At 40.3% G+C, this 144,179-nt stretch overlaps 3 protein-coding genes and 1 non-coding gene across 13 annotated transcripts in view; all 4 read right to left on the reverse strand.

The window, feature by feature from the left end:
• Positions 1-47,642: 47,642 nt before the first annotated feature.
• Positions 47,643-92,870, reverse strand: LOC100767015 (basic helix-loop-helix family member b9). Of its 4 annotated transcripts, XM_027432965.2 has the most exons (8): positions 92,733-92,870; positions 88,504-88,602; positions 88,225-88,302; positions 51,537-51,624; positions 51,115-51,215; positions 50,647-50,748; positions 50,242-50,326; positions 47,643-49,925 (listed from the first exon to the last, which is right to left on the reverse strand). In XM_027432965.2, the coding sequence occupies exon 8, from the start codon at positions 49,674-49,676 to the stop codon at positions 48,066-48,068; it is 1,611 nt and encodes a 536-aa protein (XP_027288766.1). In that variant the 5' UTR covers positions 49,677-49,925; positions 50,242-50,326; positions 50,647-50,748; positions 51,115-51,215; positions 51,537-51,624; positions 88,225-88,302; positions 88,504-88,602; positions 92,733-92,870; the 3' UTR covers positions 47,643-48,065. The 4 variants fall into 4 exon arrangements, with proteins under 4 accessions (XP_027288766.1, XP_027288764.1, XP_027288767.1 ...); XM_027432963.2 differs by lacking the exon at positions 50,647-50,748; XM_027432966.2 differs by lacking the exons at positions 50,647-50,748; positions 88,225-88,302; positions 88,504-88,602; positions 92,733-92,870 and adding an exon at positions 52,254-52,277.
• On the reverse strand, positions 50,855-50,984 carry LOC113837721. Its single transcript, XR_003488444.1, has one exon. It is a non-coding gene; the product is annotated as a small nucleolar RNA SNORA30/SNORA37 family (small nucleolar RNA).
• Positions 88,674-92,733, reverse strand: Gprasp2 (G protein-coupled receptor associated sorting protein 2). Its single transcript, XM_027432961.2, is given in 4 exon segments — positions 88,674-90,934; positions 90,936-91,103; positions 91,105-91,975; positions 91,978-92,733. Coding segments are annotated over 4 exon segments (2,493 nt in total). The 5' UTR covers positions 92,567-92,733; the 3' UTR covers positions 88,674-90,069.
• A 48,296-nt stretch (positions 92,871-141,166) lies between the features above and the next one.
• Positions 141,167-144,179, reverse strand: part of Gprasp1 (G protein-coupled receptor associated sorting protein 1) — a 6,018-nt gene continuing 3,005 nt past the window's right edge. For all 7 annotated transcript variants that reach the window (XM_027432959.2, XM_035450199.1, XM_035450198.1 and 4 more), the window contains one exon: positions 141,167-144,179. This exon is cut by the window's right edge. In XM_027432959.2, the coding sequence (XP_027288760.1) occupies positions 141,537-144,179 (2,643 nt within the window). In that variant the 3' untranslated portion in view covers positions 141,167-141,536.

The following is a 144,179-nucleotide window of genomic DNA, read 5'->3' on the forward strand; positions in this document are numbered from 1 at the left end:
ATACTCAGATATGTTTGGTGACCCACTTGTGCTACTGTGAGACTGAACCTGAGCTAACATTCCACTGGTCATCTCATCCCCATCTATAACCTACTCGAATCACTGAAAATTTACCATTAGCCAGTGGCCCCTCAAAGGCTTGAGTATTCCAGCTCCTTATGCTACCCCCATATAAGTCCATACGTCTTTATTGATGACATAAAATTTGACAGTAAGCCAGGATTCCCTCCTTGAGGAAATGTGTGTCAGTAAATTAGCTCAACATGGGAATTAAGTGAGGAACCATGGTTCCCTTGTATTAAGGTTAATTGTTTTTAAACCTGACATAAATGTGTGTGTGTTTTATTATCTTCGAAGATTATGTTCTAAGACCTCCCCCCATCCCACAGAAGATTGGAACCCTAAAACTACAGAGAGTGATGAATCAATACAATGTGTTTCCCCTTTTAATTCTCTGCAATATTGCCACATGATATTAGATTTCATCTGCTTTTCTGTGTTTTAGGGCCGGCTGTTCCCTTTGCCTTCCTACCTTTATGCTCTGGTACCATTATTAAGTGCTGCAAGTATTTCAATAGTCAGCTAATAAACTGGATGAATGGGCAGGTAACACATACAATGTGGATATAATAGACATAGGGTTATTCATATTCTGCAGGACAAAGTAAGGTTGATTGTCTGTTTCTGTTTTTTATTTAATATTCAGATTACAGTTGACTACAGATAACTAAAACTTTAGAAACCAAAACTATGGTTAGAAGAGGACTTCTGTATCACTCCCTCCAATAATCATCCCTAAAGGGCTTAGAATTTAAGTTATGTTGGAATTTGGCCAGTTACTGGTTATCTTCTGTTTGAATTTCAGAAATCACAACAAAGAAAGGCAATAGAGTATTTGTAGTCTAAACACTGCCCATTTCATGATCTAGAAATTACTAATGTTTTAGTTCTAGTTCAAAAGGACGAAAAAAAAAACAAAAAATCCCTACCTTCCATCTTTAAAGTACTCAAGTGAGAGTAGGTCGCTCTCAGGCAGTATGTGTAACAGTTTCTTCGAATCAGGTCTTCAGTTGTTTGGATGTGGAGAATAATTGCCTTTACACATGCTAAAGATTCAAATGTTAACTCACCCCATAGCAAATTCACAAAACCCCACATGTCTATAATCTTAACATGAAAGCAGTTGAGGTGGGAGCATAGGCCAACTATGAAATATTTTGTCCGAAAAAAACAAAACCATAAAACCCCTTAGAACAATTTCCTGAACTGATAAAAATAAGTTCATGTAATCATTGCCTCAGAAATGTTTTTAAAATATGTTATGTCTTGAGGATGAAAGCACTTGGAGCAACAGTTACAAAACCTGAGTAATCCCAAAACCAGACAAAATCCCAGCATGAAGAGAGACACTGGGCACACAATCCCACCCCTGGCTTCGAGAGCTGTTAGCAATCGTTGGCTGCTGCAAGGAGAGACAGTTTGTTTGTTTTGTTTTTCTGTGATTGTAGCCCTTGGTAAGCAGACTGACTACTCTCCAGAGGAAGACCACACACCCGAGAATATTTGGCCATTAGAAACTGGTTTTGAAGGCTAATTTTTTTTAAAGAACACAATGTTGGGTGGTTAGGGAAGGGGGTGTGGATCTTGGAAGAGTTGGAAGGACGATGAATATGATCAACACACATTGTATGAAACCCTCAAAGGACTAATAAAATAAGACCAGCAAAAAACTAAAAACAAAAGTTATTCAGGGCCTGGAGAAATGACTTGTAGGTATAGTGCTTGCTGTGTAAGCACAAAGATCTGAGTTTGAGTCACAGGTACAGTGGCATTTGCATATAATCCCAGCAGCACATAGGATGTCCCTGGGTTCTACCGCTGAATAGTCAATTGGTGAGCTCCAGTTTCACTGAGAGATACTGTCTCTATGAATAATGTAGAAAGCAACAAAGGAATAACCCAACATGGGACTCTGCCTTCTATAGACACACATGGGCACTCATGTGCATGCATGTACACACACACACACACACACACACACACACACACACACACACACATTTTTCCTAACCATCTTGAATGTGTGGTATTTCTGTTTTGAAATTCTTCACTATAATTATTCATATACTAAGTGGTATAGCTCTCTGCTCAGTTCAATAAGAACTTAACTCCCTCTCCTAAAACCAGAAGATTCTAGGCCAGCATAACTATATCAGGAATACCACTAGAACGTGGAGATTTTTTTAAATAAAACCTTTTTCTATACAATGGAGTCTATGTACCACCATCACTCCCCACAAACATATCCTTGCCAAATCTCACTGATAGCCATTACTGTAATTGTGGCTCTGGTCACTAGGTGGCATCTAGAACTGATTTTCAACGGGTTATTTTCTCATAACTAAAAGGCATGCTTTTTATAAAGGGAGAATTTTTCCTCAAAACCAATTATGAAGAAGCAACTACATGACTCAACTGTGTTTACAAAAGCTTCATATAAGGCAAATGGATGGGACTAGAAAACAATCATCCAGAGTGAGATAACCCAGACCAGGAAAGACAAACCTGGTATGTACTCATTCATAAGTGGATATTGGATGTAAAATAAAGGATAATCATGCTACAATCCACAGACCTAGAGAGACTAGGTGACAAGAGGGTTCATGGGGAGACACTCAGATCTCCCTGGGTGAAATTAAAAGAGATTTCACAAGTAGATTGAAGGCTGGTTTGAATAGGAACATGACTGAGCAGGTTGCAGGAGGTGGGTGCTGAAAAAGACTATTGGAAAGGTGGGGAGGAGTGCATTTTGGGGTCAGGTAAAAATCTGGCATGAGGGAATCTACAAGGAAGACCCCAGCTTAGATGCCTAGCTACAGCAGATATGTAGCCTCAACTGGCCATCTGTGACCAGATTGGTACCTAGCCCAATTTCAGAGGAGGGGCTTCATCCAGCAACTTTTGGAAACAGATGAAGACCCACAGCCAAACAAACCCACAGCCAAACAAACCCACAGGCAAACATTAGGTGGATCTTGGGTAATCCTGCTGAAGAAAGGAAACATTGTAGGAGCCAGAGGGGTCAGGACATCACAAGAAAACACACAGAATCAACTAACCTGGGTTCATAGGGGCTCACAGATACTGAACTGACAACCAGGGAGCCTGCATGGGACTGACCTAGGCACTCTGCATATATGTGGGACAGTCTTTTTGTTGGACACCTAACAGTGGGAGAAGGGCTGCCTCTGACTCTTTTACTGGCTTTGGGGACCCTACTCCTCACACTGGGTCACTTTGCCCAGCCTTAATACATGGGGAGGTGCTTAGTCTTACTGCAACTTGATATGCCATGTTTTGTTGATACTCATGAGACACATGCCCTTTCCTAAACAGAAATGGAGGAGGAGTGGATTGGAGAATAGGAACAGAGGAGGAATGGGGGGTTAGGACTGGAAGGAGAAGAGGTAGAGAAAACTATGGCCAGGTTGTAAAACAAACAAACAAATGAATGAATGAATAAATAAATATTTTTTAAGAAAGAGCTTCATATAGTTGTAAAAAGATTGAAAGGACAGATATATTCTCTCAATTCCTGCTAATTCCTAAATATACATGTCATTACTGTATTAATATATGTTATATGTTTACTGGGTGCCAGGTGCTGTCAGTCCAATTCCATACTGGCACCACATACCTTTAATCTTTCTACCTTTAGATCTCCAAAAATAATAATAATAAATAAAATAAGAAGAAAGAAAGGAAGAAAGAAATGCAGACAAGTACAACATGGATCTAAAGGCCCATACATAATAATTGAATCATGTACATTCCAATCCACCCATATTGAGCTGTGATTTCCTCCTGGGCACTGCTAATAAAACCATGATCCCTCTTAAGTAGATAGATGTTGCTGTTATACTTTGTGAAATTGAGGTACTTTCTTCTCAGAACCTTCATCCTATTGCACAAGCTATACTATTCCTTCATTACCAAAGAGACCCACAAGGCAACCCTTGTGTGGTCTTAGTCTTGCTTCTTTTCATTTTCAAGAAGTAGAGACTTGTTTTATTTGACTTTTCATGAGTCAGAACAGTAGTTTTAGAAATTTTTAGTCTGTCTTACCACTAGGAAGGATTAATCAGATTAATCACTAATCATTTAGTGTTCTGGGGTGACATGGAGTTTCTGCTTAATGAATGACAGAAGAGGAACAGAAAATAGAGCTCTAAAAGGCAGCCCAGGTCTGGGACTCCAGATGGAAATCGATCCATATTCATTTTGTTAAACTCTTTCATAGATTTTCCACATACTGTTCATCTTTCCTTTGCATTCTTCTTAGAGAGTTTGTGAAAAAAGACGTGGCAGTGTTCACTAAGTTCAATATACACCTATACTGTGACTCAGAAATGTAATTTTTGGTACAATCCTGCATTAGTCTGTTTTGTTACGACAAACAAATTAATACCTCAGGCAAGGCAACTTTACAAACAGAAAAAAAGATAGTTTGCTCACAACTCTGGATGTTCAAGTCCAAGTTTAAGGAATGGGAAGTGAAGCACTGGTCTGGTTTCTCATGAGGGTTGAGGTGCAGATGATGCCACAATGACACCAGGGGGGAGGAAGAGATCACATCTGGAAATGAAAGCGAAGGAGAAATTCAGGGGTGCTGTTTGCTCTTAGAGCAATGCACTCTCTCAAGAACTCAGGAGTCCCTTAAGAGCTACTTTAATCCTCTCCCACTTATTAAAATATTTTCAACTAAACCCCACATGTTAAAAGTCCCAGTGATTTTGAATACTGACACACTAAATAACAAGAAAGAACCCCTGCATGACAAACAGTATCCACATCATTAGTAATCACTAGGGGGATGAAACAAATGGTCACCCTAAATATGTGTACAAGAATGTTCATAACATGGTTATTCATAAATCCAAATATGAAAAATAATGTACATTTTTGTAATGCATTAACATACTTTGAACTAAACACACACTCTAGTACTAAACACCAATGAGAATGCATCCTACAACTATAGAAACATAACTCATATATACATAATACTGATTGAAAAGGACCAGGCATAAAAGAACATTTTTGTATGACCCCAGCCACACACAGAAACAAGACTAAGGCCATGTCTGACAATCAACTGAGTAAGAAACAGGAGCTATACTTGGGCCACAGTGTCATCCTTAAGCCACTTATCTAGTTGACCTTGGGTAAATTTCCAGACTTCATCTGCCTCACATCAGCAGGAGGTCAGACCACATTTGTATCCCCACCAACCAAGCCTAGAGCATTGAGTAGTGTGATACCCATTTGAAAAAGCACCATCAGCCATAAAAAGGAATAAAATTCACCACAGAACATCAAAAATGATCTTAGCTGCTAAGTTGTCCAATGTACAGAAACATGATTATTAGCATTTAAATAGTTATCATTTAATTATTATTCCTTGTAGTGATTGGAATGCATACCCCCATAGGTCTTGGACATTTGAATACTTGGTCCATAGTTGGTGGAACTATTTTGGAGGATTAGGAGATATGGCCTTGTTGAAGGAGGTGTTTCACTTGGGGGTGGGCTTTGGGGTTTCAAAAGACTCCTACCATTCCCAGTGTGGTCTCTTTCCCCCTATTTGAGATTTGAGATGTGAGCTCTCAACTGTTCCCACTGCCATGCCTTTGCTCTGCCATCATAGAATCTACTTTGAAACTGTAAATAAATGTTTAGTTAATAAATTTCTTTGTCATAATGTTTTATCAAAGCAGCAGAAACCCTAAAATATCCTTTTAAAATGATAATAGTTGACCTTTTATTTTTCTTAAGTAAATCCCATTTAGTTCATGACAAACAGACTGATAAGTAGTTTCCAGCAAAAGATATATGGCCTTGTTTAATCACCAACATCTGACTGAGTTCAACAAATGTCTTTTTCTTTGTCCTCTCTAACAAAGTACGCTGTAAACTAAATTGGTAGAATTAATACTGTGAAAATGACAGTTTGAAAGAAAGCAATTACATAATCAAGTGTAATCCTAGTCACAATCCTCACAAGATTCTTCACAGAAATAGAAAAAAAAATCCTAAAATTTATATGGAACCACCAAAGGCTCTGAATAACAAAAAAAGAAAAGAAACAATAAATACAAATAAAAAACAATGCAGGGGGGAACATTACAGACTTCAAGACATATTACAGAGCCTTAATAATAAAAATAGATAGATACTGGTACAAAACAGACACGAAGAACAATGAAACAAATCTGAAGACCCAAACATAAGTACAGATAACTTCAGTCATTTAATATTTGGCAAAGATGCCAGAAACTTACACTGGAGAAAAGGAAGACTCTTCATTAAATGGGAAAACTGGATTTCCACATCCGGAGAATGGGATTAGATGCTTATCTATCACATTACACAAAACTAAATGGATCTAAAAAGACCTAAATGTGAAACCTGAAACTTCTAGAAGAAAACATAAAAGCAACACCCCACAGAAGAGAGACACACAGAGAGTTTAAATAAAGTTATGACACTTTGTATATATAATGCTCCCCGAAGAGCTATAGACTCTGTGACAAAAACACCAGTGCCACGCATAATAAACATTCTTTCAAGTTCAAAAAACCTCAAATAATATGAGCTATTGATGTTCTCCTTGGTTGCCTCTCAGAATTTGAAGGTGAATCCCTATTGCTGAAGACAACATTTTAGACATAGGACTCAGAGGATCCAAGCTGCATTTGATCCAAAAACATCCTCCTGGAGAACTAACTTTCATAGTTCCAGAAGGTTCTATGCAAGCTGACAAGGGAGAAAAGCAAGCAATTGTCTTACCCAGCTGGTAATGCCTATGAACAGAAATTATCAGCATGGCAAGATGTTTCCAAAAGTATAATAGTGTCACTTATATCTTGGTGATAACCAACAGTTTACTAATCAGATTTAAGGAATATTCAATAAGAGGGAAATTATGCCTGGTACTGGAACCTAGCCACCTATTTGGGGCTAGTAAGCTCATGGATCTTAGAGTAGAACCTACTACCACAACTTTATTAGACAAGCATAATTCCTCACTGCATTCTAAAACATCCCCACAGATAAGCAAGTCTCATCAATGAAGCTCTTCTTTTGAACAGATGGAAATCATTACTGAAAGCTACAACTGTTCTAAATGCAGAAAACAACTGTTTTAGTTAGGGTTCACATTGCTGTGACGATTCACCATGACTACAACAACTCTTAGAAAAGAAAACATTTAATTGTGGCTGGCTTACAGTTCAGGGATTTAGTCCATTGCCATCATTGCAGGAAGCACGGCTACATGCAGGCAGACATGGTACTGGAGACATAGCCCAGAGTTCTACATTTGGATCAGCAGGCATCAGGAAGAGATAGACACACTGGATAGACTTGAGCATCTGAGACCTCAATACTCACCCCAGTAACAAACTTCCTCCAACAATGCCACACCTCCTAATAGTGCCATTCCCTGTGGGACTATGGGGGCCATTTTATTCAAACCACAACAACTGACCATGTCACGCCCAGCAATAATTGATACATCTACAATATAACCCTATACCTAAGGCTCAAGGAGAAGAAAGATTGTAAGAGCTAGAGGACCAGGTTGTATATTCTATACAAGGCAGAGATATTGCACACATGAAATCTAAACAATATATTTCCTTAAACAAGAACTGCACAATGACAGCACCAACTGATAGCCCAACATAGATGGAGGGAAATAGCACAAGTCTCCTATCTCTAGATTAAGAACTACAGATAACTACTAAGAGTAGGAAAAATTGTCTTCCCCAGGGATTAGTCTTCCAATGTCAAGTAGCCAACCCTAAAAATGCATACATAAAAACAATATTGAACAGACTCAGCAGGTTTTATTTATATGTTATGCATTTATGTGATGGTTTGAACTTTATATAATGAATATAGTGCACTATAGTCCAATAATGTTTAAATGATTAACTAGTATATAAACACTGAAAAATTTTTAAAGCTTTAATAGTAAATCCTATGATATATTAAATATGGATGAAACTTTGGAATAATATATGAAATAAGCATGTCACAAAAGACAAATACTGCATTATTCCACATATGTGACATACATATCATGTACAAATATGTAGAAGCAAAAAGTTTAATGGTGGCTACTATGAAGTTACAGGAGGAGGGTAAAAGGCAAATTGTTTTATTTGTAAAAAGTTCAATTTTGCAAGATGAAAAATTTCTGAAAATATATTGCCTCATACGCTGTCTAGAGTAAATGCTATTACACTCTATGTCTCCAAAGTGTTCAGTTGATAAATTTTAAGTGTTTTTACCATTATAAAAGTCAATGAGAAGCAGCACTCCAATAGGTAACTGGGTAAAAATTTTGAAAATATGCTATATAAAAAAGGTATACAAATGCCAGGTAAACACACAATTAGTCATCAGGAAAATGTGAATGAAAATATAGAGAAATCTTCTCTGCCCTCTCTTGACAATGGTCACAAGTAAAAAGAGTGACCAAAATAGAGGTAGGCAAGGTTATAGAAGACACAACTCTCATACACTGACAATGGGCAATGAAAATTTATAGTCACTTGGGAAAATATTTTGGAAATTTCTTATAATGTCTATATTTTAGCTACATATGACCATGCTTTTGCACTCCTAAGTATTTATCACATAGGAATAAAACATGCGTCCATAGAAAGATATATAGCCAAATGTTCATAGCAGCTTTATTTACAAGAACCATAAATTGAAAATAAGGCAAAATTTCCTCAACAGATGGATGGGTAGAATAAATTGTAGTAGAGTTGACACTCCATATGTCCAGGTTCCACATCTGTGAATTCAACAAACTGTGAACCAAACCTATTTTTATAGATATGCCATCTGTGCTGAACATGCACTGGCTTTTCTTGTCACTATTCACTAAACAAGAAAATATAGCAATTATTAGCATAGCATTGACATTATGACAGATAGAATAAGTAATCTGGAGTTGATTTAAAGTATATGGGAAAATCTAAACATGTTATATGCAAATAGCATACTATTTTTATGAGGCATATGAGCAACCACAGATTTTACCATCAACAACAGCTCTAGATTCAGTCTCCTTCAGCTACTGAGAGACAACAGTTTATGAACTTGCTGGAAAACAAGTTGCCATAAAAAGAATGAACAACTGATGCTTGCAAATATTTAGATGCCTAAAATTCCATGGGCGGAAGAAAAGAAGACTGGCCAGTTAAAAAGTCACTCAGAATAGTGACTGTTAAACAGTCATCCCTAAATGGGACATCTATATCATATATAACAAAGAATCCAGGGAACATTATGGAAGAGGCAGAAAAAAATATAAGGTCCAGAAATGGGGAAAAGGATTATGAAATATTACCATCTAAATTATGGCACCATCACTGCAATCAGGAATATACAGCAACAGTTGATTGATAGATACCTGTAGAAGACTAGGCCTTTCAACATTCCATCATAAGTAGAGGAAGTATCCACAAGGCCCCGCCACTTCCTGATGAGTTCATTACTATTAATGGCTGTGCAAGATGGAGTGTCCCTTTCTCACAATCCCTAAAGAACTAGTTGGGAAGAAGTTCAGAGGGAAAGGGAAACGGTTGATACGGGATAATGGGAAGTGAGTAGAATCCCAATAAATTGTATATATGTATAAAATTTTAAGTTGTATAAACTTTTAAAAATGTTTCTCATAGAAAAAATTCAGCCTCTGTGTTTCCACTTATATAGAACTCTTTAAAATGAACAGTAATTTGTAATCATGGACTAGTGACTTCCTGGAGTCAAGCTGAGAAGGACAACAATGGGGAATCTATGAACACAGAACTTAAAATGTTTTATTTGGAGAAAATAAACTTAATGCTATTTACAGAAACCTGGCTGTTTGTCTGTATTTCCCACTGATCACTGTAAAGAGAAGCTTCTCTGATCAAGGCTGAAGGTAGGATTTATCTATAGATATAAACATAGATGTTTATAGGCAGTTTGACACCACGGCAATTTAGGCAAACAACAGTAATAAGTTCTTCCTTAGGGCCTGTGGTTTCGCCAACTATGGGGTTTTGACTAGATTTAAAGTACCAGGCTTGAAAGCCCTCCTGCTGAGCTTGCCTCAAACCCAATCATTACAGATGTGCTACTGTCACAGCAGTGGGCTTTTTGCCTAGCAAGTTGGTATTGTAGCTCTGAAGGTAGGTTAGAGTGATGATTTAGTTTCTCTCCTAGCAGCCTGTGTAGCACCTTCCATCATAATGAAAGCTAGCAAACAGAAAGGATGCTGTCAGTTCAATTCTAGCTTGCTTTGTCTGTATCTTGTAAGCAAAGCATGTCGTCTGTTCAGCAATGGGGTTTTATCATCTATTTCTGGTGGCAACCAAGAAGAATTGCAAGAGGCAGCCTCTGCTGCCTCCCTGGCCAACAACTCATAAAGAGGTATCCCCCACTTGGCAACGGGATTTTTGTTTAATAACCCGTGGTTTTTAGGAACAGCATTATCCAGCCTTGAAGGATCTCCCTTTTCCTTTATTTTTAACTTTTTTTTCAGTTAGTTTATAAAACAGTAGGTTTCCATATGGCTTTTCATATGCTGTTCTTGTTGGTTATCCCTCCTCTTCCCTTCAACCATACCCCTGCTTAAACCTAGTCACCCCCATTATCTTCCCCTGCTTTCATATAACTTATGTTTTGATATCCTTCTTCCACACCTTAAATCAAACCCACCCCAATGGCTCTTTTCTTCTTTCCTGGCGTCTAAAGGATTTCCAAGTTGAGTACACAAATCTAAAGCTTTAAAAGGATCCACATATGGGAAAGAACATGCCGTATTTGTTTTTAGGGGTCTGTGTTTTCATACTCAGTACAATTTTTTATTTAATTCCATCCATTTACTTGCAATTCACTTTCTAACCACTGAATAAAATTCCATTGTGTATGTGGACCATATTTTCATTGTCCATTCATTATTTTATGAGCATCTAGGCAGATGCCATTTTGTAGCTGTATAAATGTGTTTGAACAAATATCACTGTAGTAGAATACCAAGTCCTTTGAGCATATGTCAAGGAGTGGAATAACTGAGTCATACAGTCTAATTTTTGAGCAATCCCCACACTGATTTTCATACTGGCTGTATTAGTTACTTTTCTATTGCATGGATAAAACATCCTGACCAAGCAACTTATAGAAGGAAGCTTTTAATTGGGTCTTACAGTTCCAAAGGGATAGGAGTCCGCCACCACCATGGCGTGGGAGCATGACAGCAGGCAGGGAGGTATGGTGCTGGGGCTGCAGCTGAGAGCTCACAGTTAGACCCTCAAACAGGAAGTTGGGAGCACACTGAGAATGACACTCAGTCTTTTGAAAGCTCAAACCCAGTCCTAGTGACACATCTCTCCAACAATGGTTCACCTCCTAATCCTTCACAATCAGTTTCAACAACTGGGAGACAAGTAAACAAGCATAAGAGGCTATGGGGGGTATTCTCATTCAAACCACTCCTGTGGCTGTTCCTGTTTATACGCCCACCAACAAGGAATAAGGGTTCCCCCTTTTCCACATATTTACAGCCTGCCACACCACATCCAGTAGATTCTGTGTGACAAGTTCTATAGACTGAGGCGATAACTTCAAAAGAAGGAGGTCTCCTGGAAACGGTTGTGGGGCTCTCAGCTGAAGAAAAATATTGAGCTGTGATTCTCGTGGAAATTTCTGTTTGTTCTTCTATTCCTTTTTTTTCCACATTAATGAAATGTTCCTAAAAGCCTATGCTGACATTTCAAACAAAAGAAATAGATAAGAAACCATCCCCTGAGATGGGGTTACTAGCCATGACCTCACCTCAGGAAAAACCAGGGCTTTCCAAATCATTCACATCATTCACATAAGTACAAATAGTAAAAACTTTCCCATCAATAAAATTTCATATGGCTATACATGTGTCATCAAAAGTGGGCTTGAGTTTCTGGTAATGAAAGCTTTTAATAACAAAGAGTTAAAATAGTTCAATACTTCAAAAACTCACAAGAACTAGGCAATAGATGTTAAACAATAACTGACCATAAAATATATTAATTTGATTTAAGAAATATGTGGTTAGCCTTGGATGATACCATGTTAATCAAGGATGGTTTTATGTTTAGTCTAATCAAAGACAAATTTTATGTTTTGATTAACTCTGGATGATTCTGTGTTTTGGATTTCTGCGTCACTGTGCCAATTAACAATAATGTCATATGTTTGGGTTTGTTTAACAAAAACATCCCCTGAGAAAATATCTCTATAAAATACCTTGTTTGAGAACTGCAAAATTCACTCAGATCCAAACTGCCTCTGTGTTTGTTTCTGTTTGTCACTGCTGAATCCTTACCCACCTATTCTTTGAGGACCTTCATCCCAGGGACTCCCATACCCGACTGGGGTGGTCCGTGGCAGCCGCCATTTTCTATTATTTGATTTCCTGATAATAGCCAGTCTGATTAGTGTGGCATAGAACCTAAATGTGGTTTTGATCTGCCTTTTCCTGATGGCTGATGACGTTAGACTAATTTTAGACAAGGCTGCCAAGAACACAATTGAGAATAAATTGCCTCCTCGCTAAATGTTGCTCAGAAAATTGGATAGCTGCATACAAAAAAAAAATGAAATTGGATTCTTAAATCACTCCCTAATCTTTCAAGACAGATTTAAGTACTAGGGCACATATTTCAATGGTAGGATGCTTGTTTAGCATGTAGAAGGCATCACAAAACAGAAACACAAAACATAAAGAAGACTTCAACTTAATGACTGATAATTTAAAACTCATAATTTAAACAATTAATACATGATAATTTAAAACACTGGCAAAAACAAATAGGACTATAACAATGAAAAATTTCTACACCAAAGATAACAACCAATAAAATAAAAAATGAACCTTTAAAATGAGAAAATATACTTGCAAATATATATTTGATAATATATATTTGATAATATACATTTAAATATTTGATAGATGGTTAATATTATGATATATATAATTCATGTCATACAAAAATAACAAAAGCCAAACAATCTGATTTCAAAATAGGTAAACAAAGAATGTTAAGAGACATTTTTTCGAAAGGAATATAGAGTTGGCCAGCAAACATGTGAAAAATCATGCATCATCACTAGGAACCAAGAAAATGCTAATCAAAATCAAAGCATGATAACATTTCTCATCTGTTATTATGGCTAATATCAAGAATGATACATAAAAAATGTTTGCAAGGATGTGGTGAAAACAGAACCTTTCCACACTATTGATGGAAATACAAATTGGAACTGACAGTATGTAAAACAATATAGAGCTTATAGCTTCTATGAGGTCCAGCCTCAAGCACCTCAGGGTTTGAGGGGGAGCCAGTGGAATCAGCAGACTATTACTCAAATTGACTTTTCTATTTGAGGGAGTAAAACTTAATTCTCTGGGGCTGGTGAAAAATTGAAACACACACACACACACACACACACACACACACACACACACACACACACACACACACATCTCCAACATGTCAGTATCTCACCTAAGGTGTTGATGAGTGGCAAGCCTTCTGCACATCAGAAACTGAAGAGGAGATGCAGATCAGGTGAACTACTAGACAGACAAACAGACACATGAGGACTTTTCTGATGGCCAAATCTTATTTCTTCATTTTATTATTCTTACTGTTGCTTGTTCTACCCTATTCCCTTTCTGTTCTGTCTTTCTACCCTTATGTTTTCCTTCTAGCTGACTTTATTTTTCCCCTTAGAACATATATATACAAGAAAAATCTCTCAAGCAATATAAAAATTACAACGTGGTTGCATTCTATTTTTCAGGTGAATGATTATAATGAATATATGTAAAAAAACATGTCACCCATTTCCCTTACGTAATTGAACATCCCACATACTATAGATGAAAAAAATCCAAGAACCCACATACATTCATATCCAAGCAATTTGTTGCAGATTAACAGAGTGTAAGCAAGTAAGGTATTTTTCTTAACCAGCTCTTTTACTGGCAGGCTGCAGTTACAAAGAAAGGACCAATTATGTTATTAGTTATCTCAAAAGGTAATCCTATAAGAAATCTTAGAAGAATCACCAATCTAACTTTTACATATGAAAAACAATCTCTATATTAAATCCTCAGGGTGCACACCCAATCGCCAACAGTTTTTTTTTATATCAGGAAGCTGAGGGCAGAATTGGGTACAAGGGATCATCATCTTTGATCTCCAACCTATACTAACAAGAAAGAACAAGAAAGGCACATCAGCCTATAATAATTGGGCTGCTTTGTTCTTGTTCCTTGACCTTAATGAGTTCCTCACTCAACTATGTGCCTTTCTAAACTTTAGATTGTTTCCCAATGTTTTTCACCTCAAGGCTATTAACAAAACATCTTAATCTAATCTTAAGTCATGTTTTAAAGCTGTGTCTCAGCAATGCTGCAAATGTGAACACCTATCTCACCATTAAGATTAATGGTGAACTTGAGCTAGCTGGGCTTCTGGGACTCAATTGTTTTTCTTCATCACTAACCTAAGCCACAGTGTATATAGCTCCTTAAGAGAAACTAGCTGTATGACATTTTCTTGTTCTATTTTTTTCTATCCTCTGCAGCCCCTGTTTTTATCAGGAGTGGGGGACAACACTTTAAACAGTACGGCTTAAGAGGAAATCATGTTCATAATAATACACAGGTAAGAATGCCCAGTGGAATGGGATATTTCCATGAGAAAAATCACACCACATTAAAGGTAGTAGGGATCTTCCCACACCCATTCACACCATGCCAAATACCAAAGAAAAATGACAGTGGCAAACTTGTAAAAAATCAGTAGCAGTAAGAGACATTCTCGGGGCTGAAACCCTCAGGTTTGCCTATCTGAGATTCACGAATTGTGCCTTGCATGCTGGTAGGCTGATCCCCTGAAGTCAATTGCCATCTGCTGCTCTCTGGCATGGCCACCAGCAAGAGATCAACACATAATTAAAAATAGAATTAGCAGCGATCTGATTTTTCTACTGTGCCTTTACTCAAAAGACATAACATCACTAAAGCAAAGGAAATGTCTGCACTCCTATGTTTATTATAGTGCTATCCCCAATACCTAAGGCACTAAAGGGGCCTAATTGTCTGTTGACAGACAAATGGATGAACTGTGGTATGTGTACAATGAAACATTACTCAGCTTTGAGGGAAATTCTGCTGTTTGTGTCAAACACAGATGGATGCTGTGGATATTGTGCTAAGTGGATGCTGTGGATATTGACTAATATATATATTAGTCAAAAATCAATAAACTTTGAGAGGATGTTACAGGGTTGGTAGCAGGGAAAGGTAACTAAAGAGTCCAAAACCACAGTTACACAAGATAACATATAATTTATAAAATAATTCTAATATAATTAGTAATGAGGTATAATTCATCCAGGCATGGTGGCACATACCTTTAAGAGGCAGAGGCAGGTGGATCTCCATTAGTTCAAGGCCAGCCTGGTCTACATAGAGAATTCCATGACAGTTAGAGGTATATATCAAGATCCCGTTTCAAAAAAATCTTTAATTTAAAATGTAGTATAGTTTGGAAATTTGGTCAGAGTATATTTCAACTGTTCTGACAAAAACAAAGACATGTGTGAGGAGATAAATGTTACCTTGCTTCAGTTTATTAATCATTTCTGTCTTATAAGGTATATAAATTTTTGTGTATGCATACACGTATCTTTTGTTTTATAAACATCCATTACCTTATTTTTAAATATTGTAATCAGGAAAATATATAAAGTGATAATTTAAAGAATAAATGTGTGGATTTGTGATAATGGCACACAGATACACTTACTATTTTTGCAACGATATATGTACAAACCTACTTTGTGCCACCATAGTGTCAGCTGATATGTCCACACTACAGACATGGTCCCTTCTAGGAAGATCTCTACCAATACAACAAAATAGCATCCTTCTTAAGGCTTCCCACACATCCTCCCCATCCACTCTCTGATATCCTGTTGTCCAGGATGCAGATGCTTATAGCACTTTCCATGAATCATGCCCTGAGCTCAGAGGCAGGCTGTCACATAGCAACAGTGGCTCTGAGCCAAACGAACCCCTTGAAAGAACAATGACCCCATGTGATGTAAGTGCTATTAGAAAAATTGATAAAATCATCCTTCCAAGTCAGCCCCCAAAGCAGCCCATTTCCTCTTCTCACCAAGGCTCCCTGTTCCATGCACTCAACCCTGTGTTCTTAGAACACTGTACTGGGGGGAAGTGCACCATTTGCTGATCCCTACACACATTTTCTAACAACCTCTGGGTTTCCTTCACAGAAAATGGTAGATTTGGACAGGACTCCCCACTGAACTCCATGTTGTCTGTCTATCAGGCTTCAGCCACTGAGCTTGTCCTCTGAGTCATAGCCCCCACACTGGAGGGACACTGACAAAGTGGTCTATTCCTTCCTGGCTCCATCTTGCTATTTGGTAACTATCTCGAATGCCATTTCCAAGAAAGAATTATGTTGTCAACCCTACTGATCCTGCTTGCTTTTTACTGCTTTTTTTTTCTCAAAGCATAGGGGGAATTAAACCACTTGAAATACAGATGAAAACAGGATGAGAAAGCACATTAAACACCAGGGATGGAATGGTGGTGTCTTGCCTATATAGACTTGTATAAATGAGAAGCTAGATAATAACTTTTGTCCTCTTCCTCAGATCATCCCATAACTTACTATACCTAGACATGACACTGCAAATACATAATAGAAATATGGACTTATTCTTGCTTTCTTTTACCTGTTCATGTATTCTTTCTATAGGTTAGGATATCACGTTAATGTCAGAGGCATCATACTTATAGAGTTAAGGAGGAAGAGTAGGACTGATAAATTAATATTTTTTAGGAGCCTACTATAAGTCACACACTAAATTTTTATTTGTAGAATTTTTTATTATTATTCAAGTCCTCAAAGGGTACTATAAGATAGCCATCTTTGCTTCCTTTCTACAGGTGAGCAAATGATCAGGCTCAGACTGATAGGAAATTCTAAGTAGATATCCAATGTATTCCAAGGCCACCTTGAATCACATGTTCACTAGCCAGTTTGGGAGAAATATTTGTAACTACACACACACACACACACAAATTTTTATTTACATTTATTCTTAATTTTTCTTTCTGAGATTGTATTTGAATTCCAATATTTCTCCATTCCCTTTTCTTTCTTCTAGTAATTGTTATTGTGTGCTTATATGTATTTGTATATACATAAATATTCCCAAATATAACTTGTTGAGCACATACACTGTTGCTTGTATGTATGTATTCAGGGCTATTTGGCATTGAAAATGTATATTTTATAGCAGGTAAGCTCTTGTATAAAATGTCATTCTCTGAATCATACTGATATGAAAAGAAGAATAATTATAAATAAATTAGGAAGAAAGGAAATTTCTACCCTATATTCAAATAGCAAAGAAAGGAAAGCTTAACAGAATTTTAAAAGGCACTGGAAAACTATAATATGTAATTCCCAATGCAGGCAAGAAACAGAAATGGATGCTCATTCTGTACCAAATCCCATAGCAGAGTAACCATGGCAACGATGTTAGTGAAGAAAGGCTAGGATAAAGGAACAATTACTCTTTATTTCTTTTATAATATGTGCTAGCCACTACAACAATTTGAATTGACCACAGTAAATAATCTCAAGTAATTCAAGTATTCCTCAGAAATATACATTCTTGGAAGCTTCATAATATACATATACTTACTGTACACACACACACACACACACACACACACACACACCACTCAACCGAACACATTTGCCACAAACAAGGTATAAGAGTTTATATTCTACAACCTTCAAAAGGCTTCCTATGAACAGTCTTTCTAAATCAGCCATGTTTATGAAGACATAGTGATAACTTGTATTTCCTGCCCCTCATCTAAGATCCTAGGAATTCATTGAAATCAACTGTAGGGGAAGCCTGTTAGAGGCTGGCTACAGGTATGCCTGACCACGCCTGTCAGGGCGTGTTCAAAGTGAGGTCAGGATGACATGGGATAGGTTCTTAAGCAGCGGCGAGCACATGGGAGGCCCCTTCTCTCTGGCCTCGATGCTCCGCTGCCCTGGGCACGCTCTGGCTTGCGTTTGGCTGATATTTATCTGAATAAAGTTATCTTGACCTTATGAACTACAGATCATCTTCGTTCTAGTTATAATCAACTGTTGAAAGTCTGCCAATAAAGAAAATTTCCATAATTCAACATATTCAGTTGTGGTTACATTTAATTTTTTCATTTGTCTTTATCTTTCTCTCATGAAATACATCTGGACCACAGCCTTCCCTCCCTCCCAGACTCACAGCTTCCCCCACCCTAGATTCACTATCCCTCCGTTTCCCTTCAGAAAAGAGCAGGCCCCCCAGTGATATCCACTGAACATGACATAATAAGATACAATAAGACTAGGCACAAACCCTCATGTCAAGGCTGGACAAGGCAACCCAGTAGAAGGAAAGGGTCCCAAGAGTAGACTAAAGAGGCAGAGACACCCCCTATACCACTGTTAGGAATCCCACAAAAACCTCAAGCCAAACAACCATAGCATATGTGCACAGGACCTAGCGCAGTCCAATGAGAGGTCCATGGTTACCACTTTAGTCTCTATGAGACTTTATGAACCCTGTTTAGTTGATTATGGGGGCCGTGTCTTCAACCCCTCTGGGACCCATGATTCTTCCTTCCTCTTCTGTGGGGTTCCAGAGCTCTGCCTAATGTCTGGTTGTGGGTCTGTCTGTCTTTTCCCATCAGCTGGTGGAGAAAGCCTCTCTGATGATGATTGGGCTAGGGTCCAATCAATGAGTATAGCAAAACATCATTAGGAATCATGTGATTGACTTTTTTTTCTTGTTATGTTGTTTTGTTTTTGTCAGTCATATTTGATTCTACCTTAGGTCTCTGAGACATCCATCCAGCTTTCAGATCCTGGCCATCCAGGCAGTGTCAGGCCTGGCCTCCCTTAGACCAGCCTTTGTTTGGCCACTCCTACAAGCTCCAAGCTACCATTGCCCCAGCTCATCTTGCAGGCAGGACAGGTTGTGGGTCACAGGTTTCATGGCTAGGTTGGTATCCCAGTCCCACCAGTACATGCCTAGGCCAGGTACAGAAGATGGACAGTTTAGGCTCCATATCCTCCATTACTAGTGAAGGACCAAAATTTAAAATTAATAAAAGTTTAAAAACTTAGGCCCTGAAACGGGAACATCTAATGGAAAAGGAAAATTTAACACCTTAAATCAGGAGTGCCATGGCTGGCGCCTGATCCCCTGCTCTCAGAGAAAGAGAGGTTAACTGTCCACCACTCCTGTTAACATTCCTTTGCTAACTGGTGGTCATAAAGATCCCCCAGCCCAGGGGATAACTGACTGACCCTGTGACCCTGTAACCCTGCAAGCCCATGCCCTGTCCTTATCTCAGTCAAATGTATCTCCCTTAAAATGTATAGTTACTGACTAACTCTGTACTTTGTATGACCTTAAGTAACCATGGAAACTCTGTAATTTGTGGCCTTCAACCTTATGGTCTTCCCCTTTAAAAGCTTCTCTTTTTGGCTGGTTGGCATCTCATTTGCCCACCATGCAGTGAGATCCTAGCTGGCCAGCTTGAAATAAAAAGAAACCTTTTGCTTTTGCATCAGAGTGTCGAGTCCTTGGGTTAGTCTCTGGGCTCCGAGAACCTGGCACAACATTTTGGTTCCCTGACCAGGAAACCCAAGACCCTCCCAGGACTCACAACTCTGAAGGTTACAATCCCAATTAGTTGGGTGAGTAAATGTTTTATGTTTGTCTGTTAAGTGCATGTTCCTCTAATCTAGGTGTGCTAACGAAACAGGTAATGTGGGTAACAGGCCAAGAGCTTGGCAGAAGTGCCTACAAGGCCAGGCCTGGGGAACCGAGAAGACATCCTGGACTTCAACAGAGAGTTGGATCAAACCTGCAATCTAGGTAAAATAGGGGTCCAATTGAAGATTTCCATTGGTAAAATAGGGGGTCCAATTGAGGACTTCCATTGGTAAAATAGGGGGTCCAATTGAGGACTTCCATTGGTAAAATAGGGAGTCCAATTGAGCACTTCCATAGGTAAATCTAGGAATCTAAGTAAGGGCCCTTTCTTCTTTGTTTCAGCGCTGTGTTTGTTTGTTTGTGTGTTTGTCTTGTCTTGACAGACGATGACACAGGACAGACCCCTTCCTTCCCTTTGAAAAACAGACTTTCCTGCAGCAGTGGCTCCAGGCAGGAAGTTACAGCCTGGTGGAGGACAGTACCCTCTGGCTCCTTGCGGGCCCCAAGACCAGCCTGCTGGCCTCCTGAAGGAGGCTCCTAGGGCTAGACAAAAGCCTGCAAAATGGCTGGTACTCAGAGACGGCTGGTCCGGGGTCTTGGCGCAGGAGCTGGCACAGAGCAAGAGTTGCCCCAACCCTCCCTCCCTGCAGGTGGACAGTGACCTGCCGGGATGCACAGGGTGCAAGCATCCTTCACTGAGGCATCTGCCCATGGCGGGTGCTTCCAAGTCTATGTGTGCCCAGCTGGCCTTCCGTTCCTGGGAAGCTGAGGTCCCAGCAGGTCTATGGGCTAGCGGGGCCCAGGTGGTCGCAGGGGAGCTGTTACTGCTGGAGGGAGGGGCGCCATCAGTGTTGCTGATCCACCCAGGGAATGTTGCCCAGTGTTGCCCCTGCACTATTGCCCAGTGGAGTGCAGAGAGCAGGACTTCAGCAGGGGTGGCACTTCTCAGCTAGTGGGGACTAAAGGGCATGTGTGAACCTTTAGAAACCTTGCTACTGTGCCAATTTGTTCAAGGGTAATTCCCACTTTCTCTTCTAGAAGATTCAGTGTGGCTGGATTTATGCTGAGATCTTTGATCCATTTGCACTTAAGTTTTGTGCATGGTGACAGGTATGGATCTATCTGCAATTTTCTGCATGTCTGAATCCAATTGTACCAGCACCATTTGTTGAAGATGCTATGTTTTTTCCATTGTATAGATTTAACACCTTTGTCAAAAATAAGGTATCCATAGGTGCGTGGGTCAATATCAGGGTTTTCAATTCGATTCCATTGGTCTATCAGTCTATTTTTGTGCCAATACCAAGCTGTTTTCAGAACTATGGCTCTATAGTAGAGCTTGAAGTCGGGGATGGTGATGCCTCCAGAAGATCCTTTATTGTAAAGAGTTGTTTTGGCTATCCTGGGCTTTTTATTTTTCCATATAAAGTTGAGTATTGTTCTTTCAATGTCTGTGAAAAACTGTGTTGGGATTTTGATGGGGATTGCATTGAATCTGTAGATTGCTTTTGGCAGGATTGCCATTTTTACTATGTTAATTCTACCTATCCAAGAGCATGGGAGATCTTTCCATTTTCTGGTATCTTCTTTAATTTCTTTCTTTAAAGTCTCAAAGTTCTTATTGTACAGATCTTTCACTTTTTTGGTTAGTGTTACCCCAAGATATTTTATGTTGCTTGTGGATATTGTGAAAGGTGATGTTTCCCTGATTTCTTTCTCATTGGATTTATCATCTGTATATAGTAGGGCTACTGATTTTTTTGAGTTAATTTTGTATCCTGCTACCTTGCTGAAGGTGTTTATCAGCCGTAGGAGTTCCCTGGTAGAGTTTTTAGGGTCTTGAACATTACACTAGTAGCACAGACACTGAGGTCTGCAATTAATAAATGGGACCTCCTGAAACTGAGAAGCTTCTGCAAGGCAAAGGAAACAGTCAGTAGGACAAAACGACCACCCACAGAATGGGAAAAGATCTTCACCAATCCCACATCTGACAGAGGACTGATTTCCAAAATATATAAGGAGCTCAAGAAGCTAGCCACCAAAACACCAAACAATGAAATTAAAAAGTGGGGTGCAGAACTAAATAGGGAATTCTCAACAGAGGAATCTGAAATGGCTGAAAGACACTTAAGAAAGTGCTCAAAATCCTTGGCCATCAGAGAAATGCAACTCAAAACAACTCTGAGATACCACCTCACGCTTGTCAGAATGGCTAAAATAAAAAATACCAATGACAATCTATGCTGGAGAGGATGTGGAGAAAAAGGAACACTCCTCCATTGCTGGTGGGAGAGTGAACCTGTAAGACCACTCTGGAAATCAGTATGGCGGTTGCTCAGAAAAATGGGAATCAGTCTACCTCAAGATCCAGCCATTCTTCTCTTGAGTATATACCCAAATAGGGCATGTACATACAACAAGGATATATGTTCAACCATGTTCATAGCAGCATTGTTTGTAATAGCCAGAACCTGGAAGTAACCTAGATGCCCCTCTACTGAAGAATGGATTGAGAAAATGTGGCACATCTATACAATGGAGTACTACTCAGCAGAAAAAAGCAATGGAATCTTGAAATTCGCAGGCAAATGGATGGAACTAGAGGAAACCATCCTGAGTGAGGTAACCCAGTCACAAAAAGACAAATATGGTATATACTCACTGATATATGAATTTTAGACATAGAGCAAAGGATTACCAGTCTATAATGCTCTTCACCAAAGAAACTAGGAAACATGAAGGACTCTAAGGGATAAATGGTCCCCGGGAATGGAAGTGGCATGAACTCCCTAACTAATTGGGGGCATGAGGGTAGGGGGGGAAGGAGCTGCTACAATAAGAGCAAGAGAAGAGGAGTAGAGGAGAGGAAATGGAGGGGCAGAAACATTGAGTTGGGGGAAGAATAGAGGAAAGAGAGCAGGATGAGAGATACCATATCAGAGGGAGCCACTATAGGTCCGAGAAGAGATCTGGAACCAGGGAGATCTCCAGAGACCTACAAGGATGACATGATCTGACAATCCAGGCAATGGTGGAAAGGATAACCTAAAAGCCCTTCCCCTACAATGAGATTGATGACTTCTCTTTATGCCATACTAGAGCCCTCACCCAGTGGCTGAAGGAAGCAGAGACAGACATCCACAGATATACACTGAGCCGAAATCGGGAATTTAGTTGAAGAGAGGGAGGAATGAAGAACGAAGGGGTCTGTACCAGGTTGGAGAAACCCACAGGAACAGTTGGCCTGAACAAGGGAGAGCACATCGACCCCAGATGCTGTCTGGGAGGCCAGTACAAGACTGATCCAGACCCCTGAACATGGATGTCAATAAGGAGGCCTCTGCACTCCAGGGAGCCTCTGGTGGTGGATTAGTATTTTTCCCTGGTGCAAGAAGGGACTTTGAGAGCCCATCCCACGTGAAGGGTTACACTCTGGCCCTGGACACATGGGGAAGGGCCCAGGACCAGCATAGGAAGACTTGGTGGACTTTGCAGAGCCCCCATTGAGGGCCCTACCCTGCCTGGGGAGTGGTGGGTGGATGGGGTGGGGGGTAGGTTGGGGGTGGGGGAGGAGGGTTGGGGGTGAGGGGAGAGAGAGGGAGAAGGGACTTGAAATAAGCTTGTTCCCTAACTAGAACTAATAAAATAAAAAATAAAAAAAAGAAACCTTGCTACTCTTAAGAAAGCCATGGTCCCCCAAAGTTGACACTCACTGCCTCACTAGCCCATCGAGGCTCCCTCCCATGCTAGCAGATGGGATTCCTGTACCCTGACTTTAAAGTTGCCCACTCCTAGCCAAACAGGCTTGGCTTTGTGGTGTGAAGTTCCAGCCTGTGGGTGCTAAGGTCCTGTTATGACACTGTAGCCAGACTTCCCTCCACTAGGGCTGCTCTGGTCATTCAGATTCAAGGGTTGGTTACAAATTATTATTGGTTAGGATAATAAATTTTTTTCAAAAACACTAGCAGCCAAGGACACTTTGTGCCCACCAGCGTTGCCTCCCTTTCTCCCTAAGCCAAATTATGTTAAATTATGCCATTCTGTAAATTTTGGAAGCTTTGACGTTAAAATAAAAGTCAAACATACATTATGTTTAAAAAAAATGATGCTTTTGTTTCACAGGAAAAATATATATGGGTTTCAGTTATCTAAACCTAATGGGCTACATTTATTTGTCATCATTTTAAAAATTGGCACATATTATTATTAAGAAAAAGGGGGGAATTTGGATAAAGGTTTTTATGTCAACTAAAAATAATAATAGTGATTAGCAGAGTGGCACAGCGGAAGCGTGCTGGGCCTGTAACCCAGAGGTCGATAGATAGAAACCATCCTCTGCTAAAGTGGTTCATCGCCGGGCATTGGTAGCACACACCTTTAATCCCAGCCTTTGGGAGGCAGAGGCAGGCGGATTTCCATGAGTTTGAGGCCAGCCTGGTCTACAGAGTGAGTGCCAGGACAGGCACGGTAGAAAGCCTGACTTGCAAAACTGAGAGAGAGAGAGAGAGAGAGAGAGAGAGAGAGAGAGAGAGAGAGAGAGAGAGAGAAACACTATGTAATATATATGCATATATATGTATATATGTATATATATGTAATATAAGGTATTTATATTGGGCTGCAGAGATGCTCAGTAGTTAAGAGCACTGGCTGCTCTTTCAGAGGACCCAGGTTCAATTCCCAGCACCTACATGGCAGCTCACAACCATCTATAACTCCAGTTCCAGGGGATCTAGCACCTTCACATGAAAGTAAAACACCAAATGCACATAAATAATAATAATAATAATAATAATAATAATAATAATAATAATAATAGTTGTATAAAGTTTTTCTGTCAGGGGCAGGGAATGAAGTGCCTGCACTATGGTTCCTGCGGAGGATTGAGGTGGAGAAATAAGGCTAAAAAATGGATGGTGTATAGATATGATGGCTATGTGCAAACTTGGTATGATCAGTCTGATGCAAAGAAGACCAAATGTGGTAAAATAGTGGGTATAGGAGAAGTCAAATAGGGGTGCAAATTCAGATGACCACAGAATACACCAAAGCATCACGAAGAGCATCGGAAAGAGCTTCAGGTGTCGAGAGTACAACTCTGCTTCTTTGGGCAATAAAAGGTGAAACAGGAGAGTTGTAAGGAGGTAAAAAATTTATTAAGTTATTAAAAACATAAAAGGAGAGCTGGTAAAACCCACGTAAACAATAAAAGTGAACAAACACTTGAGAGAGCAGAGGGTGCAGACAGGCTCAGGGGAAGTTACACTCAGGATTTAGACGAAAATAAGATAAAGCATTCACTTCAGCCATGCATCCCTAAGTGAGGATCACTGATAAGAGGGAAAAAGAAAGAGACAAAGAGAAAAGGAGAGGTTTGTCTAAGATGGGGATGTCTGAGGGAATCAGAGAAAGAGTATAAGGTAAGATAAAGTCAAAAAAATAGAGAGGGTCAAAGAAAATTCCTAAAAATGTCAGAAGAAGATATAAACTGTTTGCTGTGGGCTCTCATATCTACAAATACTAATTTTAAAAAATGGTAATATGGGTTAAAAATTTTGACCATACCAGGTTAATTCTGTTTAAAAGTTTTGTTTATTTTTCAAAAGAAAATTATGCATACTTGTTTAAAAAGTTCTGTGTTTTCTGGTATGAACATAAGTTTTGTTACAAGCATAGATCTAAAACAAAAATGGCTTAAATATTTTTGCTGTCTAATGCTAACAGCAAGCCGTCATTTAAGGACATAGCTCAAAATCTATCTTTGAGCTCTGGTCATTAAATTTAAGTTACCAAGAATTCAGATGTCTTTTTAATGTAGACTGCACTAAAACTGTTTATGGTTAAATCTGTCAAAAATTAAAACTAGTTAAAAAGTTAAAACTAGTAACACTGGGAATTGATAACATAAATTGAATAGTCACCCAGGTGATAATGATTTTAAACACATCCAGGGTGCTTTATCTTTGATATTACAAAAGACATTAAAAGTTTTTTTAATTGTTTAAATTTATAAGGTTATAAGATATTTATGCTTGTGTTATATTGTTATTGTTTGTGCTTAAATCAAAGAGCTAAAATTTAAGATCACAGCCATAAGCTCCATATGCTAACAAAAATTGAGCTGTTTATTTCTTATGGTACAGTAGGACAATGACCTAAGTTTAACAAAGGGCTTAAAACAACTTCTAAGACCATGGGTCTTTGGAGGTTTAAAAAAAAAAAACCTTTATAAAGGTAGCCTAGGACCACCTGTATGTGATGTTTACATTGATAACAACAGAAAAAATTGTAATAGAGATTAAAGCATTACATTTTTAAAGGTAAACCTGACAGTATAAAGTCTTAGTTTTATAAAAGCTGCTAACCTATTGTAAGATGTTAAGAAGTACAAATTACTAGCCATCCTTATAAATAAACAAGTTCGTTGGTGATAGTCAAGCTAAGTACTAATGATTAATAACAGGGATAAACCTGACTCAGTCCCCTGCATATGTTTTCAAAGGTTAAGCTTAATACAAGTAACTGAAAACAAAGTTGTCAGATTTACCTAGTCAGATTTCTAATACTACAGAGATCTACAGAATATGGTATTTAAAATGTTAACTATAAAGCTTATAATATCAGACAGAGAATTCCAGATCCTGACAGTGACCCAAGGTCTCTAAAGAAGATTATGGGGTACCATGGATTGTGACGATGCTGACCAGTGAGCATGATGCTCAGATGCTACACCTGCTGGCAGGCAGGACCGGACTCAGACTGTGGACAGGCGGCAGGACACTGGAGAATTGATTGCACCACCTTTGCCTAGACAAAATAAGGTCAGTCTTTTCCATGTCCCTCTTCCACAGAGAGAAAAAAACTCTCATTTTATGGACCTGGTGAAGATTTACTTCAGTCCAAAACACTATGGAGTCTTGGGTATGGCTATCTGTATATGGACTGGACCCTATCATTTTTTAATAGATTCAAAAGTTATACAGAATTTATTCTTCTCAGATCTCTGATAGTTTTGATGGTTAAACTAGCTATAACTTTGTCAGCTTGGCAACATCAGTCAGCCCTGATACAGCCCCTAAATAAGGATCTGAGGAGATACAGACATATAAGTCTTAAGGATATAAAAATAATTTAAAATATAAAAGTTCAGAGCTTAATATTTAATAAAGTTTTGATAAGCTGGTAGAGCAGTGGCTAACAACTGTTCAGTCACAAGCTCAAGGTTTTAAGATTATTTTGGTTGCCATCTAAGTATAAATGTAAAGGGCTTTTCATCAGGCCTAAGGCACCCCTGTCCAATCTCTACCTGGATCTCCCAGGACAGAAGAAAAACATACAAGCTTCTAACTCAAATCTGCAGTTCTTGCTAGAACTCAAAGGTATAAGCATATTCCTGCTGTTTAAAAGATACCCAATATCTGCTTTTTCTGCAATGTGGATTTTGGTACAGATTGATAATGATAAAATATCTAAAACTTTTATGTCCTATTATATAATATAATAGTCTTCAAAGGATCAAAAGTCATAAAGCTTGGATCCACTTCTCACAGGTAAAAAGGACTCCAGATAAGTACAACTTTTGTTATCCCACTTGTCTGTTCCTGAGGATGGGATTTTCTCCCTTGTCTTGGAACTCCTGTCCTTCTTGATCACTAAAATTATGGGCCTAAGAGTTGCAATAAGATATATAAGTTTTAACTTCTGTTCCCAGTTTAAACATGTCTCAACAGATTTCCACTCCTGGCAGACAAATATCAGTTGCTGACTACAGCCTGCTCCTAAAGACTCCGAGCCCTGGACTTGCTGTGGATGTGAACCAGTCCAGCCAATGTGAACACTCCCTGCATCTTCAACAGAGTCTGCCAACTAGATGCCTCCTATAAATGTCCCATTTCCTAAATCCCCCTTTTTACTTTTAACTAGCATTTTAGCCTTCTCGGGGCCCCAGACAACAACACCCCAAAAATCAGCAGGAAGTAACACAGGAAAGAATACTTCGATCCTTTTCCCTGGTTGAGATGCTAAGTCAAAAGGAAACTCCTGTACATAGGGGATAAGAAGACAACAGATACAAATTTACTAACCTTTAGTTTAGTACCCCAAACTTCCCCAGAGTTTTTTTTTTTTAATTGTCCACTAGTAACCCAAGAATGGGTTACCTATATAAGAAAAGGGGGAAATGAGGGACAAAAATTTAAAATTAATAAAAGTTTAAAAACTTAGGCCCTGAAAAGGGAACGCCTAATAGAAAAGGAAATTTAACTCCTTAAATCAGGAGTGCCATGGCTGGCACCTGATCAATCCCCTGCTCTCAGAGAAGGGGAGGTAACTGTCCACCACTCCTGTTAACATTCCTTTGCTAATTGGTGGTCATAAAGATCCCCCAACTCAGGGGATAACTGACAGACCCTGTGGCTCTGTAACCCTGCAAGTCCATGCCCTGTCTTACCTAGGTCAAATGTATCTCCCTTAAAATGTATAGTTACTGACTAACTGTGTACTTTGTATGAACTTAAGTAACCATGGAAACTGTAATTTGTGGCCTTCAACCTTATGGTCTGCCCCTTGAAAGCTTCTCTTTTTGGCTGGTTGGCATCTCCTTTGCCCACTATGCAGTGAGATCATAGCTGGCCAGCTTGCAATAAAAGAAACCTTTTGCTTTTGCATTAGAGTATTGACTTGAGTCAGTCTTGGGGCTCCCCGAACCTGGCACAACACTAGGAGTCCTTTCTAGAGTTGCCCTCATAGATTCCACGAAGTTTCCACTGTACTAGGTTTCTATATCGTTCCATAAATGCCCACCTATTTCACTCACTTCTCTCCATACTCTCTCCCTCAATCCCTCCTTCTCCTACCTGATCCCCCCTTTCCTATCTCCATCTGCCCACTATCCACCCAGAAAATCCATTCTATTACCCCTCTCCAGGGAGGCCCAGGTGTCCTCCCTTGGGTCCTCCTGGTTAACTAGCCTCTCTGTGACTGTGGATTACAACATGATTGTCTTTATTTAAAGATGATATCCACTTATAAGTGAGTAGGTATCATGTTTATCTTTCTGGATCTAGGTTGGCTCACTCAGAATGATTTTTTTCTAGTTCCATCAACTTACCTGCAAATTTTATGATGTCACTTTTTTTAAACACAAGTAATACTCCATTGTGTAAATGTACCACATTTTCTTTATCTGTTCTTTGGTTGAGGAGCATCTAGGTTCTTTCCAGTTTCTGGTTGTTATGAATAGAGCTGCTATGAACATAGTTGAGTAAATATCTTTGTTGTAGGGTGGGGCTTCTTTGGGGTATATGCCCAAAGAATGGTATAGCTGGATCTTGAGGTAAATCAATAACCAATTTTCTGAGAAACTGCCATATTGATTTCCATAGTGGCTGTACAAGTTTTCACTACCACCAGCAATGGAGGCATGTTCCCCTTGCTCCACATCCTCACCACCAGGAGCTGTCACTTGTGTTATTGATCTTAACCATCTGACACTTGTAAGATAAAATCTTAAAGTAGTTTTTATCTGTGTTTCCCTGATGGCTAAGGATGTTGAACATTTCTTTAAATGGTTCTCAGCCATTTGAGATTCCTGTATTGAGAATTCTGTTTCGATCTACAGATGATGGGAAGATTGCCCATGCTCATGGGTGAGTAGAATTAACATAGTAAAAAAGACTTTCCTATCAAAAGCAATCTATAAATTCAATTGAATCACCATGAAAATTCCGACACAATCCTTGACATACCTTTAGAGGAAAATATTAAATTTCATATGGAAAAACAAAAACACATGATAGTTAAAACAATCCTCAACAATAAAAGAACTTCCAGAGGTACCATCATTCCTGATTTCAAGCTGTACTACAAAGCTACAGCAATAAAAACTGCATGGTAATGAGATAATCAAATGGAATTGATTATTAACAGAATTAAATTGAAACACAGATATAAATCTACACACCTATGGACATGATTTTTGATAACAAAACAAATACATAATGGGAAAAAGAAAGCATCTTCAACAAAAGTGCTGGACTAAGTGGATGTCAGCATGCAGAATGAAAATTGATCCATATCTATTACCCTGTATGAAACTCAAGTGCAAGTGGATCAAAGATCTCAACATAAAATCAGACACTGTCAAAAAAATCGGGTGTTCGTAGGTATGTGGGTTAATATCAGGGTCTTCAATTCAATTCCATTGGTCTACCTGTTTGTTTTTGTGCCAGTACCAAGCCGTTTTCATTACCATAACTCTATAGTAGAACTTGAAGTCAGGGATGATGATGCCTCCAAAAGTTCCTTTATTGTACAGGGTTGTTTTGGCTATCCTGAGTCTTTTGTTTTTCCATATAAAGTTGAATATTGTTCTTTCATGGTCTGTGAAGAATTGTGCTGGGATTTTGATGGGGATTGAACTGAATCTGTAGATTGCTTTTGGTAATATTGCCATTTTTACTACGTTGATCCAACCTATCCAAGAGCATGGATGACCTTTCCATTTTCTGGTATCTTCTTTACTTTCTTTCTTTAATGACTCAAATTCTTGTCATACAGGTCTTTCACCTGTTTTGTTAGAGTTACACCAAGATAAAACTATACAATGGAAAAAAGAAAGCATCTTCAACAAATGATGCTGGCTTAACTGGATGCTGGCATGTAGAAGGCTATAGATAAATCCATGTATATCACCATGCACAAAACTTAAGTACAAATGGACCAAAGACCTCAAGATAAATACAGACACACTGAACCTCTTAGAAGACAAAGTGGGAAGTACCCATGAATGAATTGGCACAGGAGACCACTTCCTGAACATAAACACCAGTAGCACAGACACTGAGATTGACAATTAATAAATGGGACCTCCAGAAACTGAGAAGCTTCTGAAAGGCAAAAGACACAGTCAACAAGACTAAACAGCAGCCCGAAGAATAGGAAAAGATATTCACCAACACCACATCAGACAGAGGGCTGATTTCCAAAATATACAAAGAACTCAAGAAGCTAGTCACCAAAACACCAAATAATTCAACTAAAAAGTGGGGTACAGAACTAATCAGAGAATTTTCAATAGAGGAATCTAAAATGGCTGACAGAAACTTAAGAAAGTGCTCCAATTCCTTAGCAATCAGGGAAATGCAAATCAAAACAACTCTGAGATACCATCTTACACCTGTCAGAATGGCTGAAATAAAAAACACCAATGACAGTTTATGCTGGGGAGGATATGGAAAAAGGGGAACACTTCTCCATTGCTGCTGGAAGTGCCAACTTGTACAACCACTTTAGAAATCAGTATGGCGACTCCTCAGGAAAATGGGAACCAGTCTACCTCAAGATCCAGCAATTCCACTCTTAGATATATACCCAAAGGATGCACATTGATACAACAGGGACATCTGTTCAACTATATTCATAGCAGCATTATTTGTAATAGCCAGAACCTGGAAGCAACCTAGATGCCCCTCAACTGAAGAATGGATAGAGAAAATGTGGTTCATTTATACAATAGAGTACTACTCAGCACAAAAAATACAATGGAATCTTGAAATTTTCAGGCAAATAGATGGAACTCGAAGAAACAATCCTGAGTGAGGTAACTCAGTCACAGAAAGACAAACATGGTATTTACTCACTCATATATGGATTCTAGACATAGTGAAAAGTATTACCACCCTACAATCCATACCTCCAGAGAAGATAGGAATAAAGAAGAACCCTAAGAGAGACATACATGGTCCCCCAAAGAAGGTGAGAGGGACAAGAGCTCCTGAACAAATGGGGAGTATGGGAGTATGATGGGAGGGAGGGAGGAGAAAGAGGAGGGGAGAAGAGAAGGGGGAAGGAGAACATGAGGGATCAGGATGATTGAGTGGGGAGAGGAATAGAGGAGAGCAAGAAAAGAGACACATCAGTAGAGGGAGTCACTATAGGTTAAAGAGAAATCTGGCACTAGGGAATTGTACAGAGATCCACAAGGATGACCCCAACTAGAAATCTAAGCAATAGTGGAGAGGCTACCTTAAATGCCCTTCCCCTATAATGAGATTGATGAGTACCTTAAATGCCATCCTAGAGCCTTCATCCAGTAGCTGATGGAAGCAGAAACAGATCCACATCCAAACACTGAGCCAAACTCCTGAAATCCCGTTTCAGAGATGGAGGAGTGACTAACAAAGGAGTCAGGACCACACTGGGAAAACCCACAGAAACATCTGACCTGAACAAGTGGGAACTCATGGGCCCCAGTCTGACAGCTGGGGAATCAACATAGGACAAAACCAGGCATCCTGAACGTGGGTGTCAGCTAGGAGCACTGGGCACTCTATGGGGCCCCTGGTAGTGGAACCAGGATGCATTCCTAGTGCACAAAAGACTTCGGGAGCCCGTTTCCCACAGAGGGATACTCTCTTAACCTAGATACACATGGGAGGGCTTAGGCCCTTCCCCAAATGACTTGACAGATTCTGATGATCCCTTATGGAAGGCCTCACCCTCCCTGGGGAATGGAGTCCGTGAGGGGTATGGGAGTATGGGAGGGAGAGGAAACTGGGATTGATATGTAAAATAAGATTGTTTCTAATTTAAATAGAATTTATAAAATGTATTGAAAAACATCAGACACACTGAAGAGGAATTTGGAATAGCCTTGAACATACTGGCACAGGAGACAACCTACAAAACAGAACACTCATAATGCAGGCACTAAGATCAACTAATAAATGGGACCTCATACAACTGAGAAACTTCTATAAGGCAAAGAACACCATTAAAAAGACAAAATGGCAGCCTACAGAACGGGAAAATATTTTCACCAATTCCCTATCTGATAAAGGGATAATATTCAAAATATATAAGGAACTCAGGAAACTAGGCATAATCAAACCAAACAATCCAAATAAAAATGAGGAACATTAAAATTTAAAAGTATCCAACTGATTTACTGATTTTTTTTTCCTGGAGATGATCTGTAGATTTGTCTTTAGTATACTTCCCACTTGTTTCAGTGTATTTCTCAATCACTTTCACAAAACTGAAAAAGCAGACAAATGAGATGGCTCATCAGGTAAAAGTGCTTGCTGCACAAGCCTTATGATTTAAGCATGATTCCCAAGTCCTATGGGATCCTCAAAGTTGTCTTCTAACCTCAGAACATGTGCTAAATAGCACATATGTGTTGGCTAGTTTTATGTCAACTTGAAACAAGCTAGAGTCATCTGAAAGGAGATAACCTTAACTTAGAAAATGCCTCCATAAGATCCAGCTGTAGGATGTTTTCTTAATTAGGGATTGATGTAAGAGGGCCCAGCCCATTTTGGGTGGTTCCATCCCTGGGCTGGTGGTCCTGGGTTCTATAAGAAGGCAAGATGTGCAAGCATGGGGAGCAAGCCAGTAAGCAGTACTTCCTCATGACCTCTGTATCAACTTCTGCCTCGGGGATCCTGTCCTGTTTGAGTTCCTGTCCTGTTTGAGGTCCCATCCTGACTGCTTTCAATGATGGACTACACGAATCAGATGGAATGTAACCAAATAAATCCTTTCCTCCCCAAGTTGTCTTGGGTAATATTATTATTATTATTATTATTATTATTGTTGTTGTTGTTGCAATAGTAACTCTAAGACAACATAAATGTTCTCTCACTCTCTTCTCTCCTCTCTCTCTCCACACACACACAAATAATAATAATAATAATAATAATAATAATAATAATACATTCAATCACCTTTTTAAAACTGGACACAAAAATCAGCCATCACATACCTTTTCCATCTTAGAGCAAGTTCTCAGCCTGAAAGTTTCAGTGGAAAAGCATTGCTAAACATTTGTCTGTTAAGAGCTCAATGAAAATGCAGAAATGTTATTCCAAAATACTGACATTTATGAACCTCCAGGAAGCACAAAATATTTATAAATAGTCCTTCATCACATGAACAATGTCTATACATTAAACACTATAAAACTTTGCTAATGGAATTTAAAGAAAACTTAAATAGACAAATGTGCAAAGTATTTTCATGGTTTGGAAGGGTCAGCATTTTCATGTTGTAGTCTCTTCTGTAAGTCTGAAGAATCTATTCAACTCCAATAATTACTTATGATTTTTATAATAGAAATTGAGATGTTTATTGTAAAACTCTTTGAAAATACAAAGCGCTTGAACTGTGAAGCTAACTTTGAAAAAGCATCAAGCCAAAGGGCAAAGAATATCTGACTTCAAGCCTCTTTACAACCTACAACAATCCAGACAGGAGATTCAAGTACAGAACAAACAATCCAGAAAGTGGGCTCAAAAGAGGAAAATGAGTTTTTTTGAAAAAGGTATAAACAAAGTTTAGTGATAAAGGATAGTTCTTTCAAACATTATGCCAGCACTTGATATTCATGCACACAAAGAGAAACGGTAATCTGTCTATTATACCATATGCAAGAGTCAATTTAAAATGGATTACTGATGTAAATAAAAAACCTAAGACTGTAAAACTTTTGCATAGAGCCTAGAAGAAAATGCCTGTGATTTTTCAGTTAGGTAGCAATTTACAGATGAGATACAAAAGTCACAATTCATAATTGAATCCATTAATAAACTTATAAGCAAATAAATTAATAAATTGGGGTGCTGGAGAGATGGTTCAGTGGTTAAGAGCCCTGGATGCTATTCCAGAGGACCTTGATTCAGTTCCCAGCATCCACATGATGGATCACAACAGTCTTCAATCCCAGGGGATCCAACACTCACCACTGGTCTCCATAGACAGTGCACACATGTGGTGCAAATGTATATGCAAGCAAAACATTTATTCACATAAAACTAAATAAAAATTAAAATTAATATATTGGAATGCTCTGAACTGTAAAATATTGCAAAACCACTGTTGAGAAAATATAAAGACTTAACGGGGAGAAAATCTAGGCATGGGAATTTTGGGGTGTAGGATCCCTGACACTTTGCAGGCCCATTTTTGTGCTACAGGAGAAAGAATTTTCTATGGTACATTCCTACCACCATGATATTCTTCCCAAGTAAATGGGGCCAGGGAACTGTGGGATGAACCCTTTGATCCCATGAGTCACAGAAAGGCCTCCCTTAAGCTGTTTATTCCAGTCACAGAGATAGTGAAAGTTACTGATCCAAGGGTAGTGGGGCTAGACAGAGACCATAGAGCAAAAGGAGTTTGAAGGCGGTTTGGGGATTTTAGTGTGACAGTGAACCACACATCCCAGAACTGGGTGGAGGCTTTTGTTTTAGAGAACCATGCTCTTTTTCTCTTCAAAGTTCACATGGATTTGACAATTTGGGACAAGTATCTGCCTTTTCATTTTAGATAAAGCAGTCCATGTGAGTATGAACAGGAAGGGGTATTTGAAGAAATATTCTTTTCTCTCTCTCTCTCTCTCTCTCTCTCTCTCTCTCTCTCTCCTTCCTCCCTTCTTTCCTTCCTTACATTCTCCCCCAACTGTTTTTTTTCCTTTTATTTTCGAGACCGATGGCAGAAATAATTAGGCCAATAAAACAGAATGGAGGCTGTTATGCCATGGAAAATAATAGTAATGATGAATTTTAAGTGTATATGAGTATTTTAGTGGATATGACTAAATATAATTGAAGTAAGGGAAACTATTTACTGAAAGATCACGGTTATAGAGGCCGTATCAGCCTGTATCCTCCAGAAAAGAAACATAGAGACAATCCTAGCAGGCTTTCTTGGACCACCAGTCACGAAATCATGGGGGGTCAACAGGATGGAGAAAAGCAGGGTGTGCCACCCAGATCTGCTTAGTCCCATGGGAATTGGATCAGAGAGTGAGGAGAAGGCACAGCAAGTGTCTGCTAGAGAGTTGAGGATTGAATTTGGAGAAGAGAGAAAGTGAAGACCCGAAGCTTAAATCCTGCTTCAATGACCTACTTGCTTCTCTGGCACGTTTGACTGGTGCATTCCAAGGTATGTGTGCTGGAGTTGAGGGTTGAGCTAAGAGGATAAGTGGAGAGGCTGGAGAAGATCTCCATGATCTTCTGGAGATGGGGACAGAGATGAGGGTGAGGCTGCTGCAGGTGATCTGCTTCAGAGTTGGGAGTGAGACTGGGAGATTATATTTGGAGGAGAGGAGGGAGAAGCGAAGGTCTGCAGTTAGCCTACCTGCTTCCCTGCCCAAAGTCCAGGCACTTTCATACACTGTTAATAGGTCTACAAACAAATACAATCAATTATTTTAATGTTCAGATGAGCAACAATTAACATGCATTAATCAATCTCTTTGAAAAATAACTACACTTGAAAAACTTTTTCGTATAGAAATCTTTGTATGTGTCTTTAAAAATATGTGAAATCAGATGTTAACTAAGCATAAATTTCATCAACAACAGTGCAAACCAAATGCAGAACACCTGGGAACTTAATAAATAGACCACACAATAGATTACTGTCATATATGTTAAAAAGAAATTTTGTTTGTACAAAAACAGAAAATTATCAGTTATAGACTGGAATGAAAAATTACAAAGATAGATAGATAAGGTCATATATGCCCTATAGGTTAAGCCTGATACTGGGCTAAGTCCTTTGTAGTTAGGATGTATGTAGCAGATGGTGGAGGTGGATAGTAAACTAGACTGTGATTCCTCTTTAAGCTGGACTTCCAGTAAGATCCAATATCTTGAGTCATGACAAACTTTTTATCCATATTCCTTCCATGTCAGTGACATCCCAATCTCAAGTTTTGTATATATCCATAACTTAGCACTCTTTAAAAGAACTTATCTGCACACCTTTGATATTTAAGCATGACACACCTGTAGAGAATTGGATTTCACACAGAGCCAAGCAGACTTCCTGACTTGAGGAGGAAGAGATTAAGAATATATATATATATATAATATATATATATATATATATATATATGGAATTTATAAGAAATAGAAGAGTGATAGCAGAGAGAAACTCTAGGGACATGCAGAAAGTTCTCCATTGGCATTCAAGCAAAGTCTTGATAATTACCCGTTTGTGAGAAACATTTTGAAAGTCAAGGAAGAAATGGCTATGAAGTGCTCTCAAACAATCATGGATCCTTTATCCACCAGTAAATGTTCAAAGTTCTGGGAGCCCATTCCCCCATGGAAGGATACTCTCTCAGCCTAAATACACAGGGGAGGGCCTAGGCTCTGCCCAAATGATGTGACAGACTTTGATGGTCACTCATGGAAGGCTCCACTCTCCCTGGAGAGTGGATGGGGGGTGGGATGGGGGGAGTTGGTGGGGGGCATGGGAGGATGGGAGGGAGAGGGAACTGGGATTGATATGTAAAATAAGATTGTTTCTAATTTAAATTAAAATATATAAAAAGTTCAAAGGTCACAGTGAAGCAAGGGATGATGCTCATGAACTCTGCAGTCAGACTACAAATACGCACACATTTGGGGTAACAGATTATAGGTAGAGAACTACATAAAACACCTAAAGCACTTAAAAGAAGCTGTGATGAGACCTCTTTGGGAAATTAAATCATTTAAAAAACATTTCATTCTAACTGGCATGTAAAAAGTGAACATATTAATGAAGGAAACGGAGGCAAATGAAGAAACTAAAAAAAGAAGTACTCACAAACACAGTCAAATGAAACTGAGAAGACTTTAGGCCACCACTCCATGCTGAATGCAAACTTTAGCATATGGCCTGCTCTAATTAGTGAAGGCCTTTACCAGCATGGAACAAGTGTGAAAAGACTGGGATTATCATCTATTTTCTCAAGTGGTCAATTTCCAACCACAAAATCCACAAAGCATGCAATTCAGGAAGAAAATATCAGTAATAGGGCGTTGGGTGAATCAACTCTTTCAAAGCCTGGACTGATCACCAGAATGAAACCAGTCTTCCCAGCCTTCCCATAATGCTCTGGAGACTCATGAGACACAGATGGGTTCTAAGTAGGAAACTTTGCTTAAAACCAAAGAAGTTATGTTTCAAACTTTTATTTATAAATTGCATGAGTATGAGTGTTTTGCTTGCATGTGTACCTAAAACACATTGTGTGCATGCTTACTATCTGCAGAAAAGGGTGTCTGACCCCTGGAATTGGAACTGAAGGCAATTGTGAGCTGCTTTCAATGTGGATGCTGGGGACCAAACCCCAGTCTTTTGGAAAAGCAGTCAGTGCCCTTAACTGCCAAACCATCTCCACCCTACCCCCAAAGTTACCTTTAGTATGAATAGACAATTTTACATGTGTTTGTTGGCAAATGCCTGCAGTCCTAACTCTGAGAAGAAGAAGGTCTATGGGTTCAGTTAGCCTGGACTAAAACCAGAGATTCTGTCTCAAATTTAAAACTGTAAATTGCAGTTTAATGCTTATTCTAATTGGTTGATAGGAAGAAAGGAATGAACTCTATTGGATGAAAGACACATCAATAGCTAATACATTATTTATTTAAATTCAGTGATGCATACAAAATAACAGTACATTTTCTTCCAGAAAATGATGAAAATATCCTGTACCTGCTACTGCTTTTCTCTGAGTGTCATTCTTCAGATGATCTCCTAGATTGTGAGAAGGAAATTGCATTCTGACCATTTCTTCTCTTAAAGATAATTAAGTTGGTTAAACTTTTCCTTTACCTTGGGTTATTTGTAATCACTTCCCATCAAAAAGTGGCTTTGGGAACCAATGAGATAGCTTAGTGGGTAAAAGTGTCTACCACCAAACCTGAGGACCTGACTTCCACATGTGTGCTGTGCCGTGTGTGTGCCCAAGTGTGCGCGCACACGCATGCACGCTCGCACACACACCCACACCCACCCACCCCCCCGCCCCGCACACACACACACACACACACACACCTTTAATAATTAAAAAATTAAAATTGTTTGCAGTTGTGAAGAAATAGTAATAAGGCTTTAATGGCAAAATATCATTTTATATAGGTATCTAGCCTAGATGCCTATCATAGATAAAGAATGTGGTTCATACACACAAGGGCATTTTTTTTAACATGGGAAGTTTTAGTGGGAAAAAGGAAGGGAGAGAAGGGAGAGAGAAATAGAGGAAAAGAAAGTGAGTGAGAGACAGGGACGGGGAAACACCTGCCCACCTCTTCAGAGGAACAGCAGAAAAGAGAACACAATGGCATTTTATTTAGTTTTAAACAAAAATGAAATCAAGATGGCATTTCATAGGCATCTTCCCATCACTTATTAGCATCTTGTGTAACCATGGGGTTTGGGAACAATGATGATACGTTTTTCTCTTTTATTCAATTAATAAATTTTATTCTTTGACAGTTTATGGTTTTTCTCCTCCTACCACCACTTGTATTTCTCCCCACACACACCAGCCCCTTTCTCCTCTATAAATCTCTTCCCCATATTTGCAACTTTTCCAGGTTTGTTTTCTGTATCTTGCCTTTAAGGTATGTGGTGCTGTCATCAGCAATAGGAACTTATCAAGAATTCTGGTGGGTAGCCAAGAGCAACCAGTCTTTATCATCTTGGAAGACAAATGCTGCATGTTCTTCCTCATATGTTGATCCTAGCTTCATATTTTCAGAATTGTTTGTTTAATGTGAAGTATCTGTAAAGGTCAGATACTTTCTTGTTAGAAAGGGACCACTGAGGCTACAGAGACCTTAAGGTATATTAGGACATAAGTTATATGAAAGTAGTGAGAGAGAATACTGAGGGTAGGAAGGTTTAAGCCAGGATGTGGGTAAGGGAAGAGGAGAGATATTGGAAGTGTTAACCTAATTAAAGGTTATGTGAAAAACCCATATGGAAATGCACTACTCTGTAAACTAATTTCAAGTAAAGTCTAAAAATGCTTCAGAGATCAAAGAACTTGTCTGGCACTCATATCCAGTCCTCCTTGGCATTCTTTTGGTTAATATCTATTTGTAAAACATTAACATCAGAGGAGGCTTCTCTGTGTCTGTGATATATCAAGATTAAAATCAAGGTCACTCTGTAATCATTTATGAACATACAAAACATTGTTCCAATCACAAATATGACAAAATATTCCATTCTATCTAATAGTAGTAATGTTTACTTGTTTATCAACTTTAGTCTTATTCCAGTCTTCCCCACTTGTAAAGCAAAATTTATTTAGATACTACGTCGGAGAATTACTCAGGCTTCCTGACACCATTTTAGTCTACCAAAAAACCTCACTCCCTTAAACCCTCCTCTAAATCACCTAATAATACATCCCAAAATGTAAAAATAAATCACTTTCACCATCCCTGACTTCAAGCTCTACTATAGAGCTACAGTAATAAAAACAGCTTGGTATTGGCACAAAAATAGACAAGTAGACCAATGGAATCAAATTGAAGACCCTGATATTAACCCACATACCTACGAAGACCTGATTTTTGACAAAGAAGCTAAAGTTATACAATGGAAAAAGGAAAGCATCTTCAACAAATGGCGCTGGCATAACTGGATGCAGACATGTAGAAGATTGCAGATAGATCCATATCTATTGACATTCATAAAACTTAAGTCCAAATGGATCAAAGACCTCAACATAAATCCAGACACACTGAACCTCTTAGAAGACAAAGTGGGAGGTACCCTTGAATGATTTGGCACAAGAGACCACTTCCTAAACATAACACCAGTAGCACAGACACTGAGATTGACAATAAATGGGACCTCCTGAAACTGAGAAGCTTCTATAAGGCAAAGGACACAGTCAGCAAGACAAAAGAGCAGCCCACATAATGGGAAAAGATATTCACCAACCCCACATCAGACAGAGGGCTGATTTCCAAAATATACAAAGAACTCAAGAAGCTAGTCACCAAAACACCAAGTAATTCAACTAAAAAGTGGGGTACAAAACTAAACAGAGAATTCTCAATAGAGGAATCTAAAATGGCTGACAGACACTTAAGAAAGTGCTCCAATTCTTAGCAATCAGGGAAATGCAAATCAAAACAACTCTGAGATATCATCTTACACCTGCCAGAATGGCTAAAATCAAAACACACCAATGACAGTTTATGCTGGAGAGGATGTGGAGAAAGAGGAACACTCCTCCACTGCTGGTGGGAGTGCTAACTTGTACAGCCACTTTGGAAATCAGTATGGTGACTCCTCATAAAATGGGAAAAATGGGAGCCAGTCTACCACAAGATCCAGCAATTCCACTCTTAGGTATATACCCAAAGGATGCACATTGATATAACAGGGACATCTGTTCAACTATGTTCATAGCAGCATTATTTGTAATATCAAGAACCTGGAAGCAACCGAAGAATGGATGGAGAAATTGTGGTACATTTACACAATGGAGTACTACTCACCAGGAAAAAAACAATGGAATCTTGAAATTTTCAGGCAAATGGATGGAACTATAAGAAACAATCCTAAGTGAGGTAACTCAGTCACAGAAAGACAAACATGGTATATACTCACTCATATATGGATTCTAGACATAGAGTAAAGGATTATCAGCCTACAGTCCACAGCTCCAGAGAAGCTAGGGAGGTAGGAGAAAGAGGAGGGGAGAAGAGATGGGGGGAGGAGAACATGAGGGATCAGGATGATTGAGTGGGGAGAGGAATAGAGGAGAGCAAGAAAAGAGACATCAATAGAGGGAGTCACTATAGGTTTAAAGAGAAATCTGGCACTAGGGAATTGTACAGAGATCCACAAGGATGACCTCAACTAGGAATCTAAGCAATAGTGTAGAGGCTACCTTAAATGCCCTTCCCCTATAATGAGATTGATTGACTACCTTAAATGCCATCCTAGAGCCTTCATCCAGTAGCTGATGGAAGCAGAAGCAGAGATCTACAGCCAAGCACTGAGCCAAACTCCTGGAATCCAGTTTCAGAAGGGAGGAATGACTAACAAAGGGGTCAAGACCATGCTGGAAAAACCCACAGAAACATCTGACCTGAGCAAGTGGGAACTCATGGGCCCCAGTCTGGCAGCTGGGGAACCAACATAGGATCAAACCAGGCCCCTTGAACATGGGTGTCAGCTAGGAGCACTGGGCACTCTATGGGGCCTCTGGCAATGGAACCAGGATGCATCCCTAGTGCACGAATGGACTTCTGGAGCCCATTTCCCATGGAGCTAACTCCTCAGCCTAGATACACAGGGGAGGGGCTAGGCCCTTCCCCAAATGACTTGACAGATTTTTGATGATCCCTCATGGAATGCCTCGCCCTCCCTGGGGAGGAATGGGGGTTCGTTGGGGGGTGTGGGAGCATGGGATGGAGAGGAAACTGGGATTGATAAGTAAAGTAAAATTGTTTCATATATATATATATATATATATATATATATATATATATATATATATGTATAAAGATTAAGTGGAAAAATCACTTTAAAACCCTCTTATTGAAGAACCCCATGAGTCTCCACGATGTATGCTATTCCTGTGTGCTGGCCCAGATACAGGCATGCTATTGGTGCTCTTCAGCTCCAAAGAACTGCCACTCGTGATCTTTAGCAAACCAGTTCTACTTTAAAGCATTTGTCTTCCATGAATACTTTGAGATGTAAAGATATCAACAAGGATGCTGTGCCCTCAATTCTCATAGAAAAAAAATTCTATGTTCACCAGCAAGTGACTGATTAAATAACATGTGATACAAGGTATATGAAAAACAATCTGTAGCTGTCAAAAAGTGTTTTGTATAAACACTGCAAAATACTTGCTGAAAGAAATTAAACCTAAGGAATCAGACAGCCATATCTTGTTTATGGGATAGAATATTTACTATTCTTAGATGTCAACTCCTGTCAAATTTACCTATTGATTCAAAGCTATACTAATTGAATCACAGCCGAAGTTTCTGCATAAATTGACAAGATGATTCTAAAATCCATATGAGAAATCAAGAGTAAGAATGAAACAACTTTGAAAAAGAGCGTTAGAAGAATCATATTGCTTGATCTCACCGCATTATAAAGCCATAGTAATTGAGGGCTGGGGAAATGAATCGGTGGTTAAAGCACTCACTCCTCACGTGTGAGGACAAGAGTTTAGATCCTCAGAACCCACTATAATGCCAGTTAGGCATAGCGGCCCATCTGTAATTCCAGCCTTAGAAGGTGGAGGTAGGGGATTCCCAGAACAAGCTTGCTATGAAGACTAGCCCTACAAACAAATTCTGCCGTGATGAAGAGACCATGACTCAGTGAATAAAGTGGAAGAGCAATTGAGGATGATTCCCAACACCAACCTTGGGCCTGCACATGCATGTACACCTTTGTGCCCACACACAAACAAACATACATAAACAATTTTATACACACATCACATGCATATACAATGGAAAAAATCGTAAAGAACAAAAAGCTACAGTAATTATAAGGCACCGTGACATTGAGATTCAGATATACAAGAAGATCAATGGGACATAGTAGATCCCAGAAATATATATATATATATATATATATATATATATATATATATGTATATGCTCATATATATATATGAGCAACTGTTCTTTGAGTTACATTTATGCAGTAACAAAATATTCAAAAGTTATACTTTTTTAATTTTTGGTGCTTAAAAATAGGAGATTCTTAAATGAAATATGGGACAAGTGATTGTTGACAAATATAGGAAGGCAGCAAAGTGAAAAAAGTACCTTGTCAACGAATAATAATGGAACTTCCGGATGTTGTCCTGACCAAAAAAAAATTACTTTGACCTGTAACTTGCACTGTATTATAAAAAGTCAAATTACATCAGTTGTTAAACCTAAAACTATAAAAGTTGTAGAGATAGAAAATATGAAACTTTTGTGATTTTCCTAGACCAAGATTGCTTATATATAACACCAGATCCCAACTGGTAAAATCATTATTTTTAATAAAACTATTTATTTTATTATTGACATAATTATTAATAACTAAAAAACAACACAAAGGTAGGAGGGAGACTTGTTGCGAAGAAGTGCTCCAGTGGGAGAGGGAGGAGAGGGAGAGAAGAGAGTGGGGCAGAAATATGACTACAATTTAGTACAGAAATCAAGAAAATGCCAAATAACAAAAATTTGATAAAATAAAATACTGTTTAGCAAAACATTTGCAAGAGAAAAGATTTATCACAAATGACTGCAAATATTTTCAATACATTTCTGTAACATTCTGGTATCCATTATATTAAAAAAGAGCAGAGGGGTTGGGTTGGGGAAAGAATAGAGGAGAGCAGGATGAGAGATACCATAACAGAGGGAGCCATCATAGGTCCGAGGAGAGATCTGGCACTAGGGAGATTTCCAGAGATCTACAAGGATGACACGAACTGACAATCCAGGCAATGGTGGAGAGGATAACCTAAATGCCCTTCCCCTATAATGAGATTGATGACTTCTCTTTATGCCATCCTAGAGCCCTCATCCAGTGGCTGATGGAAGCAGAGACAGACACCCACAGATACACACTGAGCTGAACTCTGGAACTTAGTTGAAGAGAGGGAGGAATGAAGATCGAAGGGGTTGGTACCAGGCTGGTGAAACCCACAGAAACAGCTGGCCTGTACAAGGGGGAGCACATGGACCCCAGACTGCTCTCTGGGAGGCCAGTACAGGACTGATCCAGACCCCTGAACATGGATGTCAATGAGGAGGCCTCTGCACTCTAGGGGACCCCTGGTAGTGGATTAGTATTTTTCCCTGGTGTAAGAAGGGACTTTGAGAACCCATCCCACATGGAGGGATGCTCTCTAGTCCTGGACACATGGGGGAGGGCCTAGGCCCGGCCCAGGATGATGTTGTGGAATTTGGGGAGCCCCATGGAGGGCCCTGCCCTCCGTGTGGAGCAGAGGGGGGAGGGGGAGAAGGAGAAGGGATTGACATGTGAAATTATAATTTTGTAAAAATTAAATAAAAACTCCAAAGCTACACAGAGAAACCCTGACTCAAAAAACAAACAAAAAATTAAATAAATAAAAAAAAACCAAACCTAAAACCCCAAACTGGGTATAGTGAGCCATACTTGTAGTCCCAACATTTGGGAAGCTGAAGCAAGAGTATTGCTGCAAGTCTGAAGTTAGCCTAGACTCCAGTACCTTTTAACACCAACAATAACTTTTAAAACAATGTTTTTTAAAAAGGACAAAAGAATTACCAATACTTCACTGAAGAAATGTGGATGGCAAATATACATATGAAAAACTTAATTATTAGGCAAAAGTAAATGTAGAACTACTATATTAGGTCTGGAAAAATTATTTGACTGGCCATAAGAAGTACTTGCAGTGTAAACTGGTACCACTCTGGGGAAAATAAATAAACGTTAAAATATACTGTATAATCACAATACCTCATTCCCATTTCTTAAATCCAGGTCTAATAAAAGCTGTAACACAAATAATATAAAGCCAGAGACAGATATTGGGGTTCAATCTGAAGATCATAGAAGCAAAGCTGCCAAGCTACCAGAGAGCTCTTACCTCTACCAGGGATGAGGAGATCCTGACCTCAACATAGACCTTACTCCTATTTTATATACCTCTCTAATGTTGGGATTAAAGGCATGAGCTCTATTTCTCTTTTAGATGGATTCACTCTCATGTAGCCCTGGGTGGCCTTGAACTCACAGAGATCCATCTTCCTCTGTCTCCTGAGTCCTGGAATTAAGGTGTGTGCCACCACTGCCCAGCTTCTATGGCTAGCTTTGCATGCTAATCTTCAGTGGCTTTATTAGATCATAAACAATGTATCACCACAGAAAGTATATATCCAAAGTATATATCTGGGATACCAGCATGGGACTGATCCAGATCCCAGGAACATGGGTTTCTGTGAGAAAACCTCAGAATTCTATGGGACCTCCTGTAGAAGTTCAGTACTTATCCCTAGCATAGGTGTGGACTTTGGGAGCCCATTCCATATAGAGGAATACTCCCTGAGCCAAGACACACTGGGGTGGGCCTAGGCCCTATCCCAAAGGATACAATAGACACTGATGACACCTATGGAAGGCCTCACCATCCAGGGGGAGCAGAAAGGATATGTGATAGGTAGGGTTTTAGTTGGGGGTGGGGTGGTAGGGGAGGATGGGTGGGAGAAGGGAACTGGGATTGTCATGTAAATCAATCCTGTTTCTAATTCAAAGTAAAAAAAAAAAGATGTGTAGGACATTAACATGGAAAAATGTTCACAACATAATTGGGTGGCAAGAAATTATGAGTAATACCTAACATATGATTTATTTCTTGACTGAAAATCTCAAAGCAAGTAACTTGATGGTCTCATATATAAGAATTTTTCTTTATTATCTCAGACTAAGGTTTGTAATTCCTATCATGAGTGTTGGAGAAATCAGGCACAAGCCTCAAAGCCCTGAGAAGCTTTTTGGAAAATATGGAATTTCTAGAAAATACTATCTATCTATAAGATGAAACGGCAACCTCTCTCCTTGGTTTCCTCTCATATATGGCTGAAGCTGCAGTTCTAAGTCTTTCCCATTAAGTTTATTCTCAATTTTAGGATGCTGAAATACAGAATATGGGCTTGCCTATCAGAAACCTTTGGCCTTTCATGAAATACATGAATAAATCACAATTCATTTAAAATTATGGCTATGACTTTGCAAGAAAAAATAAAAGTAATTAGCTTTCTTAATGCATGCTATAAAACTCTGTGTAGCAGTTGCTCTCAACCTGTAGGTCGGGACTCTGTTGGGGATCAAATAACCCTTTCACAGGGGTTGTATATCAGATATCCTGTATATCATATATTTACATTACAATTTGTAACAGTAGCAAAATTAGTTATAAAGTAACAACAAAATAACTTTATGGCTGGGGGGGGGTGTCACCACAACACGAGGAGCTGTTTTAAAGGGCTGCAGCATTAGAAGATTGAGAACCACTGGTGAATAGCATGATTCTGGCTCTTGGTTGGGGGGGGGAGTACACACAGAAAGATAGGATCAAGGATCCCTTCTTTAGATAGGATCAAGGTTCCTTTCTTTATGACTCCTACACATCTTATTTACAAAACAAAGTTTGGGATATTGACTTCCCATATACTGCCTGGGAAATACATACATCCACCTCAGAGTTTCCTCCTGACATCTAGCCAGATAAGGCCAAATGCCTAGTACACATGCATTTGGAGGAAGCTAAAACTCGTTAACCTGGTAGGGAACATTATCCATCACAAAGTTAAACTACTCTTAAACCTGAAATAGTCACTGTGCTGTGAAGGCTATCATCACCTAAAAAGGGCAATATGGGTTAAGGTAGTGTAAGTATAGTGAGCCGGGTTCTAGAGTGCCAAAAATCATCTGTGCCACCTGCCAGCCGTGAGGAGCTAGGAAAAAGTATTTATTGGCTATATTCTGATTAAGGGGTGCTTAGGATGATATCTATCAAAAATATGGGTTAACTAGCTGACAGGACTACCATATATGAATAAACATAAAATATTATGCCTATATAATAGTGGATAATTAATAATAAAGAATACTTCCTTTTCATGCCTACCTCCTTTTTCTTCTCTGAAATGGCTGACACAGATGAAGCAGTCTAAAAATTTGAATTGTACACTCTAGATTTTGTGTAATTCAGGGGCATTTAGTGTTCTCTAGTGAGTGTTTGGTATAGTTGGAGTAAGGGGGGAATGAAAATCCCTTTTATATTTAATAGCCTGTAGTAACCTGCTTCCTTTTTGTATCAAGAGGACACATTTGGCAATAGGCATATATATGTATATATCATATATACAAACACACAGTGTAGGTACCATCAATTATTTTTATTTTTGTACACCTTATTTTTTAACTAGATTACAAGACCAGTAGTTTCTTCTTTGCTACCTGGAGCCACAAACAGATCTAAGCAGATTATCAATCATCAAGACACTGTACTTCTGACAGCTGGATCACAATTTCCTTACGTAAAATTATGTTAAAAATCTGCTAATCTAGATAAGATAGAAATCGACAAACTTGTTTATCTCAATATTTAATATTCATTTAATACACCAAAAAATGTTTTAGATTTGAGCTAGAACCTGCCACAGGTAATAATTTGTAAAAGATGTTAAGACAAAATGTGTGAGCAGTTATTACCAAAATAGTATGCAAAACTCTTTGGGAATGTATAGCCAATCAGAATTTGGACACTGTTCAGTGTTCTCTTTCATTTCTGGATCATTTTACATTCTTTCAATAATCCCTTTAACTTCACGGAATATGGCAGTAAGAGTACTGTAACTCAAGTGATCAACTACTACAATTGAGCCCTTTCTAATATGTTCCTTTATGTTAATAAAGATGGCCACAGCACTAACAAGATTTGCTTTCGCCTCTTTTTGGTTAAAGATGAGTTTTAATGCTGCTAATGCCTTCATATTGATCATATCTCTAGCTGCCTTTGGATTTTCGGACATATTCAAAAATACTTTCAAAACAAGATTTCTAGTCTTACGATTTCCCTGGGACAGCAAATGGAAAAGCTCTGAAAAGTAACTGGCAACAATGTAGTGATGGACAGACTCTGTAGTTAGCTGCCCTATTATCTTTAATCCAGATTGCTGGCCAGGTGAGTTCAAGGGGAAAGACACGGTTTCTTTACACATATGCTTCACATGAAATTCAACTTTGTGTTGTCTGTCATCCCCAGAAGAATTCAGAGTAATAACAGTCTTTTTTCTAGTTTCTGGGGAAGAAAAACTGAGCAGGCTTTCAATAAGTGTCACCACACCCACTTCATTAATGAATTCCCGGGCAAATGGATGAACTTTATGTAAACCCATTGCTATCTGTGCTATTTTATGAATGAGGGGATCGGTAGTTGACTTAAGTATGTTAACAAGCTTTTCAAATTCTGGAGAATCCAAATAGCACTCCACTTTGCAAGGGCAAGCAAACGGCTTGATGCCATTCATTTCTCTGATCTTGATTTGTTGTCTAATTTCATCTAAGGTCTGGATGCAAGGATCAGAACCAAATGGATACTCAGGTATAGGCTGCAGGCCTGATCGAGTATTCTTAGTACAGGCTGTTTTTGAAGCTTTTTCTTCATTTGAGGCCAGAACAATAAAGGAAGAAGGCCTTGACTCAGATGAGTCCTGAGAAGTATAACCTAACACTGCTGGAGTTACAGCAGGAGCTTTGGGCCAAATGGTAACCTCAGACCAGTCCTTTGGCCTATTTTTCTCATTAATTTCATCCACTGGTTGAGGTTTAACTATTCTGAACACAGGTTTAGGATTAGGATCATAACTAGTGTCATCTCCTTCCCAAAACCAGTTCCCAATAACATTTTCTTCCTCCTCCTCCTCAGCCCTAGACTTGTGGCTGGCCTTAGGTGTAGGCTCTGACTCCTCAGTGCGGCCCTGAGTACCAGTATTACTTTTATTTTCACACTGAGGAACAGTATCATAACTAACCTCTTCTCCCTTCCAGAACCAGGAATTGAGACCAGATTCCTCCCCAGTCCAGAACCAGGTATCACTACTAGCCTTCTCTTTACGTGAAGATCTAGCACCCTTGTACTCATACTTATGGTTGAAATCTTTTCCTAGAGCCTTATGTTCTGACCTCCCCCCTTCTTTCATCTCAGCAGCTGCCCTGCCCTTAGACCCTCCCCTCGTCTCCGACGCTGCATCTGCTTTATTTCCCCACTTAGGTTTTCCTTTGTCCCGGTTTTTGCCTCCTGCTCTGCCTGCATTAGCAGCCTCCCTCTCTGCTAAAGCTTTGGCTTGCCCACTTGCCCTTTTGTCTAATTTAGCCTGTGCTCTAGCCTTATTCTTTGAACCAGTCATGGTTGAAGCACAGCTATAGACACCTGTCCAATCTTAACCTTAGTTCTCTGTTTGGTGCAGGCTAATATCTCGAAAGAGGTTCAAGACAACTGTCAGTTTAGTAGTTACAAAAATTCCTTTTTTGACACACAGCCTCTATCAATGACAGGGACAGAGTAAAGACACTCAGGTCAGGGAGAAGATGATTTCCAAAGGCAGACCCGCTGAAAGCAATCTTCTGCCAATCCAAGGCTACCACTGGTGAGACACCTAAGGTGGGAAAAATAAATAGACTTTGAGTGTCCTCCAACCTGGGTTCTTTATACAGATAGCTACACAGAAGGACATGAATGGATATTTGAACTGTGTCGTAGATGTGGATTAGTCAAAAACTCTGCTCTCATTTAATTTCTTGCATACTTGCATCCAGCCCAAGTACTCCCATTCTTTTGTCTCCATCAAGCACATCAGTGATAATAGCTAAGATTGCTTAAAGTAGGAGAGGCCAAAGGCACCCAGCCCCTTTGGTCCCATACTGGCAATACCACCAGGAACTTCTATGTCTTCAGAGAGGCCTCACACCAACCTGCACTGATGTGATGTGATGTGATTGCTTCCTCCTTCCTCGCTTTCACTGTTGAAAAGTCACCCAACTGATGTCACAGGCAGAGCTATAGACAAAAATATACGTGGGATTAGAATTTTCAGTATCTGACAGACTGACCTAAACTTCTATCTCCACGTATCTTAATACTCCCTCACACCCTGTTCTCTCTTATGGATTCTCTCCCCATTTTCCAAGCCAGTGCCTAATAAATACCTATTGACACAAGCTTAGCTCACTATCCTCCCACTTTCTGTAATGAATGTAAGGACAGCGACGTCTGGAAAGTTAGAAAACAATGGGTCCCAGAAGATCTGGTTTCTCCACTTGCCACAGCCACCTCTACCACCCATCGACAGCTATGCTTACACTCAGATTCATACTCACCTCAAATCCTAATGAAGTTTTCTTCTCTTTCTTAATTTCCAAGTGAGCAGCTACCTGCAAGTCTCTGCAGCAGTGGTTCTCAAGTGTCCTAATGCTGGGACCCTTTAATACATGTTGTGTTGACCCCCAACCATAAATTATTTTCATTGCTACCTCACAAGTATAAGTTTGCTGATCTTATGAATTTTTTTATTTTTATTTTTTGCAACACTGTTCCCTTGAGTAACAGTTGCCGCTGGTACAGTATCAGGACAAGGATGTACTCAAGGGTTTTCTCTCAGCACCAGCTACCAAATCCTGACCCCACTGACTAAGGGAAGACCTGTGAAAAGTGCTAGATATTATGAATCTTAATGTAAATATATGATATGCAGGATATGTGATATATGACCCCTGAGAAAGGGTCATTAGACCCCCAAAGGGGTTGCAACTGGAAGTTTGAGAAACACTGCTCTACCTAGATCTTACCTCATGTGGTAACAATGCCAGACTCATCACAAAGCTGGATCCTCGGAAGATGCTATCCTTCTCAGTAAAGAAGGGTCCTCTGGCTGAAGAAGAGTCAACCTCTAGAAACCAAAAGATACTAAGAAAAACATACAAGAAAGTATGTTGACCATAGCATAAAATTATTAGGCTTCTGAGGCGTATTTTCAGAACCCAAGTTCAAACACCCCCTTTTAGAGAATCAAAAAACAAGTAAATGAACTCTATCAACTCTCCCGTGACTCTGATGTCCACCCATAGAAATAGCACATTTTGTGTGATACTACTTCTGTACAAAAAATATATGAAGGACTAGGAAAAGTAGCTGTAGATTATATATGGGGTCACATAAACAGATACTTAAATCCTATAGTGATTTCAAACATTCTAAATCAAACACCCACCTGCACAAAAACTTCTCCTTTACTTTAACTCCCATTCGAACACGTCAAAAAACGTTCAAAGCGAAATACAATGTTGAGAATATGAATCCTGAGTATAAAAGATAGGATAATGTCACCAGATATAGATATAGATATATAGATATAGATATAGCCAGGAGTTCTGTAATGTGACCAACTCCTTATCATGACCATTTGCTTGCAGTAAATTAAGCACAAGATTCTACATATAGAAGGGAATAGTACAATCAATCCTGTATTGAAGGCAGATGAACAGTTCATTCTTATGTTCTGGTGCTTTCATAATAGCCCCTCTAATTATGTTCCCCTTCCCCAGAATGCACCACTCCTACCACTCAGACAGGAGACTTTGCCACCAAGCAGAAGCCTGTGAGAAGAGTCAGCACCCATGATGCAGGACACAAGGGCCTCCTTCTGGAATAAGGCCCAAGTAGCAAGGCTACTCAACACCCAGAGTTAAGCTACCCCCAGAGTTAGACACCTGCCCCCAATCCAGGACAGCGACCTCCAAGGGGCACCACACTCCCCATCTCCCGCGCCGCCATTTCTCCCGCAGGCGCCTCCCCCACAACCTTCCAAGGGCCCAGACACCAAAAAGGGTGGGGAAAAGCCTGCTGTCCAGTCATCTGCGCTGCAGGGCCTCCGAACTCTCACACCCCTGTGCCCGTGGCCCGAGCTGGGTTTCCGCTTTCCCCTCACCGTCCAGGATCTCCCGGAACCGCACACCACTCCAGGAAGCCCCGCACCACTCCAGGAAGCCCCGCGCTCCGATCGCCACCGCAGCACTCACGGCCGGGGCCGGGCGGCGATCCGCAGTGCGCGGCCGCCCGCCCCGAGCCCTCGACACACCCCCACTTGCCTGGCCAGGCGCACGGCCCAGGTCCCCGGGCTGCCTGCCCCGCGTCCCCGTCCGCTGCTGGCTGGGCTCCGTCCTCCGCAGCTGCTCGCACTGGGCTCTCCCCGCTTTGCGCGCGAGTGCAATGGCACAGACGAGTCCCGCCCCCACGCCTCTGCACCAAACGGGCAGGGGCTGCTGCGCAGGATGCGGCAGGAGCAGCTCGCTCGCCTGGAGGGTGTCGGGAAGGGGGCGGAGGGATACGGCGCAGCGGGCTCGACGCCCCCTCCCGGGCCCACCGTAGTTCCGACTCGGGGTGGGCGGGGCCGGAGGCCGCCCGCTCTGCTGCTCGGAGGGAGGGGTGGGCAGCACCCGTGGGCGTCTGCAGACCCCCTGCTCGCCCTAACCAGAGACCACCACCGCTTTTCTGGGGCCACTGCAGTGTGCGGGATGGCTGAGACTCAGGGTCTCTGATGGCGTTGGGGGGCGGCCTATAGAGAGGATGTCTGGAGTTGGGGAGCAGGAGGGAGCAGCGGAGGGATACTTAGTTCAGACCCCAGAAGGAAGCTGGACAGCGGCTGTCCCTCCCTGCACTCCACCTCTGCTATGCTTCAGTTCCCCCTCCTTTTCTGAAGCCAGTGGAAAGTGCTGCAGCTGGAGAGGGGACAGGTAGCCTAGCAACAGTCTGAAGAGCAGGCTCTTGATGCCTTTCCTGTGTTTTTCTCCCAATGCTTTATGGAGTTCCTTGGGGAACAGAGATAAAAGCACCTATTATAGGCCTCACCAGTGCCCCGGGCTAAAGCATACTTCTGTCCCTGGGAAAACAACCAGAGGTCTGATCCAAAAAACATCTTACTTATTTTTCTAACTTGGAATAAAATCTCATTTGGTCACATATGACACAAAAGAACTGTGGAGAGGTGTGGGAGAGGATGATAGGGAGGCCTTAGCTGATAGATCAGTCCAAACCAAGGATCTATAAAGAAGCCTAAGGACAACTACCAGCGTGCAAGCAAAATTTAAAATATAATTTAAAAACAAAGGAGTTTAGACACAGGTGTCCTGCATGTGTGGACACGGCTGCTGTTCTCAGAAGACATGAATTATTAAATAAAAATCCCAGTGCCAAGCACTATTAGTCAAGAGACCCCAGAGCAGCATTTCCTCAACCTGTGCATTGCAACCCCCTGGTGGGGGGTCAAAAGACCTTTTTAAATTTTTTTTTACATTTTACATACCAACCCCAGTTCCCCCTCCCCTTCTCCCACCCTTCATCCACTCCTCGGAGGGGGTTAGACCTTCTTTGGGAGTCAACAAAGTCTGGCATACCATGTTGAGGCAGGACCAAGCTCCCCCCATCATGGCTGAGCAAAGCTTCCCCCCATGACCCTGGGGATAGGTCCTGGTGCCACTGCCAGCCCCTTCCCCCCAAAAGATCAAGCCACAAATTGTTAGCCACACTCAGAGGGCCTAATTCGGTCCCATGCAGGTTCCTCAGCTATCAGTCCATAGTCTGTGAGCTCCCACTAGCTCAGGCTCAGTTTTCCCCAACATGCCCTTGACACCCCTCCCCCCCTTCATAGGATCGCTCATCCTGTCTTCAACTGAACTCCAGGAGCTCAGTCTACTGCTTGGCTGTGGGACTTTGCATCTGCTTCCATCGGTTGACAATTAGGATAGTCACTAATCTCATTACAGGGGAAGGAGGCCTCTTCACACTCTTTTCACTATTGCTAGGAGTCTTAGTTGGGGTCATTCTTGTGGATTCCTGAGAATTTCTTTAGCACCAGATTTCTCTCTAACCCCATAATGCTCCCTCTATGCCTTTCATGGGTTTCTAGGTCCTCTGCATATATGTCATGGTTGTGCAGCTTGGTGTTCCTGTGGGACTTCTAACAATGGGAATGGGGCCTGTTTCTGACTCTCTTGCCTGCTTTTGGGAACCTTCTCCTCCTACTGGGTTGCCTCATCCAGCCTTGATACGAGGGGATGTGTCTAGTTTTCTTATAACTTGAAATGCCATGTTTGGTTGATATCCCTAGGGAGGCCTGTCCTTTTCCGAAGAGAAAGGAGAAGGAGTAGATCAGCAGGAGAGGGAAGGAGGGGACTTGGAAGAGAGGATGGAGTGGAAACCGTAGTCGGAATGTAATATAAATTAAAAATAGACAATTCATAGCTCGTAAAATATATTTTTTACTCAGTTAAGACTTCCATTGTCAAATTCAGCTTTTGTCATTCACTAGCTGTGCCTGAAATTATGTATCTTTATTTTATTTTTATTTTTTGGTATGTGGAGGTCTAGACTTACCTAAAATTATTGTTATAAAAATTAAATTAGATTAACACACAAAAATGAATATCAAGTCCTGAAGAAAAAGTATAGGAATTGAAGCAATCAAGCAAATAAAATGGAAAAACAAACCAACAAAAAAACACAGGAGGAAAACACCCAGTATGAAACCATGAAAAGATAAGATTTCTGAATTGTGAGCATAGAAGGAAAAGAATCATGTGTCAAAGGCATAAACCAGATTTTCAACAGGCTCATGGAAGAAAATTATAAACATACCCTGTAGAGGGAAATGCTGACCACACCTGCTTGAGGGCTGGCACAGGTGATGCTGACCATGCACACTTGGGTGTGGTCAGAGTGATGTAGCAAGGCTTTATATATAAGAGTCACATGCATGTGGCTCTCTGTGTTCCCTCACCCTCCTGGTTGCACAGGACTGGCTCTGTCTCCTGAGTACCTTCCTAATAAACCATCTGTTTTTCAAACTAGCTCTGACTTCATTTTGATCCACATTAATTGTTATCCTCTTTAATACCCATACAGGTACAAGAAGCACACAGAGCACCAACTAGGCAGGAACAGGTAATAAATTCCAGTGGCATATTATAGTTAAAACACTAATACAGAATTTATAAATACATGATATGAGAGCTGCAAGAGAAAAACTGTAAGTCACATATACAGGAAAATCCATCCACCCCCCCCAAAAAAAAAACCAGCTTATTTTTCAATGGAAAATTTTAAAGCCAGAGGAGCTTGGAGAAAAGTACTCCAAGTTCTAAAAGGCCACTAATATCAACTTCAACTACTTTATCCAACAAAACTATCTGCTGTAAATGAAGGACAAAGACCATCTTTCCGTGACAGAAATATGCTAAAAATATATTCACCATACTAGCACTATAGAGAATACTGGAAGCAATATTTCACACTGAAGACAGAAATAAACATAGCCAAGAAATTATAGAAAGAAAATAAATTTAGTTCTAAGTACTGAGACACAAAGTATGACTAAGAACACAAACAACAAGAAACAACTACAAAAATATGACTATAACCAACACACTTTTCAATAATTTAAAAATAGTAGTGGCCGCAATTTGCCAATCAAAGTACACAGGTTACTTAAATGAATTAGGAAACAAAATCATCTTGTTGTCTACAAGAAATTCAAGCTTTTTGTCGAGTACAAGAAATTGAACTTTCTTTCAAGGACAAGCACCACATTGAAGTGAAAGGATTGAAAAAAAGAATTCCAAGCAAATGGAACCAGGAACAAGCTGGTGTCACTAATCTTAATATATGTCAAAATGGAATTCATACTAAAATAAATCAAAAGAAATAAAGAAGAACACATTTAAAACAAGGGAAAAATTAGCCAAGAAGATATTAAAATCCTAAATATATATCAAATTCTGGTGTGCACAATTTCATAAAAAGCATAATATTGGAATTAAGTTCACAGAGTAAGTCTACCTCAGTTACAGTAGAACACTCCAATACCTCATTTTCTTCAAAAGATAAGTCATATGAACAAAAAATAAACAATAGAATTAAATGATATCAAGCATCAAATGAACCTAACAGGTATCAACAGAATATTGAACCTAAACATCAAAGAATATACATTCTACTTGACCACCTATACAGGCTACTCTAAAATAAAACCACATCCTAGGACACAAAACAATTCTCAACAAATTCATATGACAAGAATGCAGTTTATGAACAGCAAATGAATCTAGTAATTACACAAACTCACGAAGACTAAATGACACATTACTTAATAATGACTGGATTGAAGAAGAAATCAAGAAAGAAATTAAAAATTTCCTGAAATTAAATGAAAGTAACAACAAAACCTTTGGAACATATCAAAAGTAATCCTAAGAAGCAAATTTATAGTTCTAAACATCTATATTTACAAATCAGAAATAGCACAAATGACTTAATGACAAAGCTTCAAGAATTTGGAAAAATGAAAACAAAACACAAATCTAGTAGATGACAAGAAATAATGAAAAATAAAAGCTATTAAATAGAATCAAAGAAAACAAAATGGAGAATCAACAGATGAAGAGCTCATGATTGACTGATCATTGGCCCTATTAGCCAAAAGAAAGAAACAACCCAAATTAACAGAATCAGAGATAAATAGGGAAACAGTATTAACAGGCACCAGAGAAATTCAGAATATTATAGGGGAATATTAAAATATATACTTATTAAGTTAGAATATCCAAAAGAAATGAATTCCTAGATTCATTCAAACCACTGAGGTTAAACCATGAAGAGATCAATAACTTAAGCAGTTCTCCCACTTGCCCCTCACCACCCGCTGCAGGCAGGAAAGCTGGTCCTCAGGCACTACCCTCTAGCAAGAGTTCTAATAGTTCTTAATAGAAACCTGGAGACAGGTATCGGGGTAAATGCTGAAAGATCAGAGAAGTAAAGAGCCAGTCACAAGACAGACCTTTTACATTTACCAAATCCTTAGACCAAAGGGGCAATCCTATTCCTATGAATCCTCAGACTGAATGCAATGAGCTCCTGTCTCCTTCTACATTATATTCCTCTCTCTGCCCAGCCATATCACTCCTCTCTCCACCTCCCTAGTGCTGAAATTAAAGGCATGTGACTCCTAAATATTGGGGTTAAAGGTGTGAACCACAACCACGTGGCTCTGTTTCTCTTTTAGACTGGATCAGTCTCGTGTAGCCTGGCATGGCCTTGAACTCACAGAGATCAGCCTTCCCCTGACTTGAGAGTGCTGGGATTAAAGGTGTGTGCCACCACTCCCTGGGGTCTATGGGTAACTAGTGTGGCTAGCTCTGCACTCTGATCTTCAGGCAAGCTTTATTTGTTAAATCACAAACAAAATATTACCACATTCCCCCTTTTTGTCAAAAATAAAAAGGTTATAACTAATATAAGAAAATGTATATATAATAAGTACAATAACTATATACAAATATACAGGCAATAAATACATCAACAATTTCTAGTCCATTTGCATTTGACAAATTCAGATAAAATACTCCATTATCTAGTCTCTCTTGGTGAGTGCGAAGTCTTGTACCTAATTTGATATTCTATTCCAATTTGTTAGTATCAAAATTATCTTTTAATGCCTCTTATATACTTTACCTTTCTTTACTGAGTTTCTTTTCTGAGTCTGGTAAACAAGGAAAACTATAATTATAGCTGTCTAGTCTTCAACTCTCTCAGAGACCTGAGAAGGAAATAATACTGAGTAAGCAAGAAGTGCAAGAAATGATTTCCAACAATTGTGAGAAACGACAGAAACAGCTGGCTCCCTGTGGAAACAGCTGGCTCCCTGTGGAAACAGCTGGCTCCCTGTGGCAATGGAGCCCAGGTGCCTCTGGAGTTGAGGGTCTGTGGAGTTGGTTGCAGAGAGGCTGCAACAACAATAAAAACATTCCAAACACTCTTAGAGGCTTAGGGAAAAAGAGAGAAGAAACTAGTTGGCTGGGTGGTGACTCTGGCAGGAGCCCCACATTCAGGGATCACACTGCCCCTCACTGGCTGTAGCACTTGGGAGAGCAGGGCTTGCATCTTACTTGAGTGTCCCAGCCATATCTTATGCGAACAGCAAAAGTCGTACGGCCAGCACAGCTGACTGACAAGGACACAGCAAAGCTGAGCCACATGATGGCTGCCCTGCCACCTTCAGTTTTCAGCTCCACCTGTTGCATACCTGGGGGGCTTTTAATATCTGTATAATTTAGAGATATTGCACTGATGCAAATTTATGAATCATTTATTCCTTCTCCGAGGAATGCTATTTCTAAGCGTCCCAAGGACATACTATTCCCCCCCACTTTAGGGAGACATCCTTATCTACTTGAAGGCCTTCCTTAGGTCTTGGAGGTTGTGACACATAAAGAAGCCAGAGGTCTCTTTATGAGGCTATGAGGCACTCTTGAAACATCTGTCCCTGTACTTACACAGGAACAGAATATTCAAAACAAAGTAAACTCAAAAAAGGTCAACAGGATTTGGTGAGCTAGAGGAGTTGGCCACAGGTCAGATTGCAAGCTTCTTCCCACTATACACTCATCGGGCAATCCCGTGGCATATACAGCAACAAAATTAGATTAGCTGAAGTTACTTCTGTCCTACACAGAGACTTATACTGATGGGCAAAGAATCATGCAAAAAGTTGATAAAAAGTATTCTAAAAAGATATAAAATGTGAACATTGTATTATGCCAGAATTTGAATAATAACTGCAGCAACTTTGACCTGAGGCTATTTCTTGGGCACTCTGACCATTAAGTGTTAATAATATACTGCTTGGGATATGACAGTATGCCTGGGATGACTTGAAAATTGTTTTGGTTTAGTGTCCTTGTACCCACAAAAACTACCAGTCTGAGAACAGGCTGTCATAGGCCTCTGGATTCTTAAAAATTGGGCCTGGGGTTGATGAGTTAAAAATGGTTATGAAAGATAACTGTTTATCAATGATGTCAAAACTTGAGGTAAAATGATTGGAGATGATAACTCTGTTCTGTCATAGTTTATTAATGATGACTAAAAGATGAGCAAGAGGAAGTGAAACATGTCCAAAAACAAAAAATGATGTTATCTATGTTTTGGAACAACATGAATGTATCTCTGCTTACTAAATTCTGTTTAAATAAAGAAGTACTCTAGTTGCTAGTAAGTCAGGCTGCAAGATTCTCCTGACATTCATGACCTGGCTCACTCCTTCCCTTGCCTACTCCTTACATCCCATGCTGGAACCTACATCTCTTCAGTGGATGTTCTTCTTCTCTGTCCTTCCCTCCTAAAATGAAACTAAGAAGTGTCCAGTGACTGATTCCTCCCATTGCCACTCTTGCACACACCCATCTTCAGACCCTGCCCTCATCCGAAGCTGGATTCCAGCACATGAGCAATAAAATAAAGCTAACCCTGTTGACAGCATCACAGGTGATCAGGCCTACATGCATCAGAGATCTGACCCCATCCTTCATCTGCCATATGGTGGAGTGGGCAAGGTAGAGATATCTCCCCCATCTCTCACCCCTCACCATCTGTGTCAGGTGGGAGAGCTGGCCTTGAGATCATGACAATGGGAGAGCTGTCCCTGCTTCTCACTGGCTGCAGTATTCAGGAGAGTGGGCCCTATATCTCACCTGAACAACACAGTAGAGTTGACCCTGTTGGTGAGCTAGCTCTGAGGGTGTGAAAGCAGAAGAGCGGACCCCATTCCTATCATCTGCCATGCAGTGAAATGGGTAAGGGAAAGATGTTCCCCTCCACCCCTTGCCACCAGCAGTAGGTGGGAGAGCAGGTCTTAGGGCCATGAGAGCCAAAGAGTTCCTTACCAAGTGCAGCACTCAGAAGAGTGGGTCCTGCACCTTGCCTGAGCACAACAGTAGAGTTGGCCCTGATGGTGTGCATATGGTTGAGCCAACCCCCAGAGCACGAGAGCAGGAGACCTGGCCCTTCTCCTTGCTGTCTCTTGCAGTGGATGAGCTAGAGGGGGCAATGCTGGAGAGCTTGCCCTGGTGGTTTCAATGAGGGAAAGTGGACAGGCTGACCAATCCAGCTGCCACCCAAGCCCAGAACGAGTGTTATGAGTTATCCCACCCCAGCATCCACCCCATCTATGAACTGCTTGAGCATGTGAAAGGGCCAGACCTGCAGATCCAAAGCTACAGGGCAACACAGGATATCCAAGAGGAGTTCCAGTGAGGGCCAGCATCAATAGTGTAGCAGATACTGGAGGCTTTGGAACGAGACCAATGACACTTTGCAATGAACAGTTGCAAGTAAAGATATATGAATAAAAGGGTTTACTACATGACTCACTGTGTCACACTATAGCTTCTATGCCGAGCCTTTTTTTTTCCTTTTCTTTTTGTATGTTATTGTTGTTTAGTTAGTTCTTTTAATTTTTATTTGATTTGGGGGAGAGGTTGCAAGGGCAGAGGGTGGATATAAAGAGATAGGGAAAGTAATGGGATCAGGATGCATGATGTAAAATCCACAAAGAATTGGTTAAAAAACAGTTTAAAACAGAAAGAACTTAGACAGACACAAGGAAGGAGAAAATTGAAACAGTAATTTAAATGCCTTCCAAAAAGAAGAACCAGAAACAAACAAAGAAACAAAAAAAAGAAACAGACAAAAATCCAAGCCAAATGGATTCACAGCAGGATACTACAAGGCTTTCAGAGATACTCTACAAGCAACACTTCTTAAATTATTCAAAAATTAGGAATAGAAGGCATGTTTCAAAGTCACATGATCATCTCAATAGATGTGAAAAAGGCCTTTGACAAACTATAACATAACTTCACAATAAATATCCTAGAGAAAGTTGATTGCAGGAAACATATCTTAATAAAGGCCAGATATGACAAACCCAAAGCCAACATTTATCCTAAATGAAGAAAAACTCAAAGCAATCACATTAAAATCAGAAGTGAGACAGGGCTGTCCATTATCATCCTCCTTTTCAGTACAGTGAATGAAGCAGCACTGGCTGGAGTCATATGACAACAGAAGGCCATTAAAGATATAAACATAGGAAAAGAAATTGAATTATCCCTATTTGCAGATGAGATGCTCTAATGCATAATATCTCAAAAATTTCATCAGAAAACTTCGTAGAAATGATCAACACTTCAGCAATGTGCCAGACTGCAAAATCAAATTATAACTTCAGGAGCCTTTTTACAAGCCAATAACACATGTGATGAGAAAGGGTGCATAGAATCATTCCCACTCAAAACTGACTTTAAAGAAGTCCTAAGCAAGGACTTCTTTATGTACATTGAAAACATTAAATATTTGAAGAAAGAGATTGAAGAAGTCACTAGAGGATAAAAAGATCTTCCATGTTGATGAATTGGTAGAATACAGTGAGAATAACTATCAAATTTATTTACATATTCATGCAACTGCAGTCAAAATTTCCACAGCATTCTTCACAGAAATAGGAAAAATCTTAAAATTCATATACATCTGCAAAAGAACCTCAATAGCAAAAGCAATCCTGAGCAAAAAGAACAATGCTGGAAAGATTACCATTCTAGATTTAAAGATAGGTTACAGAGCTATACTAATTAAAAATAGCCTGGTATTGGCACAAAAACACATACAGAAATCAATGGAACAGAATAAAACTCTTAAACATGAGTATATGTATCTACAGCCCTCTGGTATTTGACAACGATACCAATGAACACCCTGGAGGAAAGACAGCACATTCTACAAACAGTACTAGGGACACTGGATGTCCACATGTAGAATTAAAATAGAACCATATTTTTTCTTTGTCCTTCATTTTTTAATTTAAATTAAAAACAAGCTTGTTTTACATATCAATCCCAGTTCCCTTTCCCTCCCATCCTCCCACAGACCCCCACCGACCCCCTATCCAAACCCCTTTCTGCTCTCCAGGGAGGGTGAGGCCTTCCATGGGGGATATTCAAAGTCTGTCACATCATCTGGGACTGGGCCTACGCCCTCCCAGTGTGTCTATGCTGAAAGAGTATCCCTCTATGTGGAATGGGTTCCCAAAGTCCATTCTACACTAGGGTTAAATACTATAGAACTGTATTTTTCAATCTGCACAAAAATAAACTCCAAATGAAAGAAAGACTCCAATGTGAAACCAGAAACACTGAAACCCCTAGTGGAATCAGGCTATCTTAAGATCCAACAATTCCTCTCTTGGGCATAAACCCAAATAGTGCATGTTCATACAATAAGGACATATATGTTCAACCATGTTCATAGCAGCATTGTTTGTAATAGCCAGAACCTGGAACAACCTAGATGCCCCTCAACTGAAGAATGTATAGAGAAAATATGGTACATTTATACAACGGAGTACTACTCAGCAGAAAAAAAGCAATGGAATCTTGAAATTTGCAGGCAAATGGATGGAACTAGGAGAAACCATCCCGAGTGAGGTAACCCAGTCACAAAAAGACAAACATGGTAGGTACTCACTCATATATGAATTTTAGACATAGAGCAAAGGATTACCAGCCTACAATCCTCTTCACCAACAAAACTAGGAAACAAGAAGGACTCTAAGGGAAAAATGCATGGACCCCAGGAATGGGAAGGGGCAGGAAATCCTGAGCTAATTGGGAGCATGAGGGTAGGGGAGAGAGAGCTGCCAGAATGAGAGGAGGAGGAGAGGAGTGGAGGAGAGGAAATGGAGGAGCAGAAATATTGAGTTGGGGGAAGAATAGGGGAGAGCAGGATGAGAGATGCCATATTAGAGGGAGCCATTATAGGTCTGAGGAGAGATCTGGCACTAGGGAGATTTCCAGAGACCTACAAGGATGATATGAATTGACAATCTAGGCAATGGTGGAGAGGATAACCTAAATGCCCTATAATGAGACTGATGACTACTTTTTATGCCAACCTAGTGCCCTCATCCAGTGGCTGATGGAAGCAGAGGCAGACACCCACAGATATACACTGAACTGTACTCTGGAACTTAGTTGCAGAGAGGGAGGAATGAAGATCAAAGGGGTCAGTACCAGGCTGGTGAAACCCACAGAAACAGCTGGCCTGTACAAGGGGGAGCACATGGACCCCAGACTGCTGTCTGGGAGGCCAGTACAGGACTGATCCAGACCCCGGAACATGGATGTCAATTAGGAGGCCTTTGCATTCTAGGGAGCCCCTGGTAGTGGATTTTTAAGAAGGGACTTTGAGAGCCCATCCCACGTGAAGGGATGCACTCTCGGCCTGGACACATGGGGGAGGGCCTAGGCCCAGCACAGGAAGATTTGGTGGACTTTGGGGAGCCCCCGTCCAGGGCTCTACCCTGCCTGGGGAGTAGAGGGTGGATGGGGTGGGGGGTTAGGTCGGGGCAGGGGGAAGGGAGGGGGAGGGGAGGGAAAGGGAGAAGGGATTGATATGTGAAACAAGCTTGTTCCTAATTTGAACTAACATAAAAAAGAATAAAAAAAAATGACAAATAAAAAAAAGAAAACATGGAGAGTCATCTGACGAACAAATTCAGCAGCAGGAGATTCCGAACACCCAGAGGCAGGCCGGCCTCCATCTGCCGGCCCAGGTAGAACAGGAGCTGTTTCCAGTTCCGGTTCGTTGTCATCGCTGCTCAGAGTCATCTGACACAAGCGACCTGCTTGCCGAAGTGCTCTGCCTCCAACTGCCTGCCCAACGGTACCCGGCACGCGTGAATACTGCCCACACCCCAGGGAAAAGAGACACATCCATCCACAAGAAGTGGACTGACATCAGAGTATTGGATCTGTTTGCATCTACCAGAAGAGAACCTTGGTCCCACACCCACCAGGAGAACAAGAAACTCTTGCTACACCCACCAGAAGAAAGGATGAGAAGAAGAGGTAAAAGCACATCCAACAACATAAAACCCAATATGACACCACCGGAGACTAGAAACCATACACCAGTAAGACCTCAACATCACGATGCAGATGAACCAGAAGAGAAAGGCATTAAAAGTATCTTCATGAAAATGATAGAGGACCTTAAAGAGGACATGAGAAAATCCCTTAAAGAAAATGGAAGAAAAAACTAACCAAAAAATACAAGATATCAACAAATCTCTCAAGGAAACAGTTCAAGACCTAAAAACTGAAATAGAGAGAATAAAGAAAGCACAATCTGAGGTAATGCTGGAAATAGAAAAGCTGGGTAAACGATCAGGAACTACAGATGTAAGCATAACCAACAGAATACAAGAGATGGAAGAGAGAATCTCAGGAGTTGAAGACACACTAGTGGAAATAGATTCATCAACCAAAGAAAATCTTAAGTCCAACAAATCCCTATCACAAAATATCCAGGAAATATGGGATACCATGAAAAGAACAAACCTAAGAATAATAGGTATAGAAGAACGTGAAGAAATCCAACTCAAAGGCGCAGAAAACATATTTAACAAAATCATAGAAGAAAACTTTCCCAACCTAAAGAAAGCCATGCCAATGAAAATACAAGAAGCCTACAGAACACCAAATAGACTGAACCAAAAAAAGGTCACCTCGCCACATAATAATCAAAACACCAAACATACACAACAAAGAGAAAATATTAAGAGCAGCAAAGGAAAAAGGTCAAGTAACATATAAAGGCAAACCTATCAGAATCACACCTGACTTTTCCTTGGAAACTATGAAAGCCAGAAGATCCTGGATACATATTGTACCTACACTAAGAGACCATGGATGCCAGCCCAGACTACTATACCCAGCAAAGCTTTCAATCATTATAGATGGAGAAAACAAGATATTCCATGACAAAACCAGATTTAAACAATACATATCCACCAATCCAGCCCTACAGCAAGTACTGGAAGGAAAACTGCAACCCAGGGAAGTTAACTACAACCAGAAAAATATAAGCAATAGATAATCCCAACTTACCAACAGCCAAAAGGATAAAGGTACAGAATCCCACACATAATCTCGCCACCATCACCAAATCAAAAACAAACAAGAATGAACAATAATCAACGGTCAATAATATCCATCAGTATTAATGGCCTTAACTCCCCTATAAAAAGACATAGATTAGCAGAATGGATAAGAAGACATAATCCTTCCTTCTGCTGCATACAAGAAACTCACCTCAACCTCAAAGACAGATGGTACCTAAGAATTAAAGGTTGGGGAAAGATCTTCCAATCAAATGGACCCAAGAAACAAGCGGGGGTAGCAATCCTAATATCCAATAAATTGGACTTTAAACTAAAATCAGTCAACAGAGATGAAGAAGGTCACTTCCTACTCATCACAGGAGAAATCCATGAGGATGAAGTCTCAATTCTGAACATTTACACCCCAAATACAAAGGCATCCACGTTTGTAAAAGAAACATTACTAAAACTCAAATCACACATAAAACCGCACACACTTATAGTGGGAGATTTCAACACCCCACTCTCACCACTGGACAAGACAGTGGTGAGAGTGGTTTTGTCTTTGTTAAGACAGAAACTTAACAAAAAAACAAAATAACTAATAGAAGTTATGGTGCAATTGGTCTTAAAAGATATCTATAGAACATTCTACCCAAATACAAAACAATTTACCTACTCAGCGCCACATGGAAGCTTCTCTAAAATCGACCACATACTTGGCAACATAGCAAACCTCAACAAGTATAAAAAAATTGAAATAACTCCCTGTGTCTTATCAGACAACCACACTTTAAAATGAGAATTCAACAACAACACGAACTACAGAAAACCTACAAACTCATGGAAATTATGTAACACCCAATTGCACAATTCATGGGTTCAGGAAGAAATAAAAAAAAGAGATTAAAGATTTCCTAGAATTCAATGAGAATGCGGACACAACATATCCAAACCTATGGGATACTTTGAAAACAGTGCAAAGAGTAAAGTTCATAGCGCTAAATGCCCACATGAAGAAACAGGAGAATAATTACACTAGAGAATTAACAGCACAACAGAAAGCTTTAGAAAATAAAGAAGCCAATACACCCCGGAGGAGTAGACTCCAGGAAATAATCAAATTGAGGGCTGAAATCAATAAAATGGAAACTAGGAGAACAATAAAAAGAATCAATATAACAAAAAGTTGGTTCTTCGAGAAAATCAACAAGATAGACAAACCTTTATCCAAACTTACCAAACAGCAAAGAGTGAACATGCAAATTAATAAAATCAGGAATGAAAAGGGGGTCATAACAACAGACACAGTGGAAATTCAGAGAATCATCAGGTCATACTTCAAAAACCTATATTCCTCAAAATTCGAAAATCTAAAGGAAATGGACAATTTTCTGGACAGATTTCACTTACCAAAATTAAATCAAGAACAGTTAAGCAACTTAAATCGACCTATAACCTCTAATGAAATTGAAGCAGTCATTAGAAGTCTCCCAACCAAAAAAAAAAAAAAAAAAGCTCAGGACCAGATGGCTTCAGTGCAGAATTCTACCAGAAATTCAAGGTACAGTTAAAACCAATTCTCCTCAAAGTATTCCACACAATAGAAGCAGAAGGGTCATTACCAAACTCTTTTTATGAGGCTTCAATAACCTTGATACCCAAGCCACACAAAGACACAACTAAGAAAGAGAACTACAGACCAATATCCCTCATGAACATTGATGCAAAAATTCTCAATAAAATATTGGCAAATTGAATCCAAGAACACATCCATCCCGATCAAGTAGGCTTCATCCCAGGGATACAAGGATGGTTCAACATATGAAAATCCATCAATGTAATCCACCATATAAACTGACTGAGGAAAAAAATCACATGAATATCTCACTAGATGATGAAAAAGCCTTTGACAAACTCCATTACCCCTTCATGATAAAGGTCCTGGAGAAATCAGGGATAACAGGAACATACCTCAACATAATAAAAGCAATATACAGCAAGCCGACAGCTACCATCAAATTAAATGATGAGAAACTCAATGCAATTCCTCTAAAATCAGGAACAAGACAAGGCTGTCCACTCTCTCCATACAATACTGTCCTTGAAGTCCTAGCTAGAGCAATAAGACAACAAAAGGAGATCAAGGGAATACAAATCGGAAAGGAAGAAGTCAAACTCTCACTATTTGCAGATGATATGATAGTCTACATAAGTGACCCGAAAAACTCTACTAGGGAACCCCTACAGCTGATAAACACCTTCAGCAAAGTGGGTAACTCAAAAAAAATCTGTAGCCCTACTGTATATGGATGACACATTGGTGGAGAAAGAAATCAGAGAAACATCACCCTTTACAATTGCCACAAACAACATAAAATACCTTGGAGTAACACTAACCAAAAAAGTGAAAGACCTGTACCATAAGAATTTTGAGTCTCTAAAGAAAGAAATTAAAGAAGATACCAGAAAATGGAAAGATCTCCCATGCTCTTGGATAGGCAGGATCAACATAGTAAAAATGGCAATCTTGCCAAAAGCAATCTACAGATTCAATGCAATCCCCATCAAAATCCCAACAAAATTCTTCACTGAACTTGAAAGAACAATTCTCAACTTTATATGGAGAAACAAAAGACCTAGGATAACCAAAACAATCCTGTACAATAGAGGAACTTCTGGAGTCATCACCATCCCTAACTTTAAGCACTATTACAGAGCTATAGTCCTGAAAACAGCTTGGTATTGGCACAAAAATAGACAGGTAGACCAAGGGAATAGAGTTGAAAACCCTGAAATTAACCCACACACCTACGAACCCCTGATGTTTGACAAACAATCCAAATTTGTACGATGGAACAAAGAGAACATCTTCAACAAATGGTGCTGGCATAACTGGATGCAAACATGTAGAAGACTACAGATAAACCCAAGCCTTTCGCCCTGCACAAAACTTAAGTCAAAATGGATCAAAGACCTCAACATGAACTCAGTCACACTGAACCTACTAGAAGATAAATTGGGAAATACCCTTGAATTAATTGGTACAGGAGACCGCTTCCTGAACATAACACCAGTAGCACAGACACTGAGATCAACAATTAATAAATGGGACCTCCTGAAACTGAGAAGCTTCTGTAAGGCAAAGGACACAGTCAGCAAGACAAAATGGCAGCCCACAGACTGGGAAAAGATATTCACCAACCCCACATCTGACAGAGGGCTGATCTCCAAAATATACAAAGAACTCAAGAAGCTAGTCTCCAAAACACCAAACAATCCAATTAAAAAATGGGGTACAGAACTAAATAGACAATTCTCAGTAGAGGAATCTAAAATGGCTGAAACACACATAAAGTGTTCAACATCCTTAGCCATCAGGGAAATGCAAATCAAAACAACTCTGAGATACCATCTTACTCCTGTCAGAATGGCTAAAATCAAAAATACCAATGACAGTTTATGCTGGAGAGGATGCGGAGAAAGAGGAACACTCCTCCACTGCTGGTGGGAGTGCCAACTTGTACAGCCACTTTGGAAATCAGTATGGCAACTCCTCAAGAAAATGGGAATCAGTCTACCACAAGATCCAGCAATTCCACTCCTAGGCATATACCCCAAACAAGCAAATTCTGACAACAAGGACATCTGTTCAACCATGTTCATAGCAGCATTATTTGTAATAGTCAGAAACTGGAAGCAGCCTAGATGCCCCTCAACTGAAGAATGGATGGAGAAAATGTGGTACATTTACACAATGGAATACTACTCAGCAGAAAAAAAACAATGGAATCTTGAAATTTGCAGGAAAATGGATGGAACTTGAAGAAACCATTCTGAGCAAGGTAACCCAATCACAAAAAGACAAACATGATATGTACTCACTGATATGTGGATTTTAGACATAGAGTAAGGGATTACCAGCCTACAATTCACACTGCCAGAGATACTAGTAAACAAAGAGGACCCTAAAAGAGATAAACTTTGTCCCCTGGAGAAGGGGAAAAGGTCACCAACCCCTGAGCAAAAATGAGAACATGGGAAGAGGGGGGAGGAAGCTACGAGAGTGAGAAGGGAAGAAAAGGAAGGATGCAGAGGTCATGAGGAAGCAGAAATTTTGAGTCAGGTGTAGATTAGAAGAAAGGACATATGACAGGTAGGATTTTGGTTGGGGGGTGGTAGAGGAGGAAGGGAGGGAGAAGGGAACTGGGATCGTCATGTAATTCAATCTTGCTTGTAATTCAAATATATACAAGAAGAAAAAAGAAAAACGCAAAAAAGAAAAAAGAAAACATGGCACATATACACAATGGAATTGTATTCAACTATAAAGAAAAATTAAATCCCAAGATTTATAGGTAAGTAGATGGGACTACAAAGTATTAAATTGAGTGAAGTTACTCTGAAAAAAAACCAAATACTGCACTTTGTCTCTTATTTATGGATCCCAGCTCAGCATCTTTAGACATGAATATATAACCTGGACACCAGGAAAGTGAAAAGGGACCATGGGGAGGTGTGCTATTGTGGGTAAGTGGAAAAAATGAGGGGGCTTTAACTTGGGAGAAGGGAGGGCAATACAGAGGGTGAGGAAGTAGAGATAAATAATACTAAGGATGTTCAGAAATGCCATATGTTCACTGTGTGTGTGTGTGTGTGTGTGTGTGTGTGTGTGTGTGTGTGTGTGTGTGATATTTAAGTATATATATACGGACCACAGTTTGCATGCAGTTATGACAGATGAAGTGATAAGGCTTCTCCCCCAAAACCACAGACCATTTAACAAAAAACCCACTTCTAGGCATGGAAAATTTCCCAAGTTGTTAGTCAGGAGTACATGGGATTCCCAACTATAGAGTCTGTTGCAATTGCCCTGAACCTGATGACAAAACCCCGTTTCTGAAGGCACCATACACTTCAAATAGGAGGAATTGAGCTGTATCTGACCTGGAGGATTACTTCCTGAGGACTAGCTCGCATAATATCCAAAGGTGCTGTGCACTGCCAATGCCAACAATAGAAATAAATATCCCTACTGAGTTGTAAAGCCCAGGAACCACAAAAATGACCAGAGGACAAGATGTCCCCAAGCGTGCAATAGTGGAACATATATCTTGAAGGATCATCAACAACTTTCTAATTGGATTTAATAAAGCCTGCTCAAGAGGAAATAACTCATGCCTGGTAGTGTAAAACTGTCACTGGTGAGATCAGCGAGACTAGAGAAGAACCTATTAAGACCACTTTTCTAACCCAGTATAATTTTTTTTTTTACTTTTTAAATAAAAGAAGTTTAATCTACTCTTCCATATCACATACTAACTAGCTGAATTAGAACCAAGTCTAGTCCCTACCTTCAAGAGTTCTTGTTCTCCTGAGAGAAAGCAACACATTTTATGCACTCCAGTACTGAATAGTAAGTGCTACACCAAAATTATGGCCGCATTCTAGAGGAAATGAGGAACAGCGATTGTATGTGTTAAAAGTAAGAAAACACCAAAGAAGTATTTAATCAACCGACAAACACTCCTTTCTATAGGATAACTGCTAAGCCAGTATAATTTCTAACTGCATTTTAAATACTTTTATCCTCATGCCCACACCAGTGTAGCATTCACCCCTCATCAAACATTCTTTAAACTAAATCCACAACTGGCCAAAATTGGAGAACAAATGATTATGGGGTGCGTAAGCTCAATTGCTAATCTACAATATAGCCTCAACACCTGAGGCTCAGGCCACATCTCAGAAAAGAAAGTGAAAACAGTTTTAAGAGCCAGAGGAACAAGACAGAAAAAGTATGGATCCTGTTTTCTAATACAATTTGTTATCATGTGTCTTTTGATGGAGAGAATTAGGACCATTAATATCTGGTCATTATTGAAAGGTGTTCCTGTCATTTTATAGTTTTGGGTGTCTCATAGTCTGCCACACCAAATCCAGTAGATTCTGTGTGACAAGTTCCACAGACTGAGGCAATAACTTCAAAAGAAGGAGGTCTCCTGGAAACGGTTGTGGAACTCTTAGCCAGAGAAAAATATTGGGCTGTGATTCTCGTGACAATTTTTGTTTGTTCTTCTATTCCTTTTTTTCACATTAACGAAATGCTCCTAAAAGCCTATGCTGACATTTTAAACAAAAGAAATAGATAAGAAACCATCCCCTGAGATGGGGTCACTAACCATGACTTCATTTCAGGAAAAACCAGCGTTTTCCAAATCATTCACATCATTCATGTAAGTACAATTAGTAAAAAATTTTCCCAACAATAAAATTCCATATGGATGTACATGTGTCATCGAGAGTGGGCTTAAGTGTCTGGTACTGAAAGCTTTTAATAACAAAGAGTTGAAATAGTTAAAATAGCTTAATATTTCAAAAAATTCACAAGAACTAGGTAATAGATGTTAAACAATAAGTGACAATAAAATATATTAATTTGATTTAAGAAATATGTAGTTAGCCTTGGATGATCCTATGTTAGTCAAGGACAGTCATATGTTTTGATTAATCAAGGACAATTTTGTGTTTTGATTAACCCAGAATGATTCTGTGTTTTAGATTTCTGCATCACTGTGCCAAGTAACAATAATGTCATGTTTGGGTTTGTTTAACAAAAACATCCCCCGAGAAAACATCTCTATAAGAAACCTTGTTTGAGAACTGCAAAATACACTCAGATTCAAACTGCCTCTCTGTTTCTGTTTGTCACCACCGAATTCTTATCCACCTATTCTTTGAGGACCCTCATCCCAGGGATTCCCATACCCAGCTGGGTGGTCCATGGCAATAGTCTTCTTTTTTAAAACAATTATTATGTGTATATGTATGTTTCTGTGTGGTCTTCTGCACACGAGTACAATGCCCCAAAAGCCAGAAAAGTGCATAGGATTCCCTGGATCTGGAGTCAGAAGTACTTGTGAGCCACCTGATATGGGTAGTCCTTTGCAAGAGCACTACATGCTCTTAACTGCAGAACCATCTCTCCAATACAGTCTGCTTTTGTTTAACCATTATCTTAATCTATTTACTAGCTTCTCTGTAGCCTTTTAGGTGTGTTTATTTCCCTTTAGCCTGCATTGTCACAGAAATTTTTCTTTCTCCTTCAATTACTATAGATAGTTTTGCCAGGCATATTAGACTGGGTTGGCAGTTCTGATTTTTCAGAAGTTGAAATATATCTTTTCAAGGCCTTCTGGCTTTTAAGGTTTCCATTGCAAAGCCAGAATTATTTTCATGGGCCTGTCTTTATACATGACTTTGGTCTTATCTCTTGCAGCTTTCAATATACTTGCTTTGTTCTGTATATTTAGGTTATTTTAGCTATGGCTTAGGGATTTAGATACATGGCATGGGGGTTTTCTTTCTGGTCCTACATCTTTGGTGTTCTATGAGCCTTTTACATCTGGATGGTAACCTTTGTCTAGATTTGGAGGATTATCTTCTATCGTTTCATTGATAATATTTCTTTGACAAGAAATTCTTCAATGCCTATAATTAATACAGTTTGTCTTTTCATGGTGTCCTAAAGATCTTGAATGTTCCATTCATGTATCCCTGACTTTGACTGAGTCTTATTCCAATACCAGTATTGTGTCTTCACCCCCACAATTCTATCCTTCTTATGACCCATTCTATTCATTAAGCTCTCTACTGAACATTTAATTTTATTATTTGATAACTTCATATATGAATACAGTGTGTTTAGATCATATCCACCCCCTCTCCATTTATCTCCATATATCTCCACCTCCTCCAGATCCTCACATTTGGTCTATTATATTTTTCATTTCCAACATCAATCCAGTTTAGTTTTTTCTTTACCATTTCAATCTCTTTATTGAATTTTATATCTATATCCTGAATTGATTTCTTCTTCTCATCTAGCTATTTGTTTATGTTCTCTTGGAATATATTTAGTTTCCTCTTTGACTTGTTTGAACATATTTATTATTGCCTTTTTAAACTGTGTGTCTGGAATTTTGTCTGGATTATTTTCACTGGAGCCATTACTATAGTATTAGTTATTTCTGGAGAAGACCAGTTGTCTTGAGGTTTTCCACTGTGACATGCCCAACTGGGATTACAGCACTGCTTAGCATGACAGCATTTTGTTGTTCTTGATGCTTAATCCGGTTCACCTTTTATTTCTAGTGGAAGTGTCTGAAGTGTTCAGGAGAGACTAGATTGTAGTAGGGTTGAGGTGATGTTTTCCTCTTTTAGATTGTTATTCAGGGAAGCAGACCCTGACTGTATTCACTGACGAGCAGTAAATGCACCACGAACATTGAGAACCAGTTGTCTACAAAATAGTTCTTTATTAATTTTTAATTGGAAAAATAAAGGGACACCAATAGTGTATAATTATATATATATATTATGTATGCATATATATACATTATACATATGTGTATATTACTATACATTACTATATACTACATGTATGTCATGTATATATACATTCATCATATAAAATATATATACATATATATTTTACTACACACTATTAGTGTCCCTTTATATTTGTAATAGTATATAAGTTATTGTGAATATGACAAAAATCAGGGAAAGAAGAAAGAAATCATAGTAGGATTAGTGATTAGTATTAGATTGCTTGACAGGATATAAAGGAAGGAACATGCTTAGGAACAATGATAGAAACAAATTAAAAACACTTGGGGGAATATATGAGAGATTTGTTTAAAGGTACACTGGAAAGAAACAAGCAAAGATTTGCACAGGCATAATGTAAAGCCATCTCATCTCTTGGGAGGTTGAGTCCTAGAGACTGTAAACTAGGATAGTTTGTATTCCTTGAAGGATATAAAGATAATAGGATATGGAGAGGGAGGCATGGATGGTGAGGGACAAGCAATAGGTTGCTACATTGACCTTGGGTATTATATAAATAAGGAAGCACTGGGTGGAGGGAGACCGGATCTGGGGTCAGACTCTTGGCTGACCCTGTGACCTCATAGGATGGCATGGGGTGAAGACACATCATGCTTCAAATGAGGGTTACAAAACCTCAAGTGGCAATGAGGAGTTGGGACGTGAATACAGGCACAGCCCCTAATATCAAATGGTGCACCACAGCTGGCCCGAAGTACAGGATGTATTCCCTAACCTCAAATGGCAAACTGGAGCCCAGGCAAAAGTACAAGCTTGCTCCCTACATAAAACGGCCACCATGAACTGGGGCTGCAATAGAGGCATGCTACCTAACTTCAAATGATGACCAAGGGCTGGATAAAGCCATTTTTATATATGATTTGAAAGTGGAAGTGAGACTGGGAAAAGGAAGAAAACTAGTAGGAGGGTAGAGCCAGGAAAGGGGAGAAAATGTGAAAATGACAATTCTAACAAAAGGCATTTACAAAGTCAATGCAATCCCAGTAATAATCCTCATCTCATTCTTCAAAGAAATAGAAAAAATACTATGCTAAAATTTATACTGAACTATAAAATGGAGAGCCAAAACAATCCTGAACAAAAAGAACAGTATTAGAAGGATTGTCATTCCAGACTTCAAGATACATTATAGAGCTGGAGTAATAAACACAATATGATATGGGGAGAGGACGTGGAGAAAAAGGAACACTCCTCCATTGCTGGTGGGAGTACAAACTTCTAAGACCACTCTGGAAATCAGTATGGTGGTTGCTCAGAAAAATGAGAATCAGTCTACCTCAAGATCCAGCCATTCCTCTCTTGGGTATATACGCAAATAGTGCATGTTCATACAACAAGGGCATATGTTCAACCATGTTCATAGCAGCATTGTTTGTAATAGCCAGAACCTGGAAGCAACCTAGATGCCCCTCAACTAAAGAATGGATAGAGAAAATGTGGTACATTTATACAATGGAGTACTACTCAGCAGAAAAAAAGCAATGGAATCTTGAAATTCGCAGGCAAATGGACAGAGCTAGAAGAAACCATCCTGAGTGAGGTAACCCAGTCACAAAAAGACAAACATGGTATGTACTCACTGATATATGAATTTTAGACATAGAGCAAAGGATTACCAGCCTATAATCCTCTTCACCAAAGAAACTAGGAAACATGAAAGACTCTAAGGGATAATGGTCTCCAGGAATGGAAGGGACATGAACTCCTGAACTAATTGGGAGCATGAGGTAGGGGAGAGGGAGCTGCCACAATAAGAGCAAGAGAAGAGGAGGAGAGGAGAGGAAATGGAGGAGCAGAAATATTGAGTTGGGGAAAGAATAGAGGAGAGAGCAGGATGAGAGATACCGTATCAGAGGGAGCCACTTTAGGTCCAAGAAGAGATCTGGAACTAGGGAGATCTCCGGAGACCTACAAGGATGACACGATCTGACAATTCAGGCAATGGTGAAGAGGATAACCTAAAAGCCCTTCCCCTAAAATGAGATTGATGACTTCTCTTTATGCCATCCTAGAGCCCTCATCCAGTGGCTGATGGAAGCAGAGACAGACACCCACAGATATACACTGAGCTGAAATCTGGAATTTAGTTGAAGAGAGGGAGGAATGAAGAGCGAAGGGGTCTGTACCAGGTTGGAGAAACCCACAGGAACAGTTGGCCTGAACAAGGGAGAGCACATCGACCCCAGATGCTGTCTGGGAGGCCAGTACAAGACTGATCCAGACCCCTGAACATGGATGTCAATAAGGAGGCCTCTGCACTCCAGGGAGCCTCTGGTGGTGGATTAGTATTTTTCCCTGGTGCAAGAAGGGACTTTGAGAGCCCATCCCACATGAAGGGATACACTCTGGCCCTGGACACATGGGGAAGGGCCCAGGCCCAGCACAGGAAGATTTGGTGGACTCTGCAGAGCCCCCGTTGAGGGCCCTACCCTGCTTAGGGAGTGGTGGGTGGATGGGGGGGGGTAGGTTGGGGGTGGGGGAGGAGGGATAGGGGTGAGGGGAGGGAGAGGGAGAAGGGACTTACATGTGAAACAAGCTTGTTCCCTAACTTGAACTAATAAAGAAAAAAATGGACTTGGAAAGAAATGAAATAAAACGGAAGACCCAAGCATGAGTACTATACCTACAGCTATTGGATAATTGACAACAAGAAAATAAAATTTATACTAAAAATATCTTCAATAAATGGTGCAGGGTAAACTGGATGTCCACAGGCAGAAAAATGAAATTAGACCCATATCTATTGTCCTGCACAAAAATTACCTCCAAGTGATCAAAGACCTCAATCTGAAATATTACATGCTATAACTAATAGAAGAAAATGCAGGTAGTACCCTATAAGATTTAAGTTAGAAAAGGACTTTCTGAATAGGACTTCACTTACACACGGATTAAGGCCAACAACTGACAAATGGGAAATTCATAAAACTAAAAAGTTTCTGGAAGGAAACAATAGAGTGAAGAAGAAACCCACAGAATGTGAGATAATCTTTTCCAGACATATATCTGAACAAGGATTAACATCAGAGTATACAAAGGACTCAAAAAAGTCAAGGAAATAAATGACTTGATTTAAAAAATGGGCTGGGGTTCTAAACAGAGAGGTCTAAATAGAATAAATAATGTCTAAGAAATACCTCAGAATTGGTCATCATCTTTAGAAATTAGAGAGTACAAATTTAAACAACTTTGATGTTTAATTTTACCCCAGTCAGAATGGCTAAGATATTCAAACAAATGACAACAAATGCTGGCACAACTGTGAGAAAAGGGGAACCCTCCTTCATTGATGGTGGGAATTCACATTGGTGCAGCCACTCTGGAAACCAGTATGGTGAATTCTCAAAAAACTGAAAATAAATCTACCATATGACCCAGATGTATCATTCCTTGGCATACATTCAAAGGCCTCCAAATCATACTCCACAGATAATTGCTCAGCCATGCTCACTGCCACCCTAATAACAACAACTAGGACATGAAAGCAACCTAAATGTACTTCAATAGATTAATGGATAATGAAGATTTGCATACAATGGAACACTATGCATCTAAAAAGAAAAATGAAATTTGTGGGTAAATTGATAGACCTAGAAAAGATTGTATTGAGTGAGGTAACTCAGACCCAGAAAGACAAATGCTATACATATTTTCTCTCATCTGCAGTTTCTAGCTCCAAATCTTCATGTATGAGTATTTAACATGGAATAACTGCAGAAACTGAGTAAGTGCAGCTACCACCCCTCATCAAAGAAGCTTATCTTTTCAACAAATGGAGACTATCATAGGAAGTCACAACTGGACACATGCAGACATCAGTAAATCCTGGGAAGCTTCACCCCAATACATACATACACACATACATATATAATCACAGTTCCTTCATCTATGGTTCAGAAAACATCATAGAAGAGGGGCATGAAAGGTTTTTGAAGCCACAGTACCAAGAAGTCTCCTACAGAAATGGATCCATGAACAAGATCTGAAGAATGGTATTATCAATAGACATGCTAAGGCAGATGGGGAAAAATCTCACAGGATCACATCCTTGGGCAAGGAACTACAAGCATGAGGACTGCTAAGAGGGAGAATTAGCCTCTATCAGGGATGAGCCGACTAACTTTCTGTCTAATAAAAACTGGTCATCCCTGAAACCATATATACATAATAAACTAAAACATAGCCAGTGAGATGTATTTATATACTTGTACATGTGGAAACACACACACACACACACACACACACACACACACACACACACACACACACACACACACACACCAATAACAATCAGTGAAGAAGAGGCTACCAATTTGAGAGTGTGGGTACATGGAAGGAGTTAGAGGCAGGGAACCTGTAAGGGACTGACTGGAACAAAGAGAAGGAACAAAGTGATAAAATTATATTTTAATTAAAATATATAAAATAAATTAATAAAAAACAACAAAAGAACTTCTTAGCTCAAGTCAAATAGCACAATAAGAACAAAGCTGGAGTCATCTCACTACCTGAGCTAAAATAGACTATAAAACTACAGTTACCAAAATTATATAACATTGGCATCAGAACTGATGCATGGACTGGATTAAAACCTCTAGAATGAAATCTGTGCATCTACAGCCAACTGAATTTTTACAAAGGTGCTAAGAATACACAATAGAGAAAGAACACAGGGGCTGGCAAGATAGCTCAGCAGGAAAAGGCGCTTACTGCCAAACTTGACAATTTTAGCAAGCATTCTTGTCAGACTTTCTGTGGACCACTATCCCACAAATAATGACACGGAGACTTATTAATTATGAAAGCTTAGCGTTAGTTTAGGCTTGTCCCACTAGCTCTTCTAACTTCAGTTAACCAGCTTTTATTAATATACATTCTGCCATGTGGCTTTGTTACCTCTACTCTGTACCTTATGTCCAACCTCTTCAGTGTCTCCCTGGCATCTCACTAGAAAATCCGCCTTTCTTCTTCCCAGCATTCTCTCTCTGCCCAGAAGTCTGCCAATACTTTCCTGCCTAGCTATTGGCCATTCCCCTCTTTATTAAACCAATTAGAAGGCATCTTAGGCTAAGAAACATCTTTATAGTATACACAAATATTCCACAATATACAATCCCCATGATTGAAAGTAAAACTGACTCCTAAAAGTTGTCCTCTGAAAGCCAGGCGTTGGTGGAGCACGCCTTTAATCCCAGCACTCGGGAGGCAGAGGCAGGTGGATTTCTGTGAGTTCCAGACCAGCCTGGTCTACAAGTGCTAGTTCCAGGACAGCCTCCAAAGCCACAGAGAAACCCTGTCTTGAAAAACAAAAAAAGTTGTCCTCTGACCTCCATGTAAACCTCCCTCAAAAATGCTCTCTCGTGCACAAACCTGCACACACACACACACACACACACACACACACACACACACACACACACACACACACGAGAAATAAAAAATGTAATTAAAATTTAATTTTTTAGAAAAGATATGGCAATCGTTTCAATTTGGGTACTGACATCCACCTGGAGAAAAATGAAACTAAATCCTCATTTATTGCCATATACAAAACAAAATCAACTTAAAATACATTAAAGACTATATTGGTCACTAACCAAGAAAATGGCCTACAAGTTTGCCTACAGGCAATCTAATGGAGGTATTTTCTCAGTTGAGGTTCCTTGCCCCAATTATGTCAATGTTCGTGTCAGCTGATAAAAATCAGCCAACACATCATGATTCTAGTCAGAATGGCTACTATCAAAATGGCAAAAACTAAAAAGTGCTATTAATTATTTTAAAAGTGTATCTTAAGAAAATACCAGCTGACCCAATAATCCCACTACTGGTATAAATCTAAGTTCATAAGTTAATTATTTAGCAGTATTATTTATAAGATCTACTACAACAAATCAAAGTATCCTGGTCATTGGTGGATAAACAGGTAAGGAAAATATCATATATACAGAAAGAAATACTATTCTGTGATTTAAAAAATGGAGTTCCACCCCACACACCTATGAACACCTGATTTTTGACAAACAATCCAAATTTATATGATGGAACAAAGGGAACATCTTCAACAAATGGTGCTGGCATAACTGGGGGCAGACATGTAGAAGACTGCAGATAGACCCAAGCCTATCACCTTACACAAAACTTAAGTCAAAATGGATCAAAGATCTCAACATAAATCCAGCTACACTGAACCTATTAGAAGACAAAGTGGGAAAGACCCTTGAATTAATTGGTACAGGAGACTGCTTCCTGAACATTTCACCAGTAGCACAGACACTGAGATCAACAATTGATAAATGGGACCTCTTGAAACTGAGAAGCTTCTGTAAGGCAAAGGAGACAGTCAGCAAGACAAAACGGCAGCCCACAGACTGGGAAAAGATATTCACCAACCCCACATCCGACAGAGGGCTGATCTCCAAAATATACAAAGAATTCAAGAAGCTAGTCCCCCAAACACCAAACAACCCAATTAAAAAGTGGGGTAAAGAACTAAATAGACAATTCTCAATAGAGGAATCTAAAATGGCTGAAAGACACATGAGAAAGTGTTCAACAATCTTAGCCATCAGGGAAATGCAAATCAAAACAACTTTGAGACACCATTTTACTCCTGTCAGAATGGCTAAAATCAAAAATACCAATGACAGTTTATGCTGGAGAGGATGCGGAGAAAGAGGAACACTCCTCCACTGCTGGTGGGAGTGCCAACTTGTACAGCCACTTTGGAAATCAGTATGGCAACTCCTCAAGAAAATGGGAATCAGTCTACCACAAGATCCAGCAATTCCACTCCTAGGCATATACCCAAAAGAAGCACATTCATATAACAAGGACATCTGTTCAACCATGTTCATAGCAGCATTATTTGTAATAGCCAGAAACTGGAAGCAGCCTAGATGCCCCTCAACCGAAGAATGGATAGAGAAATTGTGGTACATTTACACAATGGAGTACTACTCAGCAGAAAAAAACAATGGAATCTTGAAATTTGCAGGAAAATGGATGGAACTAGAAGAAACCATTCTGAGCGAGGTAACCCAATCACAAAAAGACAAACATGATACGTACTCACTCATATGTGGACCTGCTTTATGATACCTGCTTTATGTAATGACCATGCTTTATCAGAGCTGTTTTTAATGATGTTTCTCAGAATGGTTTCCTCCCAGATGATGACAGAGAAACTAATTAAAAAAATGGTGCCAAGTACCACAAGAGTAACAGTACTGTGCTGTCTTCTGGGATTTTGTTTTTTATTTTGTTGTTGCTGTTGTTTGTTTGCTTGCTTTTGTTTTTTGTTTTTTTTTTTAAATGGAGTGTGCTGGATGTCTCTACAATTTTTGTTCAAAGGACTGCAGAACCTGAAAAAGCTGTTGCTGCTATTGATGCATAACATATTGTCATTATTGCTCTTTTTATATAAATATAAATATATACATATATATATATATATATAAGCAAAAATAAAGTAAAATAAAATAAAAAATGGAGTTCCATTACAATACCTTAAAAGAACCTGGTATCCACTATGTTAGGAGAAATATATAAGTCACAGATATACTACATGATTTCATTCATATGCAGAATATTTATTATTCATAATAGATTCTTCTCTCATACAATACATTCCAACCAGTTTCCCCTCCCTCCACTCTTCCCAGATCCCTACCTCCTCTGCTTTCCCCCAGAACCACTCCTCCTCTGTTTCCTCTTCAGAAAACAGCAGGCCTCCAAGAGATAACAGTCAAACAGGACAAAACAAGATAGTAAGACAAAGTAAAAGCCCCCATAATGAGGCTGGGCAACACAACCCAATAGAAGGAAAAGCGTTCCAAGAGCAGGTAAAAGACTCAGAGACACATCTACTCCCACTGTTAGGAGTCCCACGAGAAAATCAGGCTAAACAAACATAGCATACATGCAGAGGACCTGGTGCAGACCCATACAGAGTCCCTCAGTATCTGTGAGCCCATGTGAGCCCTGCTTAGTTGATTTAGTGGGCCATATTTGAGAATCTTTATCCACAGAACTGCAGAGGGTAGGTATAGAGTAGTGGCTTAGTGGGAACAGATATATCTCTTTAGGAAAGGGCAATAAAATAAATATGTATGAAAATGGGGAGAAGAATGGGAGGAGCAAGTAGGGACAGGGAGGATACAGGGAGTTGTGGGAGGGAATGTAGGGAGAGAGCTAAAATTAAGGGCTATTTGAGGGGGAGTATGGAAACCTAATACAGTAAACTTCCTAGAAATATATACATAAATGAAGGTGATCTAAATGAAATTGCCAAATAATGGGGAAGAGAGTCCCTACTGGCCATATTTTGTCACCAAATGAATCTTCCAGTACTGTGATTGGGTTATATCTAATTGAGTTATTCAAATGTTCCCCATGGGTATCCCCAAACAACCCAGGCCACTGCCAAGACTATAGGTTGCTCTCCACAAACTGACAGAAAGGCCCCATTACTGAAGACAACACCTACACAATGTACGGAACCTGGAGATGTCAAGCTGGTCTTTGGTACAGGAAGGTACTTTGCATGCTATCAAAAGAAAAACATAAGCACCAAGCCAGCCACAAACCCTTTAATTTACAATGTGATCCTGCCTGCAAGATATGCTAGGGCAGTGATGTCACAAAGCCTGTGGAAGTAAATAATAAATAAGTGATTTGTCCTAAGGCCTACTCCACAAGATGGAACCCATACTTGACACTACTTGAATGACCAAACAATACTAGTCTAAAAGAAGAAAAAATATATAGTGATAAAATGACTCCTAATGACATTCTGCTATACTCATAAACCAGTGCCTTCCTCAGTCATCATCAGAGAAGCTTCCTCCTGCAGTAGAGGGGAACAAATAACAGAGACCTACAACTCAACATTACACAGAGAGTGAGAGACCTTGGAACACTCAGCCCTAAATGGATGTCTCCATCAAATTCCTCCCCTTAGATTAGAATAAAAAGCTCATCATTTATAGTCTTCTTCTCTCACCATTTTGGATAAATATTATAAGCATTTTATGTAACATCAGGACCAGTTCAGATATTACTTGTCCTAAAATGTTATCATCAAATGAGATTTGCCATCTTTTCAGATATGAATGAATTAAGTGTGTCTTCTTACAGCACGGGTGAAATGCTATTACCCACCAGTCCTTGACCCTGCATCAATTTCAAAAAACAATCTTCCATGAGATCTCATCTATATAATATCAACTGATTTTTCTATCAAGGTTTTCAAGGGTTATTGGCATTTCTTATAGCTCAACCTTTCTATTTCCAAATTGTAACACCATCTTCCAAGTAAAAGACACAACTAGAGTTAAAAAGTTTAAGTGTTCATAACTGGAAAAACCTGAGAGATTATTCTACCTTCTCCAAATACCTAGAGTGATCAAACCATTATTGTTATTTTTCCCTATTAGCACATGCACATATGTGCGTACACACAACTGTTTTGTGGTTGTAATTAAAAATTTGATAGGCATGAATTGGTTAAATATTTTCTTGGCAGTAGCTATGGAAGCTAGACATAACCTGCCAGGCTAAAATTTAAGTTCCACAAACACTAATACAATACTGACAAGATTTCCAGGACGAATGGGTGCTAGTAAAATATAAGGCTGATAACATTAGAAATTACCTAAATTACAAGTGAATAACACAAAGTCACATATTGTATGTGTTACATATACTACGCAAGTAGGCTCTTCCTCCATTGTAACTCAACCTAAGACATATAGGATCAAGATATTGGCTTTATATATATTAATTTGGAGGTGTCTTGTAAAACTGTAGATAGTGACACAATTGTTCTTACATCAGTTCTTCAAAATCAATCAGACCCCAGATATTGAAGAGTAGAGTCACCAAAACAACTACCATCCCTGGATGAGACAAATGCCAGTCATAATTCTCAGAGTCATCTATACTTCCTACTGACAAGTTATAAATGTAGAGGTTCCAACATTGGGTTTCATAATTTACTGGAATAATTCAAGGTGTAGAAGGGTCTTAATCACAGCTTCTATGCCCACTCCATTTGGAGTCAGGGTGTATCTCCCTTTCTTATATAACAGTATGTTTATGAACCAGGGACCTCTACTTAGCCTCGAAAATAAGATTTTTTAATTTACTTTTAGTGTGCGTATGTGGGGATTATGGTAAGCATGTATACATATATCATTTGGAAGTATGTTTGGTAAGAGGCCAACATGGAGAATCTTCCTCTATTGTTCTCCACCTTATTTCTGGAGAAATGATATCTCATTAAACCTGCTACTCACCAGTTGGCTAAACTGATTGGCCAAAAAGCTTTAGGGTTCCTTCTGTCTTGGGCTCCTGCTTTCAGGCTCTCAGCCCTGGGTTTAAAAGTGTGTGCCATTATCCGATTTTTACATGGATATTAGGAATATCAACTCAAATTCTCATACTTTTATAGCAAGTACAATAGGCAAACTCCCTAACACTCTGAAGTTAAGTATTTGGGGAAGGATTCATTATATGAGCATGATTGAGTATCATTGTGATTGAACTCAATACTTAGCCCCACTTTCCTCCTTGGACCTTCAGCTAGCCCCAAATTCTAAACTAATAATAGGACCTTTTCCTTCTGGTAACTGTTCACATCCTACAGCACAACAAAGATATCTTGTTACTCTTGTATGTCAGGAAATTGCAAGGCTTTTTAAGCTCTGTGTCAAGAACCAGGGATGGAGATCAGACAGTCTTTACTATGCCACATGATGCTTCCAATCTTCTCTAAAAGGAACACACTGACATAGACAAGAGAAAACAGGTCTTGAGATGAAAACCACAACACTAATATCACAAGAATTCTGATGAACAGAAGGTAGAGAATAACACCAAATGCTTGAGGAGATGGGATTAATCATTCTTATTTCACCAATACATATTATATACATATACTGAGTTACCCCAGTGTACCCTATAAATATAGACAACTGTATCTATCAAAAAATAAGAGAGGAGGCAGGGATCTTCATTCTCAACTCCTGCACAGAACTCAAAAAGTCTTAGATTTTCATCAGTAGCAGATACAATATGAGAATGTTTTAATATTTGGCCTTCACTCCTTGCTCCATAATACATGAGATCCTAAGAGTAAAAGCATCTTGGAATCTCTAGAGTGACTAAGCTTCCTAAGTAGCATTGAGATAGGGCTGGTCACCAATAAGAAATAAATAAATAAAACCAGACCAAAACAGACATTAAAAAAATTAGACATGATGCTTAGAGAGCTGGAACTTTGAGCCACACCCCCTAACTTTCAGGGACAGCAATGGGAATTGGAGATTGAGTTAATCACCAGTGGTCAGTTATTTAATTAATCAAGTATATATAACTGAACTTCTTTAATTATTTTAATTAATAAGAACTGGAAAGTTTCCTGGTTGGTAAATGCATTCATGTACTTGAATGGTAGGGCACTGCAACTCCTTGGGGACAGCACCTCCTGTATCTTGTAGCCTTTTAGACACTGCCCCAAATACCACCTCATCTACCTTGTCACTGACAGACTTTAGAATTTTTTATTATAAACTAGTAACATTAAAGGGTTTCCATGGATTCTTCTGAATATTTGTAACAAATTCCTGAACAAGAAAATAGTTGTAAAAACCTGTGATTAGTAGCCAAGGCAGAGAGAAGTGTGAGTAACCCGAAGATTCACCATGTGTGATTGTCATCTGACACTGGAGGCAGTCTTGTGACACTGAGCCCTTAAACTGTGGAGCCTTTACTAGCTTTGGCTAGCGATGTATTGAATTAAATTGCAGGCCATGTACATGGTGTTTTCAGAGAACTGGGAAAACTGTTTTTTTTAAAGCACATACACATATATTGTCATGTGAACTGAGGAACTGTTTTCATTTACTTGGTATTCAGAGGATATGGGGGACTACTCAGAAAAGACAGGAATGTACCAACTGACTGCTATCTAGGATGGAAACAAAGGAGCAAAATACAAGGAAGATAGAAAATAGTGTGAAGAATAAAAACTATGCAGGTTTATGAAGTAATTTCCTTAGGACCCAAAAGACATGTATCTCAGATGCAGGACAGCAGAAAAAGGGGAGTCTCACAAGAGCCAGCAACATATATTTCTAAATAGGAAGGAGCTGCTGCCTAGGACTTAGGACTTAACATTTTAGAGGTTAAGATTAGAGAATCCCAATGAGAAATTCTATGCACAAAGCAAAAAGAACCTAGTGCTCTTACTTTCACTCTATGTCTCCTGTCTTCATCCCTAGATTTTGCTGGATGACATGAATTTCTCTAGTCTATCCCTGGCCAGCTGGAACTCTGGAGGAAAAGGCAGGTATCATGTTCATTCTTTTCTTCTCAATTTTTAGCTGCCCTGGGACATCTCCAGTGGCTGGATGTTACCATTAAGGAAATCAGACAGAAAGTAGAGAATAAGAGACCACATCACGAGAAACAAAGTGGCCTCTGTTACTACAGTTTCCCCTCTCTGGGTTCCTATAAAGCCAATTCTACCTATAAGACCACCACCCTCCCCCAACACAGAGTGGGAAGAGGGAGGGAGGGAAGGATGGAGGGAAGAAATACAAATACAGCATGGGGTAGGAGTCTAGAGATGAAATTCAGAAGTTAGGAAGGAGTGAGGGGGGTCTGAGGCATTTCAAACACTATCATCTAGTCTGAACCACTACCACCCAAAGGATGCCATTTCTCATCTCCTACACACTTCATTAGCAATTGCTGTTTTTCCAAAGGAATCCATCCTACAGGATGACTAGTACTCGCTTGTTGAGCTCCTGACCTGGCAAACATACCTTTGATTGACTGAGGGATGATTTCTTCCATCCAATCAACACTACCATTCTGGATACATAAAAATGGTTTTCAAGCTAACACAACATGGACACCAGCTCAACCACCTTAACCTCCTGCCCCTTGTTCTACCTACCCCTATTGTCAATATATGGCTCTCCTTTCCTTCTCTATGACAGGAAGCACAATGCTGTGTGTCCAAGCAAAGGCCTCGTCATACAACTCCCCATCGGACAAGCAAGACTACAGAGCATCTGTAGTAGCTCTGAAGCACTGGAACAGAATACTCTGCCTCTGGAATTGAGCTCCTGTCCAGAGGAACGTGAACCTTCTTACCCTGAAGACACAATTTAAGGCTAGCTGGATTAGTAATCAAAGCTTCCAGCCTGAAGCCTAGGGGCTTGCCCTCTGAGAGTGCTTGGCCTAAAAAAAATGAAAATTCCCTGAGGTGTAGGGGAAATTTTTGCCACGCCCTCTTGGGGGCTGGCACAGGTGATGCAGACCACGCACACTGGGGCATGGTCAGAGTGACTTTAAATATGAGGGTTACACGAATGCAACACTCTCTGTTCCTTGGTTTGCCTGGTTGTAGGGACTGACTCCATCGCGTGAGTACCCTCGTATTAAACATCTGTTCATCAAACTTGCTCTGACTCCTTTGCGGTATTCGTTAATTGTGCCCCAATATACTGAGGAGTCAGGTCATACAATGATTCTTTTTTTTTTTTTTTTCGAGACAGAGTTTCTCCATGGCTTTGGAGGCTGTCCTGGAACTAGCTCTTGTAGACCAGGTTGGTCTCGAACTCACAGAGATCCACCTGCCTCTGCCTCCCGAGTGCTGGGATTAAAGGTGTGTGCCACCAACGCCCAGCTTCATGCAATGATTCTTAATGGTAATTTGAATAATGTTCAAACATATGAAAACACAGAAATCTCAACATATATCAATATAACAAACATTTAATTTCTAGTTTCTACCATGGTAATTATTCCTGTTATGGTTTGTGGTTTGTAAAGGGAGACTAAATTGTCACTTTGTCCTAATCCTAAATTTCATAAACATTAAGTGGGAAAATGTTTCACTGCCAGGTACATTCTACAATGTTTGGGCAAAATCAATACAGGTTACTAGATACTATTTTAGTATACACATGGGATTCCATATTCTATTGATTGAGCTACTTTTCATCCTTGCTTATACTAACTTGTAGATACTATGCTTACTACCTATAGTCAACTCCTGGAATCCAGTTGCAGAGAGGGAGGAGTGATGAGCAAAGGGGTCAAGACCAGGCTGGAGAAACCCACAGAAACAAGAGGGACCTGAACAAGGGGGAGCTCATGGACCCCAGACTGACAGCTGGGAAACTAACAGAGGACTAACCCAGACCCCCCTGAATGAGGTGGTCAATTTGGAGGTCTGGATAATCTATGGGGCCTCTGGATCAGTATTTATCCCTAGAACACAAATAAACTTTCGAGCCCTCTCCACATAGAGGGATACTCTCAGCCCAGACACACCAGGGAGGGTCTAGGCCCTGCTCCAAATGATATGACAGACTTTGAAGATCCCCGATGGAAGGCCTCATCCTCCCTGGGGGAGCAGAAAGGGGATAAGATAGGAGGTTGGTGGGGGGCAGGGGAGGAGGAGAGGGAGAGGGAACTGGGATTGATATGTAAAACAAGTTTGTTTCTAATTTAAAGAAAAAAAGGAAAAAAGAAAGATTTGTTCACTAGTATAGATAACATTAAATGTTCCAAGGTATAGCATGTAAGATGGTAATCAGCTTTTATATAATTCTGTGATATTATCCTACCATTTGATTCCCTGTGCATATGAAGTCTGATATATATTATTTTTATATTTATCTTGTGTATATGGCATACATACATTTCCCTTTTGACTGTTTCTTGATCGTAGCAGTTGTTCATTGGTTGGTAAAATTCTTGCACCGTGCTCCCATTTTATCTGTTTGAAAATACATAGCATTCTCAGACAAAAGAAAATAAATGTTTTCTCCTGTCTAAAAATAATGAAACATTTTCTACTTCCCACAAGTTGTACTCTATCTCACAAGTCATTCCTGACTTGTGAAATACTCTTGTATGAAGGCTTGTTGTAGTCTGTGGTATTTTTGTTGTGCCAAAATACACAGAACACAAAACTTACCATTTTAATCAATTTAAAGTGTACAATTCAGTGACATAAGTAAATTCCCAAGCTTGTTGCAACCATCATCACTGTCTAGTTTCAGAACTTTGTTGCCACCTAAAAAGGAAATGTTATTGACTGTTTGAGTGTAATAATTACATGAGAAATTTCATTTTTGTACCATCAACAGCCTAATACCAACTTAGTAATCTTGGTTCTGAAGTCTCATTCATTTATAACTTTTCTAAATCACTTTATCTCTGAACTTTTAAACAATTTAGGTTAATCATTTATACAAGCATACCCTTTTCCCAGCATTCCCACCTATTACTACAGTCAACAGAAGGGAACATATCAACTTTTGTGTGTTTTGCTAAATTTTGTATTTCTTCAATGCATGTATCTAAAAATTTAGCTTTGTATATTTTACTCCAAATAAGGGCTATATGAACTCAGACATTTTATTTATACACAAATTTTAAAGTAATGTCTATTTTTTAAAATGTGACACCAAATTCTTCTCTAGTTTGTTATATGTAAAATTAGTTTCATGTCAATAAATCAATCCATATATAGTTATTTCATGATTAATACTTTTCTCTGACTATCATCATACAGGAAATATTACTTCTGAGACTATCTAATAAGACACACTGGCTCTCAACCTTCCTAATGCTGTGACTCTTTAATACAGTTCCTCATGTTATAGTGACCCCCAACCATAAACTTAATTTATGTTGCTACTTCATAACTGTATTTTGCTACTGTTATGACTGCAAATGTTTTTGGCTAAAGAGATTTGTCAAAGGGGTCACAACCCACAAACTGAATTAGTCTTTTCATTCGCCATCAAGGTTGTACTGAAGCAAAATCTGTACTTTGAATCATTAACTGCACTTTAGATTTGGCAGTTCCTCAAAACTTACCTTATCCTAATTTTCCAACTGTATTACTCTGTAAGCTCCTCCTACTTATTTCACCCAAGTCAGTGGAACTTACTTTCCTACCACACACTTTTCTTCACATCACCATGGTTCATTTCCAAGCATGCTTACTGCTCAGTGACTAAGTCCCACTTCTTTCAGGTATTTGTTGAGTACCAAAGCCCACAGGAATCTCCCTTCCCAAAATAGGATTTTCTAGTAAGCATGTGCTTGTTCTAATACTAATCATTTATTTTTGAATGTATCTAATGTATCTGCATCTGGTTTCTAAAGTGAAGAAGGGTCATTTATGCCAATTTCAACATCGAACTTTATTGAAAACACAGACTCAAGTAAAGAACCACATGTTTAAACAACAAATAGCAGGATAGCTTACTCATATGACTTGGTTCACTGGGAGCTCAACACTAAGAAGTATCACAAGCTGGGCAGTAGGACAAATATCAACAAATGTGTTTTCAGTTCTGATATTCATTTTGGCATCCACAAATGATCCAGCTCACAACAAGAGTTTCACAAGTTAACATTAGCATTAAAATATAAGTTACAACACAAAACCAGACTGTGAACACCAAAGCACTATTTGGGGCTCTTTGGGAACATAAGGCTGATCACTGGAAGGTGGTTAATCACATGGACTTTACTGTCCCTCATCGGGATCATTTTGATTGTCTATTTGGATTTGCAGCCGTTTAGCTAGTTCTTCAAACTCATGGAATGCAGAAACGAGTGGCTCAAGACAGAAATCTTCATCCACTAAAGACATTGCTCCACTTTTCACAATATTACTGATATTCTGAAACATCTTAATAACAATCTGAATGTTATCATTTGTCTCCTCTATGTTAAAGAGACCCACAAATATTGACAGAGCTTTGGCACTGAATAGCTTTTTTGCCACCAGAGGATTGTTAGACAAGTTCAACAGCATTTTCAGAACATGAAACTTTGTTCTTGCATTGCCTGTGGTTAACAAAGTAAGAAAGCCAGACACATAATTGGCAATCAGTGTGTGATAATCAGTGGTTATAGTGAGGTGTCTAAGCATCCTTATTCCAGTTAGCTGCTCAAGCGAATTGACACTATGTGCAAGGGTTTCCTCACACACTTGGCATATAAATGTCTCAATCATGTTTAGATTTGGATAAGGTGGAGCCATGTGGATCATATTTTCCAAAAAATTAGTCCTAACTCGAGAGGACGGATAATTCATCAGGGTTTCAATAAGTGAGACAACACCAGAATCGCGAATGAAATCTCGGGTAAACTGAGAAGCAGTTCTCATACCCATTGCAATTTTAGATATTTCATGGATAAAAGGATCGCGAATTTTGTCCATTAGCAGAAGGAGCTCTTCAAACTCTGCAGAGCCAATTTTAAGCTCACACTGTATGCAAGTGCAAGACCAGTTCTCAGGGTCTGCACTTTCCCTGGCCTTAAGATGCTCTCGAATTTCCTGGACTGAGCGGTAAGAGGGATCATACTGAAATGGGAACTCGGGTTCCCGCATTACGCTGAAGCACAGGTTCCTGCTCTTCCCCCTCTGCACCAAGTTCCACATTCTTGGCTTTTGCCTCAGCATTTTCAGAATCCCCTTCAGGGATTCTAAAGGGGTTTGTGGAAGAAAAGCCAAAATCATGGCAAGGACCAGGTTTGAATTCAACAGTAACCTCCCCAGGTTTTGGGCCTGGATGATACATTAAGCTCTTCCTCAGCAGAATCTCTGAACCTGCTCTTAGCCTTGTACACAGGGGTGGGATTTAGGTCAAAGCAGGCCTCATCTCTATCCCAGAACCAGGACCCAAATAGGGCCTCTTCCTCAGACTCAGGCCTGACCTCATCTCTAGCCACTGCCCCCAAAGTGGGCTTTTCTTCATTCCAGAATAAGGATCCACCAATGGCTCCCTCTTCAGCCCCTAGTTCAGATTCACAGATTGCTGCAGCTCCAGCCTCCAAACTATTCTCATGTTCTGCCCAGAACCAGGACCCAATAATGACTTCCTCATCAAACCTAGATTCTTGTTTGACCCTGTCACCGTTTTTAACATCTTTCTGGTTTCTGTTTTTCAAGATGTTATTAGACTCTTCCTTGTTTCTGTGCCTGAATCTATTAGCCTCTTCTCCAGGCAGAAACCAGGACTCTTTATAGAACTCATCCTCAGATTCAGAATCAAAATAGTCATCTCTCTTTGTCCTGATCTTAGGTCTCACATTTGCCTCTTCCCTGCCTCTGGGCCTAAACAACTCATTGGTATTTTCTCCAGCCCAAAAGCAGAATGGGTTGCCTGCCTCATCCTCAGAGCCAGACCAAGAATCAATATAGGGATCTTGTTTGGATCTGGGCCTGGACCTGGCATTAGTCTGATGTTTTGCCCTGTGCCTGGACCTAGTATTCGCCTCTTCCCTGGGCCATGATCTGATACTGGGTTCCTCTCCAGTCCAGAAAGAAGACATATTAGAGGATTCATCTGCTGACCAAAACCCAGACTCATTAGAGGTTTCCTCCCTGGCTCTGGGCCTGGGATAGCACCAAGAACCCGTATTAGAAACCAGGGCGGGATACCAGCCTGACCCTGGGACCCAGGAAAGGTTTCATTGTCCATATTGACCAGTTCTCTATTCATACAGAGACTCTTAGATTTAGTAATGTATGTAGACTCAGAATTGACCAGTGGCCATGTCACAGCATTAGATAAGGGGGCTCTCTCAGCCTGTGGCATTGCCTCAGCCCCAAACTCATTCTGGGCCCATGCCTGGGCATCATCCTTAGGCCTTGCTCCTGGGATTGGCTTGGCCTCAGTCTTAGGACGAGCACCACCTACTGCTCTGCCATCAGTTTTGGGCCTGGCACCAGTCATTATCTGGGCCTCAGATCTAGGCCTTGCTCCAGTCATTGCCTGTGCATCATTTTTAGGTCTTGTTCCAGACATTGACTGGGTTTCAGTTTTAGGCCTTGCCCGAGAAGACTTAGTTTCAGTTTTGGGCCTCGCTCCACTTGTTGCTGGAGCCTGGGGTCTGACTTTGGGTCTGACCACCAGAGGGACTTCACTCTCTCCATTAGCCCCACCCATAACCTCTTCCTGAGGCTTCTTATCAGACTTGGAATGAGAACCAGTCTCAATTTCTGCCCCAGTCATGGTACAAATTAGAGAGAAGGCTAAATTAAGAATGGCTACCAAAGCCTCAGTGTCAACAAGAGATCTGTCACAGTATTGTATCTTCACACTCTGCTATTTAGATGATCCAAGAGACAGAGTGAGTACCAGGAATAAACCACCAATCTGGAACCAATAAGATTCCTACCCAAGCACAATCTCAGTCAATAACACAGATACAGTGCAGAAGAGGCGAGGCCAGGCCAGAGGACGATGGACAGGTCCTAGGTGGGTGCAGATCTGTTGAGTGCACTGGTCAGCAGCAACCCCAGCACCACCAAGCAGCTACTGCAGGTGATCTAGAAAGAGAAAAAAAGGAGGAAATCAGTCTCATACAATTCTGTTGCCTCCTGTAGCAACTACACAGAGACACTGGTGCATAACGCTGAGTGGAACAGCTCAGCTAAGAGAAAACCTCTATGTTCTTTTGCCCAAGGGAAAACAGGTGCAGGGTTGAGGAAATAGTATACACCCTAGAAATGAAGATAGAGAGGAGCCCCCGAATCTCACAGCAGTCACTCTTGGTGATCCCTACTACTCCCACCTAAAAGTGAAGCCCTCCCATACCAACCTTCGCCGAGGTGGTGCAATTCCCTCCTTTTGATGCGTTCAAGCGATGTTAAGACCAACAGCTGACAGTGGGGGGGAAGTCCTGCAAAAGGAAAGGGACTTTAGTGCCTGCCACATAGGCACACATCCCTGGGCCCAAACAAACAACAACAAAACCATGCCCACTTTCTGTCTAAAGTTGCTGTCCCCAGTCCCAGCTCTTTTCCTGTGGATCACAGACTAACTCATATCTACCTCTCTGAAAGGGAAGAAAGGATGTTGTGGCAGTGAGCATATTTAGGGGACAGTAAAGACATCAGGCACCCACTTGAGTTACAGCACTCTGCATTTGCCTCCTCAGTACCTGGCTCCTGTACTGCCCAATTGTCGACAACCTCCAGAGATTTTGGGACAGTCTCCTCGATGCCTTCTTTCTTTCTCTCAGAACTGGCCTGCCTTAAAGCAGGCCTGTGGACAAAGAGATGACAATGTAAGACGATTGGGAAATGATGGCAGCAGCTGTGGGCAAATAGAGGGGACAGTAAAGACATCATGCACCCTCTTGGGTTACAGCACTCTGCATTTGCTTCCTCAGTACCTGGCTCCTGCGCTGCCCCGAGTCTCACCAACCTCCAGAGATCTTGAGACAGTCTCCTCGATGCCTTCTTTCCTTTCTGTCAGAACTGACCAGCCTTAAAGCAGGCCTGTGGACAAAGAGATGACAATGTAAGACGATTGGGAAATGATGGCAGCAGCTGTGGGCAAATAGAGGGGACAGTAAAGACAGCATTCACCACCCTCTTGGGTTACAGCACTCTGCATTTGCTTCCTCAGTACCTGGCTCCTGCGCTGCCCCCGAGTCTCACCAACCTCCAGAGATCTTGAGACAGTCTCCTCGATGCCTTCTTTCCTTTCTCTCAGAACTGAGCAGCCTTAAAGCCGGCCTGTGGACAAAGAGATGACAATGCAAGACAATAGGGAAATGATGGCAGCAGCTGATCTTGTTGAGAAGAACACCACCAAGGATAAGAACCAGATCGTGTGTCTTTCAGCATTTAGGGTCCTACTGCTGGAACATTCTAGATTGATTTTGCCTGGCTGCAGGGTTCCTGAAGTAACACCCCCTCCCTGATGTCATACTGTTTAGTCCTTCTGCAATTCTGATGATTCACCACTAGGTGGCCATATTTCCTTGCCTTGCGCAGCAAAAAATGGGGGAAGGGCGCAGCACATTCTAGAAAGCAGGTTCTGAAGTGGTCCTTGGATTTATGACTCCGTCATCATCCCCAAACCATCTTTTCAGACCCCCAAATTGGGAAGGAGGGAAAGGACATTGGGGAAAGTACCTGCAAGGCTGTGAAAAATGAGATTAGGAGACACTAATGGATGCCCACCTGTTCTGATCTGTCACCCCCACCTTTTGCATCTCCACTCACTGTCTGGTGCCCACTCCCACTGCCACACACCTCCAGAAATCCACGCCATTTTCCTGTTCATCTTTCCTCAAGACTGTGGTCTACTGATGCTCACTGTAGCCTGTCAGAATACGCCAGACCTACCAGGCAGACAGGAGACTTTGCCATTAAGCAGGAGCCTGTGGGAAGGGACAGCACCCAGGATGCAGGGTACAAGGGCCCCTCCCCGTAAACACATCAGAGCCCCCATAGCCTGGGCGAGTCACCACCCACCAGCTGAGCTGGCCCCAGAGCTGGGCACCCTGCCCGCACCCTTGGCTCCCGTTGTCCTCCCCTCCCCCCGACCCCCTGCCACACACACTCACAACTCCCGCACCGCCATTTCTCACGCACCGGCCTACCTCATAACCATTTCAGGGCCCAGACCGCCCGCCACCTGAAGGGAAACTGCCAGGCTGTCTGCTCTGCCAGCCTCGAGACCCTCACACCCAGTCGCTCCTGACACCCCCTGTGCCCGCGGCCCGAGCTGGGTTTCCGATTTCCCCTCACCGTCCAGGATCTCCCGGAACCGCACACCACTCCAGAAAGCCCCGCACCACTCCAGGAAGCCCCGCGCTCCGATCGCCACCGCAGCACTCACGGCCGGGGCCGGGCGGCGATCCGCAGTGCGCGGCCGCCCGCCCCGAGCCCTCGACACACCCCCACTTGCCTGGCCAGGCGCACGGCCCAGGTCCCCGGGCTGCCTGCCCCGCGTCCCCGTCCGCTGCTGGCTGGGCTCCGTCCTCCGCAGCTGCTCGCACTGGGCTCTCCCCGCTTTGCGCGCGAGTGCAATGGCACAGACGAGTCCCGCCCCCACGCCTCTGCACCAAACGGGCAGGGGCTGCTGCGCAGGATGCGGCAGGAGCAGCTCGCTCGCCTGGAGGGTGTCGGGAAGGGGGCGGAGGGATACGGCGCAGCGGGCTCGACGCCCCCTCCCGGGCCCACCGTAGTTCCGACTCGGGGTGGGCGGGGCCGGAGGCCGCCCGCTCTGCTGCTCGGAGGGAGGGGTGGGCAGCACCCGTGGGCGTCTGCAGACCCCCTGCTCGCCCTAACCAGAGACCACCACCGCTTTTCTGGGGCCACTGCAGTGTGTTTGATGGCTGAGACTCAGGGTCTCTGAGGGCTTTGGGAGGGGAGGACAACAGGGAGAAGGGGGGACTACATGGAAGAAGATTCTAGAGTTTGGAGCAGGAGGGAGCAGCGGATGGATACTGAGTGGGCGCATAGGTACATCTGCACTTCAGAACGAGGCTGGACAGCGCCTGCCCCTCCCTTCACTTCCTCCCTGCTTCCCCCCTCTGCCCCCTCTTATGACGCCAGTGGAAGGGGAGGGGGGCTGTTAACACTGCTGCCTGAGAGGGGACAGGTGACCTAGCAACAGCCAGCCAGTAGGTTCTCCCAGGTTTTCTTTCACTGATTCTATCAACCATGAAGAGGAGGAGGGCACTTCTGAGGTGGGGGCTTCCATTACATCCCCCACCACTGCCTGTATTCTAAAGGGGGGGGGACAGGCAGAGAGGGAAGGATGGATGGAAAAGGAGAAAGGGAAGGGAGGGAGAGAGAGAGAAAGAGAGAGGGGGAAAGGGAGACAGAGACACACAGAGAGATTTTCTAATTCTAAGAAATAATACCTTCTGGTTATTTATTGACTGTCCCCACAACTGCCCTTTCCCTGTCAGTATTTGCAAGGTGTCAGAGAGTCCTGCCTTTCAGCTGTCTCAAGGCCAGGTGTTGGGAACCAGTTTGGGCCTGTTCAGTTTCCTTACCTATGGTTCTCTGAAATATCCTCCAGTCATGGCCAAGCTCCCCTATTTGATAATGTTCAAACGCAGGAGAAATTAACTAGCTTGGGTCTCAGCCACATTTACTGCATAGATGAACTGTATGTCTCAGGGAAAGGACCTTCCATGTATCTTTTCCCTTAAAACCCACACCTAGCTGATTTTGAATCTTTCCTTTTGCCCCACCCATGAAATTCCCTCTGCTCTTCATCCTCTCTTTTCTGGGCTGGTTCTGTGAGAGAAACAGTAGTGACATTAAGCACACACTGAAGCTGTTAGCCTTGCCCATTTAAAAATTCATTTACACACCTACCTAGTGTTTAGCAAAAGAACCACCCAGGATATGTGAATGTATGTTATTTGGCCAAAGAGAATTGAAGTTAATGTGGAACTACGATTATTAATTGTGAAATTTAACACACAAGTATGCTGGATTATTCTACCCAATATAACTGCAAGAGTGTTTAGGTGTGGTATAATGTTCTGTGTTTGAAGAAAGCAGCACAGGGAAGAAAAGTTGGAAAGTCCACTGGTAAAGCTTTGAGGATAGAAGCAATACGGGAGCCATAGAATACAGAAAAGTAAAGAAGATTCTCCCATAGTAAATGTTATCAGAACACCTTTGCATTACTGTCACCTTTTAAAATAATTTCTAGCCAGCTGGGTGTTAGTGGCACATGACTTTAATCCCAGCACTCAGAGGCAGAGGCAGTCTGATATCTTCGAGTTTGAGGCCAGCCTGGTTCACAAGAGCTAGTTCCAGGACAGCCTCCAAAGCCACAGAGAAACCCTGTCTCAAACCCCCCAAAATAATTTCTAACTTCCATAGCTGTAAAATAATAGATATGCATTATCTGAAGGTACTACATTTGTTGTTTACTTTTACATTTGTTGGTTGTCTCCTGTACCAATGTGTTCAAGGCTATTCCAAATTTCTCTTCAGCGTGTCTGATTTTTTCAATTATTTTATTTATAAATTTTATTTAAATTAGAAACAATCTTATTTTACATATCAATCCCAGTTTCCTCTCCCTCCCCTCCTCCCTTGCCCATCGACTCCCATCCCATCCCCCATCACTCCCCAGGGAGGGTGAGGCCTTCCATGAGGGATCATCAAAATCTCTCAAGTCATTTGGGGAAGGGCCTAGGCCCTCCCCTGTGTATCTAGGCTGAGAGAGTATCCCTCTGTGGGAAATGGACTCCCGAAGTCCATTCGTGCACTAGGGATACATCCTGGTTCCACTGCCAGAGGCCCCATAGAGTGCCCAGTGCTCCTAGCTGGCACCCGGGGGCCTGGTTTGGTCCTATGTTGGTTCCCCAGCTGTCAGACTGGGGGCCATGAGTTCCCACTTGCTCAGGTCAGCTGTTCCTGTGGGTTTTCCCAGCGTGGTCTTGACCCCTTTGTTAGTCACTCCTCCCTCTCTGCAACTGGACTCCAGGAGTTTGGCTCAGTGCTTAGGTGTGGATCTCTGTTTCTGCTTCCATCAGCTACTGGATGAAGGCTCTAGGATGGTATATAAGGTAGTTATCAATCTCATTATAGGGGAAGGGCATTTAAGGTAGCCTCTACACTATTGCTTAGATTGTTAGTTGGGGTCATCCTCTGGATCCCTTGAGATTTCCCTGTGGCAGATTTCTCATGAAACCCACAATGACTCCGTTTATTAAGGTATCTCTTTTCTTGCTCTCCTCTGTTCTTCCCCCAACTCGAACATCCTGATCCCTCATGTACTCCTCCCCCCTACCCTTCTCCTCTTCTCTTTCTCCTAGCTCCCTCTCCCCAATCCCCATGCTTCCAATTTGCTCAGGAGATCTTGTCTCTTTCCCCTTCTTCGGGGGACCATGTATGTCTCTCTTAGAGTCCTACTTGTTTCCTTGCTTCTCTGGAGTTGTGGATTGTAGGCTGGTAATCCTTTGTTCTATGTCTAATATCCACTTATGAGTGAGTACATACCAAATTTTTCTTTCTGTGTCTGGGTTACCAAATTCAGGATGGTTTCTTCCAGTTCCATCCATTTGCCTGCGAATTTCAAGATTTCATTGTCCCCCCCCACAACCTCCCCCCCCTGAGTAATACTCCATTGTGTAAATGTACTGCATTTTCTTTAACTATTCTTCAGTTGAGGGGCATCTAGGTTGCTTCCAGTTTCTGGCTATTACAAATAATGCTGCTATGAACATAGTTGAACAGATGTCCTTGTTGTATGAATGTGCATTCTTTGGCTATATGCCCAAGAGAGGAATTGCTGGATCTTGAAGTAGACTGATTCCCATTTTCCTGTGAAGCCACAATACTGATTTATGAAGTAGCTGTAGAAGTTTGCACTCCCACCAGCAATGGAGGAGTGTTCCACTTTCTCCACATCCTCTTCGGAATAAACTGTCATTGGTGTTTTTGATTTTAGCCATTCTGAAGGGTGTAAGATGGTATCTCTGAGTTGTAATACAGTTGTGTCTGTCTAGTCTCAGTTCCACCTCTGTATGTTCAAGGAACCTTGGATGGGGAAAATTTTTCTAAAATATGTTCCTGTACTAAGCAAACTCTTTCTTGCCAACATTCCTCTAATCAATGGAGTTTAATGAGTTTCATGATCTGTACATAGTATTTGATATTTTAAGCCTTTTCAACAAACAATTTATCATTTTATGTGTATAGTTGTTTTTGCATGCATGTGTGTCTGTGCACCACATGCTTGCTTGGTACCTGCAGAGTTCAGAAGGAGCATGGGATCCCTTGTAACTGGAGTTACCGATGTGTGTGAGCCAATATCTGGGTTCTGGGAATTGAACTCAAGTCTTCTTCAAGTACAGCACATTCTCTTAGCAGCTTAGCAATGCCTCTAGCCCCTTGTATTCTGTATTTTAAGCAACCCAAAGCAGATGAAATTATTTTGGGAAAAGCACATACATTCTATGGAAATTCTGTCGTGTTTTGTGCAAGTGACTTGAGTTCCCACAGGCTTTGGTCCAAGGGGATTCTAGAAGCACTCTGCTGTGGATACTGAGGAAGTCCCTGTAATCTGTTACAGCAGTATTAAGAAACTCCCTTCCCATCCTGGCAACTCCTACACTCACTGTCTTTCACTGTGTTTTTGTCTCTAGGAAAATCTGTTTTGCAATCATCTCTCAACACTGCTACTACTGTTGCTTTTTTTCTCTCTTTTTATTAAAGAAGAAATGGTTTTGTGATGGTACTTGAAGCTCACCTTGGAGACTGATATGAAAGGAGAACACTGGTTTCATAGTGAGGTTTTCTTTATTTCCATGTAAGTATTTATTTGTGAACAGATATTTTATTACATTGTTCATCTGTTATGAAAAAGGTAATCCTCAAACAACCCAGGCTGTTGCCAAAGCTAGTTTTTGCTCTCCACAAACTGATGGTAAGGTGCTATTGCTGAAGACAATATCTACACAACTCTTTGAACAAGGAGAAGTCAAGCTGACTCCTATATAGCACCTTCAGTCATACGGACTAATATCCATGGTACTGGAAATTACTCTGCACACTGCCAAAGGACAAGGGTATCAAGCCCTTCATTCTACAATACTGTCCTATCTGGAAGATGCACTAATGGCAACAGTGACACAAAGCTTGTGGGAGTAACCAGTCAGTATCTGATTGAATTTTAAGGCCCATTCCAGGATATGGAACCCATACCTGAAACTGCTTGGTTGTCAAGAACTTGAGACTACGTAGGCCAGGGACTTAGTATAAAACCAAATAGCACTGTTGTGCTAAAAGAATTCTCAAACAAAATGACTCCTAAAGGCATTCTTCTATACTCATAGATCAGTGCCTTGCTTGACCATTGTCAGAGAAGCTTTTGCCTGCAGCCCATGGGAATAAATACAGAGACCCAGAGCTGGATGACACAGAGTGAGAGACTTTGAAACACTCCGTCTTAAATGGGGTGTCTCCATCAAATGTCCTCCACTCAGGGTTCAGGGCCCTCTGCAGAAGAGGAGACAGAAAAGTTTAAGAGCCAGAGGGAATGGAGGGCACCAAGGAAATAAGGCTTTCTAAACACAGGAGAGCCAAGACACATATGAACTCACAGAGACTGTGTCAGCATGCATAGGGCCTGCAAGGGTCTGAGACTGATGGGGTCCTAGTGCTGAGAGGGAAAGTGGACACAAGCCCCCATCCCTAACACAATGGATTCTCACTGAGTATACATATAAGGCTAGGCCCCATGCCCCACAATGGACAGCCAACAAAAAGTAACTCAATGGCATTTTAGAAGTTCTTGGTATCATAAAGTTTTGTCAGGTTTTTTTTCTCCCTGCAGGTCCTTTATATATATATATATATATATATATATATACCTATTGTATAAAAGCTACTAACTTATTGTAAACTGTTATGGATGATTAAGACATGCAAGTTAATGAACAGTCACCTCATAAATGAGCAGATTCTTTAATGTGTTCAGAACTATACTAGTAGACATACTAAATACTGGTCTAATTAATTACAGAAATAAGTTTTATTTAGCCTCCTGCATATATTTTCAAAGTTAAACCTAAAGCAAGTTACTAAATTTGGGTATAATTAATAAATAGACAGTCCTCAAATTCTTCAGAGATCTGGCATTTAAAATGTTTAATAAAAAAGTTTTTCATGATAGAGAGACATGCTAGCTCCTAACCTTCTGCAAAGAAGAACTCACCTGGAGCTTGCTTTAAACATGACAAAGCTGACCACTGGGTTAAAAACTGCCCTTCATCTCTCCTGCTGCCATCACCCTATCTAAACTCTGGACAAGCAGGACACTGGAGAGTTGATTGCCCTGATTTGCCCAGACAAGGTAGGCTAGTACCCCGCCCCCACCAAGTTCCTACACCACAGGAAAGTCTGTCAGATCCTCTGGACCTGGCCGCTGAAAACTGACACTGTCCTGGGACCTCTGCCCCCAACAACCACAGAGGAACCTAGGTGTCCTAGTAGCTGGTAAGTCTTTGTCATTTTTGATAGATTCAGAAGGTCTGTGCTTCCTGTTTACTTTGGTAAATTTCATCCTTTTTAGATCTCTGATGGTGTTGATAATGAGAAGAGAGACAGCTTTGTCAGTTTAACAGTAACAATCAAGGCTTCAGCTGCTTTCTCAGTTCTCTTCCTATGTAAAAATCAGGCCTCACTTTCGTAGCACTACTACTAGGTCTAGACACAGTTTACCTTGCTACCAGACTCCAAAAAGAGATAAACTCACAAAATTTCAATGTAATATTTTGCTATTCCTTCATTTAAAGGAATTCAATTTATAATGACTGCTATCAGTAATCCACCTTATGTGTCTTGTGGTGAATGACTGGATAGAAAACAAGGTGTAAAGTTTATGTAAGGTCTGAAGATACAAAAGGTTAAGTTGTGATGATCTAAAAAATGTTTTAGGGTCTAAAATTGTTCTAAGGTGTGTAAATTCAAGTTATAAAGGTGTGAGGATGTGAAAGCTTGAGTTATGATAAGTGACTTAAGGTATAAAAAAGAAGAAAAATTTATTAGTTTTTTCAGATTTCTTTCCATTGATATGCTATTGTTACACTAAGACTTCAAAAGTTGAGAATTTTAATATTAATCATTGGAATTATGATAAGCTATAAATCCAACTTTCGTAAACACTATTATTATCATAGTCACAAGCTCAAGATTTTAAAACTCCTTTGGTTGTTTCTTTAAAGTGCTTGTATAGACTTAAAAGTGCTTCTTATTGTGCTAAAAACATCTGTCTAATTTATATACACTCAGTCTTCTGGATAGAGGAAAGTGTTAATGTTTTTAACCAAAATCATTTTTGGGGTTCCCAAACTTTTACTATGACTCAAAGGAATGAGTCTACTGCCCTATTTTTTTACAATATGGGTTTCAGGACAGATTACAAACAGTGATAATTCTAACATATCTAAAACTTTTGCCTTTTTTGATAAACTTAAAAAATTCTTGTAAACTTGGATCTACTTCTCACAGGTCAAGTGGACTCCAAACAAGTACTGTCAGCAGCCTGATTCTCCACCTGCCTGTTCCTGAAGATAGGATCTCTTTGCCTTTCCCTGGTCTTGGGATTCCCCTCCTCAAAACTACCATGGCCATGAGCCTAAAAGTTTCAAATGTACACCTAAGAAAAACATTTCCTCCCCAAACTCTTAACTTTACTGTGTGTGTGTGTGTGTGTGTGTGTGTGTGTGTGTGTGTGTGTGTGTGTGTGTGTGTGTGTGTGTGTTCCAGCAGATCATCAAACAATTAAAGACTTGACACTGCTCCAACTGCTGCCTGCATGTACCTTGCTCCAGATGGGTTCTGCAGAGCCTGGACAGTGAGTGAAACAGCCTGATTTTCCTGGACTTGGCCAACATTCCAGCTTTTGAGTCCCCAACGACGATGTCCCAATGTTAGCAAGAGGTAGTCTGAAATGATTACATTGCCCTTATCATTCATTTATTATCAACCAAAAAGGCTGAGGTGTTAAGTTTCAAATCCAGAACAAAAGGCCAAGGTGCCTACTTAACAAATGGACTAGGCAACCAGGTTCTCTCAGCATCCCTCAGTCCCTCCCTATTACAAGCTATGGCTGGCATACTCCACCCCCTACCATGCACTCTCCAACCCAAGGTCTGGGCTGCCTTTCCCCCAGTGGCTCTTCCCTATCTGATCTACACTTTTTGGTTACCTGCCCCTTTTTTGTGTCTTAGGCCTCCTGGCAGCTGCACCTGGTTCCTCTCTCTCTCTCCTCTCCCTTACCCCACCCCCCTCTCCTGACATGGCCCAGTTCAGCCCAGTCATGTCCACTCTGGGCTCTTCCAGATGTCCCTACCTCTATCTACACTCTCCCTTTTATCTATAATAATCTTTCTCTTCCACAATATCTAGAAGAATTCATGTCCTTTCATTCTTTTTTTCATTCAGGGAGGTGGCTTACAATTCAAAGGTTTAGCCCATTGTCATCCTGGCTCGAAGCATGGTGGTGTGCTTGCAGATGTGGTGCTGGAGAAGATGAGAGTTCTACATCTGGATTCAATAGCACCAATAAGAGTGAGCCACCAGGCTTAGTTTGAGCTTCTGAGACCTCAAAGCCCACCCCTGGCGACATGGTTCCTCCAACAAGGCCAAGGCTACATCCAAACCAACACACACCTCCTAATAGTGTCACTCCCTATAGGCCTATGAGGGCTATTTTCATTCAAACCACCACGTTCCACTTCCTGGTCCCTATAGGCTTGTAGCCATATCATAATACAAAATGCATTTAGCTCAACATCATAGTATCAGCACTTTTGAAAGATCAAATTTTCAAGTCTCTTCTGAGACTCATGCATTCTTTTAACTGTAACTCCCTGTAAAATGAAAATGAAAAAGCAGATCACATCCTTCATGTCAAAGGATATCCATTACCATTCCAAAAGGATGGAAAGAGAGAATAGTGAGGAAATACTGAACCAAAGCAAGACCAAGAGCCAGCTGGACAAACTCCAAACTCTACATGTCTGATATCAAAATGCTCTTCAGATCTCCAAGTCCTTTCAGCTTTGTTGACTACCACACACTTCTTTCTTTTGAGCTGGTTCCACTCCCTGTTAGCAGCTTTCCTTGGCAGGTGTCCCACGACTCTGGCAACTATAACATCTTGGGTTCTCCAAGGCAATCCAGGCTTCGTTTTCACAGCTTCACACAATAGCCCTTTTGGGCCTCCATGCAGGGACGCTCCTGACACTCCACCTGGCCTCAGTGGCCTTCCTTAGTTGAAGGTGTGGGTGTTATGATTTGACTAGACCCAAGAAAAATGATAAATGGATGTTTTACACAGAACAATAAAGAACTGCCACAACCTGTCTCTGTCCTTCTGATCTGATCCACAACTGGAAAGAGAGAGCTTGAGTGACCAGGCCTCACACTTTCCTCTTTCTGCTTCTGAAGCCACACCCAAAGGGATGCGGCCACTGTTACAGGTTCATAGGAAAGATAGGCTACAGTTAGTCTCAGAGGGAGATCTCACAGCCTCTTTCCTGTATCCTTAACTCTAAATGTAGAACCACATGGCCAAAGCTGCCAAGTTTTGCTTTGTGCTGGGGCTGGATCTTGGCCATCTTGTTCAAATATATCTTCACCAGCTTTCTGTTTTTGATGATTTCCTTCACTTCCTAAACTTGGCTGTCCTAGAACTCACTCTGCAGACCAGGCTGGCCTTGAACTCAGAGATCTGCCAGTCTTTGCCTTTTAAGTGCTGGGATTTAAGGTGTACACCAACACTACTGGCCCTAAGCTTTTCCTTAATTCCTTTTCACAAATTGGAAGTTTAGCTGGGTGGGATCTTGCTCTGAGGCTACCATTTCCTTTATTCCACTTAGCATCAGACTTTTCTTTAATCTGTTTATACTTCCTTGTGCTCCTTTCCTTTTCCAACTGCACAGTTTGCATTTTTCCTTTATCAGTTTGCTCCTTTTCATTATAGATCTGCATAAGACTGGCCACTAATTAGCCACACAACACAGTCAATTCTAGGTTGTTTGGAAATGTTCTTTAACAAAGCCATTAATCTATAATAACTCTTCACTGTAGCCTCAAGCAGATGTTTTAGACAAGGGCAAAAAGCATCCACATTCTTCATCAAAATATCACAAAAATGACCTCTAAGTCACATATGAAAATTCTTCTATGAAACCTCTTGAGACAGGCCCACACAGTTCAAATCATCCTTGCCACCACAGTCTTCCATGCTCCTACTAGTATGACCCATTAAGGCCTGCTTAAAATGTCCAATAACTTTTCTAGTCCAAAGTTCCAAAGTGTTCCATATTCCTCCAAACAAAAGCATGATCTGACCTATCAGCAGTACTTCAGTCCCTGGTACCAACTTCTGTCTTAGTTAGGATTTCTATTGCTGTGAAGAGATATAATGACTATGGCAACTATTATAAAGTCAGACATGGTGTTGGAGAAGTAGCTGAGAAGTCTACATCAGGATTTGAAGGCAGCCAGAAGAGTGAGCCATTGGACCAAAGTTGAGCATCTGAGACCTCAAAGCCCACCCCCAGTGACACATTTCCTCCAACAATGCCACATCTTCTAATAGTGCCATTCCCTATGGGCCTATGTATTCCATTTTCATTCAAGTCACCCCACGCATCAGCCCAGTCTATTCTAACTGAAGAAGAGAACTATGTTTATAACCTGAACCCATGACCCTTCGTTCCTTCCCTCTTTGATAGAATGTGGTGGTTTGAATGAGAATGGACCCCATAGGCTCATATCTTTGAATGTTTGCTGCAGAGCCCAAAGATAAGTAGAACTAAGGTTTGTATAAACCTCCATGGAAATAGAGCCCAGAATTGCTCTTAGCTATGAAGGACATTATTTAAGTGTGACATTAAGAATCTGAAGCAATCTTCTTAGCCAAGGCTGCCACTGAGGTCAGTGGGAAGTGGCAGCAAGGGGTCATATCCTACTATCTTATACATAGTGCTGCCTAGCTAGTGAGGATCAAGAAGAGAACTGAGTTCTATAGTTCTCAAATCAGTGTAGTTGTGTAAGAAGCTCAATCTCAAAGGTAATCCTTCTGAATTCCCCTAGAAAAAATATATATTAAATATGGTTTTATGAATTTGAACTGGAATTTCATACTTTACCACATGAAACATCACAGGAGTAAAAGAATCTAAAACTTATTCCACACAGGAAGAAACACTGATTGATATAGTATTTGTAATCTAGTGTATTCATGTTATACATTGTCTCTTTGTTATATAAATTTTTGCTGGTGTTTAACCTTTACAATTGTATAAATATCACATAATTCCCCCTGCTTTAGTCTGTATATTGCTGAGTTATGTTTTATGAGTGTATGTTGCTGCTGCATAGTCTCTGCAAGTCTTTCTACACACAACTCTCTCCCATCCTCTCTCATTCATCCCTCTTTTCCTTTTCTCTTCTCCTAATGAATTCCTTGGTCGTCTTTAACTATAATCTTCCACATATTTAATAATTGAAATTATGTATGCCCTAAGAGTATCCCCACTTTATGATATGTTTCCTATTCAATTATTTTTCTCAATTTATCTGATACCAATGTTTAACCCTGCCCACACTAACCTTAGTAACTAATATCCAAATATACAGCATATGATTCATCTTTGTTTATTCTCTAATTGTTGCTGAAATTAAAGGGATGGCAGTTTTAACTGACTAGTATTATATTTGCATTGTGGGCTCATTTAGTAGTTATGGTTGGTTCTGCAGTTACTTTCATATTCTAGGAGTAATATAGGAGTCAGGAATGAGCACATAAAATTCAAGTTTAACTTCACACTTCAACTTTTCCACAACCTAACCCTAATTGAATATTGTTAATATTTCAACTGAAAGACTACAGCTGATAAAAACTCAATGAACAAAATAATATATAAACAGTTTAGTAATATAAAAAGGTGAGAAATCAAGTAAGTACAACACCCTCCTTGAAAAATATCAAGTTTACAGTAAATGGCTCGCACTGAGGGTGAATTGGACAAAACTACAATATATATGTATTTATATAATTTATTGCAAAAACATACAAATAACGATTACACACTTGAATCAACCAAAATCTCAATAAATTATTTTAGCTATAGTAACCATTAGAAAGGGAAGCTGTGCAGCTCCACAGTGGATTGTGTGTGTGTGTGTGTGTGTGTGTGTGTGTGTGTGTGTGTGTGTGTGTGTATGTTACAGCATTATTCCATTTTTTATTTCATTTTACATTCCAACCACAGTTCTCCCTCCCACCCCCTGCCTACCCTCACCCTACTCACCTCCCCCCAAGCCTACCACCAGTCCACTTCTTCTCACAGGTTGGCTCCCATGAGGAGTCAACATTGTCTGGCACAATAGGTTGGGGCAGGACCCAGCCCCTCTCCCATACATTAAGGCTGAGCATGGCATCCCACTATGAGGAATGGACTCTAACAAACAGGCTCATGTACTGGGATTGTATCATGGTCCTACTGCCACTGAGCATGGCACCTCAACCTAAGGAATGGGTTCTAACAAGCTAGCTCATGTACCAGGTTGGTATCATGGCCCTAACACTCCCTCATTGCTGGTGGGAGTGCAAACTTGCACAACCACTTTGGAAATCAGTATGGCGTTTTCTAAGAAAATTTGGAATCAATCTACCTCAAGACCAAGCTATAGCACTCTTGGGCATTTACCCAAAGGACGCTCAATCATACCACAAGGACATTTGCTCAACAATGTTCATAGCAGCATTATTCGTAATGCCCAGATCCTGGAAACAACCTAAATGCCCCTCAACCAATGAATGGATAAGGAAAATGTGGTACATTTACACAATGGAGTACTACTCAGCTGTAAAAATAAACAATGGCATCCTGAAATTTGAAGGCAAATGGATGGAACTAGAAAAACTAGCCTGAGTGAGGTAACCCAGACTCAAAGACAGAAATGGTCTATATTCACTCATAATGGATATCAGATGTAAAGCAAAGGATAACCAGACTACAATCCACAATGGATTTTAAACTTTCACTATTGAATATATTTTAATGCACTTACTCACCACCAAAACTGAAATGTTCATGACAGTTAAAACTAGCAAAATGCTTTATCTCCTCTTTCATAACTTGTGTCCATTATCTGCATTCAGTCATAATTCATCCTTTAATATTTAGCCTTTCTTGTTCTCTTTTCTACATGTTATACTATATCCACGTGAACATTATTTACATATATGCATTCACTGTTGGTTAGAATCTGCATATGAGAGAGAACACGTGGATTTTTTCTTTTTGATTGCTATCAGTTTATTGGAAATCTTGAAATCGGGGGCTGTTTAGTCTCTAGTTATGTTGTGTTGTCAATAATCTATGTCCCAGCCGGGTATTGGTGGCACACGCCTTTAATCCCAGCACTCGGGAGGCAGAGGTAGGCAGTTCTCTGTGAGTTCGAGGCCAGCCTGGTCTCCAGAGCGAGTGCCAGGATAAGTTCCAAAGCTACACAGAGAAACCCTGTCTCAAAAAACCAAAAAAAAAAAAAAACCTTTCTGACCTTGCTTAATAATACATATTGTGTAAGTCCATTCCTTTTCCTGAAAATTTTGTGATTACATTCATCCTTAGAGCTGAGAATTTTAAAATAATGATTAAAAACTCCCAAATGAATTAAAGGCAATTCAACTAAACAGTCAAATGAAATAAGGAAGTCAATACAACACTCCAGTCAGGGAAGCAGGTAGGCTAACTACAGATCTTAATCTCTCCTGATCATCTAAATAAAATCACCCAGTCTCATCCCCAGCTCTGCAAAAGAACACCTGCAGCGACCTCCCTTCTCCTCTGCCCCATCTCCAGTGGATCCCACAGATCTTCCCCTCCTAACACTCCCCCTATTACTTTATCCTAGTCTCCAGCTTTAGCAGACATCCTTGCTAAAGCACAGGGCATACCTTTCAGGGAAGCGGGTAGGCTGTCTATAGATTTCATCTCTCCTTCTGCTTCTCCAGTCTCAATCCCACCACTCTCATCCCCAGCTCTGTAGCAGAATACCTGCTATGGTGTACATTCCTCTCTAACCCCCATCTCCAAGGAATCACAAAGATCCTCTCATTCAACCTTCCTTTCCCCAACTCATTCCAGTATCAATACCTCCAACACCAGCAGGAGTTCCCTGAAAACACACCAGCTGAGAAGTCCAGGGAAATAAGTAAGCAAACGGAAGACCTTCACCACTCCCTCCTCTCCTCCAAACCTAATCCCCCAGTCGCATCCCTATTTCTGCAACATAACAGATGCTGCAGTCTTCCTTCCCTCTCTGCCCACATCTCCTGTGGATCCCATAGATCTTCCTCTCCTAACACCGCCCCACAATTGCTTTATCCGACTCTCCAACTTTAGCAGGTACTTCATGCTAACTCCCAGGCTGCTCCTGCCAGGGAAGCTGGTAGACCGACTGGAGATATTCCCCTCTCTTCTGTTCCTCTGGAGTCAATCTCCAGGCTTATTCTTAGCCCTAGAGCATATGTTCTGGAGTGAACTTTCTTCACCACCATACCCCCATTCCAAGGAAACTAACTAAGCAGATTCTGGTTGAACACTCTGCTCTCCTCTCTCCTGTGAACCCAAACTCCAAATACAGCAACACACAAGTTTGTAGTAGAAAACACCACTACAAGTGAAATCACATGTGAACCCTTACACAATGTTAGTGGGAGACTTCAGTACCCCATTCTCATCAATATATATATATATATATATATATATATATATATATGTCATCCAGACAAAAACTAAACAGAAATTCAGGGGTTAACTGAAGTTATAAACCAAATATAGTACTTGAAGCTTTAGGTAGAGCAAAAAGACAACTAAAAGAGATCAAAGGTATACAAATTGGAAAGGAAGAAGTCAAAGTATTGTTATTTGCAGATGATATGATAATACACATAAGCGACCCCAAAACTCCACCAGGAATTCAGCTGCTAAACACTTTCAGCAAAGTAGCTGGATACAAAATTAATACACAAGAACCAATAGCCTTCCTATTACAAATGACAAATGGACTGAGAAAGAAATCAAGGAAACAACACCTTTCATAATAACATCAAACGATATAAAATATCTTGGTGTAACTCTAACCAAGCCACTGAAAGACTTGTATGATAAAAACCCTAGGACACTGAATAAAGAATTTGAAGAAGCTATCAGAAAATGGAAAGATCTCCCATTCTCATGGATCTATAGGATTAGCTTAGTAAAAATGGAAATCTTAGGAAAGGCAATCTACAGATTCAATGCAATTGTCATCAAAATTCCAGAACAATTCTTCACAGATCTTGAAAGGACAATTCTCAGCTTCATATGGAAACACAAAAAACTCAGGATAGCTAAAACAATCCTGAAAGACAGTAATTATCCTCATCATCTTATGAAGAGGAGGAATAGGATCAAAATATATTTAAATTTAAAATTTGTTTTAAATAAAAGATATAATAAAATAAAATAAAGTAAGTCAATATAAGACATGAAAAAGGTAGTGCTAGGCATGATGGCATATGTCTGCAATCCCAACATTTAGGAGGTAGAAGGAGGATCACTAGATTAAGGCCAGTCTCAATTACACAGTGAGTAGAGGGACACTAGCCCACTTGAACATGTGGCTTGGGCAGGCCTTGCCCTTCTCTCCTATTCCCTCTGCCTCACTAAATTTAGATTACATTCCTAACCCTAGCCACAAGGTGCATTCCCTTATTTGGCCACTTCTTCCTCCTACCAAAGTCCAGCAATCATAAGCCCCCCTTTGTTCACCTAATTAACGTGCCCAATTAAAATTAAATACCTCATCTGATATAGGATGTCCTTCTCTGTATGCTGCAAATATGTGTAGCTTTTGTTGGTTGATGACTAAAGCTGTTTCAGCCAATAGCCAGATAAAATGTAGCTAGGCAGGAAATCCAAACAAAGATGCAGAGAGAAAGAAGGCTAAATAAGGAGGACACCATGTAGCCTCTGAAGGGGTAACATGCCAGAACATTACTGGTAAGCCACAACCAAGCGTTGATACACAGATTAGTAAAAATAGGATTTTTTTTTTTTTTTTGGTTTTTCGAGACAGGGTTTCTCTGTGGCTTTCGAGGCTGTTCTGGAACTAGTTCTTGTAGACCAGGCTGGTCTTGAACTCACAGAGATCCACCTGCTTCTGCTTCCCGAGTGCTGGGATTAAAGGCGTGCGCCACCAACACCCGGCTTAAAAAATGGGCTAATTTAATTGTGAGAGCTAGTCAATAATATGCCTGAGCCATTGACCAAACAATTATATTTAATATTAGCCTTTGAGTTTTTATTCCATAAGCAGCTGTGGGAACCCAGGAGCAGGAGAGAAACTGGTCCAAGAGGACCATAGGGACAGAGAAAAACATTCAACTACATGTGGTACCCAACGTGGGGCAAGAATTTCCATATACAACCTGGCAAAAGCTTTAAAAGGTATTACAAACACAAAAGAACAGAGTCCAGCACAGCTTCTTGATTGCAGCAGGGGTGGGATCTGTTTGCTAGAGACAAGCAGAGGTGTGCCTACTTTTTTCTCCATTTTTAAATTTAAATTAGAAACAAGATTGTTTTACATGTCAATCCCAGTTCCCTCCCCCTCTCCTCCTCCCCTGGCCCCCACCAACCCCCTATCCCATCCAATTTCTGCTCCCAAGGGAGAGTGAGGCCTTTCATAGGGGGTCTTCAGAGTCTATCATATCCTTTGGGATAGGGCCTAGGCCCTCCCCAGTGTGTCTAGGCTGAGGGAGTATCCCTCTATGCGAAATGGGCTCCCAAAGTCCATTTCTATGCGAGGGATAAGTACTGATCTACTACAAGAGGCCCCATAGATTTCCGAGGCTTCCTCAGTGACACCCACATTCATAGGGTCTGGATCAGTTCCATGCTGGTTTCCCAGTGATCAGTCTGGGGGCCAAGAGCTCCCCCTTGTGGGTTTCACCAGCCTGGTCTGGACCCCTTTGCTCATCACGCCTCTGTAACTGGATTCCAGTTCAGATCAGTGTTTAGCTTGGGTGTCTGCTTCTACTTCCCTCAGCTGCTGGATGAAGGCTCTAGGATGGTATATGAGTTAGTCATCAATCTCATTATCAGGGGAGGGCATTTAAAGTAGCCTCTCTATTGTTGCTTAGATGGTTAGTTGGTGTCATCCTTGTAGATCTCTGGACATTTCCCTAGTGTCTGATTTGATTTAAACCTATACTCACTCCCTCTCTGCTGGTATCTCTTATTTTGCTCTCCTCTATTCTTCCCCCTATATAACCTTCTGGCTCCCTCATGTCTTCCTCACCCCTCCTCTTCTCCCCTCCTCATTCTCCTAGCTCCCTCTCCCCTCCCCTCATACTCGCAGTTTGCTCAGATCTTGTCCCTTTCCCCTTCTCTAGGGGACCATGTATGTCACTCTTAGGGTGCTCCTTGTTTCCTAACTTCTCTAGTGGTATGGATTGTAGGCTAGTAATTCTTTGCTCTATGTGTAAAATCCATATATGAGTGAGGGCATACCATGTTTGTCTTTTTGTGACTTGTTTACCTTGCTCAGTATGTTTTCTTCTAGTTTTATCCATTTGCCTTCTAATTTCAAGATCCCATTGTTTTTTTCAGCTGAGTAGTACTCCATTGTGTAAATGTACCACATTTTCTCTATCCATTCTTCGGTTGAGGGGCATCTAGGTATTACAAATAATGCTGTTATGAACATAGTAGAGCAGATGTCCTTGTTGTATGAATGTGCTTCTTTTGGGTATATGAGGCATGGCTACTTTAAAAGAGAGCTTCCTGACCCAACATTAGCAGCAAATACTGCTTGGCTCTTTTTTTATAGTTTTTTTATATATATTTGAATTACAAACAAGATTGAATTACATGACAATCCCAGTTCCCTTCTCCCTCCCTTCCTCCTCTACCACCCCCCAACTAAAACCCTACCTATCATATGTCCTTTCTTCTAATCTACACCTGACTCAAAATTTCTGCTTCCTCATGACCTCTGCATGCTTCCTTTTCTTCCCTTCTCACTCTTGTAGCTTCCTCCCGCCTCTTCCTATGTTCTCAATTTGCTCAGGGGATGGTGACCCTTTCCCCTTCTCCAGGGGACAAAGTTTGTCTCTTTTACGGTCCTCTTTGTTTACTAGTATCTCTGGCAGTGTGGATTATAGGATGGTAATCCCTTACTCAATGTCTAAAATCCACATATGAGTGAGTACATATCATGTTTGTCTTTTTGTGATTGGGTTACCTCGCTCAGAATGGTTTCTTCAAGTTCCATCCATTTTCCTGCAAATTTCAAGATTCCATTGTATTTTTTCTGCTGAGTAGTACTCCATTGTGTAAATGTACCACAACTTCTCTATCCATTCTTCTGTTGAGGGGCATCTAGGCTGCTTCCAGTTTCTGGCTATTACAGATAGTGCTTCTATGAACATCGTTGAACAGATGTCTTTGTTGTATGAATGTGCTTCTTTTGGGTATATGCCTAGGAGTGGAATTGCTGGATCTTGTGGTAGACTGATTCCCATTTTCTTGAGGAGTCACCATACTGATTTCCAAAGTGGCTGTACAAGTTGGCACTCCCACCAGCAGTGGAGGAGTGTTCCCCTTTCTCCGCATCCTCTCCAGCATAAACTGTCATTGGTGTTTTTGATTTTAGCCATTCTGACAGGAGTAAGATGGTAAGTCAGAGTTGTTTTGATTTGCATTTCCCTGATGGCTAAGGATGTTGAACACTTTCTCATGTGTCTTTCAGCCATTTTAGATTCCTCTATTGAGAATTGTCTATTTAGTTCTGTACCCCACTTTTTAATTGGATTGTTTGGTGTTTTGGAGACTAGCTTCTTGAGTTCTTTGTATATTTTGGAGATCAGCCTTCTGTCAGATGTGGGGTTGGTAAATATCTTATCCCAGTCTGTGGGCTGTCGTTTTGTCTTGTTGACTGTATCCTTTGCCTTACAGAAGCTTCTGAGTTTCAGGAGTCCCATTTATTAATTGTTGATCTCAGTGTCTGTGCTACTGGTGTTATGTTCAGGAAGCTGTCTCCTGTACCAATTAATTCAAAGGTATTTCCCACTTTATCTTCTAATAGGTTCAGTATGGCTGGGTTTATGTTGAGGTCTTTGATCCATTTTGACTAAAGTTTTGTACTGCTTAGCTCTTTTAAGAGGCCCTGTTACCACGTATATGGAGCTTACGAGTAGCTGATGGCATGAACCTAAAACCTTCCCAGCTTTGGGGACGATACATGTGGCACATGCCAGTACTTCCATTATGAAGCTTGACTCCCAGGAAGCCAAGGAATGGAATGGAGCCACCCTCTTTAATCCCATCCATGCCTGTTTAGCAGATTAAATGCTCATGTGGTTAGAAACAGAAATATGCAATAAGAATAGATTCAAACAAAAAATCCTCTAAATGGGTCACAATGTATTTAATAAACTTGGATTTAGGAGTGAGAAGGTAAAAGATAGACAAAGTCATATATTAAAAAATAATTTAAGCATAATAAACTGAGGTCCTTAAAGGACAAATAGATTTAAAATTATAATGGGCCATGTAAACATGGAAAATACACAGAGAGTCTGGATTGTGTATATTATTGTGTTTTCTTTAAATTTTTTGACTTTTAAGGAGCTAACTGCATAGAGACATTTGATTGTGGGGGTCACAAAGCTAACCCAACATGTATATTTTAAAGGTATCTTGACTTGAAATTTTGTTTCTAAGGCAAATGGATGGAACTAGAAGAATCCATCCTGAGTGAGGTAACCCAGTCACAAAAAGACAAACATGGTATGTACTCACTCATATATGGATTTTAGACATAGAGCAAAGGATTACCAGCCTACAATCCACATCACCAAAGGAACTAGGAAACAAGGAGGACCCCAAGAGAAGAATGCATGGTCCCCCGGAGAAGGGGAAGGTGACAGGTTCTCCTGAGCTAATTGGAAGCATTGGGGTAGGGGAAAGGGAGCTTGGAGAAAGAGAGAGGGAGAAGAGGAGGGGAGAAGAGAGGAGAGGAGGAAATGGGGAACAGGAAGGTTGAGTCAGGGAAAGAATAGAGGAGAGCAGAAAGAGAGATACCATAATAGAAGGAGCCATTATAGGTTTGAGGAGAGAACTGGTACTAGGGAGATTTCAAGAGATCTACAAGACACCAACTGACAATCTAGCCAATGGTGGAGAGGCTACCCTAAATGCCCTTCCCCTATAATGAGACTGATGACTGCCTTATATAGCATCCTAGAGCCCTCATCCAGTGGCTGATGGAAACAGAGGCAGACATCCACAGCTAAACACTGAACTGAACTCTGGAACCGAGTTGCAGAGAGGGAGGAATGAAGAGCAAAGAGGCTGGTGAAACCCACAGAAACAGCTGACCTGAACAAGGGGGAGCACATGGACACCAGACTGATGTCTGGGAGGCCAGCATGGGACTGATCCAGACCCCTTAACGTGGATGTCAGTGAGGAGGCCTCTGGACTCTAGGGGGCCCCTGGTAGTGGATCAGTATTTATCTCTGGAGTAAGAAGAGACTTTGGGAACACATCCCACACGGAGAGATGCTCTCTCAGCCTGGACACATGGGGGAGGACCTAGGTCCTGCCCAGGATGATAGGACAGACTTTGGGGATCCCCCATGGAGGGCCTTACCCTCCCTGGGGAGCAGAGAGGTTATGAGGTGGGGATTGGTGGGGGGTGGGGGAAGAGGGGAGGAATAGGGGGCAGGAATTGACATGTGAAGCAGGCTAGTTTCTAATTTGAACTAATAAAAATTATTTAATAATAGCTGGGCGGTGGTGGCGCATGCCTTTAATCCCAGCATTCGGGAGGAAGAGGCAGGTGGATCTCTGTGAGTTTGAGGCCAGCCTGGCCTCCAGAGTGAGTGCCAGGATAGGCTCCAAAGCTACACAGAGAAACCGTGTCTTAAAAAACCAAAAAAAATAATTTAATAAAAATATAATGTATAATTAAGAAATACAGTTTAATAGATAGTCATCTATAATAGTCAAACTTATACTCATGTTAGTAGGGTTTCTTGATATATAGAGATATATTTCAGATGGATAAGTAATCTTGAAATATATCAAAGACCTATAGAATATGACATTGCAAATGTTTTAGGAACTTAAACTTTTTTCAAAATGAGATACATCTGCTCCTGGCAGCACCAATTACTTCATAGAGGATGATGGGGCATTGGAGAAACTTATTATGGAATTTGCCTTCAGTGTAGCAGGGCTAGCCATTTGGGCAAGAAACACCTCTTTCCCGGACTGCTTGACAGTATATTGTATGAACTGGATATACAGGACCCACAGGAAAGTGACTGCTATACTTGCCAAGATGAGATGGGATGGCCTTCAGGGTTCCTGCTTCACAGAAGAAACGGCCAGATATTCAGCAGGACACAGAAGAAAACAACTGATGAACTTTGCCAATACAAGACAGAACAGAGCTTCAAATTTCCTGCTTCACTGAGAAGTCTGCCAGACACTCTAAGCCTATAGGCTGAAAATGGATGCCCCAATGTTGAAGAACTTTGGGTGATGGTCCAGGCAACCAGATGTCTCTGTCATTTCTAGAATTTTGGAAGTTGCTTTGCAATGCACTTCCTATTTACTTCTATAGAGTATTTTCTTTAATTTTGTCAAATAAAAATAGACTAAATATTTTAACTATAATTCTTGCTTGATAATTATTTTGTTATATATTATTTTACTATTACAATTTTTGTTAGACCGAAAAGTGGAGACGATATGGGATGTCCTTCTGCAAATATATGATGTATGCTGCAAATATATGATGCTTTTATTGGTTGATGAATAAAGCTGTTTCGGCCAATGGCCAGGCAGAATAGAGCCAGGCAGGAAATCTAAACACAGATGCAGAGAGAAGGAAGGCAGAGTCAGGGAGACACCATGTAGCTGCCAAAGGAGTAACATGCCAGAACATTACTGGTAAGCCACATCCAAGTGTTGATACACAGATTAGTAAAAATGGGTTAATGTAATTGTGAGAGCTAGTGAGTAATATGCCTGGGCTATTGATCAAACAATTATATTTAATATTAGCCTCTGAGTAATTATTTCATAAGTGGCTGTGGGGACTTGCAAGCAGGAGAGAAAGCAGTCTAGGGGGACCAGCGGGATAGAGGAAAACATTCAACTACACTCATGCTAACACAGGGGTTCCCCCTTTATCTTTTTAAACTGCCATTTCTCTATGAGCCACATGTGTCTCCGTCTATCCAGAGGCAATCCTTTGTCCCTCTAGGACAAATACCCCTGCACCCTCAGCCCCTCCCTCTTCTCCCTTGTCTTCTATCTCCTTTACTACAGCATCCAAGCCCGTTCTAGCACAGACCTCCCCCTTTTCTCTTCTTAAAAATCACACCTGCAGACCAAATGACTCGAGGCAGTGAGCACTTGCCAGTAAAGACGAATGGACTCTAAGGTAAAATGTGACTCAACAGGACATACTATAGCTTCCACAAGCTGCTCCTACTTTTGTTTTTGTTTTGTTTGGTGTTTGGTTTTTCTTTAAAAGTGGTTTTAATTTGGGGGAGAAGTTGCAAGGGCAGAGGGTGGATGTGGGGGGACAGGCAGATGAGTGGGATCAGATGGGTGATTCGAAATCCACAAAGAATCAATAAAAGATTTTAAAACTTACACCTACAAGGTCATTTGCTGCTTTTGTTTTCTGTCTGAGTAGAAAGCAGCCATTTTAACCTCCCCCCCACTTAATACAGGATCTCTCTGTGAAAACAGGTGTTTGGGCATGGTTTCTGACTAATATGAGGTATACAAGGGAGCCCTTGCTGTGTGGGTGTCTCTTTCAGTGACTATGAGGTTAGCCTAAATTATATAATACACTGTCATGAGAGAGAAAGGAAAAATAGTTTTTAAAAATCAATTTTAAATTTCAGAAAAGTGAAACTTAGTCAAAAAAATCAAAAACTTCACTAATAGGAAGGATCATGTAGAAAACAAAATATCAAGTAGATAATATTAATAAACAAAGACATTTAGATACCAACAAAGATAAAATGATAAAAATATGAAGACAACATAGGCTTTATGGGACACCACTAAAAGATTAAATTTATGAATCCTGGGAAATGAATATAAGAACTTAAGGCTGAAGTAATAAAAACTGGGAGTTTGTGTTCAATAAAACTATAGCATAAAGATTTGTAATCTAGATAACAAAATGACCAGGCACAATCAGAACATAAAATGAGCAAAACCAGAAAAAAAATCTCCCTATGTCATGCCACACTTAAAACATTAAACAGAGACAACAAAGGGAAATATTGAAAGCTGGAAGGATGAAGCATAAAGACATACACAAAAGCAGACCCATCAGAACTGCAGTAGACTTTATATAACAGAAATCCTAAAATCCAGGAGATCACAGAACAATGTATTTCAAGCATTGAAAGATAATAAGTGCCACCTAGATTATTTTTTTCTAGAAAAATTATTTGTTGTGGTTTGATGTGAAGCAACTCTAACAGGCACATATGTTTGAACAATTGTTGCCCAGCTGGTAATGCTCTTTGGGAAGGCTGTGGAACCTTTCAAAGGCACTGGAAGAACTGGGTCACTGAGAACAGACCTGGAGACTCTTTAACCCAGCCCCACTTCTCTCTCCACTTCCTGACTATGGGTACAATGCAACCAACTAGTCTCCTATTCCTGTCATCATGTTGCCCCTGCTAGCTCTTATGTCTTCCTCACCACAGTTGAACTGCTTGCTTTTGGAACTGTAAACAAACAAATAACTGTTTCTCCTTTAAGTTATTTTTGTCAGGAATTTTATACAGCAGGAACATAACAAAGACATGATCTGTGGTAAATACTAAACAAACTGAAGCAATTCATGACGACAAAACCAGCACTACAGATGTTATTTGAAGGAGTCATTAAAATAAATATAATGGAATATATATATATATGATAAATATAATAAAGAATGAAACATGCTTGATAAGTAGATAAGTAAATGAGGATTAGGAAGACACCAAGCACCGCAAAATCAACAAAACAACAAGAATTCATGTATACTATTTAACAAAACTTCGAATATTAATTCTCAAATAAAAACACAACCAGTAGACATGCTTAAAAACAGGTTCTATCAATTTGTTGATCTAGGAGACATATTTCACCACCGAAGACAATGCAATATTAGGAAAAATGGATGTGTAAAATGCATTCCAAGCAAATAGCATTATAAAACAAACAGGTGTCAATGAAAATATTGTGTGACTAAACAGACTTCAAGGGAAAATTAGTATGAAGAGATGTATTTTAAAAAGACACCATTTAATAAGGAGACAGTCTATAAAAAGGATTACAGTTCTCAACATATATGTATTGAACACTAGTTCGAGAAAATTCATGAAAAGAAAACACAACTGGAAGTAAAAAAAAAAATTATAGCGGGTAATTACAACACCTCATTCTTAACAATAGACAGATCATCCTGACAAAAATAAATAGAAAGTCCCAAGTTAAATGGCACCATACATCAAATTGACCTAAAAGACACCTGCAGAACAGTCATCCAAACACTGAAGAATACACATTCTTCTCAGGATCCCACGGAACTTTCTATAACATGGCTCATATAATAAGACACAAACTAAGCCTTAGCAGCTATAGAAATATTGAAATAATTTCTTATACTATATTTTGCCAAAATAGAACATGGCTAGAACCCAACCACAACTGAAACTGTAAAAAAAATTCACACACTTGTAGAGATGAAGAGTCACAAAAAATGTCAAGAAAAAATTAAATTCCAAGAATTAAAGGAAAATAAAATACACCAAAACCCAGGGGATACAACAAAATCAATAATAAAAGGAAAGTTTATGGCTGTAAGTGCCTACCTACATTAGAAATTCCAGAGCTATCTCTATAAATAATTGGATGATATAACTTAGATTCTTGGGGAAAAACTAGCATATGCCAAACTGATAATTTGTAGGCTGAAGACATAAGATGAGAGCAGAAATTAATGAAATGAAAAATTTCAAAATTAAAAAGTGTCACATCTGCCAACTGCACCCAATGGGTCAGAAACACTGCACTCCAAGAAGGTATTGCTTCTAAGTGTTGAAACTGGGGTGCTATCAGATGGTGGTTTACCATGTCTTCCAGACACCAAAATCATTGGAAGCATGCTACTGCTGCCCATCAGAAGTCAGTTCAAGTGATCTGCCACTTGAAAGACAAAAAGTATAGGTATTCTGGATGAGACCATCTATTACTTTAAGGCAACTATGACATTAAAAATGATGCCTATAGGGCTCATGTCTGTATTACTCTCTCTCTCTCTGTTTATAAATGTTTAGAGCAACTCTGAAAGTGAAATTCCAAAATTCAAGGTGGGAAAGACAAGTACATACTGGCAACCACCAATTTTCCCATTGTGAGACAGGCTTGTTTTGTACTTAATGCAATTTATGCCAAACCTACAGATAGAAAAATGAAGTGTATATACACCAGCTAAGCCAAAAGACTGTGCTGAGAATCTGTAAAAAGTTTTTGAACCTTAGAATAGTAAATCCAATAAATGTTGAACTTGTTTCGTGCACAGTTTGGTCCTTTGCCTTTATTTTATAAAATATATGGAAGAGAGAAGAAACAATGAAAAGCTCTTGATGAAGAATTCTGCTAAGAGTGGAGGTTATGACTAACACAACTCACAAGACTGATAAAACTCTATAATTTAAATGTTGCAAGCTTGTGCTTTTGAATAAAATGATTTCCATAGATAAAAATTCCTCTTTACAGGTGAGCACTCTCACAGAAAAAAAAAATAAGAATTCAATAATCAAAGACGGGGTTAAAGGAATGTAGGCTAGAGAGAAAAAGAAAAAAAACAAACTCCTGTTTGGTTTCATCTATTCTCCCAGTATAATCCTACAATTTTTAAAAGCTCTCTTCAAGAGACAAATTGAATTAAATTAACCAAACCATTTAACAGTACAAAGTAATTTTACATATTTAGATTAAAAATATAGCTAGAAACATGCTAACGTAATTTGAAAATTAACTGTGAATTTTATATTCCCAATATTATATATTACATGAAGAAAGAAAGATGATTTTTTTTTAGAATGGGAGGCAGAGGCAGGCAGATCTCTGTGAGTTTGAGACCAGCCTGGTCTACAAGAGCTAGTTCCAGGACAGCCTCCAAAGCCACAGAGAAACCTTGTCTAGAAAAAACAAAAAAACAAAACGGAAAAAAAAGAAATTGACGATGTGAACTTTAAAAACACGCCCCCCCCCGCCGTATGTGTGTGTGCGTGCACATGACACAATGTGTAAAGAGCAGCATAAGGCTTGCACAAATTTGTTATTTCCTTCTACCATGAGGGCTCTAGGAATCCGACTCAGGTCCTCATCTTAGGGGCAAGAGCATTATCCTTGAAACAATCTCTCCAGGCCCAGTAAGAAACGTGTAAGCAAAAGGAAGAACAGAGACGCTAGCCATCACACAAATAAGGCAGGTGTCTCTGAAAGTAAAGCTCAATGATGATACAATTTGTGAGTACAGGAAAACACGATGTTACAAAAATAAACTGAGAACATTAATAATTCTTGCCAAGAAAAGAAATTAAGATATTGTTTCCATGGTTACATCTTTATATTGGCTAATAGAGTGAAATCAACCTGAAGAAAGGTACCTCTGATACATAGCGAAGCAAGGTTAAGCACACAAGAGTCATGGTCCATGAGATTTGGCCTACACAACCTCTAATGTAATGTATTTATGAAAATTCGGTTATAAGAATTTTCACTTAATTTTATACTAGCTTGCTAATTTATATCGAGATAATGATATTAGAATTTGTAATAGGTGAATAAATAATGTAATATGGATTGTTTCATAATAGGCTAATATGAATCAGAAGATATTCATTCCATTTATTAGCATAATAATATTTTAATAGTACTTGGAATTGCCTTATTTCTTTCCTTGTAACATTAGCAAAATGCTCCAAATTCATTAAACCATATAAAACCATATAATATAAAAACCTGCAGGTGGAAAAGTGGAATCCTGATCTCACTCACTCTTTCGTGTAAACCCCACATTTCTGACATTCTTAATCAATCCTTATCTGTTCATGGGATTCTGAAATAATGAATTCAAGTTTTTTTTTTAATTGTTGGAAGACAGTGGTATGGAAAACAAGAAAAATAACCAAATGAGACATGGAAATACTTGTCCCAAATATTTTATTTGATTTTCCCAGAAGACTGTCGCTCTTGTTCTATTCTGCCTATAGCATGAGGTTACTGTTGGTACCCGTGTGCTTGTGTCCTTGATTATAGTTGGACAGCACTTCTCCTACATCCTCTTCTGTAATTATAAGAGGGCATATGGAAGGTGCAATTGATCTATGCCAGGACTCTGATGAAATCCTCACCGCATGCCACAGTACTTCGTATCACAGATATACATCTCTGGGATGATAAAGAACATAAGATACCTAAGACCTTTAGCTCCACCAAGTCATTTTATACACAAATCAGATTTGCATTAGTTTATTTTACTTCGAATACATATCCAATGTCAAAACTGGTTCACATTTACAGAGCAAAAGATTGCAATGGTGGTTTGCACATCAATATACCGAACCATGTACAGCAAATCACTCCAACAGCTGTGTTGAATCATCTTCTACAAATTGTATGCTGAATACAAGTCTTGAAATTACAATGGACATATGTAAAAGTTGTGCTTACTCCATCTCTGATAATATTGGCTATGTAATTATTTAAAGTTATAAACAAGGCACTTAAAAACCTCCTTTTTGGACAAGACTTTCAAACAAATTAAACTCATTTTTATTCCCTTTGGCAATTGTGTGTTATGTATGTCACAATAAGTAGATAACATTTCCTGAATAATTTTAATATGTCTGGCATAACCAAAGAAACAAAAATGAAAATGAAATATGGAAAGAAATACTTTGCTCTATGTCTTAGATAGGTTTGATTTTATCAGCAACTCTTGTTCCTGGCTATTGTTTGATGACTAATGCATAAACATTTCAACAGAAACTTTAAAAAACTTAGATAATTATTCTTATGAACTTTCTGTTTAATTCCAGTGAAAATTAGCAAATCAGAACAGTAATGAGTTTGCACCCTAATGAAAAATTTTGACTATATTGATATTTTTTAACAATAGACATGTTCATCTTGCAACTTTTTGTATCTAAAATTCTTATATATTTATCAATCATACTGAATTAAGAATATTACTTTAGGTAAATTGTGACTTTTTCCATTTTTATTGAAAATACATCCTTTTCTCATCCAATATATACTGATTACAGCTTCCTTTCTCTCTACTCCCTTTAGTTTCTCCACACCCCCCTCCCATCTGGATCTACTCTCTTTCTGTCTTTCATTAGAAAAAAAAGACTTCTAATAGATAATACCAAAACATAGCAAAATAAGATATAGTAAGATAAAACAAAAAACATCCTATCGAAGTTGGACAAGGCAAACCAGAGTCCAAGAGAAGGCCCAAAAATCATAGAACCACTTGTTTACACTCAGTAATCCCATAGAAACACTAAACTGGAAGCCCTAACATCTACACAAAGGATCTGATGTAGACCCACACAAGCATTGTACCTGCTGCTCTGTGAGAAGTTCATGCAGTAAAGGGGTCAAGACCAGGCTGGAGAAACCCACAGAAACAGCTGACCTGAACAAGGGGTGGCTCATGGACCCCAGAGTGATAGCTGGGAAACCAGCATAGGACTGACCCAGACCCCCTGAAGGAGGAGGTCAGTTTGGAGGTCTGGATAATCTATGGGGCCTCTGGTAGTGGATCAGTATTTACCCCTAAAACACAAATAGACTTTGGGAGCCCTCTCCACATAGAGGGATACTCTCTCAGCCTAGACACACAGGGGAGGGTCTAGACCCCGCTCCAAATGATGTGACAGACTTTGAAAATCCCCCATGGAAGGCCTCCCCTCCCTGGGGAGCAGGAAGGGGTTGGGACAGGGGGCCAATGGGGGGCAGGGGAGGAGAGGAGGAAGAAGGAACTGAGATTGACATGTAAAAGAAGCTTGTTTCTAATTAAAATAAAAAGAACACACACAAAAAAAAACAATTCCCTGCAGCATATTTTGATTGTATTCTTTGCCCTCCTCCAAATTCTCCCAGATTCTCCTCTACCTCCCTCCCCACCTAACTTTGCATTTTCTCTGTCTTAAACATGCACGCGCGCGCGCACGCGCACACACACACACACAGACACACACACACACACACACACACACCAAACAAAAATATGGAATAATGGAATTGGATTTGTGTTGTTGGGCAACTACTCCAGGACTTCTACCCTGGAGAGTGGCTGATCTATATGCCATGACACTCCTTTGAAGTAAATTAATTTTTCTCTTCCCCAGAAGCTATCAACTGAGAAAAACTTCTTGGCTAGAGTGGAACTTTGAGCTCAATTGCCTTCCTCCATGGTGGCATTTTCCTTGAGATCACCTTGTGCAGGTTGCATGCATGCTGTCACAGTCTCTATGAGCTTTTATGCACATCTTTCCAGTTGTGTCTAGAAAACGTTGTTTCCCTTGAAGTCATCCACCACCTCTGTTGTTACAATCTTTCTGTCTCCTCTTCCACATTTAACCCTGAGTCTTCATGGGAGAGGTGTGATACATACATCCCATTTAGTGCTGAGTACTCCAAATATTATCCAGTTGTGGGTCTCTGTATTAATTATCATCTCCTGCATGAAGAAGCTTCTCTGATGAGGGTTGAGCAATGTGCTGATTATCTTTGGATATAGGAATATGTCATTAGGAGTTGTTTTATTGCTACATTCATTTAGTAGAATAGTAGTAGTAACTTTCCCCCTAGGGTCCATGACCTACTTAGGCCCATGCTTTTGGCCACTTCAACAGTGTCAGGTATGGCTTCCACCTCATGAAGAAGGGCTTAAATCTACTCAAAGAGTGGTTGGTTACTCCCTTAAAATTCATACCCCTGTTCTAACAATGGGCATATCTTGCAGGCAGATCATTTTTGTAGATTGACGTCTTCATAGATGGGTGAGATTTATAATTACTTTTCTCCTCTGACAGCACCTTCTGGGAACTATAAACAATAGCCAGTAGGGGTAAAGCTTCCAGCTGAGTACCAGCTAGATTTCTCCATGTCTTATGGCATAAGTATGTGGTACCATCAAAATAAGGTCTTACCATCAAATTGTAAAGGGTAACCAATAGATTTGACAATTACCTATAATTTTAAGTAATTATGTGGGGGGGTAATTAGGTGGGGGGTCTATGGGACCTCTTTGGCTAATGAATCAAAAATATATAACCCATTCCTGGTAATGGGAGCTTTACTTGGTAGCATATGATTGATATATAATGGGGGTATTATCTCCCCATTATATGGTAACTCCATGTTAATATATATTTTTATTTATATAAATATATAGAGAGAATATATATAGGATGTATGTATGTTCTATTTCCCCTTAGAAGATCCATTCCTCCATCCTGGTCACTTACTAGCTACCACATGTAATTATCCTAAATGAAACACACCCACACAAAGCTTAAATGCTAACAACCACATATAAAATAAAACATACAATGTTTGTCTTTAGGGTCTGAGTTACCTCACTCAGGATGATTATTTCTAGCTTCACCCATTGACTTGAAAATTTCACAGCTTCGTTTGTCTTAACAGTTGAATAATATTCATTCTGCAAATGAACCACATTTTCATTATCCATTCATCAGTTGATGGACATCTAGATTGTTTCCAATTTCTGTGAATACAGCAGCAATGAATATGGATGAGTAAATTTCCATGTAGTAAAAAGTTGAGTCCTTTGGGCATATACCCAAGAGTAACATTGCTGGATCTTGTGGTAAATCTATTTTCAGCTTTTTGAGGAATGTCCATGCTGGTTTCTATAGTGGCTATTCCCCCACCAGAAATGAATAAGTATTCGCCTTACCCCACATCTTTGCTAACGGGAGCTTACATTTATTTTATTGATCTTTGCTATTCTAATGGGTGTAAGATGAAATATTAAAGTGATTTTAAGGTTTATTTCCCTGATGGCTAAGGATAGTGACTATTTTCGAAGTGTTTATAATTGCTGTTCTTTTGTTTAAGTTAACAGCGGTGGTCGTGATGGAACACAACCAAGAGATTCGTTAACCATGTGGAGTTTATTAAAAAGGGGGGAGAGCAAGAGGGGAGGAGAGAGGGGGAGGGTGAAGGGTAAGAGAGCAAGAGAAGAGAGCAAAGAGCAGAGAGAGAGGGCAAAAGAGCATTAAGTGGGCAGGGGTCTGTCTTTTAAAGGGGTCCTTTGCACCTGTTTGCAGACTAGTACTCGTGGAACCCTGGGCTGACCAGAGTACTGTCTGAGTGCATTCTGCCAGGTAACAGGGGCAGGCCAGCATAATGCCTGAATCCTTACATTCCCACCTTTACATATTATTAAAAAGGTGAGGAGTTAGGCATGGCAGGTCAGGGAATAAGGACATCGAGTTCTCAAGACTACTTCCTGCTGACCTGGGGGGCATTGATCATCTTTGGGAGTCCTGAGAAAGCTGGGGTGCTGCCATGTCCTGGGGTAGCTGGTTGCTTCATTGCAGTCCAGGCTGTATGGAACTCTCTGGTGCCTCTTAGACCTGGCAAGATGTTGACAGAACATAATACAAAGTTAAGTTTAGGAAAAATTTTTTTTCTTAGGTCCTGGTATTTGAGGGGAGGGGATCATAAGTTGAGGGAGGGGTTCCCGAGGGTGTACCAAGATTAGGGAAGGGAGTCCCGGGACCCGGGGAAGTTTGAATAATATCTGGAGTGAATCTGACCTGTTTGGGTAGGTCCAGTTCAGCTCCCTGGAACTTACAAGAATCCTTTGAGTTTGTGAAAACAAAAGTATTAGACACATTAGCATCATATTTATGTTAGAAACGACTTGGCTGAAAGCATTAACATTTTTAAACTGAGTGATATCTTTAGGACAATGAAAAGCACCTTAATTTTGACATTGAAGTTATCACATAGTAGTATAGCATGTTGTTTAGTACCTATCAGAGTTTTGGCTGAAAGCATTTTCATTTTTAAAACTGACAGATGTCTTTAGGACAATGAAAAGCACCTTAATTTTGACTCTGCAGTTATCATATAGTGGTATAATGTGGTGTTTTGTACTCTGTCAGAGTTGGATTAGTAGCTTATCAGAACTTTATTGATCAATGTTAAGACTATGAACAGTAGCATAATGAAAGAGAGAAACCTGGAACATGCTTCATTCTTTTGAATATCTCACCTCACTTTATTTGTCATTACTTAAGCCTTTTTATCCTCAGACCTTTATAACCTTAATCCATATACCTTACACTACTATCTTAGACCTTCCATTCTCAGACCTTTATACCTTTAATTTATACATCTTATATTACCATCTTCACATAAATAAACCTTAAAATACCTGTTCCTGAAATCTGCTTTATGACAGTTGGGGCTTTGGCTCTTTCTCTAAGCTGGCAAAGCTATCAGTCATCAAAAGCATCAGAGTTCTTGAGAAGGATAAAGTTTTATCTGAACTAATGATTAAAGAATTACAGAGACTTACTAGCTGGCTGGATGTACAGCTACTCCCAGGTTCTCCATAGCTGTGGGTAGAAGTTTTAAGGAGACCAGCCTTCTGCTGATAGCATGGTGTAACAATAACTCTTTCCGCTGCCCTGGTCCCAGTGTCATCAATGCCAAATAACACACCAGATATTGTATTAATTACAAAGCTGTTGGCTTTTGGCTATAGTTTCTTAATGGCTAGCTCTGACTTAGTTATTAACCCATAAGTATTAATCTATATATTTTTATAAAGACTTATCTTACTGAGGATGCCGGACATGTGTGTCCTCTCTTCTTGGGATCACATGGCGACTCTCCACTCTTTACTACATTCCCAGAATCCTCCTCGACTTTATAGTCCCACCTATCTTGCTTCCCTATTGGCCAACAGTGCTTTACTTATCAACAGATAAGACAAACATACACAAAAGGACTTCCCCCATCAACATGGGACCTGTAGATTAGGAGTTGTAGGAAGACTTGCCTACCATTGGCCCAAGCAACGTGGAGAAAGTCAATTCCACTGTCCTCTTGTCCATGGTCCTAAGAGTCCTTTGCAGCAGTTGTGTTGCTCAGTGACTAGCGTTGCCACTTTTGTGGGTGGAGGTTCTTCAGTGCCCAGCAGAGGCAATGGGGTGGGGCCAGCAGCTGGCCTGTCTCTGTTATAAAAAAGCTTTTTGATAAAGCATTTTAAATGCCATATTCTCTAGATCTCTGAGCATTTGAGGGCTGTGTGTCTAATATATGTTAGTAGACAAAATGTCTTTAGTAACTTACCTTAAGCACATAGGCGGCTAGGTAAGGTAATTATCCCTGTAATTAATTTGTATGGCTATAGATTAATGCAGGATCTGTCTGGAGAGCTGGATTGAAGCTGAGAGGCTGTGGAGGGATGTTTTAATTAGAGCCCTCTAGCTTAACTGTAGCTGGTTTTAACTTAGTAGGTTAGATTTACGCCTGTAATGGACAAAGAAGTAGAGAAAAAAATTCCTCTTTTGTAATAGAAGCTTAACCTTTGTAAACACCTTAAAGGAAGGACTGGATGGTAGAAATATTTTGTTAATTTGAAATAGATCTTTATATCCTTAAATGTTTATCATCATTTAAAGATACATAACAATTTAGAAATATTTGAGACTTACCACAGTTGAATTTAAGTTGCATAGAGTTGGCTTTTATTTTTAAATATTAGGTAGACCTTTATAACCTTAAATATTTATCATCATTTAAAGATATATAACAATTTATAAATATTTGAAACAGCATAGTTGAATTTAAATTGCATAAAGTTAGCTTACATTTATATATAAATTTAAATTTAAACCACACATATGGAGACAAGCAGATATATCAAACAGGACAAGTAAAAAGAGAGAAACAGAGTGCAATCTCTGATTTGCACATTGTAGCAAACAGACAGGAGATTTAAAGAGACAGAGTAGATTTAAAACTGCCAGTGACAAAAATCTGCTGCAGATGGGAGCAACAGGGCCAGTGAAAGAAGAAATTAGAGACAAAAATAAAAGGCAAAAAGTAGGCAAAAGTGGACTAGACTGTCCCTCAGCATAAGACAAGGGAAGAGAGTAACCCATAGAGTGGGCAGGCCTACAGCAAGGCCACGTGGTCAAGATGCTGGCTGTCATAAGCACGTCCCCGTCTGCTGGCAGAAGTTAGAAAGCTTTGAGATAATTTGCTGTCTTTTTTTTCTCTGTGAGTGAGGCAGAAAGATGTGTGAAACCAATAGAACACCAGAGTCCAAGGGGAACAGTATCCAAAAAGACCATCATAGGCCTGAGAAATGAATGCACCAGTCAGTACAAAACCCAAAAACCTCATTTGTGGGTGAAAAATTAAAAACTCTCAGAGAGTCCTGAACAGAAGCTGCCCCAGGCCAGCTCACTGTGAGCCGCTGGCATCTGTATGGAGAAGAAACACAGTAGAAGGGCAGCAGAGATAGGACAAACAGGACAGTGAGAGACATTTTGAACAGGAGCATATGAGGTCTACGAAACAGGACATTCCCAGGTGGAAGGAGTTTCCCGCCCTGAGACAGGCTTAGCCATGATGGGAAGCTCCAGGACACTGCTGGAAAGAAGAGGGAAACAGACAAGTGAAAAAGAGCAGAGGCCACACTTCCAACTATGGATCACTAGTAGAATGTAGGGTGCCAATGATAGAGGAGGGAAACAGACAATTGAAAAAGAGCAGAGGCCACACTTCCAACTATGGATCACTGGTAGAACGTAGGGTGCCGATAAGCGGGCACATGGTTTGATATGGGGGGCCCAGCTTCCAAGAGAGAGGGAGAGAAGATCTTCATGGTCCGAGAGACTAAGGGAGGATCAGATGTGAAAGGCACCTACTGATTTTGTGGTCCATCGAGCACAAATCAGTCCAGGGCTCCTGGAGCCCGACAGACACGTGGTCACCCAGTACTGGAATTCTCGACTGGGCCAAAAAGGCGAGAGACCACAGTCTCGATATGGGTCCTAACTCATGGAAGCAAGGGCAGAGGTAGGGAGGAAGGGGGGGCTTTACCAGACATGGCAGTGGTGGATGGAAGAATCCAGAGATCCTTAGTTGGAAGAGTGACTGAATTGAAGGTTACAGGGTCCCAGCATATCTCAGAATGCCACAGGCAGGAGCAAATGCCAGGAAAACCTGCCGAGTCACGTGCACCAAAATGCTGTTCTTTTGTTTAAGTTAACGAGGGTGATCGCGGTGGAACACGAACCAAAAGATTCGTTAACCATGTGGAGTTTATTAAAAAGAGGGGAAGAGCAAGAGGGGGAGGGGAGAGAGAGAGAGGAGGGGCAAAGGGCAAGAGAGCAAGAAAAGAGAACAAAGAGCAGAGAGAGATAGCAAAAGAGGGTAAGTGGGCAGGGGTCTGTCTTTTAAAGGGGTCATTTGCACCTGCATGCAGACTAGTACTCGTGGAACCCTGGGCTGACCAGAGTACTGCCTGAGTGCATTCTGCCAGGTAACAGGGGCAGGCCACACAATGCCTGAATCCTCACAATAATTTTCAGATGCCTGAGCCTATATGCAACATTTTAAATCCAAACTACCACTTTCCATTTCCTGGCTCCATAGACTTGTAACCATATTATAGTACAAAAAAAAGCATTTAGTCAAAGTTTTATCAAAGTCCCTATAGTCTCAACACCGTTTACACATCCAAAGTCCTTCTGAGATTGAAAGTAATCTCAACTCTGGCTACCTCCAAAACCACTTACACATTTCCAATGTGTGTTGACACAGGATATACATTTTAATTCCAAAGGGGAGAAATGAGACATAAAGAGGAAATATTGGACCAAAGTAAGACAGAAATCCAGCATTGAGAGTGACAGATCCCTGTAGCTCCATATCTGGTGATAAAGGGTTTGTTGCTTGCAGCATACATCTCTCTTTGGGCTGCTTCCATTCCCTGTAGAGGCTCGAATTGGCAGATGTTTCCTAACTCTGTCATCTCCAGTGTCTTAGAATCCCAACTTTAATCGAGGCTTCACTTTTTCAGCTTCATGAAACACTATCTCACTGTCTCTTGGCCTCTTAAGGCCTTCTTCTCCAAGTGATTCTAGCACTAACACCATGTTGCCTGGCATCAGGAAATATTTAGGCACTGGGCAGAAATCAGCCAGATTCTTTGCCAAAATTTCACATAAATGGGTTCAAGTCCTGTTGTTAATAGAGACCTTGTTCCCCTGTGAAACATCTTAAGCCAGGCCTCACTCAGCCTGAAGATCTCTGTACAGCATTTGGGGATATCAGGACATTATTTGAGCCCTTTGCATGTGTGTGACGACAGTTGTGTAGCTTGGTCTGTTTGTAAGGTTCCTAGCAGTGAGATCAGGACCTGTCCTGTTGCTTTTCCTTGGCTGTTGGGAACCTGTTCCCCATGCTGGATTGCCTCACGCAGGCTTGATGCAGGGGGAGGATCTCAGTCCTACCTCAACTTGATGTGTCATGCTTTGTTCAAGTCCTTGGGAGGTCTGCCCCTTTCTGAATGGAGTGTGGTGATATATTATCTATGATTTATTAATGCTTACCTGAATACCCGAATACCCGAAAAGCAAAGCAGCCAAGCCAGTAGATCTTACCTCTACCAAGCTGAAATGGCAATCTTTTCTCAATAAATCCTCAAAAACCTCTATTCCTGTCTCCTCCTGCCTTTTACTCCTTTCTCAACCCAGCCCTATCTCTCCTGTCTCCATGTCCCTAGTACTGGAATTAAAGCATGTAATCCCAGGTGCTAAGATAACCTTTGTGCGAGCTGTTTCTTTTAGGGCTGCATCAATTTCATGTAGTCATTGTTGCCTTGAACTAACAGAGATCCTTCTACCCTGAGTTCTGAGATTAAGGGTGTGTACCACCATCACCTAGCTTCAATAGCTGCTGGGATTAAAGGTGTACATAGCTTATAGCTGACTTTCCTTTCTGAATCTTCAGGCAAGCTTTAATAAATCATAAATAATATGTCACCACAATAGAGGAAGAGTGGATGGGGAGAGAGGTAGATGGGAGGTGGGACCAGGGGAGAGAGAACTGGAGGAGAGGAGGGAGAGGAAACTGTGGTTGGTATGACCATGATTGGATGTAGGCTGGAAGTACATCAGGATACATGCCTGACCCTGATTGGACTTGGTGGGAAATATTCAGCCTTGTGGGTTTGCCTTTATAAGCCTCTGCAAAATGTGTCTCTTTGCCATTTTCTGGGAAACCTGGAATGGACCTGGCCAAAGTCCATCATCCTGAACAGTTTTTAATTAAAGCTTGCTTCAAATTTGGCTCAAATATTGTGGTAGTGGTTCTTAATTCTTGCAATATTAGATTAACATTTTCTTCTTTTTAATTTTAGTTACTTGAGTCTTTGTTATGTTTGCCAAATTTGTTGATGTTTTCCAAAAGTCATTTTTCTATTGTCTTCTGTTAGTTTTTTCTATAATCCAGTTAATCTGTAATATGATTTAATTTATTATTTTTATATAGGGTTAAATTTGTGATTTTTCTAGTTTCTTTATGTATAAAGTTGAGTTGCTGATTAGAGATTGTTCTTTTTGGCATATGAATCTACAGGTTAAGAAATGCTTTTGTTGCATCCCATAACTTTTGGTATTTTTTGATTGTTTTCATTCTTGTCAGGAATTCTTTAATTGACTTTGAAATTTCTCTGTTGTTGTTGTTGTTGTTTTGAGAGTGTGTTAATTTTAGTATGTTGCTTCAATTTTCAGTTTCTGGTGTCATCATAGTACTGTCAGAAAAGATACTTTGTATGATTTCAATCTTCTTGAATTTGTACATTTTATTCCTGGCATATACTGAAAATGTATATTGTGCTACTGCTGAGGTTGCTGAGCCATATATGTCTGTCATGTTCAATTGTTTTAGACCACTTTGCAATTCCGTTACTTTTCTGATTTTTATACTCTTGTTCATGACTTGAATGTTTGCTGCCAAAGTGGACCACTGTTGTTATGTAACTAATTCAACTCTGAAAAAAATGTGCCACTTAAGAGCCTTTAAGAATAGAACATACTAGAAGAGACCAGCCTGGTCTAGAAGAGCTAGTTCCAGGACAGCCTCCAAAGCCACAGAGAAAGCCTGTCTTGAAAAAACCAAAGAGAGAGAGAGAGAGAGAGAGAGAGAGAGAGAGAGAGAGAGAGAGAGAGAGAGAGAACATACTTAATGTTTATGTTAATTGTGAATTATTTCTATTATCATTATGTAATATCCTTCTATTTTTCATTGTTCTTGATTTGATGTTTGTCTGATATTAGTACAAATATCCATGTTCTGTATAGTCACCATCCTTTTAGTCTTTGTTTTTTCCTTGATTGAAGACATTCTCTTATATATGGACCATTATTATACTCAAGTTTTTAATCTGTCTAGCCAATCTATTCACTTTGATTAGAAGTTTAGTCTACTTAACTAGTAATAGGAAAAGATATTGTTTTCACCTTGATGTTTCCTTAATGCTCTATGGGTTTCCTTTTTCTTACCCTTGCTTTCTGCATTTTTCTTCACAGGCTTTGGTGCTCCTTCTAATTTCCTTTTAGATCTGTCCTTTCTAGTTAACATTGAAATTATGCAAAGTCCTCTTAACAGTGTACCACTTAAATGAAAACTTAATTTCAGTTGCATATAAATATGCCATTCCTTTACAGCTTTCTTCCCTTTGTTTTTTTATATCACAAGTCAAACCTTTACCTGTTGCACAGCCGTTAAACAGACATATTCCCTGACTATTGTTTAAATTGCAGTCCCAAAATTACAATAACACTGATTACAATATTTGTCCGTGTACTTTGCTGGAGACTTTTTTAAAAGTTTGTACTACAGAACTTTTCATTTTTATATGCTTTGTGAGAAAATTCAGTGGAAATAAACTGTTGTAGATTTATCTGGGAAAACCCATTTTCTCCTTCATCTTTCCAAAGACTGTTTTGACAGGTAAATTTCTTGATTGACCATACTTTTCCGTCAGCAATTTGAGTATATCTTCTATTTCCTTATGACCAATGTAGTTCCTGCTTAGAAGTCCACTCATAATCTTGTGGAAATTCTATGTTATATGACAAGCCATTTTTCTTTTATGTCTTTCCAATTCCTGTCTTTTACTTTTCACAAATGTCTCCTGTTGCTTTCAATTGATTTGTGTAGTTGGGAGTTTTGGTTAACTGAATTTACATGTCAATTTCTTTCCTGGGATTTAGGAACTTTTCAGTCATATTTTATGAAACAAGTGATTTGTCCCTCTTCTCCTTTCTCTTTGTAAGACACTGAGAGTGCATATATCCATTTCCTTGATGAAATCCTACTAAGTCTCTCTTCTCTTTCCTTTCTTTTCTTTTTTGCCTCTCTGATGTCATGGTTTCAAATGACCTGTCTTCAAGTTTTCAGATTATCTCTTCTGCCTGCCTAAGCCTCCTGCTGAATTTCTGTTGAGAACTTTCAGTTCAGGGATAGTATTTATTGGCTCCATAATTTCTTCTTGGGTCTTTGCTATAGTTTTTATTTCTTTTATGAAATTCACATTTTTCATCCATTCATCACTTTCCTGATTAAAGTTACATTGTAATCTCCCTTAGCTCACTGAATATGTTATGACAGTTACTTTATTTCCCAGATAATCACAGATATTTTATGGTTGCTTTGTGTGTGTGTGTGTGTGTGTGTGTGTGTGTGTGTGTGTGTGTGTGTGTGTGTTTGATTTGCGCTATGCTTCCAATTTTTGTATACCTTTTAGTCTCTTATTGGTATTTGGACATTTATTTGAGGGGGAAAAAAAGCAATTACCTCTCTGTCTTTGTGTCCCGAGTATGTGCAAATGAAGACATTTACCAATCCACCTGGTTAGATGTTCCCGGACCATTTCTGATCTTTTGCTCCCTCTAGTGTCTAACTGTAGTAACTCTAGTCTCTGCCTGTCTATTCATAAAGTGAGGGAGTTTCAAGACAAGTGAGGGATAAAATAGTCCTTAGGCAGCTGCCAAAGATGACAACATCAGGCACACTACCTATTCCTTTGTCCCCACTCCATTCTGAAAGTGGAGCATTTTATGATGTTGCTTTTTAGCAGTATCATGGTATGTATGCCATGAAAAACACCATACATTGCCCCAAACCCTTTATTGGAATCTTTTTCTTGCCCTTACAACTGCCTGGATGCTCTTTGTTCTCACCTCTTCTCTAGAGTTTAACAGAACTTAAGGCTGTCTTTACAAGGGAGAATGGTCTTGCTGACATACTCCACTGTTGAAACTTAGTGTTTCAATAAATTATCTCTACCAGTTAACCTTCTGTTATTGTCACAGTTGTCTTTATATATCTTGTGCACCCAAACATAAATTAATGATCCTCTTGATACGGATGTGTTTCAGATTATCGAAAAACAAAAAACAGAGTTACAAAATGCCAGTAATAGGTTTTGCACAAATGTCTCTATGGATTTTTATGGAGGAAAGAGATGGTGTTGGATCACTTATCTGGAGTCACAGGCTGTGACTGAGTTGTGAGCTGCCTAATGTGGGTGCTGGGAAACAAACTCTGCTCTTCTGAAAGAAGAGCAGGCCTTTTTTTTGGTATTTCGAGACAAGGTTTCTCTGTGTAGCTTTGGATCTTATCCTGGTACTCACTCTGGAGACCAGGCTGGCCTCGAACTCACAGAGATCCGCCTACCTCTGCCTCCCAAGTGCTGGGATTAAAGGCATGTGCCACCAATGCCCGGTGAAGAGCAGGCCTCTTAATGGATGAGTCACTGCTCTATTCTCAGGAAGGAACATTCTTATCTTGTTATTTTGTTGTTAATTTTGTAAAATTAAAAATAATTTTTCATACCATTTTTTTCTGATCATGATTACCTCTCCACAATCTCCACTTAAATCCTCCCCACCCTTCCAATTCCATGACTCCCTTCTCTCTCTCTTAGGAAAATAAACAGGCAAATAAAAAACAAACCATACTAAAACAAAACGAACAAATGGGTACAGAACTAAACAGAGAGTTCTCAAAAGATGGAACAGAAATGGATGAGAAACACTTTTATAAAGTTAAAAACATTTGTTTAATATCCTTAGTCATCAGGGAAATGCATGTCAAAACTACTTTGAGATTTTATCTTACAACAATAAAAATGACCAAAATCAATAAAAAGAATAACAGTTTGTGCTAGCAAGGATGTGGGCTAAGGGGAACAATCACCCGTTGCTGGTATAACTGTAAACTTGTGCAGCCAGTATGGAAAGTAACGTGATGGTTCATCAGGAAGCTGAGAAAAGAAAAATCTACCTCAAGATCCAGCTGCACAACTCTTGAGCATATATCTAAAGGACTTTGCATTCTACTACAGAGACACTTGCTGTGTTATTCAGTGTTCTATTGTGAAGGGACACCATGATCACAGAAACTCTTACAAAAGAAAGCATTTAATTGGGGCTGGCTTACAGTTCAGAGGTTTAGACCATTGTCACCATGACAGGAAGAAGCATGGCAGCAGACAGGCAGACATGGTGCTGGAGAGGTAGCTGAGAATTCTACATTCAGATAGACAACAGAAAGAGAAGTGACACTGGGACTGGCTTAGGCTTTTGAAACACCAAAGCCTATCACCAGTGACACACCTCCTCCAACAGGGTGGAGCCTCTTAATCCCTCTCAAGTAGTGCCACTCCCTGATGACCAAACATTCAAATCTATGAGTCTATGGGGCCATTGTGATTCAAACCACCATACTTGCTCATCCATGCTTATTTCTGCTCTATTCACAATAGCCAGAAATTGGAAACAGCCTACATGACTATCAACAGATGAATGGATAGTGAAAATGTGGTACATTTACACAATTATTGAGCTGTTAAAAAATAACAAAAATCTTGAAATTCACAGGTAATGGGTGAAGCTAAAAACACTCATCCTGAGTGAGGTAACCAAGACCCCAAAAGACATATATGGTATACATTTGATGGGCATGCTACAATCTCTATAACCACAGAGGTTAGGTAAAAAGGAACTGGGGTGGGGGATGAATCTCTCAAGGAAGGAAGAATAGAATATATAGTTAGGGAAAGACGCGTGTGTGTGTGTGTGTGTGTGTGTGTGTGTGTGTGTGTGTGTGTGTGTGTGATGGGAGAGTTAAATGGGGAAGGGGAGGAAAGAGCGGTATATTGGGCAATATGGGGAGGGACAGCTAACATCAAAGGCCATTTCAGGGATCACATGACTATTTTATATTGTTCTTTATCCTAGAGGAAAAACTTTCCACTTTCTCCTACTTGGCATGATGCTGGTTGTGGATTTCTTAACATATAGCCTTTGATATCTTCAAGAATGTTCCCTCTAAACTTTCTTTCTTCATAGCTGTTGTAATAAAGGAATGCCGCTACTCTGTTTATAATACTAAGGAAATGGAATCAGGCTGGACATTCACGAACTTATGAATGGACAGTTAAAACTGGCACATATGCAAAATGGAATTTAAATTGCTCTTTTTAATTGTGTTATATGCATATGTGTGTGGGTAGAGTCACCTGAGTGAAGATACCCACAGAGGCCAGAGTTTTCAGGTCATACCTGGAGCTAGAATAGCAGGTGTTTGTGAACCACCTGATACGGGAAATGGAAATTGAACTCAGGTCCTTTGGAAGAATAATGGTGTTCTTAACCAGCAAGCCAACTCTCTAGGCCCCTGAAATAGAATTTTACTCTGCAGTAAAGAAAAATGAAATTAGCAGGAAAACAAATGACATTGGAAAATATTAAGTGGGCAACCAAGGCCAGAGAAATACAAACAGCACATGTTCTCTCTCATATGTGGATCCTAGCTCCGTGTGTGTGTGTGTGTGTGTGTGTGTGTGTGTGTGTGTGTGTGTGTGTGTGTGTGTGTGTGTGTGTGAATAAGGGCCAAGGAACTAGAAAAAGGTCCATAGACAAATGGGCTTTAAACTAGGGGAGGTAGTAGAACATGAGTGATGTGAAAATGGAAAGGGAAGTGGTGACAGTAGAAGGTTTAAGTGGGGAAGGAGTATAGCAGGATGGAAGAAAGGATGCTGTAGCACGAGGGTCAATCAAAACTAAGTACATATGAAAAGGCCACAAGGAAGCTTGTTAAATCCTAAGCAACTTCCAGAAGCCATGATATTATTAAAGTAAAATTCTTGTGCCATTGATGGGTGCCTCTCAATGAGTTGTTGTTGGCCAGGGAGACTTGTGCATCCTTCTTCAACACAGGCTATCACCACTGGGGTTGTTGGAACTTGCGCCGTAGACCAGGCCGGCCTCAAACTCACAGCGATCCACCTGCCTCTGCTTCCTGGGATTAAAGGTGTGTGCCACCACTGCCTGGCTGTATTTCTTTTTTTGAGGCAAGGTCTCATGTAGCCCAGACTGGTCTCAACTTTGCTAGGTAGTCAAGACTGACCTTGAACTACTACTGCCCCTTCTAACCCTCCAAAGTGCACACCCATATGTATTGTGTCAGTTATGGTCAGAGAGGTGTAAAGAGTGAGTGAAGTCCCAAGTGAATTGTGTTGCTGATATGGGCATGGCCATGCCTAAGGACCCCAATGCCTTAATTCCATGAGAGTGACAAAACCTTCCCTGGGTGAGGCTCAGAGGAGTGATGATAAAGCTTTCCTCTAGTTTGAGTGTGTGCAGAAAATGTCCAGCATAACTTTCTCCCATGGATGTTTACCTCCCTTACAGAGACAGCTCTTTACAACATTAGCTAAACCTTGTTCAGATATGTTCAATAATCCCGACTCCTTGTGTATCCATATGTAATAACTCCACTGTATTTGATAGTCCTGCCTTCCTATTCAACTGTAATAAACACACCAAGCTTCTGGGGTACTGTAGCTACTCCATCAGAAAAGCACAACGCACCTGATTCTAGCTTTTCTGTACTCACATTTGTCCTTTCTTTACATCCTCATCACTCCAGTAAAGTCCCTGGAGCCTTGCAGAGCACATCAGCTTCTTTTTGCACTGAGCAACAGTTACTGCAGAGACTCCTAACTGGTTACAGTGCTGAGAATGTCACTGTTGAATGTCTGTCCCTAAATGGGACATCTATGTCACCCCATCCAAAGCTCAGGAAATACTGTATAAAAGGAGACAAGAAGAATGTAAGAGCTGGAGGAAGGGGTGTTGTGAAATGCTGTCTTCTGGGCAAGACAGGACTATTGCACTCTGGAACTCTTAGAAGCTGTGGTCTTTTGCACAAGATTGGCCCTTTGACATTTCATTGTAGAGGGGTGTTCCTGTTAAGGCCTTGCCATTCCCTGAGGATTTAGTCAATTAATGGTTGCTTGGGGGAGGAACTTACATGCTCCCATGCCTGTCTGAGGTTCCACAGCCAGTTAATAGTTGCTGGGGCCATGAGAGGTATTTTTATCCATGGTGTAACCACAGCAAAGTTGACCGTGCTCCCATAAATAACCTTAATTAAACTAACCGGATCATCAGAAAAAAAAAAAAAAAAAACAACTTAAAAGGTGGGGGTAGCCAGTTGATTAAAAGAAAGGGATCACTGGAAATAGGAGTGGAAGAAGACAGTAACAGGGTTAATATGATCAAAATGTATTATATGCATATAAGCAAATATCATTAGGAAACCCATTATTCTGTATATGCCAATAAAATATCTAAAACGTTATATATTTCCCTATTTTGCTATATATTTCCCCTTATGAGCCTATGCTACAACCTTCATGAATTAATGATACATTGTGTGGGACTGGAGGTGCAAATCAGTCTTAAAGTGTGCTTTCTTATCATGCATGAAGGAAAGTTCAATCCCAGTGTTGCCTGAATCTGAGTACAGCCACCCCTAATCCTAGCATTAGAAGTTCAAAGTGAGTCCCAGGTACACACCAAGGTTGAAGCTAGCCAGGGCTACAAAACAGCCTGTCTCCAGAAACATCAACAACAAAATAGTGTGGAATGAATTAGTAAACTTTGATAGTTTTGCAGATAGTTTTTGTTTTTAGATAATTTTGTGCTCTGATTGACAACCCAGTTCTGAAGTTGTGTCATTATTCCTTTGATGTTTTGTATATGTAACTGTAGAAATTTCATAAACTAGTAACATACTTTGAGTAAATTTGTCCCACCTACATTTATGTTTTAAATGTAATTAATTATTCTTAAATTTTTATTTAAAACCTTTTTTCATACAACAGATTTAATCATATTTTCTTCTTCCCCCAACTCCTTCTAGACTCCTCCATTATTTCCATATACACAATTCTTTACAAATTATTGAAAGGGTCATGGCTTACTACATTTTAAAATCAGTGGTTAAACACTTGACTTCATGTGTTGTGTATGTGGTATTATGTACATGTGTACATGTGCAGAGGCCATATGACTATATCAAATTTCTTCCTCTATTGCAATCACTTCATTTTTGAGACAGGGTCTCTTACAAAACCTCAAGCTCACAGACTGGCTAGCCTGGCTGGCCAGAAAGCCCCTGGGACCTTCCCGTCTCTGCTCCTGAGAACAAGGGTTAGAGATATTCACAAGCATCGCTGTATTTTTATGTGGGTGATTGGGGTCCGAACTGAGGACATTAGGCTTGCCTAGCAAGCACTTTATACTGAGCCATCTCCCCAGCTCTAATACCACAGGACAGTGTCTTATCAAGTGATAACAAAACCATTATGATTTAATTATGCACTTGACTGAATTAAAATGTTGTGCTTACTGGTGTTATTCTTTTACACTCTGCATTGCACTGGTTGTATTTTGAACACAGTATTTTGAACAGCAAAGTTCCATTTGCGCTTCAAAACTTACCTCATTTTCAATATATTATTTTCAATTTGTACTCCTCCCACCTAGTCCAAGAATCTGGATATATAAATATAGATGCACTTTTTCATACCCCACACTTTCCCTCTCACCGTAAGTTGAATTAGGGTATACCTTAAAGTGACTCCTCTCGGAGGTATGCTCCGAGTTGCAGTCCATTCCAACTTTTCAGATTTAATGCTGAGAAAAAGCTTTTGTAACAAGCATGTTACTCATACAATATTTGTGTGCATGTTCATGTGCCATCTTTGCATCTGTTATTTTATAGTGAAGGGGAAATTTCTGCTTGCTTTAACATATAACTTTATTGAAGCACAAGACTCACTCAAATAGATACACATGGGCACAATTAGAAGGGTATCTTATTTACAATGGCTCAGTTCACTTTAAACTCACATATTGAACAGTACAATCAACAAAACAAGTATCATCAACAAATGTGTTCTCAGTTGTATATTCATTTGGCATTAGGAAAATGATACAGCTTCCACAGAGTTGGGTAAAATTATCACCAGCATTGAAGAGGTACACTGAAACACGGAATCAGCTGTGAAACCAAAGCATTACTTGAGGGTCGTTATGACTTGGGAACACAAGGACAATCATAGGCAAATGGTTAAGCATATTAAATGGTTTTGTTCTGCTTCGGGTGATTTTTAATTGTCAGGTTTGCGTTTTAGTGTTTTAGCAAAGTTTTCAATCTCATGGAATGCAGAAATAAGTGGGTCAAGATTCACCACCACCTCCTCCTCCTCATCATCATCATCAGCAAACAGGGCTTCTTTCTGTATATTTTTGCTAATCTTGTCAAATATCGCAAGAACAATTTGAATGTTGTCATTTGAGTCCTCCTTACTAAAGAGGGTCATAAATTCAGACATGGACTCAGTAGCAAGCAGTCGTTTTGTCATGATGAGATTTTCAGACAAATTCAGTAGCAATTTCAGAACATGAAACCTTGTTTTGGTATTGCCTGAATTCAGTAAGTAGAAGAACCCAGCCAAATACTTGCCAACCACTTTGTGGTAGTCAGAAGTAGCACTGAGGTGGGTAATCATTGACAATCCAGACAACTGCTCGGGGGAATCCAAGTCATAATCAAAGGTATCCTCACAAACCTGACACACGTATGTCTGAATCACATTTAGATCTGGATAAGGTGGAGCCATGCTAACCATATCTTCCAAAAACCTTGTCCTAACTCGGGTGGACGGATAGTTAAGTAAGGCTTCGATAAGTGAGACGACACCCGAGTTTCTAATGAAATCTCGGGTAAACTGAGAAGCGCTTCTCATGCCCATTGCAATTTTAGATATTTCATGAATGAAAGGGTCTCGGTTTCTGTCCATCAGTAAAAGAAGTTCCTCAAACTCCTCAGAGCCAATATTAAGCTCACACTGTATGCAGCTACAGGACCAGCTCTCAGGGTCTGCACTTTCCCTGACCTTAAGATGCTCTCGAATTTCCCGGACTGATCGGTAAGAGGGATCATACTGAAATGGAAACCCATTTTCAGACTGACATGAAGATTCCTCCTCTCCTTCTTGCTTAGGTTTCCCCCCAAACATTTCAGCAAACAGACATGCTGCTTCTTTTGGAAACCTGAAGGGGCTTATGGATGGGAAACCAGCCTTTCCCCATGGACCAGGCTTAAACTGAACAGTGACCTCATCCCAGCTCTGGGGTCTGCGGGAAGGATCAGGTTCCTGCTCAGCTGAAGACTTAGGCTTGCAAACGGCCTTGAATACAGGAGTAGGATTTGATTCAAAACTAGCTTCATCTCCTTCCCAGAACCAGGATCCCACTATGTTTTCAGCTTCTGCATTAGATTCACAGTTATCTCCACTGCCAGCCTTGTTAATCACCTCATCTTTTGCACTTGACCTAACCTCAACATTTGGCCCTTTCTCATTTTCTGGCTTGGACACACGGTTTACTCCCGCTCGTACATTGTCCTTTTTGGCAGCCCAGATCAAAGACTGAAAAATTGCCTCCTCTTCAGTTTCTGACCCAGTTTCGATTGTCTGCGACCCAGCCCCTACTTTGGCTTCTTCGGTCCAGAACCAGGACCCACTAATTTTTCCCTCCTTAATACCAGGAGTGGACTCAAAAGTGCCCCTTCTCATTGCCTCAAGACTGGCCTCTTCCTTGCCCCAGAGCCAGGATCCAACTGTATCTTCCTCTTCGGATGTTATCTTGTTCTCTTCATTAATCTCAGTTGCTGGCTGAAATCTGTTCTCATCCCCAGCCCAAAACCAGGAGCCAATGATGTCTTCCTCTTCAGCTTCTGGCTTGGATTCCTCTCTGTTGGCAGCTTCTACAACAGTTTCTTCGTTTTCCTTCCAGAACCAAGAATTGAGTATGTTGTCCTCTAAAGTTGGTAGCTTGATCTCTTCTCCGGTCTCATCATCTATATTTCCCTCTTCTGCAGCCCATAACCAGGACCCTGCAATGGCCTGTTTCCTTGGATAATTATTGGACCAGAGCCATGAATCAACAGTGTTCTCTTGCTCTCTCAGAGTAGACTTCAAGATTTGTCTATTGGCATGACACAAACTGGGTTCTTTTGCCCAGAAGTCAGACCTTTTATTATTTTCCCCAGCTTCTGCCACAGGCTTGTATCTGGCCCCAGCTGCATACTTCATATTGGCTTGTTCTCTGGCCCCAAGCCAAGGAGATATAATGGGCTCTTCCTCATCCTCCAGGCTAGACTTACTGCTATCGTCAATGTCTGCACTATTGTCTACTTTAGCCCAGAACCAGGGCCCAATTATGGGCTCCTCCTCAGCTCCTGCCATGATGTCAGAGCAAGGTTCAGTCCCTAAATTTTTTTCAGACCAAAACCAAGGCACAAAGATTGTCCCTTTTGCAGATGCTGGCCTGGCCTGTTCTTCAACCTCAGCTTCTGGATTGACTTCCCTAGCCCAGAACCACGAATCAGTAACTTCTTTTTCCCCAGACTTTAGCATCTTCTCATAACTGACTCCAACAGATCTCAGGGAGTTCTCGCCAACACCCCAGAACCAAGATCCAAAAATGGACTCGTCCTCAGCCTCTAAGTTGATATCTTCATCATCAGCACAGAACCAGGACCCAACAATGTTCTTTTCCTCCTCATTAGCTACAGGCACAGACTTAGAGGTAGGCTTGGGCCCATTTTCCATACTGGTCTTCTTTCCAGAGCCTAAAGAGAAAGCCCTAACTTGTTCCTCCTTAGCCCTTCGTCTGGGTTTACAACAGGTCTCAGAGTCCACACTGGTTTCTTCTTCACTCCAGAACCAATCTCCAACAAAGGGCTC

The sequence above is a fragment of the Cricetulus griseus genome, chromosome X (assembly GCF_003668045.3).
Source record: "Cricetulus griseus strain 17A/GY chromosome X, alternate assembly CriGri-PICRH-1.0, whole genome shotgun sequence".
Lineage (NCBI taxonomy): Eukaryota > Metazoa > Chordata > Mammalia > Rodentia > Cricetidae > Cricetulus > Cricetulus griseus.

Coding starts and splice junctions, on each gene's coding strand:
- LOC100767015 (XM_027432963.2), bottom strand. CDS start 49,676: ATGACTGGTTCAAAGAATAAGGCTAGAGCACAGGCTAAATTAGACAAA.